Here is a 140,306-nt window from a genome sequence, read left to right on the forward strand (position 1 = left end):
GCGATTCTTTCTATTTACAGAACCATAAAAGGATTTAAAAGCTGCCATTTTTATTTTATATAGGACTGCAGTGCTCCTTTAAACAAAAATGTAACATTCATTTGGCAGGTTGGGTTAGGGTCGCTGTTTCCTTCTGGTTCCACGTTAATCTAAGTTCAGCAGCAACTGGCTACAGCATCACATTAACAAACCTGAGGGGCAACAATCATTTGATCTGACCATTGGCAAGTTAGCAAGTAGCAAGAGCACATTTCCCAAGATGTTGAACTGTGGCTTTGAAATAATAGCAGTGCCTAAGGCAGCTGTAGTGCTTGCGAAGGGATGTTTGTTTTCATTTTCATATCCCATCATTCAAAAGCCAAGCTGAGGCAGTGGTCAGGATGTGCTCCAGGACAGAGATGCGCCCAACTGGATATGGTCACGTTACAGCTGTGACTGCGAGCCAGTTCAGTAAATAGACAAAGAAATGCACACAGCTACTGGACGCAGAAGCTCCTGCAGCCCTGCTTCCTGCTCATATTTTTTGCACCATTGTGTGCACCCACTGAGCTGGAGGCAAACGGGCCAATGTAAAAATGCCTGCAGATGGGAGATGTGACATGAAGTAAGACCGGCTCTAACCGACCGTAATAGCCCTCTGACACATCTACTTACAAACATGCTCTCTTACACACAGTCATGCACACACACACATCAAATTGGAAATTAATCCTTTAGTCATGGAATAGTGGAATGACTTAAACTGAACTTGGAGATGAGGGGGATATTTCCGCGGAAGGGTGGAAATCTGGTGTCAGTGTTACAGCTGTTACGTGAGAATTTCATCATTAATCAGACCCAAATTAATGTCTGCTGAGACAAATCTGCGATACATGCTGTACGCCTGTAAAGAAAATACTTTAACGTATATAAACTGAAATGCATTTCTTTTGCATGCATTTGTGAACACACGAAGGCTAACGAGGGTTCTTGTTTTATACTCCGAGTTACTTTCTGACCACAGAAGCAAGGAACAAGGATCAGGATCTGCAAACACTGGTTTTCCCTCATTTCCTCCATTGTGATCTCAGTACATTCTCAAAGCAAATTATTTGTGTCGTGGGATTTGTTGCAAAATAACATTACTGTTTGATTTGATTTCTGTCACATGCAGTATATAGTATATATTCTATTGCAGTATATATTCTATTGGACTCAATATTGACAACTTCTACTTATCCCTTCCTTGGAAAGAGGCTATTGATTGATTGCCTTCACTTGGCAAAGAGGAGGATGGTCCTGCTGCTGTTACACACTGTATTTCCACACAGGCTCAGGGGCCTGCCAACTCTGTATCCTTCCCCAGCAATAAAAGGTCATTGGAGAGGAGATGGTGTGTCCTTTTGTGCGTCACAGTTCTGCCTGGAGAAGTGTTTTTTTTCTTCTTTTTTTTGTTTCGCCTTCTTAGACGTCTCCTCTCCTCCTCTTCTTTTCTTGAAACGTGTTTTCTTCCGCTCTTGCTCTGTGGGTACATAGAAGGCTAGTCGGTGTCTAATTAGCTTCCAAGTCAAAAACCTGTAAAGCCAATAGGCACATATGCACTGCAGAGACCGTCGCACACAAGTGAACACGCAGACATTCGCAGCTGGAGATGTGTTGCATTTTACATTTGTGTATTCTGGGCACCCGGACCAGTGCACAGTTGTTTTAATCCAACGGAGCTGGCTGCACAAGTGAGATAACGAGATGCTTACTCACACTAAGCTCCAACTCAAAAGCAGCACAATGGTATTTCAGACTGAGACAGGCACTTTGCAAACTGGTCTGTGGTATTTTTTGCACATACAACTGGCATGAAAGGGACTTTAATTTTCATTTGACTGGCTCTGTTCCTCTTATCTCTTAAATGTCTCTTTATCCCTCCCTTGCTTTATTTGTCTCTTATATATTTTGGTCATATGGCCAGAAATATCTGCACCTGCCATTTTCCCTATTGACGTACCTATTTCTAGCTTTTTGCCAATCTCCACCCTTCTCTCTTTCTCTGAACAGAATACTTTCTTGCTGTCTGATAAATACCAACAATGAGTTAAGCTTAGCTTAATACAAAAAAGCTTCATATCTAATTCATATACTGTACATTAACGGCTTCTAGCACTGACAGTCTTGCAAATTTTTTGCTTTAATACTTCAATCTTTGGAGCAAATGAAATAATGTAGTGACCTTCAGGATTGCTTGCACTGTATGTGTGTGCATTTTCACATCAAAAAACACCTCTTGGACATCTTTGCACAAGACAAGATGCTTGTGCCCTACCGGGGAAGATGGCAGTCAACTGGGCCAGTGCAGACATGCTGCAGGACCAGATGCGCTGTCTACACCGGCTCTCTCTTACCCTTACCCGCCCCTGTTGCTTGTCTTGTGTTTCTATGGTGTATTGATAGTCATGTGCTTTTTGTGCTGAGGTGTTTTTTCTGTTATCAAACTGTTCTCCCACTAGGAGCTCAGTCTGAATGTAGTTTTTTTTCTCCTCCTCTTACCTCATGTTATGTATTTTCGTTGTTTTTTTCCTATCAGCCTACCTTTCTGACATGTGTCCCCAATGTGATGTTTGTGTAAAGTTGGTCAGAAGGTTCCTTTGTAAGTGCGCATGCGCCATTAGCGTGCTGCCTGCTGTAACCCTAATTTCCTTCGGGATTAATAAAGTATTCTGATTCTGATTCTGATTCTGAAGACACTCAAGGATAGGAGTCCAGGCACATTATGAGGCTGGAGGTGAAAGCAACTGAGAGACACAGGGAAGGCGTTTCAGGGATCAAGTGAGGGTCAAGGACAAAGGTTGGCATGCCCAAAAGGTACTGTGTTCCTGTACTTTCAAAGTAAACAGTCAATAGTCTTCAAGTTGAATCAGTATTAGCTCCATAACTTTGACACCTGAATGAAGAATCTTGGGCTCGAATCTTCAGAGACACCTGGGTCAATTTTGAAACTCCAGAATTTCTGTATTCCAACACTTGACATCTAGCAAACACTATAGTCTACCATCAATAATATATCACATACACTAATTTTGCCTGACAGAATCACGCCCATTTTTAATTCAGTCAGCCCAGTGAATACAGTCATTCAATTGTGGCTTTTGACTTCTGTTAATTTCTTTTTAAAAGAAACCTCCAAATGATTTCACAAAGTCATGACTCGTGAATCAAGCACGAGCCATGAACCCCTTTCCGTCTTTACTTCTTACAAATAGTAAAGATAATCAGTCACTTTAGGAAGCTCTCTTTATACATAATCATCTTACTGACTTCTTGTTAATTAACCAAATTAGACTTTCGTTAGCCCTGTCTCAGCTTTTTTCTTCTTCTTTTTTACAAACTATTTCCATGTTTCCCCCCTTGCTTTTGTCCGTTTGATATCCTTCTGTCTGCTTCTTCCTCATGTCACTTAAATATTGATAAGTTCCTCGAGCAACAGAAAGAAACTTTAGACCTGTAACAGTGCACAGCGCTGTTGTCCTTCGGCTCGGTTCTCTCCAGTCACTTTACCTCATCACACGCCATCTTTTCCTGTGTGGAAGTGGAGTTCATACGCTATAGAGTAACAGCACAACTGTAATAAAAACCCTCGAAGGAAGTGCTGTTTTTCCACCCTTCTCATGACTTGGACTTCACACCTCTCTGGCTGTTGGCACTTAAACTTTTAATCCCACAGGGCTGCCACTGTGAGTTTAAAGTTTAGAAGGCGAGTCTGTGTTAAATGCTGCCTCCGGATCAGATCTGGTTCCTGTTTTCAAGCGTACAGAATAACTCACCACTTCCAAAGAAATGAGAAACCTGGCTGAATCACAACATTATATTATTTTTAATAAATACTTTTAAATTCCTGCTGGGATTTTTTTTAAACAGATGAATCGAAGCAAATTGACACTTAAAGTTGAGCAGCCTGGTAATAGTCAAATATTCACGTGAGCTTTTTAAATTTACTTCTCAAAAGGAATTATTAATAGAACAATTTATAATAGACACTCTCGATGCCTACAAGCAGTTCTGTCTTCCGGCTGTATTACATAAAACATAATGAATTCAGCTTCAGAGAGAGCGAGAGTGTGCGAGAGAACAGAAAAATAGAAAGAGGAGAGAAAAACAGATAAACAGCAGGTTAAGCCTGCTGGTACCTAGCCACTTATCACATGATGATGACCTGGAATCCGTACATTTAGTGCCTAAATAATTTACACAAATACATGTTAAGGGCAAAACAGTCCCAAAAATACAGTACTAAAGCACCCCCTAGTGACAGGTTTTGAAATTAAAACCTTAAGTCAATCCATTTTTAGCTGTAGTTCCTTTTATTAAGCTTCTTTGCTGTTCAGCCCATTATCAATGTAGACTAAAAACAGTGCACATGTCAAAGTAGAACATTCGCTCTGTAAACAACAACTCTGGTTTCAAAGTAAGTAAACAGTTTAAAAAATAGATAAAACAAATAACTTTTTACATCAAGCAAATACACTGTCCATATGAAATAAATATTATGCATTATGTGGTTTATTCTATTAAATATGTTTCCAGATGATTAGCATTAAGTGTCTGCACCTTGATACTGCCTCTGCTTTCTCTGCAACTATATATCTAGCATATTTCAGATATAGGTCAAAGATAGCAAATCAAGTAAAATTCTTTTTTTAACACTTCTGTCAAGAGCTTTGAGGTTCCGTCTGATTGTTGAACGCTCCCGCATGAATCTGATATTGCTCAACCATGCTCAAGATGCTGTCTGATAGTCCTTTAATGTCACTGTGTGTGCTGGGATGTGCAGCCAAAGCTTTCAGAAGTTCAGTCAGGCCTTCCTTCTCCAGCATGCTGCTGTAGTGTGAAGCTGGATGGATTGAGGAGAGGAGAAGCGATAAAAAGATGAAAGTGGGAGAGAGCTCAAGACTATTAATAAACCAAACAGCCTATAAAATATGATCATATTTTAGCATGAATAAAACAATTGTTTCAGATCAACCCATCACGCCGATAGTGTAACCGTCCTTGGATCCCTACAGCTGTGTTTGTATGTGTGTCTTACTGTTTTGAGTGCAGACCAGATGTATGGCCCAGACTGCCCACAGCTGCACGCCTGCGGGCTGACAAGTTTGAAGCAGAGGGCAAAAAGGATGGAACGACCTGAAACATGGACATCAAATAACCCAGTTTATGTTTGTCCCAGATGCAATCCAGCTGAGTATGTGAGCTATGGTGATGCAGAAATGATTCTCAATCATATTTAGGACGTTTTCTTGTGATGTCTGAGCTTTCTGTAGCAATTGTGGTAGAATTCTGGGTATAACTCAGCAGAAAAAAAAGAAACAAACAACAACAAAACCAAACTGGCAAGTGCCAGTGATACCCCTCAGGCTCCTGGCAGTCGAATCTTTAGCTGCCACAAATCTAGTGGAAAGACAAGTTTTATAACACATAATTACTAGGTCATCTTTTAAGACTTCAGCTATCAAATTGTGCCCTGGCTGGAAAATCCATACAGCTACAGCAGAAGGGTTATTATCACTAAGAAAATGTAATGAATGCCAAATGGGGAAAAGTCATTTTATCTAAAACGCTGAAACAGTGGTGTTGGTATAGCTGCACCATTGAGAAAACAATGCATAAATTATATTAAAGTTGCAAAATCCAAAAGTATCAGAGATTGTCAGTAGATGCAGCTGTGCTGTCATATGAGAAGCCTATACGATATCCTTCCTGAGTAAATATACCTATAAGCATGGTTTAAAAGATCCTACATGACCTCCTTCTCAAGCTACTATGTTCACTAAACTTGACCTCTGACCTTGAAGTCTTACCTTAATCATGAGGTCAAGGCCGCTGATATTCAAAGCTATCAGAGAACCTTTTCTCATGTTATCATCAAGTTGGTTGTCATCACTGCTGCCCACCTGGTTAACCCAGTTAATGCCCAAGAGTTTCAGGCTGAGAGGTCAAAACTGTTAAAAGGAACTGTCCATGGTGTTTAAGATCAGGCTTGTGTTCCACTGATTGAACTGGTGAAAACTGTGCAAATGCTGAGTGATCTAAAGAGAATGTAACATGTGTAACCTAATTAATGGGAAAGTGTTTAAATAAAGTGTTATTCAGCATGTAGCTCATGTCTGATGTCAATCTCAGACTAGTTTTATTCTCTCTTTACAGATTTCTGTTCTGTCTTTGCTTTTCTCTCACCTGTAAGACACCATCTCCCTCTCAAGATGGGTCCACGTCATGATGGAATCGTGCTGCCGAGACAGAAAGGCATATTCACAAAATGTGGTAGATCTTACGTGAAAAGCAGCATTCAAAACACACACCAGCTGGTTCAGTACGGTGCTGCGCAACTCATTTTCCAGGGTCCAGGCATCTGGTCTGGAAGCAAGGTGCGCCAGTATTCCCCCTGCAAAGTAGCGAACCCCCACATCCACCTGAGAGTCCTGCAGGAGACTGAGAATGTGCTCCAAAAGGTCCTCCTCCATCAGATCAGCCTGCAACTCCTCCACCTCAGCAATGTTGTTCTGCAATTCAGGGAGACCAATTATAGCAGTGACTGCAAAAACATAATATAAAAGGCAAGCATAACACAGGAACTGTTTTGTGTATGATTACGGCTGCCTACAGATGACTTCATTTAAAAGTATATACACTACCCACCAGAAGGCCAAGAACTTTCTGCTGAATAGAAGGTTCAGCGTAGTAGGACTGCAAAGCAAAAGGGAACAGCATGAGAGGAAACATACACTCTTATGTGAACGTCTCTCTTTGTGAGGGTTCATTTTTAATCCGTGTGTCTATTGTTATATTTTCTGGTCTCCTTTACCTCCAGAACCTCCTCGTACAGCTCCAAGCCCCGGCACTCAATGAAATTGCGCGCTGCTACTGGCATTTCATCCGTCAGGTTCCACAGAGCACTCAGGGCAAACTTCAGAGTGGAGTCGACAACTCCAACCATGGCTTTCTGCTGCACAATAGCCAGCAGCTGCTGTTAACAGAGACAACAAGAAGAGGAAATATGAGATCGTGGAAAAGCACAGAGGGGGAGAGAAAATGGGAGATTACTTTTTTTGTAGAATAAATAAATATATAGGAGAACTATTGTACACATAGCGGGAACATACTAATGTGTAGCTTTAGACATAGAGCAAAAGAGGATAACTAAGTGTGGAGAGCAAGATGAAGTGACTGAGAAGCAGAGAAAGAGCAAATTGAGGCGTAGGCGTGCATTAAGCGATGGAATGACAAGGGCATCGAGTAGAGACGAGTATGCATTAAGTAACTGTAAATTGACAGGTGAGAAAGACGGTGAGGGAAAGAAAAACACAGGGAGAGAATTAGAAATAAACCCGTGATAAGCCGGTACCCTGAGAGCCTTAATGTACCTTCATTATAAAGATATCCTTGCTGAATTGTGCCATCTCCTCTGTGGACAACTGCACATAAAAACAAATGGATGAGTGCTTCTTTTAAGGGTTTTTTATCCATTCTTCTAAATGTCAGTCTAAAACAAGAGGGTACTTTTATCCCACAGGAAAATTGTCCACATTTAACTGGACTAAATGAAAGCATAAAGCCGCTCGCTGAAATAAGTGTCAAAGGGTTAGCTCTCAACAGGTAGGATTAAAAGGTGCCACCACTATTTTCCAGCAGCAGACTAATGCACAGCGAGCGAGAAAAGTCTTGACCTTGGCCACCAGAATGGAGATGACAGCCACAGCCATCCTCTGCAGGGTCGGATCCTCGTGGCTGCTCAGCCAGTTAATCACCAGCATTGCCGCTAAATACCTGAAGCACGATAGCAGCGTGGATATAAGGAACACAGTATTACAAAAATACACCAGTGATGCACAGCAAAACCTTGTGAAAAGTTCACTGCTTTGGTTTAACATCTGGAAGAACTATTTCTTTTGGCAGTTACAGTTCAGAAAAAAAACACAACTCAGCTGGATTCCAATCTGATGGAAAAACACTACAGTGCCACTCTATGCGTGCACTGATTATTTTGGCTACTGCCAGACCAATGGACTCAAAGATCATATTACGACTGACGGAAAGTAAACTAACTTGTCAAAAGGAACCTCCTGGAGGATGTAGTCACTGCAGAGGGCCAGCAGACAGTTCTTTTGCACCTGGAGAGACGGTAACACTTCATGAATTGAAGTATGGGGTATTATAGAGCAACTACAACTACAGTCAGGATTAGGTCTTAATTCTGTCAGGAATTAAGTTGGATTCTGGTGAATAGCAACTCAGCTAGAACAAAACCATTGAGTGCCACCTTTTGCTGGTATACAACTACATGATATTATGATTCTAAAATCTGATGGTGGCTTTCACAAAGGATGGGGCATGCACTGAAATCCATCCATTACCTGAAATAATGGTTTTTCAGTGCATCCATTATCTTCAATAGCTTGCACCACGCAACAGCACTTTGCTGCTGCGCAAAGCAAATGCACAGCTAAGGAGCATTTGCGGGTTCAGCATCTTTCAACTTTGACCCATGCTTGCTGGGAAGCACACACTGCTAGTGGAAAGGAGGCTATGACCTGGCAGCAGGTAGGGAAGGCAAAATGAGGAAAAGTTGATATCATAAGTCTGAAATTTTGGCGTGCACACACATACACACACTCTCACCAGAAGATTAATACAAAAACCTTTTGTGGAAAACAAGTTTCTATCCCAGGAGAGACGCCAAGTTTTTAAACTCCTAAAACACCTAATATTAGTAGTGAACCCAAAGGCAAGTAGAGCACATGCCACATCCTGAGGGAAAGCCTTCGAGGCACTGAGCATACTCCTGACCTGCTGGTGGTTGGGGAAATTCTTCATGGTGTTTAACAGTTGGGTGACAGTAGAGCTGAGCAAGCTGATGGGCATGGCCTGTGCCAAGTCCTGAGTGGTCAGGTTGAACACACACGCTGTGGCGACCAGGTGGATGTGCAAGGAGGTGGGGTGCCTCTGCATACCACTCACCACCAGCTATAGGACAACAAAATATCCATTATATTAGTGGTGCCCAACATTTTTTATCTGAAATATAGTCAGAGCACTGTCACTATCTTTTATAAAAATAAATAAATAAAAAAAGGCACCAATCTATGTTCATTTGCACTTATTTTAAACTGAACAATAAACTAAATCAGCTAATTGTTTTAACCATCATCACTATAAGTTCACAATGTCAACCATTCACTACTATGAGTTCGACTCATTGTAACAACTATTCATTTCACTTGACACTTAGTGACCAATAACTTTACGTTTGTCCTTTAGCTACCAATTTCATTTATACTGATAGCTAAAAATATTACCTATTAATCCATACATTTACATTGCAATTTAAACTTTCAATTCATAATCTTAACTTACAGTTTACCTGTTACTTTTTTCAAAACTATTTATTAATTTTTATTCATAACTTTAGCTAGCTCTAAAATGATAAATAAATAGCTAATAAGACTAGCTAACACAAGTGGCTAATCGTAGCTAGCTACACACTAGCTACGAATATAACTGCTAGCCATATTTAAATACTTCATAACTTTGCATCAAGAATTTCATGTAGCTAATTTATTTTACTCAACCACGTTAGCCTATAGTTTAACTGTAACACTTCACCAAAATATTATACAGATATTACTAAAACTTTTAGCTAGCTCCTACATTTCAACTCTTTATCGCTTTGGTTTAGCAAAAAAATTAAAATAGCTTACATACAATTAGCTAATTTTTATATTAATGATATAATTTTGTACCAAATTCTTTGATTCAGTTTTTTTTTAGGTCAGTGTTAGCAGTTGTGCTAATTTTGCTATACTTAAGGATCTTGCAGAAGTACTCTCTGTGGTACTGTACCTCATTTGGGAATCATTTTGTAGATCATTATTACACAAGTATGTGTTTTTGAAAAAGTAATGAAAGCAATATCCAATCTGCATGTTCTTTTGTTCAATTCTCAGCTCTATTCAACCAATTCATCTGTACAGTTGAACTGTACTATTTAACATCAAGGCTGTAATTTAAACTGCCTCACCACCTCTTCTCTTCAATATCCACAATTCACAGGACATTAAAGCTGTAAATTAGGAAAGTGGTTTAAAACACCAAAGAACCAAAGATTTTTGAGGAAAAAAAGATTATTCATATTATTTTTTTCTTTATTTCAATAAATCATGTACTTTGAGATATGGTGTGGATGTTTGCATTGGTCTCTGCATATGCTGTTTCTCTTGGCAAGGTCTTAGTTAAAAAAAAAGGAAATGCTAGTTTCAGTGACAGTACTGTTTTTAAAAAAGAAATTAATGAACAAGGGAAAAGATCTCATACAATGGAGAACAAAGGGAGATACTACAGTAAAATCTTACTTATGGTAAGTTTTTGCTTCTCCTAAACTGAACAAAATAGCCAACTGATTTTCTGTTACCACCCAATCAAACAAATCATTCCACAGGTTAACTAAAGACATGTCGGGAAGCAATGCAGACCACAACACCTTCAGCACGTCTGGCTGTGGTTTGTCAGTGTCAGTGGTTAGACTGTAGAGATGGACAAGGGCCTCTCGTATGAAACACTCGCGGTCTCTGTACCTTCTGAGTGCCTCACACACCTGATTCTCATCGGCCTCTCCTGTTACCTGGACACACATTCAGCAGCATTACAGAGAGAGGATATGCAGTGGGAAAATTCAGAAAGAGTACAAACAGAGCCTCAAGTCAAAAATAAATGAGAAGCTTGTGCAGTAATCAGGCTTGTATTTCTACCATTGCATTCCCTGGGTAGTAAAAGATTCTTACTTTTAGGCTTTTCTGTGTAGAAAAGAAGTCACAGGAGCTAACCCCAGTGGCTAGCAGGCCCAAAAAGACCAGTCCACTTCTGGATTCCACAAAGCTTCTGATTGCAGCTTCACTGATTCTCTTCCGACCAGAGATATCTAAAGAAACTAGTGATGGGAGGACCTGGGGACTCCCCTCCAGAAGCTGCCGCACTGTCTCATCTCCATCTCTTCCATCACTGTCATCTACAGAGAAGTGGTCCTCTGAAAAGTCCAGATGCTTGAGAGCATGAAGCTGGCTAAAGACAAAGAGCAGCTGGGCAGGGGACATATCCAGGTGCTGCTGCCTGTGGGCAATAAGGGACCTCAGGGTGTTTTTGCACTCAAGAAGTGCAGTGAGCTTTGAGATAGCACTGCAAGAAATATCCAGCGTCTCCAGTTGAGGGAGATTGCAGATATCCTCAAGGGCAGCATCATTTAGGTCTGTGTTGGCAAGGTTTAGCATTCTAAGGCCCCGCAAGGAGCTGAAGCCAACATGGATCCCACCATTTGCCTCTAAAGACTCCCAGTCCATACGTAAACCGTTGAGGGACAACCTCTGCAGGCTGGATCTGCATTCTGGGTTGGAGGCCAAGCCTGAGACAATGTCAGCCCCAGTAAGACCACCAGAGACCCAGGAGGCATCTAGTTCCAGGAGCCGGTGAGGGCAAAGAGCCAGGCGGAAAGCTTCTGCAGACAGTGGACAGCTCTGAATGGAGGCTCGGCGCAGACGGAGTTCTTTGCAGTTTCGGAAAATCCCAACAGTTGTGTCATTCAGTATCTCTTATGGGAAGAAACAAACATAGGGATATTGTAGGAAAAAGAAGCATCGGTTAAGCCATATTTATGTTTGTGGAATATACCTTTCCTACTCTTGCAATATAACAAACTGAAACCCCTGTTTACTGCGAGCTAATAAATCATTTCACCTTCAATGCTTTGGAATAATTTTTCTTTCCTTCAGTTTGCCAAACAACTGCGACCACTCAGTAGCGGTAGAAAATTGATGTTTGCAGAGCTGTTTTATTTTCTGACCTACCTTTAGCTGCCATGTGATTCAGAAGCTGGTCAGCAGTCTCCTGCGGGAAGACCGGGGCCCAGATGAGGCTCATGGAGCCGTCTGCTCGCATGCTGCACAGAGAGCTCAAGCTCTGGCACACCTGAGCCAAGCAGAGGTCACAAAGCATCGGGGGGCCCTCTGCATCCTGCAACAACATCACCATGTATCACAATAATCACACACGCCACAGAAGAAGTATATGCTCATATACTCACTTCAAAGAAATCTCACTGACTCAAATTAGAGGAAAAACTTTAGATATTATTCCATGTGATCTGGCCAAAATACAACAGTGCAAGTTTTATTATATGTTATAATTCATAATTCTGTGATGTAAATGTCATATTAAGAGGTTTCAGTTTATTCTAATTTCATTTAAGCCTACATAGACCCTCCAGTTGTCTGTGTGGTCTTCCTCAGGCCTCAGCGGATCTACAGAGACACGGATCTCTAACCTTAGTCTAATTTTATCCGCCACAGATGAGTCTCCGCTCAGGAGCAAAGCCTGTTTAAATCGCCTCGACCCCACCGCTTTCTGGAGGGCAAAGTGGACAATAACAACTGTTGCTTCCACGGCTCTACACAACAGCCGAGTGCTTGTCACAGAGTCGATGTGCACGAAAATAAAACCCTGGCGACATTACATGGAAGGGAATGGGGTCAAACTCACCATGCTTGAAAGTGAGAAGTCCGCAGGAAAAATGAAAAAAGTAACAGCAACACTTCGTTCACCTGCTTTTTAAACCATGTTACTCTGGTTATTTATTCATTTCCTTCCCTTTAAACAAATGACAGCTAATCAAACGCTCCTCTGTTTAGATTAAAGTCGCTACAGTTTTTCGCCAGACGTCAAACCACAAGTGTCAACTGTCAATGTCCAGCTTGTGATTGGTCAAGCCGCATGACGTCACCGAGGGCTTGGCGCAGTGTCTGTGATTGTAGGGGATTAAACGCTGTATCAATTACAAGCTTAGAGAAGTGTCTTTGGAGGTATTGCATAGATTCTAAATAGTGAGACTTGGATGGTGACTTTAAATGTTACGATTACTGTGGACTGGGTCTTAAAAAATAATATATATATATATTTTTCCCTCTCCCTTTGATTTCATCACATATGTATTCTCCAACTTTCCACTAGACCAGTATTTCCCCCTTACCTTCTTTAGGTCTTGGGGCAACCCAAAGTGCCTCTCATTTTTCTTGCTGAATAGGAATATGAACATGTAAATAATATAAAATAGCTATCTATTACTTTTTGGACTGAATACAGCCTTCCACATTTACATAGCCACAAAGCATATGCTTACACACAAACACATAAACCAGGTACTAATTCTGATAAAAAATAAATATGGATATTTTTGTGGAGTTTGTCAGTTCTTTTACTCCGCAGACTCATTAAGAAATATATTCTTTTAGTTTATCTGGGATTTTTGTTATTGTGTTTTTGCACTTTTTTTTAAAAAAAAGAAAGTGTATCTGCTTTCATGCATCTTCATATCTTCATTCAGAATAAACTGGTACAACTATGGTATTTGCGAAGGTGAAACTGGGTGGTAGTAGAGTAGTTCGGCCACAAGGAGGGGCTCACAGAGAGGGGTGGATTTTATTTTTTACCACAGTGACAGCTTAAGTCTCGAAGTTCAAAGTGAACTTTCACAGAAATTATCCACAGATACAAAGGATGAAACTCCATTATGTGCCTCCAGAATATATACTTTACATATACTTGGTTTTCAGAAATTTGAGCAGTGAGCCACTTCAGGTGGAGCATGGAAGACCAGGTGATTTGTTTAGAGTTTAAAAGAGTTTGCAGATGTTATTATGCTTACCATGTTTTATTGTTAAAGGTTGATAATAATAATGGAATATGGGTCTTAAATTATTGATTCTGCAGGACATTTTTTCAGCTTCTGAAATGGCACGTGTTAGAAAAAGTTTGGTAACCGCTGTGGAGTCTGTAGTAAAACATCATGTTAACTCAGAGAAACGGGAAAATTATGAGGAGCATTTTGCTCAAAGAGTAATGTCTGTTTTCATAATATATTTGAATAATTATTTTTATTTTGAAAAGTAGCAAAGTCACTTTGATGTCTTCAGGCTTACTGCAAAATTATTTCAAAATAATGAACAAATTTAGAATTATTTAGTTTTATTCACTGATATGATTTTACTTGCTCAGAAATCTGGTATTACCAAGGCTAAAACAATTTATTTACAAATTAAAGATTTAAAAAAAAAAATTATTAAAAAAGCTTTTTCCTTTTCAGATTTTCAGATTTCAAAAACATTTTTAAAAATAAAGATTTTTCATTCCTGTTTGCTGTAATTTTTCAGTTTCACCCACTGCAGTGAGACTCACTATGTCGATCACGCACAAACAAACATATGCCCTCACACATGTGTGCGTCACACATGAGCACCCACACACTTCTACACAGACACATTTCTACAATATGAATCCTGTCTTGATTGCTCAGAAACAATACTGTCCTCCCACATGCTGAAGTATGCCTCCCCACACAGAGAATCCCCACGCTTCAAAGCCTGTGCTTCCTCTCCGGTCCAAAACATTTAGCTGAGGGGCGTTCTTTTTTGTTTGCAAAGCCCTGTGCATATTATCCTCATACCAAATAAGCACAGCTGCCAATAGCTCTTGGATTGCCTCTGGAGGAACACACATCCCATATAGGGAGTAAACATGAGAGAAGCACTCGCATCCAAAAAACAGACCTCGTATTATTATGCTAGAGCTACTGGATCGCCAGAATCACTCAGTCATTAGATTTGAGTTGATAGGAAACAGATTTGCGTGGAGTAAGCAGACTGTGAGAAGTAGTTAGGTGAATGAAACTGACAGATGAATATGTGAGTGAGAGGGAGAAAAGGAAAAAGTCCATCAGCTTTCAAGCCTGACTGGCATGTTGCATGTGTAGGAGACCGACTAACCCTGCAAACCAGATCTTGTTAGGATTTAAAAGATGGCAGAAAGATTGTTTTTTGCATGTGCCTTCACCAGTAACTGACTCACAGCCAAGTGCATTCATCACTTTGTGGTGAAACTTTATATTAGGAGGAGTCTTATCCCCAAACTGACATCAGAGGAGGAAGGCAGGGCCAAAGCCTCTACTCAGACTACAGGAGGAAAAAAAAAATCACACCATCAGCCCCTCTCGTTCTGTATATGGACCACCCTCCAGTGTCCTCTTCCAGTTGACAGTTTCTGCTGGTGCCATAGCATAGTGTGCAGGCCGTTAATCTCAATGAGAGCAAAGTCAGAGGGAGACTGGGAGTGAGGAGATGGGAATGGAGAACCATCAGAGGAGGCACGCGTGAGACACCGAGCTGGGTTCTACCTGCAGCTCTTGGACCACTGATTGATCTCACTGACACAGGTTAGACTTTTGCCTGTTTTAAGATCTCAGAGTGGCATGTGAAGTTTCAGAAACTGATGTGACAGTATGTGTATTTTTGAACTATATGCGCATTATTGAATCTGTAGATCTTTGATGAATGCAAAACACAGAATTAAATGCAATGTACTGAGTATAAACCTTCTTCTTCCGATGGCTTTAGAAGGATCTGTGGAAGGACTGTTAATCTCCTAAAGGAAATATGTCTAATGTGAACCATTTGGCCCCATTCACCATGTTTAATGCTCATGTTTAATGTTGTCTCTTTAGCAGACAGACTTAATCAGTGGCACCGTCTGAATAACTTGTGGTCTAATCCTGAAAGAAATCTGCTGGCTCCGAGCAAAAGCCACAACAAAGTTTGAGTGGGATAAAAAGGAGGGATATGTGATTTGCAATAATATATTCTGTATGTTGGTATAACCAGTTTGATGGGACCGTAGGGACTCATATGCTGTGTTCACAGATATATAAAAGAAAATCCTTTAATCGAGGAGCTTACCAGCACACAGTGGTGCCACTTAGAGTTAGTGGGCCATTTGGCAGAGTCCTCCTAGTTCCCTTCTCCGCTGGGGAAAACCAGCCACCGCAAAGTTTGACCCGTCTGGTTGCAAAGGACTGTATTAATATAGATGAGGTGGCTGGATCTGGTCAGGTCTGGCTCTGACCAAGGAACGTCGAGGTGAAAATACCCTTTTAATAAGTGAAAAAAAGAGGGAGAGAAAAATGAATGCTGTGGCCGAGTTGATGAAGACCAGCAGGGTGTGAACGACAGAGAGAAACCTGGTGGTAATAACTGCAGATGAGATTCACAGCTGCGGCTGCGGAGCCTCTATGTAAACACTGTCACTCCTGTCAGACCAGAGTCTGTGAGATTCATATTGTGGTGTTGGAGACATACAGATGGGCCAATTGCTGAGCCTTAGCTATTGAAGGGAGGGATGACCGGTGACTACAGAAAGACAGGAAAAATGCACTCTCTGAGTAATGATAACTGACTGCCTGTGCCAAGGTGTTATTGAAGCCCGACACATGGGCCACTTTCATTAAAGTGCCTTTTCCTTTCCCATCATATGGTTTGTGATCTATGCCAAATAAACAGAAGCTAGTTCCATATGTAAAAGCTAAAACAAGCCAAAGCTTTATTTCTATCAATGAGTCTTTGTGCTTCATGAGAACACAAAAAACTTTCCCTTGAGGCGAGCATGTTTTTTTTCCCTGCAAGGATGATAAAAGGGTACTATTCTGCTACGGGAGCATTCTGAGCTTAGGTAATGCTCTGGGATCGGTCCCGTTTACTGTGGTCAGGGCTCTTCAATGCAACTAAACATCAAGTTAAGGCCACAGAAATGATTCAATGCCCCTGCTGTCTCTGCCTCGCGATCATTAATTTCTGCCTTCGTGGGCATCTGTAAAAATCCTCAGCAGATGTGTTTCAGAGCATCAGCGTGATGCAGTTCATATCGTGCGCCTGTCAGAAGTGTCAGCTGAAGGTTCAGCTTCAACTCATCCACCAGACTGCCTTCTGGTTGGATTTGGCTTGACTGCCAAAGTCAGCCTGACACTGTTGTTGCTCCACTTCCAGAGCCAAGCCATGTTACTGAATATGAGAAGGAGGGATCTTTCACTTTGCATGCGCCCACCCCTGCTTCTTTTCGTTGCGCTGTCAAAACCAATAAGATCAAAACACCAGCTTTCTTCCCAAAAATAGACTCCGGAAAACATTACTCATAACCCAGGAATCCCCCCCCCCCCCCTTTTTTTTTTTTTTTAACTCTGCTCTTCATCAAACACGCCAATTTATTTTATTTGTCACCAAAACTCAAATGTATCTGCTTTCTAGCAGCCAGGAAGAAATGGCAGAAGTTAAAGTGAGTCAGAGAAGCCCAATGACTACCACCTGCTGCTTTCTTTGCTCATTACCAGACTAAAAATGTCTGCACCTCATGAAACGTAGACTGCCGCTGGATGCTTCCCTATTAGATAGCATATTCAGCATCCTCCATGGCCACAGTAACACAGTTTTCTCTCAAATATATTTTAATTTAATTTAATTTTTTCACTTGGAGTTAAATCTTTTGTCAGATTCTTCTGTTTTATCCACATAAACTGGTGCCGGTATGGTGAAAGACTATAGGGGAGATTTGCAGAAGGTCTGAGCCATGAGGTCTACTGAAATATTAAAAACAGATCTCAGCACTTGTTCACACCCGCCCAGACACCTGATACAAATGTGGTAAGAAAGAGAACTCACGAGGGAATGTATTTAGAATAGGAGATTTTAAATACACAGATTCCTTCTGATGAACAAACAGCTTAGTACGTGAAAACAGGTGTATCTCAATTTTCACTTTTGTAAAAACTATTTAGTTATTGGTGCTTTTTGACTAAGTTTTGCAGCCGCACTGGATTAAACAGATTCAAAGGAGAAAAGAGAGCCTCTGCAAAACTTTAGTTTTCTTGTAGTCTGCCTGTTAGAAAGATGATCAAATGGAAAGAGATGAGTGACAAAGATAAATATCTGAACCAACTCTAGTGATGTCAGTTTATTTTGATGCTACCAAAGTCCTTTTAGAAGCAGGTACCCACTGATGTCCAGATCTGTGGCAGGGAATTTGCAAGGAGCTGCAGGTCAAATATGGTGTTTTCATGGAAAACTCTAGAATAACACCAACCTAATTCCTTATGTATGCAATGCGTTTCTCTTTCCTTTTCATAGATCTGTATGTTTTTTTGATAACGCATAGAGGAAACACCATGGGACCTGGAATGTGGACCGTATTTATTCTGCTTGGTCTGTCCCTCTGGAGCAAGAGTCAAGCCTTTACCAAGAACCCCATCCTCTCCCGGATAAGAAGGGCCCCAGAGGCCAATGGAGAAAACAAAAAGTGCTCTTACACCTTCCTGGTCCCCGAGCAGAAGATCACAGGCCCCATCTGTGCCACCCGTGGTTATTCGACCGACAAGGATCGAGTGACACGCCTGGATGTGGCCTCGGTGCGCGACCTGCTGTCTAAGCAGCGTCGGGAGATGGAAACTTTGAAGCTGGTGGTGGACGTCGATGGCAACTTGGTGAATGAGATGAAGCTGTTGAGGAAAGAGAGCAGAAACATGAACTCCCGAGTGACCCAACTCTACATGCAGCTGCTTCATGAGATCATCCGGAAGAGGGACAACTCGCTGGAGCTGGCTCAGCTGGAGACACGGATCCTCAACGCCACCACCGAGTCGCTGCGCCTGGCATCCCGTTACAGGGAACTGGAGGCCAAATATGCAGCCCTGTCAGCCATAGTGAATAACCAGTCAGTGGTTATAGGAGCACTGGAAGAGCGCTGTATGCAGGTGTATAGTCGTAGGCATGAGCATCCGCCTCTTGGACCTCCACTGGTGCAGGTGGTGCCTGAGAACATTCCAGTCAATGTGCCACGTTTCACCAATGAAATCCAGAGGTTTGCACGGGAACGAGGCTCTCGTTCCGGTCCGTCACCCACAAGCGGTACCCTGGAAGCCCAGAAACCTCCACAGAGAAACTTCAGCGCAGAAGGTTAGAGAGTTACTCATCCATCCACAAATCCATTCATTTAATCCCTGCTTCAGTCCCAAATATCCAACACAGTCATGGTAAAATGTAGAGCAGCCTTCACAGGCCAACCACAACAAAATAATCATCCAAAATTTTGAACACAGCTGCAGGTGGGCCAGTGTCCCAACTTCTAAAGGTTAAAGATTTTGTAAATTCAGCTCGCACCTCAACAGAAGGAACACAAACCAGGATGGAAATAAAAATGCGCTAATGTCTGAATAGAGGCATGCAACCTAAAGTAGAACAAAGAAAGTCCTATGCAGTGAGATTTTGCTCATCAACAGATCTCCCTCAGATAGTTCAATTACCTTCACCCAAGAATAATAGAGTGTGTTGAACTTCAGTGCAGCTGTGTGCAAAAGATCCTTCATAAAACTGCAACTGCATGTGAAGTGCAGACAAAACTCAGGCTGGCATTACAGGCGCCGTCCAAACCACAAAGTAGAGGTAATTCTGTTATATAAGTGAATGGACTATACCTTTACCTTATTATCATAATGTGAGCGACTTCCTCATCCTTTCTGTAAACTCACTTCTACACCTGCTAACAATGAAAAAATTTACAATGAGAATGTTAAATTAGCTTGAGAAAGGGCAGACATTATTAAAGAAAGGTTAATAAGATATCTACTTTTTTATTACTTCAAATGAGGGAAAGTTATTTCTTATTATAGTGACTTAATAGGCCAATTTTCTTCTACTACTCTGTAGTTAACTTTGCAGACCTACAATACATGTGTTTTATATTACTCTGCGTGCTTGTGTGACTTTTTTTTCCGTGTTTACTGTTTTTTCCCGCATATTTCATTTTCTGTCAGACATTTCGTTCCTTGTAATGTAAACTCATTGTCTCAGTGCTCTAATTTAATCTGCCCTATGAAACCCAATTGCGGTCGGATGATAGGTTTGGTCAAAATTGACCTTTTGTTCTCTAGAGAAGTGTGCTTTGTGAAAATGTAACATTTGAAACCACTTACCTACAAAACAGGATAAAAAAAGAGAGGAGTAGCCTGCAATGTTACCCAGTGATTTGTGAAGTCCTTTTAAAGCCTCAAGCTGAGCATTTACACTTTGCAATCTTGTCAATATCAAACAGGGCCATACTTACAAAATGAGCATCATGTTGTATTCAGTATTCATAAACTCAACAGAACAGTTTTTACTGATAGCACGGATTAAGGGAGTGCAAGGTCCCTGTTGGCCTATACAAAAAGTAGTCCACGCTAACTACATCTTAGCTAGGTTAGGCTAACTTGAGGATAGTTTGTTAATCTAAGCTGAAGCAAATTTGATTTCTTTTGGGTTTTGTTTTTGTTTTGTTTGTTTTTTTTCTAATTTTTGTGCATTGGAAAAAAGAACTGGATGCTCTAAAGTCCAATTCAGTTTCTTATGTAGCATAAATAAGTTACTGGCTGAACCTAATAGCAAACAGTACTGGTAAAAGCTAACTAGCCTAGCATCCGTTTCCTTAACAATTCAAAAAGCCTAACAAACCTCACCTTCAGATTTTTTTTCTCAGCTCTTTGATTTTTCTAAGCATATACAAATGTGTTTTTAGTAAATCTGATGATTATTTCCTACAAAAATGTAGAATGTTTTTCCAGCTCTCTACTTTCTTGATAGAGCTAGATTTTCTAGTTCTCTCTTACTTTTATCAACTGTATCCTCTCTTATTCTCTTTTCCCTCAGGCCCATTCAGAGACTGTCTTGCAGCACAGGAGGCTGGCTACAGCACTAGTGGCATGTACCTAATCAGACCAGATGAAGCTGAGAGGCCAGTGCAGGCCTGGTGTGAACAGGACATAGACAACGGCGGCTGGACTGTCATCCAGAGCAGAAGGGATGGTTCAGTTAACTTCTTCAGGAACTGGGAAAACTACAAGGTGATGACTTTTGCACTTCCTCTGCCACATCTCTTTCCCCCTCTTTTCTTCTTTTAAAAGTGCTGTCAAATAAATACTTGGCCTATCCAGAGATAACAATGTGCTGTTATACGTTCCATCTAGAGGAACCACTGGGGTGTTTGAAACAATTCCCTGAGCCTGAATCTTCATGTATCCACTTACTGTAAGGTATAATGCCCTGTCAGCAGCACCATTTGTTGGAGATCCTTTTTTATTTTCCCATTATGAAACATTAGCTGTCCCACTAGGAAGGTATGTTCCACAGCTCAGCTGAAGCCAAATTCTTTCCAAACTGCTTCTACTACAGCACCTTCCTGGGTGGATGGTTAGTACTACACCACACTATATAGAGCCCCCTCATCAAAGCACAGTGAGACTGAGATTGAGTACATCATTGCTGGCAGCCTCTACAATCTGGAGTTCCATTCAACCAGGTCAAGGCTGGAGTCTAAATTGCAATTTCCAACATTGATTTACCTCTGTACTCTCCCACAAAGCCACCACACACATACACACACCACAGAGGAGGCCTCAAACTCAAAGCCTACATCATTCATCATTTGCTGGCTCCCCGAACTAATCCGCAATCACAAACCTCAACCTCTTTTACCACGTGAAGTGTTCTGGCGGCATGTAGCCAGACATAGATGGCTGGTGGTTTTTCAACACAAGTGGCCAGGCCAGTTTCACTATTAGCAATGATCCAAGAGATCATTGCTGTGGGGTAGGAGCAATGAAGGAGGATTTTGAAGACAGATGGCTTTTCCAGCATAAACTCTACAGCATGTCTTCCTCAGGAATTTCAAATGCAGGATGGTATCCGTATATCTCAATGTATTTATTTTTCCTTTTTAATTTTCACTTTTTTGCAGAATCATGTCATGAGAAAGACCTTTCTCATTTGTTCCCCTGACAGTCACTCATCATCGCCGACAACTCCTTTTTATTTTCCTAAATAATCCTCATGTTTCTAAACTCCACGGGTAACCGCAGAACAAACAGTGTACATTGTTTTCTGTGATCTTTGTTGTAACTTTCCTTTTAATCTTCCTTTGACTCAGAGCGGCTTTGGCAACATAGACGGAGAGTACTGGCTCGGCCTAGAAGGCATCTACGGCCTCGGAAGGCAGGGGGACTACAAGCTGCTAGTGGAGCTGGAGGACTGGATGGGCAAGAAGGTTTACGCTCAGTACAGCAGCTTCCACTTGGAGCCAGAGAGCGAAGGCTACCGCCTGAGGCTGGGCACCTACCAGGGCAATGCTGGGGATTCTCTGAGCAGCCACAACGGCAAACAGTTCACTACTCTGGATCGAGACAAAGATGCTTTCTCAGGTAAATAATACTGTGTGATTGTCACACATAGTCTTCTCTGAAGTGTTGAAATATACATTTTCTCTTTGAATAATTGAGACCATTAAATTATTGGAATCTGCAGTCTAAGTGGTCCTACTTGATTGGTCAAAACATATCAGAATCGACTAACAGATTCAAAAGGGAACACACTGTGACACGAGGCCAAGTTTGTTTATATCAGTGGTATATGTAAAAGATGGGATGGGTCTAAAAAACTGTACTTTACACTTGCATTCTTTCTAATTGGGGGCAATGCAGCTGATTACAAGTTTACAAAGTTACCTTAGTAAACATTTTCACCTAATTTAGTTTATGGTCTCAATACTTTGTTTCAAATATTGTTTATCACAGCAAGATGCTCATTTCATAAATATGGTTACAATTACTGTAAAATAGACTAGAAAGCAATGTATGATTTAAGGCATGGCTACTGTATGAGCACGTGGTGTCCTATATTTGTCGCTTTCAGAAAAGCTTTACTATCACAGTCAATTTTTCTCACTTGATAGAAAAAATAAAGACTGGGTTCCATCGCTAGAAATACTTTTTCTATCCATCATTATTGACAGACGTATAAGATAACACAATACAATACAATGTTATGTTATATGTGTATACACAACACAGAACGCTAATCTCAAGATAACAAAAGGACAAAAACAGAACAAAAAGGGAAAAAAAACTTATAATTTTTTAAAATTATAGTAATGCTTCCTTTAGGGCAGTGCCAATTACCTCACTGAGAAGAATAACAAATAAGATAACCAATTCTTCTGTTTCCCATTCGCAGGTAATTGTGCCCATTTCCATAAAGGAGGCTGGTGGTACAACGGATGTGGCCAAACCAATCTCAACGGTGTCTGGTACAACGGAGGTGTCTACCGTAGCAAATACCAAGACGGTATCTTCTGGGCCGACTATGGCGGAGGTTTCTACTCGATGAAGTCTGTCCGCATGCTGATCAGGCCCATAGATTGAGAAGAATGCATAAGCCAGGCTGGTCAAGGGGCAGCTATGTAGGCCAGGGCAAGCTTGACTCCGTCTACATTGAGCCTAGCTTGAAGATGGAGTTTACCAATCGTCAGACAGTGACCTGAACTCTCTGCTATAAAAGACACAGATTCTGCTTGTTCTCCTTTTGATATCATAGCTGACTCAAACATAGACGGATTTACAGATTTATATTCCTATATGACTGCTCATAGGAAGCCATACTGCTCCTTTAACCACCTAATGTGTATGACCGAGAAGGTGAATTAAGAGTATATGCCTACGTTTTTCACTAAAATAATGGTAGCTGTCTCTCTGATTAAGAAACCACAATGTTTTCTTATTAGTATATGACTTCATGGAGCAGAGAAGCCACATCATAAAGGAACTTCAGCGGCCGTGATTTCATTCCCACGGTTAGCATCACAGGCTCTTAATGCAGCTCGTCCTACCTCGCCAACATAAACGTCTGGAGGAAACACACGTATACGGCATTTAACTTGCTATAGTTGCTGGTAGCTGGAAAAGATATTTTGTTACTACGTTATAGATTTATCTGGGCTCTGTATTCACTTCCAGATGTGAAAGAGCAACACATTAATGAGTTGGAGTTTATACGTTTGATTACATGGAAAGAGTGGCGATTTTATTTTTAATCCCTACACTTAAAATGACCTGTATACTGCATGTTAAAGTACTTTGAGTGCAGAAGACCAGAAAGGATAATTTATGTGTATAATTAAGTTATCATTACAGTGAAAGGGGCCAGGTGTCCTGAGGGAAATAGTAAATGATCCTGAAGAAAATAGGACTAATTTCCTGCACTGTACGCGACAATCATTCTCCAAGTGTGCTTACACGTATGGAAATTTGTTTTATACGTTTTTCTCATTTGGCTGTTGATTAAACTTCAGTATGACTCTGTGATACAATCATTGTTGGGAGGGGGAATAAAAAAGATGGATTTCCGTTTTGTTTTGAGTGGTTTTCGAGCATGAAGAATATGCCAGCCGAGCGTGTTGAAAGTTATAGGCATGGGGACAGACAACGAGAAACACATTTCTGAAAGCCAGACGGAGATGGAGAGAGAAATAGAGGGAAGGAAGGGGAGGAGGAGATGAACTGGGATGGAATGGGTCCAAATTTCCAAGTTATTTTTTCCAGCCACCCAACCAGCCCCCTACCCGCACAACCTTTTTTTTTTTTAAACACAGAGAAATGTACATTCTTTCCACACAAAAGTGCTTGAACTGTATGTTTTTGTAATTTAAAAAAATCTCTTCTCAACAAAGACACCAGTCCCTGCACCCTGTAATCACTGGTATAGATGGAGAGCAGCATCCTTTTAAGGAAAACCATCCCTGAGGAGGGGGTTGCAGAGATGTAAAATGATGGGGATGCATTTGAAGAAATAGCCAGTTGTTGTATCCACAACAACACATTAAAGCCAAGCAGCCTGTAGTCTCGGATCTGAAAATAGGCTCACATGTTGTGCTCACCCACCACAATGGCCTGCACACCCATGTCTTTAAAAACTTTTATAAAGCATGAAATATGAACCGGGAACACGGGTCAAACCCAGCTGGACAGGGAAACATGTTTATGGACATGTAAAAAAAGCAGCCGCTAATAAAAAAAAATGGCATTACAATCTTAAAATTAAACAGCAATAAAAGCCAATGAGTCACGATGCTTGGCAGAACAATATTACACAACCAACAGTCACTAAATGGGAACATTTAGGGTTCACTTCAGGGGACATTCTTGTTCAAGTGGTTTCAAAAGAGCTCTTTTTATAGGCTGGTTTATCTGTTCACCAACTCAATAGGCTTACTTGACTTATTAATTATTAGTCCTGTTCTGTCTTGCTGGTTAAAAGTTGTTTTCCACGGCTAATTCAAACGAGTGCTATGACACTTAATAGAAGAAGGATATGCAAAATCCAAAAGTTCCAGGGAATTCCTGGACCAGTTTGCAACACTTTGAATTTGACACTAATAAGAGTTGTCTTAAATCTTTCTGCCCTGTCGGCTTTGTGTTGATGAGCCAGACCATCACACTCTTCAAGTGGTGTCCGTGGATGACTGGTTTCAAGCAAAGTCATCCACGCCAGGCGCACAACTTTGATCACATGGAACACATGAATCCTTTTTCTTTCTTTTTCAACCATTGTGTACTCCCTTTGACAGTCCAAAAGAGTGCCCTTTATGTCTATAAATCTGTCTCATTATAACCGTCAAAACCTCTGTTTCCTGAGAGTTTGCCTGCATGCATGTCGATGTTAGTTTAGAAGACTGAATTTAATTACATCAGAATATCTTGCAAACAGGAAAATTGAGATTAACGGTACAACTCTCATGTGTCTCTAATAAATCTGAAACTAGCCACCTGGCGTTTAGCTTACTTTGCCATAAAACTGGAAAACGCTTCCAGTCAGGATCAAGAGTTATAAAAGCAAAGCAAGTGGATCCAAAGCTTACAGATTAATGTGATATACCCCCTTTTTTTACTTCTAAAATGAGAAGTTGAGTAGTTCTGGAAACTACCCCCATAACACTGATTCCACGCAGCTGAAAAGATGAAAAAAAATTGCAAAGCTATTAAAGCTAATTTTAGTTTTATTGTTTGAGGATTCTTCTGATTTTAAGAGGATTTGTCTTCTGTATAACCGTTTCTGTGCTCAAGTAAGCTAAGAGCTAGCAAAAAAGCAAATAAACGTGAAAAATAGAGGCCAAGGGCTTTAATCTGTCACAGGTCTGAAAATATATAAATGCTTATTGAATCCTTCATTTAAACCTTTAGCTTCATTGAGATTGAGATCTATTTTTCAAGACAGACCTGTGAACAAAATAAAACACATACAAAAAGTTAGACAAACAGGTACATGTACACAATTTTTAGAAATGCACAAAAGTAGCTTCATAACATTTTGGTAGTTTGTTCCGTTTGTAGGTGGAGAAATATTTCAATCCAGTTTTTCCAATTTCAGTGTGAACAACAGGTACAGCTAATGTTTAAAATGTCCCACGGCCTGACATTGTAAGAGCTCCGTTTAAATTCAGTCAAGGAGATAAGCAGGCAATCTTTGCAGCAAAGAGCCTTGTAAATAAACATCATACAATGCTGCTGTCTTCGATTTACTGTACATTATCACATTTTGTTCTCTCATATAAGATACGATGGTGACCAAGAAAACAATCACCTGTAATGAATCGTAATTTACGGTAGTACACAGAATCAAGAGGCTTCAACTTGAATATAGAAGCAACATCACCATAATCAAGCGTAGACAGAATTGGCACATTGCACAATGATCTTACTAATCATGAATGAGAAACAAGATTTGTCTCTATGTAGAAATCCAATCTATTCCTTTAATTTTCTTAAAAGGTGCTCCGCATAAATAAAATAAAACGTGCAGAAATGTGACCTACTGACATATACAAAGCATTTTAACAAAGTATAGGCCTACTGCTTGCTAAGAAGTTCGAAAGCAGGTTTAGATGCCTTTCTAGAGCATGGTTGTTCTCTAAAACACTTTTTTGTGCTTTAATGCAAAATCTAGACATCCTGTCCATCCCTGTCCTCCACTGCTACCTCCTGAGAAGCTTCACTGGATTAATTTCAATACAAATTTTCCCAGCTTGACCAAGGAAAAGGACGCTGATTATAACGGACCACCTTCCTGTTACAAATGTGCCTCTAAACCCTCAGTGAGAACAGACCCCACAAATCAGCCAGTGTGGGTTGCTCCAAGTGTAGCCTTCCAATAACTTGTGCCGGTGACACACTGAACCCTCACAATTTTAAACAACCTCACAGGGACATGGAAATGCCTGATTAACCCACAAAAACCAAACCCCTGCACAGCCTCATGCTGGAACTGTGAAGGTGACATCCTTGGCTCTGGTGAAAGGACCACACTCAGGTCTGCACCAACTCAAAATACCTTGCCAGCAGACTGGGGATGGGCGAACGCTGCTGCGGTGTGGTCCTCTGAAAACCACTGCACGTTTCAGAGGTAAAAGCCCTCCTTGTCACTAAGTGAAGGTACACTGTCTACAGATTTCAGGCTCAGAAGATCCCTGACAGTTCGCTGCTGTTTGCTATAAAACATCTGCTGTTGGGGGAATGTCCGTGAGAGTGACTCATTAGCTCTCAGAAGCTCACTTAGTGTCAGCAGCAAATCAGCAGACAGGATGTGGAGCTGTTTTCTTTGAAAATAAGCTCCATGATGAATTTTTTTTTTTTGCTCTAACTGGGACGGTTAAACAAATCCTTAACTAAGTTTGTTGCTAAGTGCCCTTTTGATTTAGGGCTCAACAGACACTTGTTTAAAATGGATCATCGTTTGGAGAAATCTGGGAAGGCTCACTTTGCTGTGGACAGCTACAGTTTCCAGTCTGTCCTAAAATTTCCAGAAGAGTGATAGTGTGTTTAGCTTTGAAGCAAACAAGCAGAGGCTGAGATTGTGAAAATGATCTTTATCTTGCTGAGGGGTTTTTCTCCAAACTAAGCAGCACATGTGAACCATAGAACATTTGCTCCTTGAGTTTCAGCTGCTTATTAACAGACATTTAGTCTGTTAAATGCATCTAATAGCAATGAAAAATTCAGATGGTTTTCATCGTTCTTGCGTTTGGCATGGCAGGCTTGTTTATTCTGCTAAAGCCGCGAAAGCCTAAGATGATCAAATGCACATCCTCTGTAAAGACGTATGACCTCTGAACACTGCAAGTTAGTCACGTAACTGAGGACCCGCTAATAGCCTACAGTATGTCTGTATATGTTCAGTGATTGCACTCATTTTGATGAATGACATGAGTCAGCCTGGTTAAGGCTTCAGAACCTCCTGGGTATGTGGGAGCAGGGGCGAGGAGGACCATCTATTTGATGACTCAGCTGTTTTTACGCCAAAGTTAAAAGAGTGAAAAACAAAAAGGGCCTCCTGGCCTAAATCTGCTCTGGAGAAATATTATCTGTAAAGGACAACATATGGAACCACGGAAATGCTTTCTCATGAGCACTGTGGAGAATTGAGGTTTCTAACCTCAACTGGTAACTCTAAAGCTACATTTTTTTGGTGAAAGCAGAAGAAATAATCACTTCATAGAAGTGTACTGGCTGATGTTATAGCTGTTGCTTTCCAAAGTAGCTGTAGGTGTGAGTGACTTTTGAATTGAGTGGAAATTTTAGTGGTTATAATGGGAAGTGCGGGCAGGCATGCTTCATATTGGAGGGAAACTTCTGTGATCATTAGAAGTGTTTCTTCTGGTCTAAGGGGAGCTAAAAACAAAAAGTAAAAAACCCATAAAAACTCAAAACCGAGTCTGCAAAATGTTGAAAAAGCCTAGAGCATGAAAACAGGACAATGTGACCTTTCTCTAAGTTTGTCTTAAAAGGTTGCAACACTGCTTTACGTGATTTGTTTTGAAGGCTTTGATCACATTCTTCCCACTGGTCTTGCAAACTGACTCTGGAGTCATTCTTTATACACGTCAGCTCAGGCTCTAAAGTCGTGTTAGCACACAAATGCTGTGTTCTGAAAGCTGTTCACTGTTAAACACAAAGAGCTAAGATTCTGCTTGGTAAAAGACAGACAACATTTGGGGGGGCATCTTGACCTCTTTGTTATGCTTATGAGTTTACAAGATTAAAAGCACTTTTATTCAGCTCTTCTGCATCAAGTGGACACCAGTGGGAGAAGTTTGTCCTCAGGGTTAAAATACATGCTTTCATCAAAGTTAACCACGTCTTTAGAGAGCTTGTCTGGCAGAAGGCCTTGAAGGCAAACCTCACTAATCTGTGTACAAATATGAAAATGATACCACACTGCCATCTAGCGGCGCAGTCGTTTGTAACAAAACCATATAGTTTAGTTATTCGTTTTACTTACATTGTGTTTTCCGCTTCTTTTTGTTGTGTGATTGATTATGTTATTTATCTTAGCTTAGTCATTATATCTATTTAATTTAGTCATCATATTTATTTAACTTAACTTATTGATTGATTGGTTATTGACTTTTTAATAGATTTCATTTAACTAGTTAGATTCAACTAATTTCAGCCATTAAAAAATGCTAAGTGCTTTTCTGTCTTTTCGATTCATTTTGTGAAATGTATTTTCTAATATAAAGTTTATAGGTTTAGGGGGGGGAAATGTTACTGTCGCCGATTGATGACGTAATTGTAGGCGTTTATGAACGTCATGGCGGCTCATGCTAGCGAGCTTGAAATTGCAAAGAAGAATTTAACGGATGCAATTGGCGATAATGTCAAACAGTAAGTGAAGTGTTGTTTGTGTGCTTGTCTTTGTTCGTAGTCTTGCGTTTTGGTCCCATTTCTGTGCCACTGAAATGAAACGGTGACAAACGTTAATTAACTGCGCCTTGGACCAATTAGCACCTAGCTATCCTCTGCTACATTTTGCAGGATTTCCCCCGTTGTTGACATATTACTGTAGCATCTCTTTGGTATTTTTTTATGTCTGTGGTAAAGGTGATGCGTAAGAAAGGTGAGATTTACCTTGAGCTTTATTAGCTGTATGAACTTTAACGTTATGGCGGGTTTGTGTAAATCCAACTTGACAATATTTTGAAAAGTAGTGTACCCCGAGTTGGCCAGAAGTGAAACTTAACTTAAAGACGACGAGTGAAAGAAACAGGAACAGCACTGTTGAGTATTTGTGATTTAAAAAGTTAATAGCACGTGAAAAACGCGATAAAGAGATTTAATGACGTGCAGATGGTTCTTGTGTGTATGTATGCGTGTGTTTCTGTCTGTGTCCAGCATCACTTTGTATTGTAGATGCACCTGAGTTATGTGTGTGTTGGTGTTTGCTTCTTGTTTCCTCCCTGCAGTTACTGGGCAAACCTGAAGCTGTGGTTCAAACAAAAGATCAGCAAAGAAGAGTTTGACATTGAGGCGCGTAGGCTGTTGGCACAGGAGAATGGTCAGTGTCAAAGAACAGCTCTCCTCTGTGCTAATGTGTAATGTAGAAATTATAATAATACTAATAAAAAAATGGCTTATTCTGTGTTTCCTTCATCCATCCAGTCCATGTTCACAATGATTTTCTCCTGGCTATTCTTACACGGTGCCAGATCATCGTCTCCACACCAGGTGAGTTTTTTTATTAATAACTGAATGCCTCTGAAATTGTGGCCGAACCTATATTTTATAACAGCTGACATTTTATGTATGTATTAAGCCATACCTTTTTGTCAGGACTGGCTTAGGAGCTGTTGAGATTAAAGACTATTTCACCAAATAAAATGGGATCTCTGTTTGTGTCTTTCATGCACCTTGTTGTGTGTCCTTTTTGTCCTCTAGAGGGTGCAGGGTCATTGCAGTGGCAAGGTAGCTGTGCTTCAAAGCCCGGCAAACCGAAGGGGAATAAGAAATGTTCCTCTAGGCAAAAATTCGACGTAAGTCCTCCTTCATATTTTCATCTCCGCACGGGCTAGATATGTTCATGTTGGCAACAATACTGCTAAAACGGTTCCAACAAATTTATATTCTTTGACAGAGGTTGCACACACACCTTTAATGAATTGTTGAAAAATTACTTCTTATAAGGTTCTCCTCTCTAAATATTTTAGTTGCCAGGTAGTGTAACCAGTAAACGTTTATTGAGCTGCTGCTCCATTGAGTCTCTCTGTGGATGAGCTTTATCTCTGCTGTGTTGGTCTGCAACTAGTGATGATAATCCATGTTCTGCTTTGCATTCTCAAAGGGCTCAGCATAGTGCCACATGACCCATTGCTCCCGCTGAAGTTTCTGGTTCTTGGGCCATTCAGTTCACAGCAGAAAAAAAGACTGTCACCAGTCTAAGTCCGTCTGACTATTAACACAAGATCCATTTAACTCTTTACCCCTTGAAATCCTTCTAGGAGTAACCCTTAAAGCTTTTTTCTGAACTGAGTAGTTTCTCATATTTCAGGCCTGCTTATAGAACAGGTCATTCAGTAGTAGTAGACCAAGTAGACCGATGAATACTGGGGTGTCAAAATTCATAATTAAGGGTACAGTGGAGGTAGATGCCACAACAGCAACCTGACCAGTAAACCAACTGCTAGGGAAACCACACAAAAAGGGCCTGGGCTTTCAAAATAAGAGTAGGGGAATGGTCCAACTGTAAATCAGCCATGGGTGATTTCATTTTCTGTGGCATGATTTAAAAAAAAAAAACCCACCCAAAATGCCTTTTAAAAAAAGGCTGAAATGAGTCAACAGATACACTTGGGTGGCCATCCTAAGTAAAGTGTGCGGAACACTTAAAAAGTAAAATCACGACCGAGTGTTGCAGCTGCAAGGTTAGCCACCTCTAAATAACAGCTGTGTGCTTGAACAGTGGACTGACAATATCGCTCGGACGCTTGTGTGTCCTTCAGCATCGTTTCCAGCCTCAGAATCCTCTGAGCGCCGCCCAGCCATTCAGCCCGAGGGAGGGGGGAAGTGAGGAGGAAGAGCTGCGTCTCAGCGCCCACACTCTGCTGCTGCCCACACGGGGCCAACTGGAGGCTCGCATGATGGTGACCGCCTTTGAGGTGGGCTTGGATAACGTCACAGAAGATGCCATCAGCACCATGATCTATGCCGTTGAGGTATATACTAACAGTTCAACAGAAGAGTGACGGTTTGAGCCTCAGGGCACCTTCATAAAAGCTGAGAGTGTGACGCAAGTGATTCTTCTGCTTTTTAAGTCTGACATTGTTTAAACAGCCGTGCAGTGGTTTAAATGATCAGAAAGAACATGCTCTGCGTCATTTATTATGCAGCACTGACAGATTTGTTTTCTCCAGAGACTGAGCAGAGCTTAGTCACACCAAAATCTAACGAGATGTTTACCCATGTGTTGTTGCCAAAAGCAGGAGGGACATCAGTTGTACTGTCTGTCTGTGTCCTTGCCCAGCCCAGCGTCTTTTTCACTCAGCTGTTTGAATTATTTTAACGTTGAGTTATGAAACAAGTATATAGAATATATATATGTAGTAAGAGAGGTCTGTCTTGATTCCATTATCAGTGATCACTTGGATTAAACTACACTAAGCTATCAGTCAGTTTACATGCAAAAGCTAATGCGACCTGTTGCACCTAGAAATGAATGGGGGCCATTTTGAGTCTGACTGTGCACTGACTCAGTGCTCTGATTTATTTCAGCACCACTTGAAAGATGTCCTGACTGCCGTAATCATGCGGAGGAAGGCGTATCGATTACGAGACAGCCGTTTCCCGTACGCCTTTGGCAATGACGTCACGCCTCAACCCTATCTGAAAAACAGCCTTGCTGCTTACCACAGTGTTGCTGATTGGTAGGGACTGCAGCTTTTGTTAGGCTGTGAGAATTCTCAGTATAAGAAATGCATTTGATACAGAAAAATGTGTTTGCCTCTCATTACTGCAACTTCATTAAATCTTTTTAGTTTTTATGTTTGCATCAGTAGCTGCTTTCTTTTGCTGTCAGTATGGACTAATAGTGTACTTTTTTTCCTTGAAGTCCGCCACAGAGTGCTTCCCTCCCTGCAGGCCCACCGCCGCAGGTGTCACCCGATGAGGCTGAGCAGCAAGCTGTTCATTTGCTGGCTTGTTCTGCTGACAGTCTTCCTGCACCTCTCCCTCCAATCAGCATGTTTGATCTCCTCGAGGCTTTACAGGTAAGAAAATGTGCACAACTGGTCCTAGCAACATCAGCATATTTCACAGTGAGTTTGTTTGGAACAGCTCAAAGGAAAAGTTGTGATATTCCCAGGCAAGTGGTCAAATAATACAACCTTTGACCCTGTTAAATGTGATGGAGTTTTTCACCTTGAAAATTTGTGTGTGGGATTCTTAGAATGCTGTGAAGTTGTGTAATAGTCCACAAATGAGTGTAATAAGACTGATATAAACTCATCTTTCCAGCAAAAATGCCAAACTTTTCTAAGTTCTGGCTTCAAAACTGTTTGCAGTTGCTGCTGTTTTTTTGTCTTATAATTTCCGAGCTGTCAGTTGGAGATAACAAAACTCATAGCTTTTTTTTAATTTTCTAACCAACCTATAAGTTTGAGGTCTTATTGCAGAATTGTTAGGCTGTTTGCCTTGTTTACTGAATAGTTGTGTTTACACAAAAAAGTTGTTTCCCTCAGAAATGCATATGTAAGGTGTAAAGGTTTATATCTTCATGTCTCACTCTTCATGTCAGCACAGGAAATTTCCCACTCGTGGGACTAATAAAGGTATCTTATCTTATCTTTCTTTACTCTTAACGCTGGATTCTTTTTTTTCCCAAGCCTACCTTTCCATCATTTAACTATCAGAATTGAAATGGTTTTCTCATCTCTTTTATACTTGTTTAATGCAGGTTCACCACGGCGTGATGCCCTCCCACACCATGTACGCCCTCAACATGGAACGCGTCCTGTCACGGCTTTGGCACCCCAGCCATGAAGAACTAGAGCAGGACCACGTCCACCGGCAGCGCATAGCTGCTAAAGAGGGCGTGCTCGTCAGCTGAGAGCCCCCGGCCACAGGACTGTGCACAGACTATGGGGGTTATCAGGAACCAAACACAAGAACGACCCCCAGATAGATATAATTTAGGAACTCAACTCTGTGTTCGAGAACTTAAAGCTGTTTAGAACCTGGAAGAATGTGTGTTGCACAGAAAGATGGAAGACAGGTAAGATCAAAAGAAGCTGTTGGATGAGACCAGAGCAGGCAGTCGGCTCCAGTAATCAACTCCACCAGTTGCTTCTGGCAGACAACCGTCATTTTGTAACTTCTGTTCCATAGTAGAATATAGTGTTTAATTTTATGTACACTGTCTGGGGATCCAGTGCAGGATGCAGTTGTGGAGTTTGTGGATAAGATGCCTTAACAGACTAAACCCTGTCTGAGTTGCCTCGAGTTCCTCTTTGTTCACATTGTCAGATACGCATCAAAACATCCTGTAAAGATACAGAAAAGCACATATCTAATCCTCAAGTGTTGTGTAAATAACCAGTTTACAACATGACATACGGCACGTATAAAAGATTACAAGTATTTAAATGGTCATAAAAGTCCTGGACAGAATATGCAGGTGTATTTATTTAATGGCTGATTAAATCTTGTGTCAGGCTGAAGTTGAGGGAATCTATGAGGAGCTTATCTAAACCAATGTACCAAGACTCAAGTTAAACATAGAAACAGTCCTGTCATAACAGGGCCAGGGTGTATCAAGCAGTGAGTGAAAGCACCTGTGTGGGTTTACAGTCTGTGTGTAGGGTCTTTAAACTGCCAGACAGCTGCCTCCTCCAATCATTTACCAGCTGGTAAATGATTGGGCTTGAACATGTGTCCAATCATTTACCAGCTTCTGGTGTCACTGTTGGGCTAAAGAGTCTGTTTTTTGTTTTATTTTGTTTTAATTTCTTTCCAAGTAATTGAACATGTGCCCCTCTGTTCAGGTTAAATGTATAAAATGTATACATTTGTACTTTTTTTTCTACAGAAACTTATTTATATTACAGACAGTAGTTGAGAAAATAAATTTAAAAAATACGCCTCCTCCTCTTTACAAAGTATCTCTTCTCCACTCACTCCATTCAAGTGTGTAAACAGAGCTGCCTCGGCTTCATGGCGTTTCTTGTAAAAGAGTCACCAGCTGTAGTGGGAGGACGGTGACTATTACTCGCGCGCGCGCACATACACACCCCCACCCGTCCCAGCGCTCGCTCGGGACCTCTTGCCATATTTGGCTGCCTGCGGCTCACTTCCGACGCTTCGCTGTCCAATGGGCGTCCGAGTAGCTTCGGCAACCATCGGGTGCGCCTCAGCGAGCTGGTGACTCAGTCTCCCGTCCGCCCCAGTTTCTCCAACAACAAACACTCCATGTAACACACTGCAAGACTATCCGGTCACCTCCAGGCTCATTTATCGTTAATCACAAAGCCACAACACACATCCTGCTGCATGTCCAACACTTTTATTTTCTCATATTTACAGTTAAGTGCTCAAAATACTGCGTACAAATATTACTAAGTGTTAACTTGAGGTTTAACATTAGTTACAACTATATCACAAAGTTGCTTGAAGGTAAGTATTAAGAAAGTAAGGCAGTTTTGTCAGTAAACACACACCTATGAGTCTTTAGGGAAAGGTGTGAACTTTTGTTGTTGTTAGTGTTCTGTACATATAATCGTTGGTGCCTGGGATACTCAGTGCTTGACTCATGTCTATATGCATACGTTGCTACTTGACATAGTGAAAGGTTCGGTTCACATTGTGTCTATGCAATTTGAGCCCACATAAGCCCTATCTCTCCTCCAGTGAGGATGCAGGACATGTGTGGGCCACAGTCGAGTGATAAGATGTGGACACTTGCCATAGCTGGTTTGACAGATTACAGATTTCATTGTGTAGTTTAAGGTGGAAATAAATGACATAGACACAAAACAAAATGCCAAAAATATGTAACGAGCCAGATCAGAGGCGCTGGCAGAGCCAAGGTTCCATCTGAGCTGTGTGCGCCTGTGCAATAAGTTTGATGGCTTCTGCTCTGTGATAATTCACCGTTGCTGACCAATACCAAGTATTTTGTCAGTCAGCCTCCATGCGGATACAGTCTGAGCGGATATTTTGGTGAAGGAGAAAAAAAAACAATGCGCTGAGACTTCCCTGAAAGGCTGAACGGGCCACTTTAAGCTGCATTTGGTCCCCGAGCAGTGTCCCGTGGTTCTTTTTATTTTCTTCTCTTGGCAAGTCTAGTAAGCTTGGAGCTGCTGCGTCAAAATGAGCTGGCAGCCGCTGTTAACGTGGTCCATCACCTTTTGTTTGAGCAGAGCCAGCTCGTCCCGCAGGACGTTGGCAGAGGAAACCAACTCCGTGTTTTGGCTCTTTAGGTTTTTGACCCTGTCCTCCAGTCGGGCGATCCTCTCCAGCTTCCTTTTCCGGCATTTGGACGCGGCCACCCTGTTCCTCATGCGCTTTCTTTCAGCTTTGATGCGCTCTTGGGACTCCATGTCGATGGGGGAGAGCGGTGGGGTCTCGCCGGACATCTCCGGGACCGTCTGTGGCTCCTCTTTGAGCGCGTGTAGCCGTGAGTGCTGCGCAGCCACCGGCAGCTGGTGGTCCATGTGGTTGTGGGACGGCTGTGGGGCCGCCGGGTAACTTGTAGGTGGAGGTGGCTGTCTCTCGCCGGCAGGTGCGGGCGTGGAGCCTATTACAGCCCGAGTGAAGCTGCTCAAGTTGGTGTACTCCGGCGGCTCCGTGCGCACCGTGCAGCTGTAGGAAATCCCGCCGCTCTCGGGCGCAGCGGAGCCGGATGTCATGCCGTTGGCCGAGCCGGTCTGTGGATCGGGCTGGGCGGCAGGTATCTGCTGCTGGTAGTGGAGCTCAGCCAGCGCCCTCACAAACCCCTCCGCGAAGCCCTCCTGCTCGTCGGTGATGTTCTTGGGGCAGACGAACTGGGTCGGGGTGGGAGTTGTCAGCCCGTTGCAAGACTGGATGATCAGTCTCTCCAGTTCAGGTGAGGCCAGCTTCAGTAACCCGACATCAGGGGACGTCAGGATGTCCAGAGCCTTGGCGCCCAAATGAGGTTTAAAGTTCTTCGGGTCGTTCAGATTCAGGGTCATGGTCTGTTTGAGGGTTTTAGGGTTGAAGCCGTACACTGCCGCCCCGTCACGCTGAGAGTTGGAGGCTTCGTCGTAGAAGGTCGCTTCCATTTTTCTGGACATAAAGTTTCGTTCACCCTGAGGGAGATCTTTCTTTTTCTCCTTTAAAAAAAGAAACGAGAAAACAGTCCAAGGTCGACTGTTTACATAGGTCCCGTGACAGTCCGTCAACTGGATTGCGATAGAGTCCGCCTATTGTTGAAGTTCAACTCACTTGACAACTTTATGTCCTGGGAAAACTTTTCTTTTGTGCGCCCAGCGCTCATCAACAACCAAAAATTGTCCCCCCGCCGCCGGGTCTCCGTGTCCGGACACACCGAATGTCTTCCGTGACTTATCCTCGCTCCCAAAAAGTAAAAACAGTGCCCGAAAACGTCTAATACTTTCTATCACTTCCAACGTGGAGACGAACTTTATCCACCTCTAAGCTGCAGCTCGCCTGAAAATAACAATGATGTCATTTCTACAGCCAGCGATTGGCTGGAGATGACTTGGTAGGCGGGATGTGTCTAATGACATGCAGGTTGCTCTGACAACAGGCCATATCCCCGCCCACCGCGATGGCTTATGGGATTAGGTAATGCAGACAGTGGAGCAATGTACTCTGGGATTACGTAGTGTTTTTGAATATTTAGTTACCCGCTCAATTACTAGTTATCCCCCGAAGTGCGCGCTGAGGGTGCGCAGAGATGAGCGCTGATTGGAAATGAACCAGGAATCTTTAAATAAGATGTTTCGGATCAGGAACATGTGATCTAAGGCTGTAGGTTTCACAGGCTTAAATATTAAAAAATAAATCACAACAAAGAGATAATTAACCTGCTTGAAAATGCAGAAATGATGGTGATCAGTGTGTGTGGCTGTACAGGAAGAACTACACGGGACTTTTGAGGAAGTGGGCACAGGTTGGCTGGTAAAGCAGGGTTAAAGCTCCTTTGTTGCCCACAAAATATGTGGTCCTACACCTGTGCTGGTTTTAAGTTTCTTTTTGATTTCTTGCTATGTGAAGATGGCATGTGTCCTCAGCAGTGCACATATTTACTCTGAAAATGTGTACCTGTGCCATACAGTATGTGGAAACAAATAATATTCAAAAAGCTTAGAAATATAAGAATAAAAAAAATATTATATGTAAACAAATGAGTATTAATACATAAATGTACACTAGGCCGTAAGCACTAATTTATATTCTTGTACTCCATGTTTCTATACATGAAATTTATAATAGACTATAAGATTTGTGCATCTCTAACACTAACATTGTTGTATAACAAACATTTATGCAGTTATGGTCTGTTTTTCTTAGTACCAGTATCATATGATACAATAAAATCAAGTTAGCTGCTGAGCCAAAGAGCATTTTATTTAGCTGATCATTTTCAGAAAAAAAAGCTCTTCCAGGAGAAATATGTTCCACTCTTTAAGGAACATCAGCTTGTAAATTTCCACAGCAGCCTTTTAGAGTGTTTTTTCTCTTGAATGTGTTCATGCAGAGGATGTCAGTCATTCTTTTTGATGTGTGGCTTGAAAAAGAAAAACAAAGTTGCGTAATCCTGTTTGGAGTGTGCCAAACGTTTGGCATGACGTGAAAATAAACTAGCATGCAACGTTTTGTTTTGATTAAGGTGCAGTACTAGTTAAAACATTTATGGACTTTTCCACATATTTATTTTACAATGCATTATTGCACAACATGAAAAGTAGTTAAAATAAATAATCGTAAAATACAAATGGAGCTCTATTTTAGGTACGATTGTGACCAATCTGTAGATGAAGTCTGCAACAGCAAAGATGATGGCACAGGTGTAACTTCCAGGGGACATTTTTAAAACCTTATATTGAGGGGAAAGCCAGCACATTTAACAGCTATATATAATTTTTTAAATATATTGATGGGGGAGTGTTTGTTTCCTGTAGTGGCCAATCAAATTAAGTTTATTTTTAATTATGTCATGAAATAAATACCCAAATAAGTTCCTGCGATAGATGGATGCTGAGTGGTGAGACTTGCTCGAAGGACTTTGATATGACACGTGAATTCCTTAAACACTGTAATTTTTGATTAATTGTTTTGGAGCAAAATTTGTCAACGCTGATAAGGCCACACTATTAAAAACTCTAGGCAACCTTAACACTGAACTGTGCTGAGAAAAAAAAAGACCATTGATTTAATGACGTATATGAGGGGATAGCAACATACCTATGCACTGACAGGCTAACCCAACCCTAAATCTGCACAAAAAGTAAGGAAATTTGCACTTGGTCAGCTTTTTCTTTCTTGGCAATTTCTTTGTTTCTTTTGTTCCCCTAAAATAATAACACATTTGTAAGGAAAATGCATTTACAGGTTGAGCAGCAGGGTTGAGTATGTGGACTGAACCCATGAAAACCTTGTCAGATCTTTTCTTCTTATGTCAAACAGCTTGTTCTGCTATTGACTCTTGTTTTGAGCTGCTGGCACCCCAGCATGTGAGCATGGACCCTGCTAGAGCTGCTCCAAGCATGCCCCATTTGACTGATCTGGATCGGACTTGTGCCATAGTGCAACTTCAAGCTTGTGTTTTATAAGACCAAGTAGCAGCATTATTTGGAGTAAGCCCTAGAATCTATCTAATGGGGAATGTCAGAGACAGTCATTGAAGTGGGCGTCCCAAAACGACAACACCATAAGAAGACCATTTCCTCACGTTGTCAGAACCATAGGCAGTCTTCTACAGATTTGCAGTCAAGGCTTGCAGGACGACATAGCAGTGGGTAGGCAACTCCCTCACTGGAAAAACAAGGCTTGTCGTCACTGGCGGCAATCTGAATGCATATCAAGATATTAAGATGAGATTCTACAACCAGTAGCAATCCCATGTCTCCACAGTCTGGGACAGAATTCAGTCCTCTAAGACGACAATACTCACTTCCACAGAGAGGGGTTTATCAGAGACTACCTTCAGAACTTGGGAGTGGAGAAGATGGAATGGCCTGCCTGAAGTCCTGACTTCAACCCTCCTGAACACTCGTGGGCGTGCTGTTCATGACCAACACAACCATATTGGCTGACTCGCGACAAGTCGGTTGAAGAATGGGACGCCATCCCACAGCAGTGCCTGACCAAGCTGGTGACCAGCATGAAGCGGAGCATGTGTATGGTTCTTCCACATGCTACTAAGGTTCCTGTTTGTTAAATGAATAAACTGTTAAATTGTCAATATGTATTGTTTCTTCGGACGAAATCATCCAATCTAATAAACGACACCAAACAAAAGTCCACAGCAGAATAAGCTGTTTGGTACTGGCAGAGAAGCATGGGTGTAGCCCACACACTCAACTCATGAATGCATTTTCCTACAAATGTGGCACCATTTAGTGGAAAATAAACAGGCTGTCCAACAGTATAAGATTTATTGCCAAGAAACATTGTTACAACACCAAAATAACTGACCAAACACAAATTTCCTTATCATTCTGCTAAGTTTGCAGTATATCTTATCTGCAGGCGGTACATGAGACAGGTTTGTGATTACACAGACTTAGTCTATGCTTGGACAAGTCATTATATCTGTAAAAATGTGTAAAAATATTGAATGCATTCTTTGGCATTGCGGTCTTAACCACCCTGCACTGTATGTATGAATATGTGTTCATTCATTCACATAGGTAGACACAAAGCCAGCTAATGACAGCTGCTGTCCAGTCTGTCTGGTCTACTCCATTGTATTATTAAACATGTTCTCCTCAAGCCAACTATAAATAAGTTAACAGCCCAGACAGACAGGCTGGGATAACCAGGGCAGCCTGAGGTCAACACTCCCCAGATGACATGTTGTCTTCATCATAAGGCTGCGCAACACCCATTCTGAAGTATGATACTCTGAAGAATGCTTTAGAAACGCTCTTTCTTTCTATCACACAGTAACGTTCTGGGCCACTCTGTCCACATACCTGTGTCAAGACCCACCGTGCAGTGTTTCCAATCAAACTATCGCTATGGCCTGGCCATGCTTCCTGTTTCTCTGTCAGCTTTTCCTCTCTACTGGGTTGACGGGGTCGCCTTTAGATAACAGTGCTTTCCTCCTCCCTGGCTGGGCCAGCTGTTTCCACTGCATGGAGTTTTCTAATCAGGAGCTGGTCCCGCCTGTCTCCCAACAGGCCCTGCTTTTGTTGTACAGAGGTGGGACAATCCAGCTTTCACGGAAACACCCCTCCCCTCTCCTCCCCTTTATTAGGGCAAAACACACAGAGAGAGTGTATGTGCATGTGTTGATGTATCAACAGAACAAAGTTTTGATTACCTTCAGGCATGGACTTGAGGGACACACACACACACACACACTGGCCAGTGAGAGAGACAGATGAGATTTCAAACACTGTCCATGCACTGTTTGTTGGAGACCATCTGTTTCTTCCTGTCCTGCTGCTTGGTTTTTCTCTGAAGTCCATCTCTGCTGATCATTCCTTGCCCAAACATACGGGTCACATCCAGCGGCACTTCCTTTACACAGCTGCTTAGCTCCTTTAATAACACAAATAGACAAGGTAGGATTTAGAATGAAAAACTTGACTATATAAATTTCCCCACCCTTTGTCCTTCCCTCGAGCTTGAGGGTACCCTGGAGTATCTTTGCTGTGTTCCTAGAACTGCGCTCTTCTGGACAGAGATCTCAGATGTCATTCCTGGGATCTGCTTGAGCCAGTCGCCCAGTCACTGCTTTGAGCGCTCCGATTTCACCCTCCACATCTTCTCTACTCTCTCAGCCCTTGGTATTTCTCGAGTTTCTCATGTTCCTTATTCCTGATGTTCCTATTGGTTGGTATAGCTACGTCTACCACTAAGGCCTTCTCCTATCCCATTTTGACCTCGGGACTTCCAGACCATACTTCCAGAGATGTTCCTGTATACTATGTCGGCATACACTTCCACATATGCCCTGTCTAATGGCAGCTTGCACCCTGTTGTTATGCGCTGGGTTGTCTCAGGGGCATCTTTGCACAGCCTGCACGTAGGCACGTGTCTTAGCTGATGTGGTAGACCTCAGCCTCTATCAATTTTGAGCTTATAGCTTGTTCCTGTTCTGACATGATTAGTGCCCCTGTGCTGTCTTTCAATCCAGCTTTGTCAAGCCATTGGCAGGATTTCTCTATATCAGCCACTTCTTCTATTTCTTGGTGGTACATGCCGTGCAGGGGCCGGTCCTCAATGATGGTTCCTGTTCTTTCTCCTCTTCTTTCTCAGGGGTCTGCTGCCTGAGGTATCCACTAAGCACACAATCAGTTGTGGTTTATATATATCATAAAAGCAACTGAAATCACCAATGTCCTTTATTACAAATGTTGTGTAGGAATCAGTAGTTCTGATCTTTTGGTCCACCCCACCAGATTTATTATAATTTGTATTTCTAATTATTTTTTATTTTTATTTCATTTTTAATTGTAATTTTTAATTCAGTTTACTTTCAGCCCCCCCCCCCCCCGCATAGTAACCTGCACTCCACAACTGGCATTGCAGTTATTTTCTGCACACTTTGAGAAAAGTCAAAACGTTTTCAATGGTAAACTTGGACTTTTCAGATAATAAAAGATATAAATGTAAAATATAAAAATATTTAAATGTATATATAAAAATATGGCATGATGAAAAAGTGAATAAGCTGATTTCTGAAGCTAAAATGCCTGAACAACTTAGCATACGGTAAGCTTTTTGTCCGCTTTCGCATTCCGTCCGACTCTGAGGTCCAGCAGCGTTAAAGCAATGCTTTAACTCTGAAAGTACCCTGATCACAAACTTGAACGATCAACATAAATGCTCTGCGGACTAAAATAATTGTTTAATCGCTGGGTAAGTTCAGATTACGCACTCGCGTCCTATTTGTTTATTAATAAGTACTTTATAAGTACTAGTCTGTTATTATTATTGCTGAAAACTCTGTTTTACCAGCTGCTGCTGCACTTCACACATTCCTGCCCTCCAACCGTCTGCAGGAGTGTGTGAAGATGCTAAAAAGAAGACATTTTTCAAAAGCAAAATACGCAAATTGCCTTAATAATTGCGTTTTTCTTGCATTTGTATAACCTGCTCAAAGTCGACACTGGTAATGTAACCTGGTTAATAATAAACCTCCTCCCCCACTTTCAGGTCATCTCCTCATGGCAGAGATTTTTTATGTTGGAGTGGACGTGGGCACAGCCAGTGTGAGGGCTGCACTAGTGACCAGGGAGGGCCTGCTGAAGAGCACTGCACAGGAGCCCATCGGCATTTGGGAGCCGGAGTCTGACCACTATGTCCAGTCCTCCACTGAGATCTGGGAGAAATGCTGCACAGTTGTCAAGGTGGGATGATTTATGGCCTCAGTGTGTGTTATAAAAATATACATCCATCCCTCTACAGCAGCCGTCTGAGCACAGATACACCAACACAGACTCTCATGTGTTCATTTTAGCTAATTTTTAGCATGGGTGTTAATAGTATTTTAGCAGCTAAAGAAAAAAAAAAGCAGTTTCTTCATTATATATATGTTTTAATTATTTAAATATTCCTTTTAAAACGTATTATTTAATATTCCTACCGCCCTTACATTGTTCTCTGCTAATTATTCCAGCATTTTCTTCACTACATCAGCCACCGTTTGTTATTTTTTAGCTAACTCTTGGTAAGTCTTTCAGTCGTTGTGTATTGTCATATGCTAATGTTTCGCTTACTTTGCTATAATTACTTTAAGCTAGTTTCGTCTTTTTATTCAGCACCTATTTTAGGTAAAATATAAAATATATTTACTATTTTGACCATTTTGGTTACCTTTAGCTAGCTACTGTACTTGTGTTTTTTCTGCTAACCTTCTGCATCTAATTCCCTCCTAGTTCAAACTCAGCTGGTACAGTAGGTCTCTTACTACCAGTACATTTGCATAATTAATGAAACTAGCACCACTGAAGAACAATGGGCTGTGAGCTCAGTTTCTTGATCATTAATATGCCGAGTGTCATGACCATGAGGACCATTCACAAAGAATTGAGGAATGGCTTTCAGTCTTTGTGCAAAGGTACTGTTTATAAGGTTGGGAAAACCTGCAGTCAGCTGAGACTGAAAAAGTCACTGGGATGAGTGACCAAGCGTTTCTCCCACTGAAAAGGCTACATCCAGATGATTTTTGGGATTTCCTTACCTAAATGATTGCGCATGCATTGAGACATTTTACTTCAAGATATTGCACCTCCATAGCTTCCAATACACAAAACACTATAACCAGTGGTCTGGAATTAAGCTGTGTGTTGTTGTTACACTGTAAACTAGTTTGTTTGAAATACATTGCTAAAAAATGGTTGTTATGCAGGACCCAATCAATTTCCCTTTTATTTAGAACTCCCCTGTAAATACAGCATTACTGTATGTCTAAAGAATATAGGGCATATATTAGTATCAGATCATTTTTTACTCCCTAAGTTGGCCCCCAAAATCTAGTATTGGTCAGGCTCTACTCTTAATGGCAGCACACACACTTTGGCAACAGCTGCCTTAAGTTAGGGGAGGTATATACTCGGCAGCTGGCATATGTGGTGGATGACTGGTCTCTGCGACAAAATTTTTTTACATTACAGGGTTTTTCCTGGCTCCGGATGTGCCTGTGGGAGAAGCATGATTCATCCACATTAGGTTAAGGCAAAGAATATGTTTTACCTTAGTTAACAGAGGTTTATGAAATGAGAAAAATGTAATCAAATTTAACGGTACTAAAAAAAAGTTTAAAAAAATACCTGTTAAAAATGCTGGTTGAAATCATCAGTAGTAGTAATTTCCCCTCAGTGGAAGGCAAAAACCTCATGGGCAAGGAATATTCAGGAATAAACCTGTATTAGACTCACTACATGTTGTAAACGTGTTGTGCTGAAAAATCTTTTCTATGTATTGCCAATGTACACCCTAGGTTTCAATGTGCACTTGGTTGGGAATCTCAAGCACACATCCTGTGTGAACAGCTGTTTATTTATGAAAGGCAGAAATTGACATCATAAGCTGGTGTATATATTCGTGCCCTCTTACGGTTGCAGGATGAGTAAATGCACGGAGGAAATGTAATTTAAAAACAACTGCGTGTATTTGTTCCAGAAAGTTACTCACGGTGTGGAGAAGAGCCAGATTAGGGGGATTGGCTTTGATGCCACCTGCTCTCTAGTGGTTTTGGACCAAAGCTTCCAGCCTGTGCCTGTCAGTCAGGAAGGTAAGCGATTTATTTCATTGCATTTGATCTGATCTGAATGCTTGGTAAGCATTGGTTATGTAAGGCCCATTTTTGCTGAGCATTGATCCTTCAGGGGGAAAAAAATCACCCCCTCCACAGTGAGGTCCAAGGTCATAGTCGGCTGCAGAGTAGAAGCCTGGAGCTGGATTTGAATCATGTTTTTACTTATTAAGCAAGACACAAAAGCATGACCCAAATTCTTTGGTCTAAATACTGAATTTGTACTCCATCTATCCATGACAACAGTTTTATGTATCAGGTCTTAACAGATACAATATTATATACAATATTAGCCCTCTGGTGTTTGTTGCCTTGTCCCTTACTGAACTGCTTTTCCCAGGTGACCCCCAAAGGAACATAGTGATGTGGATGGACCATCGTGCTACAGAGCAGGCTGATCGTATAACAAAAAATGGCCACAGGGTCCTCAGCAGGGTAGGAGGAGTCATGTCACCAGAGATGCAACCCCCTAAGCTGCTCTGGCTTAAAGAGGTGAGAGGTGAACAAGGTCACCACTGATCTCTGCATGTTTTATTATTGCTCTTTGTACGGGCTGTTCAGCAGATACCTGGTGGGCTTTTTTTTGTTTGTTTTTATTACTGTTTTAGCCTTAGCATATTTGTCATACAGTTGTTGCTTTTATTCTCACACACTTTGCCTTTCACTCATTCAGAATCTAAAGGAGAGCTGCTGGAACAAAGCCAGTCACTTTTTTGATCTTCCAGACTTCTTGTCTTGGAAGGCATCCGGCTCTTTAACGAGGTGAGCTGTCGATGATGTTACGGAGACTTACACACTTATGTATGTCTAATAAAAAAAGGAGGTAGGTTTGAAAAGGATCACCACTAGCACGCCTAAAAACCCTTGTATTAATTCAAACATATTTGCTGGTGGGCAGCCCCATTAAAAACAATAGTCTTGTTTCTGTTCTCAGTTAAAAAGAAAAGATGCAGTTCCCTAATCCTTTGTAAAATGTGTGGACAAAGTCATTGGTTTTCACAAAATACTTGTATCTAATGTGTGCTGTTAATAAAGCATGTTTATTATCCTACAGTATTTGCAAGTGGATGCATGTTGTCCAATGTTGCACAGGTCTTTATGTACTCTGGTGTGTAAGTGGACCTACTGCCCTCCAGAAGGATGGGATGCCAGCTTCTGGACGAGCATTGGACTGGACGACCTTCTGGAAAATAACTTCTCCAAAATAGGCCAGAAAATGACATTTTATACATTCAGATAGTTTGACTGATTATTTCTTATATCTTTTACAGTTTTTGTCTCCTTTATTAAATTATAAGAATTAAAAATTATAAATAATTTTGTCATCCAGGCAGTGTGACGTGTCCTCCAGGAAGTCCACTGGGAGAGGGCCTTACACAGGAGGCAGCAGCAGATTTGGGTTTGGACCCAGGAACTGCAGTTGGGGCTTCTCTCATCGATGCTCATGCTGGAGGCTTAGGTATCAGAAGAAACAACAAACAAAAGTATTTTCTTGTCATGAATAAGCCGAGATTACTCAGTTTGCAGCCGCTTTCACACAGCCTGTGACTGTGGCTGTTCCATATGAAAGCTATAGTGAAAGCAAGGAGGGTAATCACATAGCCAAGTCATCACACACCAGAGATGCGTAGCTGTTTTTTAATGGTGTGCTGGAATGGTGCAGACATGCTGGAGGAGCAAAAATTGCTCTATGCTGTCGCGTTGTTATGCCTATTTGAAGGTACTGAAAGGAAAATGAAGGCATAAAATGTCAGTGATGCAAAGTTGATATTTTATTTGCAAAGTTGATATTTTGATATGCTACGTGGCTCTGTCAGGGTCACAATAAAAAAGAAGTTCATTCCTTAAGGAGCAAAGTTTAATATAAACGTTTACTAAATAGACTTTAACATTTCATAATTTCCACTTGTGGCTGTGGCTTTTCAGTATCCTGTGTGCAAAGTTTAAACTTTAACTCCAAAACAAAGCATGTGCTAAGTTAAATCATTTTTGTAGGTGCATGAATACACTAGGAAACCAACTTATACATCGTAGTAATATGTATATGGACAAATGTAAATGTGGGGTTGATGGTAGTGCTATATTAGATGCTAGTTTATCCATCCATTATATTTTGCTTATTCAAAGCCACGTCGCAGTAGCAGCAGGCTAAACAGGGTGCTCCGGACGGCTTTTCCAGTCCTTTCTAGGAGATCCCGGGGGATTCCCATGACGCGTCAGATATATAATCTCTCCAGGAGCTTTTGTGTCTACGCTGGATTGTCCTCCAAATTGCATATGTCAGAAAAACCTCTTAAAGGAATCTCCAAGGAGGAGGCTTCCTAACCAGATGCTTAAACCATCTAAGCTGTTTATGTTTGGCGTGGAGGAGCATTGGCTCTATTTCAAGCTCTCTCCTGATGTCTGAGCTCCTCACCCTGTCTCTAGTGCTCGCAAATAAAAGAAATCAACACAAGTTGCCCTTGTGGTGTGGCTGGGCTCAGCCTTTGAGATAGGGGAAGCATTTTTGCTCTTGTTTGTGAAATGTATGCCTATTGATCAGTGGATGACCTGCCACAAGTTAAAGCGCTAATTATCAGGATAGTGTGATCCTCACTGAAAAGTGAAAACAACCTGTTTGACCAGCCGACAACTTGTGACTGTGCTTAGTTACCAAAATAAATAAAAAATAAAATACCTTTTTTGGTTTTATGAGTTTGCTGGAAGAAGGAAGTGAGAAGGGAGATAATAGATGGATGATGTGATAATATTTCAACAACTATAGTTTACCACATGAGGATTAGGTGCCTAGCATGTGTTAGACGTTCCCATCTTTAATATTATGGGAAATAAACTGAATAACAAACCTGCCTGAGATGTTAGTGAATTTCTGACCAGTGTCAGGGCAGCAGCAGACCTTCCTCAGGATCAGAAATCCTCACCATCTGGATCTGTTCTGTGAGCTGAACTCGTCGTGAACTCTTGCCTTTGACCCTCGACCGTGGCCTCTGCCAATCACACATTGCTGCATCAGTGAGAGGTTACAGCACTCTGCACCATTAGTTTCTGTTCATGTCACAGTGATGGAGACTGGCCTCCCACCTTAAACTCAAACCAGCTTGATAAACATTATTCCAGCAGTTAGCGTCACTGCTGAATCCTATGAAGAGGTTGGAGCACGATTTCATTCATGTGGATTTACAGCTGTAGCAGCATCTTTGACACTTTGTGTTAAAAAACAACAACTTAATTATTACAATGTATCTTTTCCCCTGCATAAAACAAAGAATGTTAAATAAAGCAACATTAACCTCCTCCTTCCAGGTGTGATCGGTGCTGATGTGAAAGGTTTTCATTTGCCCTGTGAGGGTCAGCCGATCACTGCACGCATGGCGCTGATCTGTGGAACGTCAACTTGTCACATGGCGGTCAGTAGTTCACAGCTGCTGTTCACCTGATTGGTGTAAAATTACCATACTAGTCTACTACTGTACTGTTCCCCAGTGGAACTTTGTGATTGTGTGTATGTTCCTGTGAATATCTCCTGATGACTAATAAAAACGTCTTCTGATGATTAATCGTGTACTCACCACCTTCATTTCCTAGGTGCACAATCTGTCTTAAGTAGTCTGATAAGATATCTTTCTAAAAGCCACTCTATCTGTATTACTTGTTTATACTTATGTGAGCATTGTTAAAAATTGTTTATAGACATAAATTATCCTGTCTGCACAGGCCAACTGCAGTAGCTCTGAGATGAGAAGAAAATGGCATCCTGTTATTATCCTGTTAGTCCGGCGGTTTCTATTTTAATTTATAAAATATTTACCTCCAACTAAAACTAACTAAAAGATTTCCTGTGCTGTCAGATCAGTGAGCAGCCTCGGTTTGTGCCAGGAGTGTGGGGGCCCTACCTATCTGCCATGGTGCCTGGACTGTGGCTCAACGAGGGAGGGCAGAGTGTGACAGGAAGGCTGGTCAGTCTACTCATATTTTTCTTGATCTTTTTCATTCATATTTAAATTATTTTTCAGATCCTCTTCATGCTCAATACTAACAGAAAACATGGAGGCAAAACCACTTATTTTTTCCTCACCTTTCACATTTGAACTACTGGTTTGAAAAAAAGGAGCTAATGCTTTGGGATGTTTATAGATTCAGCTTTGACATTATTAGTTGAAGCCAGGTGGTCACCAGTCATTCGTGATCCTTTTCAGTTTTAATGTATTGCCTCTTTCCTCCCTCAGATTGACCACATGGTGAAAGGTCACACTGCATATACCCAGCTCCAGGAACAGGTTCAGCAGAGGTCAGCTGATGCTTTTAATACTGCAGTTCCCAACAATGCTTTTGCACATCTGTGATCTTCATCAGCTGGGCTAGAATAATGTCAAGTATGCTTTAGGGAGATTAGAAGCTCAGTAATGTTGTGCTTTCAGTGCAACTCAACTGTTCTCTGGAGGAATAGGAAGTTAAATTTTTTGATATACGGTACTTCACGTTTGCTGAAGATTGAATATAGATTCCATGCTCAACAACCACCATGGCATTAATATAGGTAATATCAGCTATCATTTTAGGCGTCCTGGCAACAGTGTTTTTAATTTTACAGGCTTCCTTTTGCTGGCGAGAATATCTACAGCTACTTGAACAACCATTTGAGTTCGATGGCCAACTCCTGCTCTGCTGTCGATCTGCTGGGGTCCAGTCTTCACGTGTGGCCGGACTTTCATGGAAACAGGTCGCCCCTGGCTGACCCAACTTTGAAGGGCATGGTAAATGCTATGACTTAAAAAGAAGGAGTGTGTGTGGAGTATGTGTGAGTATCAGATTTTAAGTTAGGGTATGCCTGCTTTGAATGTTTCTTCCTTTTTGTGCACTTGGGGTTTTCTTAATCTTTTCTTAATGTTCTCTTATGCACGTGGAAGTCTGTGTTTCAAAGATCCATGCTCTACAGCAGCGGTCCCCAACCCCCGGGCCTCGGACCGGTACCGGTCCGTGAGTCGTTTGGTACCGGGCCGCGAGAGTTGAGGCTCAGGTCTGAAACGTATGTTTTTCAGGGTTTTTATCGGTTTTCAGCGTTATTTTGTTATTGTTTTTATCGTTAACTCAGTTTTCCTGGGTCTTGTCACATGTGTTATGAATAAATCTTCTTTTTTTTGGTACAGGTACTAGTTTTATTTTGTTGTATTTATCCGCGACACCTTAAAGGCCGGTCCGTGAAAATATTGTCGGGCATTAACCGGTCCGTGGCGCAAAAAAGGTTGGAGACCGCTGCTCTACAGAATGATTATGAATGAATTCCACAATGATTCCACATATGTGTGAGGCTTTTAGAAGCAGCAACATATACGCAACTCTGACTGGCTGCTTTCCTGTTTTTGCACTTTTTTCATTTGTCACACATTTAAAAGGTTTAATCAAAACGAATACATTGTAAAATGAGGGCAAATGATTAAAGTCAGATGATACTTAAGTTACATTTTCCGATTAAGGTGAGTTATTTTTGAGCCGGTCCCTGTTATCCAACTCAAAGCTGTTGACTCATCTTTTTTTTTTTTTTTAAATCTCTTTATTTGGATTTTTTGGTACAAAAAAACAACAACAAAAAAAAATTCCAAAACAAAAAAGAAGAAGCAACACGATAAGCAGTCTGAGACATGTAAAAGGAAAACTAATACATTATGGTAAATAATTGGGTATACCACCCATTTACACATTTGTCCTGACCAGAGATGGGCAGTAACGCGTTACTTGTAACTCGTTACTGTAATCTGATTACTTTTTAAAGTAACGAGTAAAGTAAGGGATTACTATCGCAAAAATGGTAATTAGATTACCGTTACTTTCCTGTAGGAACGCTGCGTTACTAAAACCGTGATTTTTTTGCGAGAATGTCTCATGACAGTGACGTAAGCGAGTGCGACGTTTGTGACAACAGCTGTGTGCTGATCGACAATGGATATTATATTGAGTGTGGGAGAGAGTATGAGCGTGCAGCATTTAAAGCGTGGAAGTACTGACCTTAGTTTGATTCCATAAAAAGTGACAAAAACATTAGTGTCCGTTGTGCGTCGGAAGAAAGCTTCTTTTTACAGCGAAAACCCCCCCCTAAACAAGCTCCGAGTGCGCTACGACGTAATGGGAAATTCACAGAGAAACTCGCGGATTCTTCCACTGACCGCTGCGGCTCACCTGCACCAGGGCAAAACTCCGCCTACCCTACTCCTGCTTTACAGGTGAAAATAGATCAAAAGGACCGCTAGTCTTTGATTTTATTTATTTCCTGCTGTGTTCTACTTGCATCTATTTGAAAGACTGAGTGTAAACACAAAATATATATTATTTTATGTGCTGGAATGTGCAGAAATAGGTTTAAATGTTAAACTAATTTCTTCAAGTCAGAGAATGGTGCATATAATTAAATTTTTGCTTGATGCATAAAGTTAAAAGATTAAAACTGATAAAACAAGTTTAAAAAAAGAGACTTTTCCATTTGATTACATTATGTATGATGGATTATGCAGAAAAAGTAGAATTGGGCTGAAAGATCTATCGCTTTATCACCTATTCAGGTTGTAAATTGTGTTTTTAAAAAGTAACTAAGTAACTAAGTAATTAATTACTTTTGAAAATAAGTAATCAGTAAAGTAACGGGATTACTTTTTTGGGGAAGTAATCAGTAAACCAACACTGGTCCTGACAAACCCATCCGGCCATTGGAGTGGGGCTGCCCCTCCAAAAAGATATCGTCATTACTGCTTAGTTTTGCACTCAGTCTTTCCATTGGTAAGCCTCTAAAGATTTCTTTATACCACTGAGTTATTGTTGGTGGTTTTTCATTGATCCAATTGAAAAGAATACATTTTCTTGCCAAAAACAATAATTTACATATCAGTTTATATTTGTTAGCTGTTGACTCATCTTAATACAGGAAGTATTGTTAAAGAAAGCTCAGATTAAGTTATTAAGCTTTTCCTAAGAACCATCAGTAATGTTTCTAAAGAACTTTACCATTGAATAAGACCATAAAGAACAGTGAATTTATTTACATAATTTACTGTATGATTTTCCCCTGTTGGAGTAAGATGGGGCTACTCTTGACCAGACTGAGCTCAAGAAGAGTCCTTTTTCCAGAAAAACCTGAAAGTCTTTTCCCGACACAGTTCTTGGAGATCAATGTTCTGTGCTGTGAGGTTTGTAATGTCAAGGAGAAGTTTCTTAGAGCTTTTCTCCAGTTCTTTAATGTTGTATTGCTTTTCTTCTTCTTGTTTTTAGAGTTCTTTGTTTTCTTCTTCAAGTGCTTTATATTTTTCTTGCAAATCTTTGTATCTTTCTTCTTGACCTTTCTTTTCCTCGTCCATGTCGTTGTTAGTTTGTTGTAGTCTGTCATGGATGGCCAGTAACTCTTGATGTCTTTTTTCCAGTTCTTGAAGAGTAAACCCGGTCTCTTGATGTTTTTTTTTCTCTTGTTGTCGCTTCTCATCTTGCATTTCACCGTTTGTGAACGATACTTTGTAATAGAGTCCATCAGCATTAAAACTCAGCACATGGGGAAATAGTTAATTTAACTTGAACTTATTTAACTTTGCAGAACCACAGATTGTGTTTTCTAGAGTGCTGGTTTGGTACAGGGAAAGCAAATGAGATAAGATCCTAATGACTGATTTGATTTTGTAATTCACAGCAAGACAGTTCAAACCTGTGCCCTAAACTTATTTGTGGAACTCCCCACAGGACTGAATAGGTTCAAGTTGGCAGTTTTATACGATCTGTTTTAGATAATATAACAATGACCAATGAACATATCTTTTGCTCTCTACATAGACAGAAACTCACATTTAACTCATGCATTTGTGCTCAGCAGCCTTTCTATTCTCTTCCTGTCCCCTCGACTTCAAGACTGATGTGGGTCCGATGTTGGAACATGTGGGCAATCTGTCTGCATAAACTGGACAACAATTATTTGCACACCTTTTCATAATGTCTCTGAGAGTGATTGCAGCCTAAGTGTGTCTTTTTTGTTGAGCCAGTTTAATTTAGATTCACCAACTAACATTGTCTCAGGATAATGGTGCATGAGTTGAGTTATCTTGTTTCTACTGTTGCGCACAACAATATCAATATTTGTTGTGTCTATATCAATATAAATATAAAATATTACGATACTATGCTCTGTCATTCCCTCCACGCCTAGCAGCTATAGAGGCCAGTCGAACCAGCTAACTTCAAAAGTAAAACCGTTAGGTTGAGGTTAATTTCCCATTACACAATTAAATGCCATTAATTTAGTTTGTTACTCTTATTGGCTTACTTAGCTTATGGTCCCTCACTAATCATATCAAAAAGAAACTGTTTTTATTTGTGAGTTGAACTTGTTATTATATTCGGTTATCCATGTTTTGTTTTTGGTTTTTTTGGTAATTACTGGCGCCGAACCACATCTAAAATTCCAGGAAACAGAAAGCCAAGGAACGGAATATGAAAACCTCTGTTTTTAATAAATCACCAAACACTGGATGACAGCCTTGCTTTCACAAAATCTTAGACGGTGATCACACCCTTGCTGGTATTTTTGTGTCATTACTGTTTTGCAGGTAGTTGGACTCTCTTTGTCCCAGACCTTGGATGACTTGGCCCTTCTCTACCTGGCCACCATGCAAGCCCTCGCTGTGAGTCTGATGGCGTTTTGTGTTTCAAATGACTTCCTCTCTCTCAGACTGATACCCTAGCACCTTTAAGTACAAAGGAGGTTGTATTTGCTTTCTTGTAACTTTATTCCTGTTGTGTGTCCTCCTCTGGTTTCAGCTCGGTACACTTCATATTCTGGAGGCCATGAAAGAAGCAGGGCATGAAATCAGAACCCTCTTCCTGTGTGGTGGATTGAGCAAAAACAACCTGTTTGTACAGATTCATGCTAATACTACAGGTAGTAAATACCAATAACATGGTTATATGTATATTTTGAAACACAGTTGTACAGTATGTACATTTATAATTTATTGAGAGTAAGAAAGAATGTTTGTATTAGTATTTCAATAACTTAACCACAAAATAAAGATTAAGAAGAAAATCTTAATTCTGTGCAGCTTCCAGTAGCCAACTTTGAAGTTTAAAGAGTCCCCCAAAGTCTTTTTTAACAGCACAGCTCAACAAGACAGAAGAAGTTACTCCTTGGATGGACCTACATGTAACTGAAGTAAATTTAGAATACAGACAATCAACAACGAAAAATAATTAATATATAGTAGGAATATGATGCAGGAAGACATTGAAGAACATTCAGGCAGAGAGGACCTGGAGAGAGGAAAAGGTAAAATAAGTTCTGTGATAGCTTTAGCCCATTCCATGTCTTCAATCTCATTCTCAGGGTTGCCTGTAGTGTTGCCAGACCAAACTGAAGCTGTGCTAGTGGGAGCAGCAGTGCTGGGAGCATGTGCATCAAGACACTACAGCTCTATACAGGTAGAGTGAAGTTACAATACACACGAGTCAAACAACATCTGAGGGATTTGGCAGGAAATGCTTTTGAAACATAATTAAGCACTCGTTAGATATAAGGTCTGAAGAAGAGCATCTCTGAATGGGCAACATGTTAACCATTGAAGCAGATGAGCTACAGCAGCAGAAGACCACACCGGGTGCCACTCTGTCAGATAAGAGCAGGAAACTGTTCTGATGTAACATTAAAGTTCATAAAGAACATGAAAGTATAAATCCAACTGCCTTGTATCAACAGTTCGGTGTAGTGTTGATGGTGTAAAGGTGTGGGGGATATTTTTTGGCACACTTTGGGTTGCTAGTACCAAATGACCGTTCGTCAAATAAACACCTGCAAAATAACGTAACTGGAAGTTTTTTCTGATATGTCACAATACCAACACAATAACATAACAAAAGTATCCCGGTGGAAATGCGCTGAAACACTGTCGGCTGTCACAGTGGAAATTTGGATTTGCTCTTTTGCACAAGTAGAGATGGAGGTGCATAGTGTTTTACTCCAGTCTGCAATTTGACTTTAAGAGCTGGCTTCCCAAAATACATCCAGCGATTGTAGGGTAAGTTGTTCCTTTTAACAGTTTTTCTGTTTAACAGAGTTAGATAAGGATTAGAATCTGTGACTGGCTTTTTAAAATAATTTAATAACATTAAATTTTCACGGCACTGGGTCTGCTGACCCAGTGTTTGTGTTTTTGGTTTAAGCTGTACTACTCTGAATTATGGATTTCTGTTTGTATTATATTTATAGTTCCTGGTTATTCGGTTTCTGTGCCTCCTCTGTGTTCTTGGTCTAATTCTGTTCTCCGTGTGTTGTATATTTAGTCTTAGTTTTCTGTCTTTATGTCTTCCCTGTGTCCCACGTCTTGTTACTTTTGTCTCTGTGTTTCATGTTCCCGCTGTTCCAGAGTCTCTCGTGTTCCTCTGTCTCAGTATCAAGTCCACGTTTCTGTGTTATGCTTCCTGTTTACTTTTACTTTGACAGTCTGTCCTTGGTTAATGTATTCTGCTTTGCTTCCTTTGTCTCACTATGGGAGTGTCCAAATTCATGGGCTGCATCCTCCTGAGGACGCATTTGTAGGCCGATTACGTCACAGCGACGTGATGAAGGCTGTCCAAAGTCGTAGACTCCTCCGAATGCAGCCGACAAATGTGTCCTCCTTTTCTCCGAATTTGAAGGATGGCCCACCATATCCCAGAATTCATAGTGTGGCTTAGCCGCTACTAAGTTTTAAAATTACTCTTATTGATCTTTCTGGGTCACAAAATAAACTTTTAACATATTTTCAGACGAGAATGTAGCTGTGTAAACTTCAAATATCTGCTCGGTTTATCAAGATATCACGTATTTGCAAAAGTGCTCTGACGTTTTCGGAGACGTCTGTTACCCACCAGCTCGATAACAAGCCGGGAGCTCGAGGGTCACTGAAGCCGCAGAGAACAGCACAACTCCTGGCACATCATTTTCAGATCACCGCGGTCTTTCGCTACTCAGGTTAAACGTAATATATAAGTCACTTAGACAACCTAAAAATGTTATTGTTTGGCTTTTTTCAGTGTTTTATTTGTTTGTGAGTAAATCGGTTTGGCTGAGATTCAAGTAATTAGATTATATTAGATTAGATTTAAAAAAAACTTTTTTAATCCCCCGGGTGGTTTTCACACAGCTGAATAAACGTCAAACAGAAAACTGATTAAACAGAAGTGTCAGATGGTCGAGAATTTATGTCATTGTTCTGTTATATTTCAGATAGCAAGGAGCAGACAGCTGAGTTTACATCATAAATCGCACAGCATCGTAACCTCACTGTGCTGTGTTTCTCTCTTCGTGTTCCTGATGAAATTCTCGTTCTCAGTCCCTGTGTTTCTTTTCCTAGTTGGTTATTTTTATTTACTAGTTTCCAGTTTAGTTTCTATTTTATATGTTCAAAGTTTTGGTTGGGAAGTTTTTTTCTATGGAAAAGTATTCCCAGCAATAAAAGCTGCTGCTTTAAGTTTGTCCTCTGTTTGGCTCCTACATCCTGCCTGCCACAGCACACACCTTGACATAAATACATTTCAGTCAAAGAGGACACGTTTGATGAAGTGGTTGCATTTGAAGAACATAGAAGTAATCCCATGTTTCTGAAACTTGGCTTTAAAGGGATGTTAATGATAACCACTTCATTATAAATACAATATGGTTAGCATTTTTTAAAGAGACTGCCCCTGCCACTTAAATGTAAACTGCATATATCCCAGTTTATTTTGTAAAAGCCAACATCTTTTTTTTGTCAGCATCATAGAAGACTGTGTTGTGCAGCTGTTTCGAGCAGTTGAGCAGTACTTAAAAACGAAATACGTGTCTCTTTAATCTAGGTCAGCTTGGTATTTTAATGTTTAGTTTACAGTTTACAGTCTGCAGCAGTTTGCAGTCGAATCATTACATGCTGTAATGTCGTGGAAACACAGCAGAGGTCAAACATGACATAGGTTATGTCATACATAATCACTGACTCACTGCCTGCATCTGCTAGGTGGAACCAAACTACATAATAAGCAATGCACTGTGCTGGCTTTTGTTACAGACAGGTATGGATTCATCTTGTGTCAGGTCAACTCATCATCTCTTTGTGTCTCAGCACCACAACTCTGAGCAGCCTCAAAGCCAGACAGACTAAAAATACGATGCTGTTATTTGGACGAGGATGCACCTGTCAACCCATTACGAACATAGACACAGCAGGCAGTTGTGTTGTCTGAGCCTCCGAGCTGCAAACAGTCAGCTGCATGGATTTTGTAGGTTTAGACAGCAGAGGGGCCCTGCACTGCATTAATTATAAACTCCGCCACAGCAGCAGGCTGCTGCTTTTACTATAACTGGGTCATGGCTGACATGAAGCTGAATGAGTGTGCTATCATTTATTGAATTAAATTCATGTGTGTGTCTTGTGTTTCAGGAGGCCATGGAAAAAATGGCTAAAGTGGGGAAAGTCGTCCAGCCTGACAGTGAAGTCCAGAGGTGAGGAATTCTGCAACAGGAAAGGAAATGCTTGACTCTGATGCCTTCTTTGTGTTTAATAATTGATATAGTTGTGGGATATTTCAGGAATGAAATCTGAAATATACAGCAGGCATCAAATTTATCTCATGATTTTCTTTATTTCTTCCTTTTTTTACAGCTTCTATGAGAGGAAGTACAAGGTGTTCCTGCGACTGCTCGCCCACCAGAGGGAGTGCCAGGCCCTCATGAGCCAGAGATGACAGTGCTGGTGGGAGGTGTCTGAGATGAAGCTCGCTCTCTGTGGCACAACAGTGATGACAAATCAAGAACGAGACGTCTTAACCTTGCTGCTTTTTTCAGTATAAATAATGTTTTTTAATTCCATTATGGGAGTTTAACATTCTCATGTGATACTATGTCATATATGCAGGACTTATCAGATGGCATCAGATCTCCGTGTAAAACTATGTGTTTCAAATTCAGGCTGAATGGGACAAGTGGCAGTTAAAGTCAAACATCATGGAGTGTTATCTTCTAATGCATTCCTAATAAATATTTCAAATGAACACTCCTGTCTCTGTCACTCCAGCCTAATGTGTCTGGATAAACAAGCTAATGTCCTTCCAGTCAGCGATCAGTGACATTCATTCAACTGCTTGTCCTTTGTTCTCTCCTCACTTGACTTCATCCCTCCATTTCCTGTTTTTAACACCTCCCTTGTCCTTAAATTCTCCTGTCTGCTGCTCACAGAGGGGAAGCCTGTTGCCATCGTTCCCCTAGATAAAAGTTGATAAGCTCTTAGCTGATGCTGTCAACCCGGTGAGGAGGGAACACCAAATCCCACACAGCTGAGTTAACACTTCAAACAGAACTAACTTAGGATACAGAGGAGGCCAGGGACAGTGCTAGCCAAAGCTAACAAAGTCACAGAGGAGATCCTGGACATATCTATATTTATGTATATATATATATATATATATATATATGTGTGTGTGTGTGTGTATTTGGGGGCTCGTCCTTGCCATTTGCGTTTCCTTTTGTAGCGCCCAGGTGGGTGGTTTGTCTGCGTGTTGCTGGGTGGCTGTTTGGTTTGTGTTGTTAGCCACAATGGAGTTTGATTTGGATAAGTTTGCTGGGGATCCTACATTGCAGCAGTTGAATAAGTGTAAGAAGATAGATTTCATGCTTATTGCCAACCTTTTTAATGTGCAAACACCACTGGTTGTGAGGAAGGAAGAACTGCGGCGGCTTATAGCCAAGGCACTGGGTGAGAGGGGACTGTTGGCGGATGGGGCAGGCATAGCTGATGTGGAGCCACTAGCTCCTGTACCTAATCCTTCCACTAGTCCTCCTGTAACCACTTCTATAGCTCCTCCCAGTCCTGCAGTGAGGGACGTCAGCTGAGGAAGTCCAGCTGATGCTCTGCATTAAGGAAGTGGAGTTGAGAAATTGGGAGCTGGAAGTGGAAGCGATGCATCTTAGGGTGAAGGCGTTAGAGCTGGAACGCCAGCCTAGTAGCTCCGTCCACCCACCGCTCACACCGTGATGTCATTACAGATCCAACAAGATGCCGACCTCAGCCAAGGCAGCTCACTCTTTGGGCAGTATGTATGTAAGCAGTAGCATATACATACATTTGGTATATACATACATCATTCCCTATATTTTATGTTGTCAATACAAACGATGGCAAAGAAACAATGTTTTCAAAAACTTTATTATTATGGTGACCTTGAAATGAATCTATTGACCTTGAAGGAGGTTAGAGGTCATATGTAACATGATATTTTAAATCTTTATATAAGGTACTTTCTATATGTTAACAATACACACCATACTTGTAAGAATTATAGTTTCTAACCTTTTGTCATTTTTCGGCAAATAAATCATTAAATTGACCTTAAAGACCTTGGTGGATATAAGATTGTTAACATTACCGACTCTACACCACTACAAAGTTTGCATTCATTCAAATTCATTAAAAACTTTACGAGCTATGTGTTTACACACAGAATGACACGCACGGACAGAAATGCTACCAAAAACATGATGCAACATCTTTTTGCTACCAAAAACATGTTGCATGACCAAAAAAACTTGGTCGAGGTAAAAAATCCAGTGAAATCGGTTAATTTGTTCTTGCAAAAGTTTTGCATCATCACTGTCAGCAGTTTAATATTAGACCAGTATTACACACTTTAAACATTATTGCCAAATTTAATCATGTTTACTGATTTAAGCTTGTCATGCTCAGCTTGACAGCTGTAAAGAGAAGAGTGGGGAATTATATTAAATTTTGTTACAAGTTGCACCTCTTCTCAAAGTATCACCACGTCCAGCTTCAAAAACCTAAAACGTCCACAAATGTATACAGTAGATTTAAACCTGCAGGTCCTGGATTGGCCACTTGAGTCTGGTTTGGAATTGTTGTTGTTGAAAAGCCACATTTTACAGCATTAAAAGGGATGTTTACTGCCTGATATCAGTTTTAGTCTCTATGAAGAGACCTCAGATAATATGAATCACTGAACCGGCCCTTTCAGTATTTTAATTGAACTATTTGACAAATATTGTGGCCCGTTGTGTGGTACAGACCACCCAAGAAATTTGTTTTCAGTCTCCCCTCAACTCTAGATGGATGGATGAGCTCGGTGAACTGATTAAGGCTCTGAGGGAACACATGAGTGTTGACTGATGTGCTTCATGGAGCGTTGCAGTGAGATGTCGCCACACTCACATTTTCCAGACCACAGAGTGAATGTACCTGGCTTCAGAACTATTCAGCAGGCGTGGATGTTAATCTGAGCAGTAATGAGAAATCTTCTTGTATTTGTGGTGGTGTAATTCCAGACTGCAAGGAAATGTTTCTGCAGCCTGAATATTGAACTGCCAGCTGCTGGAATGCATCCATATTACTGGCCAAGGGAATTCGTCATTGCTGTTGCTATTTTGAGTGTAGTTTGAATCAGCACACTGTTTGGATTCCTCCATCATCTGAGAAAGAGGTCACACAGATAACAGTGGATGATGAATGGATCCTGACCACCCCAGCAACCCTTACTAGACATGCAGATGAATGCTTTCTCTAACATCTGCTTCAGCTTCTAATTGAACTCCCCTTTGAAACATTTTTCAAATCTTTCTATTTTTTGTGATATTGTATTCATTTATTTCATCATTTTTCATGTCTGTAACGATCATTTGTTACAGCAGTAACAGTTACTTAACACTAAGTAGAGCTATTAATGTTTGTATGTTGCACACCTAAAGTTTATATATGCAACTTTCTAACCAAGCTAAATGCTAATGCTAAACTAACGCCAAGCTGAAAAATGAGGACAACAGATGCCAGATGCTACGTCCATCTTTTATGTGCAGGGTTGTGGAGACCTTCTAAGGAGTCAGCTGTGCATTTTCTCTTATTAATATCACAGCTGATTATAGATGGACCTTGCTAACCAAACTAGCTAGCTCTTGATTTAGTTCAAAACTCCTCAGATGGTATGACAATATCAAGGCATCAATACGGGAGTAGCTTATGGGTATGGATAATAATAAACCTATTTGTGAGGTCATATTCCTATATGTATTTATGATATACAGCGTATGGCTTAAATAGCATCATAAACATCTTACTTTTGAACCTGTAAACAACATGCCAACAGTATTTCTGCTAAAAAAAAAAAAAAGAGACTTATTCTGCCACACTGTAGATTAAAAAAAATCTTTTATTCAAATCGTAATCTATTTCCCCATGACAGCTCCTTTCCATCTGTCTTCTTAGAAAAGTAGGCAGCTTGAGGAGAGGAAGTTGTACTAAATGTCCCAGTTAGAACAATCCTATATCATAAGACACTGGTATTCATTCCATCCATGCTGACTGGGACTTATTCACAGCTGGGATGTCTATCAACCAGGTGAGAGCGCTGTCCATGCAATGGACAATGCAGTCCACATAACAGATGCAAGCGTTGAATATCAGCATCCTTTCTGCCTGTGCTTATGGCTGGGGTGTGTAGCGCAGGTACTTCTTGCCAGAGGGGAGGTCTTTGGTGTAGACGCCAGCTGGGAACAAAGAGGCGGCCTCTTCTTCAGACATACTCGGGGGAACCATCACGCAGTTTCCAGGCTGGAGGAAGAGACACATTGCAAAAAAGTCTGCTGGTCAACACAGCAGCTGCTTAGGTCCTATAGCTATTATCTGTGCCTTCAGCTGCTGTAATAACTGGCAGCAACTGAGGTCACTTTCAAATGCATGGCATACCTTCCAGTCGGCAGGTGTGGCTACTCGCTTCCCTGCTGTGAGCTGGAGTGAGTCCACCACCCTCAAGATCTCATCAAAATTGCGTCCTGTGGTGGCTGGGTAAAGCAGGGACAGCTTTAACTTTTTGTCAGGACCAATAATAAACACCTAGATGGGGGGAAAGAAAGGTGAGAGAGTTTCCCAGTGAGAGGGATAAAAACCTTAACGATGGATGTGAAAAAAATGTGTGAAACAAATGTGTGTTTATGTTTCTCACACAGCGGGCAGTAAGGGGCATGCCATCTTTGTCCCTCTCATCTGGGTCCAGCATGCCCAGGGCGACTGCCAGCTCCCGTTTGCTGTCCGCTATGATGGGAAAGGGCAGTGAGCAGCAGGCAGACTCCTCACAGTTGTAGGCCACGATGTCCTAGTCACACACAAGAAGAGACGCAAGCCCTCCATTAGATATTCAAAGCAAGTGTGAGTGGTGCAACATTGATTGAGCTCTGTCGTATATACACTGTTACTCAGATGTCAATGTAGATTTCTGGGATGTGAGTAAATAATCCCCCACATTATTTAGAACGCAATCATATAGACTGTGGAGTCTGTGGCCTGACGAGTTAGCTTTTCTGTGTTGTGCCATCCGACTTCGCCAGAAGTTGTTTGGTTTCCCAGATGGATAACTGGAACTGATCACAGCCACAAAACAGCAATTCAAAACAACAATATTGCAGACGTGGAAGCAGAGCAACTACGGACGAAAGTTTTGGCCGGTCTCAGCAATGCAAAGCCCCCACCATGCAACATCAGCATGGAGGAGAGGAAGGCACTCACATCACTTAGTAATGACAACAACATTATTATCCTTCCGGCAGACAAGGGTAGGTGCACAGTTTTGCTAAACCAGAAAGCCCATCATGAGTAAATTTTATCACTGCTCAGTGACAAAAATACTTATAAAGCAAGACCCAGAAAGTGGTTACAGGAAGAGGGTGATAGATTGTCTTGTTCAAACTGCTTCAGACAATGCTATTGACTGGACCTCATACCACAGGCTATACCCAGGGGAATCTACACCAAGTCTGTATGGTTTACCTTAGATACATAAACAGGGTGCACCTTTAAGACCGACTGTCTGTATGATCAACTCGATCACCTATAACATCTCAGAGTTTCTGGCTTCGATCGTCAACCAGAGGCAGCTCTGAACACCACATCCAGAACACCTTGGATTTGAATTGGGAGTTGGAGCAAATTAAGTATGTTGGAGTAAATATCACTAAAGATCTCTCTAAAATATATCATGTAAATTGTAAACCTTTGTGTTATAAAATAAATGAGGATATTAAAAGATGGAACTTAATACCAATTTTAAATTTTGAGTCACTTACTGATACAGTCAAAATGAATATTTTGCCTGGGATGCTTCCTAACACTCCCAGTTGAAATAACTGATAAACAATTTCAGGAGTGGGATAAAATAATCTCTGTGGCAGGGGAAAAGACCACGGATTAAGTACCAAACTATCCAGTTGGCTAAAGATAAAGGGTGGTTGGGGTTCCCATGTTTGAAAGATTACTATATTTCAGCTAAACTGAGGATCCTAGCGTGTTGGTGCAATGTAGACTACCAAGCAAGATGGAAAGAAATAGAAACAGTTGTTTCAAGAGATTTTCAGATTCAGGCAAGTTTAGGGGACGTGACACTTATTAAAAAACAAATTAATCAAGGAAACCAATGGATTAACTTGCCTTTAAAACTCTGGTTACAGTTTCTTAATAAGAATGACTGGAATGAAGAGGCCAGGATCTTAAGATGGTGCGCTTATGATCTTGATTTTTTACCCAATGAGTTAGACGCAAGATATAAAAAATGGGCAGGGCAAGGCTTAATGGCATATTGTATGTTTTATGATAAGGGAACTCTTAGGGACTTCCAATCAGTAAAAGATCAATACCAGTTAAGCAATCTGATTTTTTCAGGTTTCTTCAAATCAGGCATCATCTACATAACTTTATACCTAAGAGAACAGAGCTTTTCTCTCTTCCCGGTTTGAATATATTTGTCAAGGCTTACCATGCAGATCCTGGCCTCAAGGTGATTTCTAGATTGTACAAGGGTTTACAAGAGGTTAAGAAGTTGGACACTATCTACATTAAACAAAAATGGGAAAGGGAAACAGATATAGCAATTTCAAATGATATCTGGTATCAGCAGTGTGCCTTTCAGTGGAAAATTTCTAGTTCTAATATATGGAGATGTTTTGGTTGGAAGAGTCTCTGTAGGTTTTTTTTTATTACACCTGCACAAAGTAAACACTATTCTAATCACTCTAGCTGTTGGAGAAACTGTGGGGCCCAAGGAATAAAACACTTCCACTTGTTTTGGTCTTGCCCATTGATCAACACTTTTTGGGTATCGATTCACTCTGAGTTACAGACCATTTTTAGTATGCAACTCCCCTTTAATTGGGATGAACTTTTGTCTGGATATTTATATTCAGTGAATGTAGATAAAATGTCTAAGCTGTTATATGGTATTCTGAGTCTGGCTGCCCGAAAGACTATTACTAAGAAATGGCTAAGTGTGAAAATTCCATCACTAAATGACTGGCATGAGACTGTTTATGGGTTGTTTAAAATGGAAAGAATTACCTTCTTTAACAGATTTCAATATGACCTATTCATTGAGATTTGGGATAAATGGAAATATTATATTTCGTCAAGGAGACCCAATTTTGTTTGAATCTCTAATTCTGTATGCCATATTTTTGAACTGCTATGTGTATATTAGGGGTGCAACGATACTCGTATCGATATCGAACCGTTCGATACAGTGCTTTCGGTTCGTACACATATGTATCGAACAATACAACATTTTTAATTTATTTTATCAACTTTCCTTCTGACGATGCTGTCTGTGTTGAGCGCTCAGTGGATCTGCGCTCGACAGTGCAGCCTAGGCGGAGTAGTCGAACACAGATTCACTGAGCGCAGGGCAAGCTAGCTAGACAGAAGTTGAGCTCGTTGCAACATGGCAAATTGAACCTCCCCCACCCTCATTCAGATCTGGCGTTTGGAACTATTTTGGTTTTCATGTGACATATGACCCTAAAGGTAAGCGTGTCATGGACAAAAGTAAAACAGTATGTTGGATGTGCCAGCAATGCTCAATTGGTGGGAACTAGTGTGTTAGCGCAGTTAGCTCGTTAATGTGTTGACGTCTTCCAGCCCCACTCATGAGGCGATCCGCGGTAGCTCGTTAACGGAGATTTGCCGTGTTGTGACCTTAACGTCATTTCAGATTAACGCTGACAGCACTAGTGGGAACACAACCAATATGACTGCACATTTACGTCGACATCATCCTAGTGCAAAGACAAGTGGAAGCAGACAAAAACAAGCACGCATGCTACAAACCTTACCCGAGTCATTTAGACAGCCGTTAGCACATGATTCTCCTTATGGGGACCTGATATGTTTAATATGCTGCTGAGAATATAGCCCAGAAGAAGCGTATAGTATAGCTTTTATTTTGGAAAGAGACATTTCTCCATAATAAACTCTCTTTTCCAAAGATGAGTGATTCCTCAATCAGATACAGGGCTCGCAAAATCGCTAGCCCGACGTCCTGGGGCTTTTTTCCAGTCGGGCTACCAAAATCTATCTCTGCCCTGCCCGTCGGCCTATCGTAGGAAGGAAAAATATATGTCAATGCTTTTGCATTCTTTCGGAAATGTAGCTGGGTAATTATGTCATTGGCATCGGCCACTGTCAATATGTGACATACTGAAATCGCGTTTGAATTTGCGCTTGTTTTTTGCTTTCACTTTGCAATCGCGTGAACTGTGTATAGAAAGCGACAGTACTGATTGGTGAGTGATGATAATTTGCGCACCAATTCCTCTGACATCGTCTTATCAATCGTTAGCTTACTATGCAAACATGACAAGTGAAATCTCCTGCAGCTTAAACATGTGAGAGGTTGATCGCGCAGAGAATCGCTGAGCGTTATGTTAGTGCGTGTGTAAAAGCAGCAGGATATATATTTTAGTTCTGCTGAGCCAAATAAGACAGGTCAGGGTGAAGAAGTGACAAAACGGAAAGGTTATGACAAATCAGACTATAAGGCAAAAAGAAAGTGCAGCTTTATGGTTTCATGGACAAAAGAATTTCTGTGGCTGCAATATGACGAGCTAAATAACCAGGGCTGCACATAAGTGGTCCGCAGGTGCGCATTCGCTGTCAAAATAAAAACCGCACAAGATAAGAAGTTGCAACGCGTGTTTGCGTACATAAGATTTTCAGGAGGAGGACAGACATTTGTTTAGAACTCTTAAAGATGTCGAAGAAGCTCCTTTAAGCAATTACTGTGATGTTCCTCCACCTCCAAAGAAATGTCAGAAGGAGTCCGAACCACAAAAGAAGCGCGTATTCTCGGAAAAGTGGTTGCAGGAGGTGAGCTGGCTTCAAACAAATGATAAACGCACAGAAATGTGGTGCAGAATGTGCCGTGAAAATTTAATAAATGACAAATTAATAAAAAGGCATGAACATTTTTTTTGTATCGAAAAAATATCGAACCGTGACACCAAAGTATCGAACCGAACCGTGAATTTTGTTGTATCGTTGCACCCCTAGTGTATATATGTGTATGGCTGTATGTATGTAAGTATGTATAGGCGTATATGTATGCATGTAGGTATCTATATGTGTGTATATATGTATGTATGTATATGTATATGCATGTATATATGTGTGTGTATATATGTATATATGATTAGATGGTACACCCGTTTGTTTATTTTCGATTACTTGTTTATTTCGGTTTATTTGTGTTCTCATACGTTCCTTATTAAAAAGAAAAAAAAAGAAAAAAAAAAGAGAGGGTGAGAGATGTTACATCTCTCTTCACTTGTATTCCAGTCACTGAAGCAGTGGAGGTAGTTTGTAAGTGATTATAGGATGACCCCAACCTCAGCAACAGGACCACTCTCAGCACCCACCACGTGTGTTTGCTTTTGGAACTGTGTTTTAATTCCACCTACTTCACATATAAGAGTCAGTACTACAGGTAGAAACATGGGTGTGCCATAGGTTGCCCAGTTTCACCCATTGTGGCCAATTTTTACATGGAAGAAGTGGAAAAGAGGGCTTTGTTATCCTACCCTGGAACACCACCAAGTCATTGGTTCGGGTATGTTGATGACACCTTAAGATGTGCCACAATTCACTGATCACCTTAACTCAGTGGACCAACATATCAAATTTACCAGGGAGGATAAAAAATATTAATACATTTTATTTAAGAAAGCACCTTTCAAAACACTCAAGGACACTGTTCACAAACAATAACAACAAACAAAAAATTACAAAAATATAAGGATAAAACATAGAGCAAATAAATAAAATAAATTAAAGTAGCAGGATGGAAAAGCTTATGTGGAATAGGCTATTGTGAACAGGTGAGTTTTGAGTCTGGACTTAAAAAAAAGGGAGGGAAGTGATGTTTCTTATCTCAGGAGGAAGGGAGCAGAGGGGGCAGAGCCCCATGGTGGCTAGCCAAGGGGAAGGGACGGAAAGAGAAAGAGAGGAGGAGGATCTGAGACACCGAGAAGGAATGGTGAAAAGGATATGAAGGATATGAAAAGTGGCAGGTTAGCCTTCTTAGACTGTGAGATTTCCATTAGTAATCGGGGACATTTAAAAGTTGATGTAAACCTACACATATGGATCAGTATTTAAGGTTTGACTCTCATCATCCACAGGAGCATAAACTGGGTGTCATCAGGACGCTACAGCACGGAGCTAACACCATCCCCACAGACACAGCAGCCAGGGAAGCAGAAGAACATCACATCAAGAAGGCCCTGAGTAAATGTGCGCAGTGGCCTTTGAACAGTGGTTGTTCACATAATAATCCTATTTTGCCACGGCCACAGGAATGATGGTTGCTGATTATGTGCCTTGATGTTCTATTGTAGATATTCCACAGACATTATTAATGATTATTATTTCTATTAATCATTGTGATTGACAACTTTGGAGGCAGTATACAGTACTTAACCTTATACTTGGGAAGAGAAGTGATGCTCATTTCACAGCTGGTGCAAAGGCAACATGGTAGACTTTGAAGTGCAATATATATTTTTAAAAAGCACCAAATATTTGAAGCAGGAAGACAATTTCACACACGGGGTTTCCAGGCTTTCTCAAAGATATATAGATTGATACTATATTGATCCCACAAGGGAAATGTAGTAGTTGTGACTGATGTAATCAAATTGAGTGCTAGCAGTAAAGAAAAGTTGCCACGGCTGAGATAGTCTCACTTTTAGCCTCTCTAAGCACACAGCATTCATACACATCCCATAATCACAAGCCTCGTCCTTCTATAGATCCTCAATATGGTTCATACACCTTTCATCACAGTTTTAAATTCACAGCTTGTGGTCGAAGCTTTATTTGTGTTGCAATTTTTTTTCGCACACTATATATAGGAGTCAGGCCTGCACAGGCTCAATGTTCATTGTTCATTTGAGAAACCTGAGATTCTAATAAGAGTGAGGTTTTGAGTGAACCCAGAAGGATTCATTTACTTCAGCATGTTGTTGGAAAATCCTAAATACCCACATAGATTTAGCCCAGCATTAGTCCAGATATCTCGATGTCATTTGGCTTGCAAATCTCTTGTGGCTTGTTTAAAGAACTATGCTCAGCTGGGAAGCTTAGAGCACAGTTCACCAGCCAGCACCGACTTACTGCTTTCTTTATGTGTTTTTCCAATACTTCTAAATACTTAAAGTTGTGCAGCAAATAAATAAATAAAATGTAGTTACAACACCTTGGCCCAGCCGTGGTGATCCTCCAGGAAGTCCACTGATAGGGCGATCAATTTAACGTTGCGTTTACTGAAGTCACTGCTGAGTCTGGCAGCTCGGCCCAGCTCTGTGGTGCACACAGGAGTGTAGTCCCTGGGGTGGGAGAACAGGATTCCCCATCTGAAATGAGTCAGATTTACCATCATGCTCAGTTCGATCTCAGAAAAAAAGAGGCCTCATCCTGACCTAGTTTCCTCTCCGCAGTCTGCATTTCTTGATATTGTGTGTGTTACTGCTTGTTTCTGGGTTTCACAAAAGGACAACAGGATGTAAAACGAGTTTAGCAAAGTTGTCAAAAGTGATGGCAAAGTTGTTTTTCTCCACCTTGAGGTCAGCGGTCTGCACATAATCACTCAAAGGAGTGTTTTTTTTCCTCAGGTTTGACCTCAATTTCATTCGTTCTGCTTACTGATGCTCTCAGTATCAGAAGACATTCACTGTCTCACAAAGAGATGATTACTGATAGATGCACTAAGTGGTAAAGTGTTATTTTAGACACACTTAGATCGCACTTAGACCACAATACCGTCATTACAGGTACAGTATGCAGATTTTAAAAATGCCACATGCAGTATTTCAAAGCAGAAGTGAAAAACCATGACAGGAACTACATCCCGCCCTCTCTCCCCGCTCTTAAGCGAATTCTCAATAAGTCTGTAAACTTGCAGCGTAAAAAAATTAAAAGTCACAAAGTCTACTCACGAATCACCAAGAAATTCGTGGAGTTTAATTGTGCCGGTGGTGGTCTCTGCCTCGAAATCAGGAAACACGTCTCCGAGCAGCAGCCCCGGCATGCTGTGGCCGTGGAAGTGTTTAGTCCGGTGTGCAGTAGCTCTGGTGACAGCAGGTAGAGCAAAATAAAGAAGAGGCGGAAACCACGCACGCACTGCCACAACACCCAATTTAGGTTCATAAAAAGTGCTGCGCTCTAAGCCTTTGGCGTAGTTGTGACACATTTTGCGCTCAGACCGGTGTCGTGAAGAGAATATAGACATTTATTATTATTATGAAATGTTTATTATGACACAACTAACAAAATAGTCAAACTTTACAGTCAAGGCGGGCTATCTGGTTCACAAGTGATAACGTGTTCGCTGGGTTTCCAAGTTTAAAGAAAAAGCCTAAAGCTCAACACCGGACCCGTTTAACGAGCACGGTTTGTGGATTCATCCTTGTCACGTGACAAGAGCGGTCCCGTTCTAAACTGGTACCATTTATCCCCTGTAAACCGGGCAGGATGTTACGAGCTCATCAGGGGCCATAAAGGAGAGCGGATACACGACCTACGGCACTGTCCAACCAAAATGTCCTCACCAGGGTCCAGGCGGAATAGTTGCCGTGGAGCTGCGTGTGGAAGCCGGGCAACTCTTGAATACCAAGTCCGTCGCCGGAGCTCCACCTGTTCTTACTTTGCCTCTGGAGCGCAAACGGGAGACTTTTCAGTCAGTCTGAGTCAGCCGATATTTACTGTAACGCTCCGGTTTTTGCTGGCGATAGATCTATGGCTGTCCAAACGGCTCGGAGTGTGCGCCTGTGAGGGGTCTGCATGGGGCAGCATACGGCCCTTGGTCCGGCTGGTCGAGTTCTCCGGTCATGTCATCCCGTGGCTCATCGGCACCGTGTACACTCTTCTCCGTGGACGAAGTGTGGAGGAGCAAGAGATCATGCTGAATTTGGCATTGGGTAAGTATCATTACACCATAGTTAATGTTAGGATTTCTGTCTTTAATGAAACAAAAATGTGTTCTGATTTAATAAATAACACATCTCTAAGTCCACAGCCATCAACAGGCTCGATATTTACAGATTTGCAATAAATTTACAATATATTTATGTATTAATATGTGTGGGTAAAGGATTTAATCTAGGATTTTAATTTATACTAATTGATTCTGGGCATTTAGCGTTAACCTGGTGAGCATAGAGGCCTTATGTGGAAGTAAGAAGTGCTCCAAAGTCAAACTGACTTTATTTAGCTGTCCGACGCTCTCGCAGCTTCATATTTATCACCACATTGCCGATAAGCCGGTGCGTTATTATGCACGTTTGTGCCATGGCCACAGTGGAACCCGTGGTATTCATAAGTGGCTCTTATGTTTGGTCAAAGCTAGATAACGTTAATAGCTCTTAATGTCCAGAGACCAAAATGTGTCCAACTAGTGCCAATTAGTGCATTAGCAGGAGTAAATGGTGTCTGAGCGAGAAACAACTGCACGACAGCGATGGAAAGTTTTTTGTGGGAGCTGTCTGAGATGTGATCCACCGGTCATGGCTGATGATGTCTTTGCACGTGTAGATTATATTTGTGAACTTGCAGCCTTGAGTTCAAGCTCTGTGCTGCTATACTGTATTGTGTTGTGGTGAAATGCCAGAGCTATTCCTGGCCTGTAAAAGCCCAGGATGCCATGGAGATTTGGAGATAGTATATAATGTTAGACCAATCAGGTATTGACTGGGTCAAAGACCTTTAGATTTTTTTTCTAGGTCAATAAATTGAGCTGGTTATATGCTTTTACTTCAGCCTTGCTGAGTTCCCCAAGGTGTTACATTAAGAGTTCAACATGTTTAAAATCTGAACTATTGGTTAATTCAACTGAAATAAAATTCCACTTTACTTCAAAATGTTTAGCAGAGTGCTAACTAAAGCTGCTAACCATGGTTCACTGCAAAATTTGACCTTTACTATAATGATGTAGCCTACTGAAAACATCTGAAGATGTTTGAAATACCAAGATCTCAGTTCTTTAAATATCTGAAAGCCCTCATGGACTATCAAAGATGTTCAAATGTAATTTATTAGCTCCTAAAGCTGCTGAGCTCTTTGATAATGTACTTTTGAACTTTGGGCGAGGCCATCAAGTATTTGTAGAGTATTCGCTGCTGATTCAGAACCTGTGTTAGGAAGCTTTTTCAAGGGAAACGTGGGAAAGTTTGAAATTTGATAAATGGGATGATGTGATAGGATATTTAGAGACACCAAAGCAATTGCAAGGGATGTAAAAGTATTACTTAGCCAATTTAATATCATTAGTCATTTTTGTTGGACACAGTGCCGATCATGTAGATTTAGCTCACAAATCTAAATAATCTGCCAGGAATATTAATGAGAGTAGGGTCATTTACTCCAATTATGATCATGTAATAAATTCCAGGAATATTTTTTCAGGATTATGATAAGCATTAAGAAACAAGAATACAAACTGTGATCACAGCAGCAGACCGATTCTTTTTAGAGGATGTTAGGCTGAAGAGGTATCCTTGGTGTGAGAATAGACTGAAAAAAGATCAATAGCTGCAGCATTTGGGAAAAAAAAATGTCTTGAAATTATTTGAAAACTGGACAATTATTCAAGAAAGCAGAGAAAATTTTTTACTTTTCCTCAGAGGACTCTTGACTTTAGGCCGCGAGGTGTGGAGCGATGTCAGTCGGCTGTTTCTCAGTATAAAAAATATATAAAACCGTATATAGGTTTTATATAAAACCTTAGTCTAGTATTTTTTTAATTAAAGAAGAAATTCAAACAAAGTCACCATGATTAAATATTAGATATAAGTTCAATACAACTTTTCCACAGTATTTACATACTTCATGGTTACGGTAACACTGGTACTAGTAATCAAACCCTGAAAAGGCAGTCTCAGTTACCGGGGCAAGCTAACATAGGAAACCATTATGAATTCACAAGCTAGTCGAAACACAGCCTAACTATAATAATGATCACAGCACCGATAAAGCTTATGAAGCTAAACATTATCTTTACCACAAGCTTTTCTTTTGCAGAAATGCCCCATATTTGGCAACATCAAGTGCTCAATTAAGCAACTGCGTGCAACTCAGAATGGGGACAGAAAGTACAGCTAACTTAAGCGAGAAAACAAGTGTTTCAAAGCTGGTACAAATTAAGTTCAACACACTAAAGTAAAACCTTTGTTTGTCTTTACAGTGTAAATCTATAATTAACTGAAGCTTTAAATAAATGTATAAACAACTGAACAACTTCAGCTGCATTTTTTACTCATCTTTTCAGCTATTTATTTCTTTTTCTGATATATTTTAAGGAAAATGTAATACTAATACTAATATTTAATAATAATTATTATTATTATTATAAACTAATATATATCTAATGCAATCTTGTTGTTATTTTCATCCTAAACTTTAAAAACTACTCCTTCCTCCCCACAGCTCTGATTTTGGATTTGCTGCTTGTCAGACTTGTGAAGACTCTGGTCAGACGTCGCATGCCCGCCCAGAACCGTTCGGAGATCCTCTCCACCTTCTTCGTGGAGCGCTATTCCTTTCCCTCCGGTCACGCTTCACGGGCGGCCATGTGCGCCCGGTTCTTCCTCGCCCAGCTGGTGGACACAGACTCCATGCGGCTCCTGGTGGTGGGGTGGGCTGCTTTGTTGAGCCTGTCCCGACTGCTGCTTGCAAGACACTATGTGACAGATGTGGGCTTTGGCTTGGCCATGGGCTACTGCCAGTACAGTTTGGTGGAAAGACTGTGGGTGACTTGGGACTGGTTGCAGGACGCGCTGCTCATTGGCCTGGGAGAGAGGCTGAACAGGGCTTATGATGGACTCTGGATGATAGATGGGAAACATTAGGTTTAGGTGTGTGTGCATGTAGGAAAATGTTGAACATGAGTGGGTAATTCTGAAATTCCTGATTATTGATGTTATTTTAGGATTCTTATATGTTTTTAAAAAATCTGTATCAGCGTTATGTGTTTGTCTTTGTGTTTACTTTTATTTTGAAGTAGAAGTATTAAATGTTTTACTTCCATTAAGCTGCTTGGTTGCACATCACTATTGCTAATGCATGGACTTAATACCACAAGCCTGAAACCAATGTTGAATTTATTTAATTACATTTTTTATCTTAAAAAATTACATTTTTTTTGAGTGTGTGTGAAAGTTTAAACTGTGGTATAAAAAAGAGACTTCCCCCTTGACACACTTCATGATGTGAGACTTTTTTCTGTGTTTTTTTTCATGTGGTTTAGCAATGACCTGTCACAATCCACAGTGTGTTTGTGTGAACATTGTTGTGGGGAAAGTCAACTCACACTCAACAAAGTTTCCATCAGCTGCTGCTGCTGTGTCTCCTGACTGTCATTGCACGGTAGCACATTCCATCTCATCTTACAGTGTTGATAAACTGCTGCCACCGCCTCCTTTTTAACATACCGAATACCACTTCCAAATCAAGCAGTTGTTACAAAAATCATAACACTCGATACATGTGGGTTTGGAGTTAACATGTTGAACAGGTTAAGACAGCAGATGTGTGTGTAGCCTACATAAACAGCTGGAAAGTGTGACAAGTTGGGCTCAGGTTGTAAGTGGGAACGTGGGATATTTTCAAGCAAAGCTGCTCATTTTTATTGACTTTCAAATAATGCAGGTGAGCTGACGTGTGGGCGTGTGTCTGTTAGCGGTTTTATTACTCCAAGAAATGTGACAGAAGTAACCTCATCTCTTTCAGTTTCATCGTGTGAATACATATACTCCATATTATCTAAACTTTTATTATCTAAATTTAAAGAACACAGTTGTGTTTAAATTGGAACAATTTTCTAAAGGCTTTCTGTAATTATAAAATGAGAAGTACATTTATTGAATGTACTGTGTATCTTAGAACCTCAATTCCTAAATAAGGTTGATATCCTGTAAATGTAAAATGTAACTAAAGCCAAAATGCAAGGAAAGTATATTTTAATCACAATACAGCATGAAAAACATATCAAAGGTTTACAAAGAGAAAACATATAATTACAAGAAGAATATTAGCTCATTTTGAATTTGATGGCTGCAACAAGCCTCAAAAAAGTTTTGCTAGAGCCATGTTTAGAGCTGTAAGACCAATCCCGTCTTCTTTTAAAAGCAGTACGTTTTTCTCTCGGAAAGTGAGGGGCCTGCCAAAGATGCCTCCTGGGTGAGGTGTTGGGGGTGTGTCCCACTGTGAGGAGGCCCTGGGGCAGACCCAGGACACGCTGGACAGATTATATCTCTTGGCTGGCCTGGGAACACCTGGGTGTTCCCCCAGATAAGTTGGAGGAGGAGGCTGGGGAAAGGGAGTTCTGGGCTTCTATGCTTAGGCTGCTGACCCCGCAACCCGGCCCCCGGATAAGTGGAAGAAGATGGACAGATATTTTCTGATGATGCTTGAAATGTTTTCAGTTGGTGAAAGATCTGAAGTGCAGGTGAGTTCTGCACCCAGACTCTCCAACTATAAAGCCGTGCTATTGTAATAGCTGCAGTATGTGCATCAAGATTGTCTTGCTGAAATATGCAGGGCAATCTTGAAAATAAATTGGACTGGATGGAAGCATGTGTTGCTCTAAAACCTGCACTCAGTAATCATGCTGATGGGGCCTTTCTTGATGCAAAAGCTGCTAATTCCACAGGGCTAATGCAACCCTTTTGAACTGAGCACTGATAATATGGTCCCCCTCGTCTTTAGTTGGGAGGATATGGCGTATGTTTTTCAAAAAGAATGTAAATTTTGGATTTGCCTAACCAGAGAACAGTTTTCTCTTTGCCTCAATCCATTTCTGGATTCAGAAATGTTTCTTTGCACGACAGCTTTAACCTATGTTTGTGGAGGGCACTGTGAATACGTTCACAGACAGTGAATGAGCTCATGCAATGGTTTCCATGACAGAATCATACTTTTTTAAATTCAGTGCAGACATTCAGAAATTCAGCAATGATATTCAGGCTTGTCCTTTGCACACAGTGCTTCCCAGAAACCTTTGATGACATGAACTCTGAATGATTTCTTTGCAACTTTACGCGTGAACATTCATCTAAAATTGTTCTACAATTTCTAGATACAGTTTTTTGGTGATTGTCAACCTCTGCTCATATTTTCATCTAAGACGTTCTGCCTCTCTAAGATGCTATTTCCATGCCCAGTCATGTTGCTCACTTGTTGCCAATTAACCCAATTAACTGCAAAATGTTTCTCCAGCTGTTTCTTTTTAGTACCACGTTCTTTTCCATCCTTTTGTTGCCCAGTCCCAACTTTTTTGATGTTCAAATTGAAAATAGGCAATATTTCTATTTAATGAAAAATTTTATTTTTCAGGAAGTAGCATAACAACGAGGAAGGATCACTGAACCCACAGTCCAGCCCATCTAACAGTAGTATTAAGTATTAGAATGGACTAAGGTTGTCCTTATTTTATGACATAAGTTAACTTGGCTAATGCTGCCTGTAGATAAGCCTGTGGTTGAGGTTGTAGGTAGTGATGTGTGATACCACTGATTTCCTTTCCGATCCAATACCAAGTAATATTCAGGGTGGTATCGACGATACTGATCCGATACCGATACTTTGTACAAAAACTTATTTTATTTATTGTATCTCAAATTATAGCATCATAATGATTACAGGACATCAGAGTACTTGTTTCCAACAATGACGGCAGCTGCTTAGTTTTAATATTACTCTTATTTCTCTTTCTGGGTCGTAAAAAAACTTTTAACATATTTTCAGGTGAGAATGTAGCTGTGTAAACGTCAAATATCTGAGCCGACCGACACATCGTCTTCAAATCCCCGCTGTCTTTCGCTACTCGGGTTAAACATGATATATAAGTCACTTAGATAACTTAAAAATGTTATTGTTTGGCTTTTTCAGTGTTTTATTTGTTCGTGAGTAAATCAGTTCGGCTGAGATTAAAGTTATTAGATTAGATTAAATTAAATGTAACTTTATTAATCCCTCGGGAGGGTTCCTCCGGGGTTTTCACACAGCTGAATAAACGAAGTGTGAGACGGTCGAGAGTTTACGCCAGCGCCCGGTTATATTTTAGATAGCAAGGAGCAGACGGCAGAGTTTCACTCAACCGAGGGAGCTCGTGACGTATACCCGGCTTTCTCGACCAGGAAGGCCGGGTCCTCAGGTGGAAGCAGCCTCTGAATTTGGACACCCCCGCTGTTTCCGGACATTTAAAGTATTTCATCCGATAAATAAACACTATAAAATGTATTTATCCCCCCCAACCCCACCCAACAGCCTTTTTGAATGTCTCCCTAGTGTGGCCACAACACCTCACGTTTTTGCCACATGTATCGCAAACCACGTCTCAGTTTTTGTGGAGGTAAAATACGTCCACACATGACTCCAATTACGCTCAGCCATTGTGAGTGCGCACGCGGCGCCAAGGGGCTGCGAGACAGCCTATTTCGCAAATGACTATGAAAGGCGGAAGAGGAACTAGTTCCTTTGAATGTAGACAATCCGAATGTTATAGTTTCTTTCCACTGTGTTCCTGTTAATGATAAACTACAAATTTACCCTAATTTACTAAAATATCGATATTTTAATGTGAGAATCGATTCTAGAACATAAATGATTGGTATCAGAGGAATCGATATTTCAGGATCGATCCGCACATCACTAGTTGTAGGTAATAAACAGCACATTAGCTTCCAATGCTAAGCTCCTTTGCTGGTGCTGATTCTACGTGGCATGGTTTGTTTTTGTTTAATGAAGACGTAACCATATTTTAATGAACGTGGGCGATGCCAGCTAATGCTATTTCTAGCTAGCTTGTTGTTTATTTCATTAGGATGCTAACTTTGGCTAGCAAAAAGGAGCTTAAAATAAAAGGTCTGTGCTTTCTACTCCTTATATTTTCAAAACAGCTTGTTACATTAGGTTTAACGCATTTGAGGTAAGTTTTTATTTTGTGGTACTGTGCACCTTAAAACAGATTTGTGCCTAAATGAAGGGAACAATGAGACATAAAAGACAATCCTATTGGTTTAGCCATCACCAACGCTTACAGCATACAACGAAATGAAAGATGCACAAAGATAATTTATGCATAATCTATAGCACTAAACTGTTCCTATATGGAATTGGTCTTGGTATTTCAGCATCAAGTTAAGATAAGATAAGATAAGATAAGATGACCTTTATTAGTCCCACAGGTGGGAAATTTGTTTTGTTACAGCATAAGTGCAAAGTTATGTAGCAGAAATTAGAAAACACTGGAATGCAATAAAATACAATAGAATAAAATAAAATACTATATACAATAGAATAAAATAGAATAGAATAATATATACAATAGAATAAAATATAAATACAAATACTATATACAACTGAGTAGGAAAATACAAAAATACAAGAATTGCACACATCTTATTGCACATGTGTGGGTTTGTGTGTTTGATCATCTGCAAAAGTCTTTATTGTGGAGTCTGACAGCAGTGGGGAGGAAAGACCTGCGAAATCTCTCCGTCCCACATCGTGGGTGCCGCAGTCTTCCACTGAAGGAGCTGCTCAGTGCTGTCAGAATCTCATGCATGGGGTGGGAGATGTTGTCCATTAGGGATGACAGCTTAGCCATCTTTCTCCTGTCACTCACCACCTCCACTGGGTCCAGAGGAGATCCTAGAACAGAGCTGGCCCTTCGGATCAGCCTGTTCAGTCTCTTCCTGTCCCCAGCAGAGATGCTGCCGCCCTAGCAGACCACACCGTAAAAGATGGCTGAGGCCACCACAGAGTCATAGAAGGTCTTCAGGAGTGGGCCCTCCACTCCAAACGACCTGAGTTAGCAATAAAGAAGAGGAGCAAGTACAAAGGGAGTAACATTTTATTAAAGTGTCAGGTAATTTGAAATGTAACATTTTTATCAGGTCAAGTTTGTGGACTGTTGGTCACAGTGTGTTGCTAACTAAACATCCTGCTGCTGTATTTTATGGGGTAGTGAAAAGAATAACAGCTGACTGCACTCAGAGATGAAGAAATACAAGATAGATAGGAGAGGAAGAGCAGTTATATTTAATGGTGAGAACTGCTCAGGGGCATTTAATGAACAGGAAATGTGCTTGTTGTTTTTTTTTAAATTAGGTACTGGATCTGTATGGTGTGAAGTTTTTGTTTTTGTTTTTTTTATTTTATGAAACATCCTGTATCCTGTAACCTGTATCGGACTGTTGCACAGGGGGTGTGGTGCTCATGCTCTGTATTAGGTTACATAAAGTGTAGCAGAGAATAATTTGGATTTGAGCTGATAATACTTAGGTTCATTCTTTGAATTCCACCTTTATAGTAACCAGGTCTAATTTAAAGTTATTCTGAAGAGTATGCTGTCATTGTAGAGGATGCAAATCAACCGAGATGGCTTGTGAAATGTTGGATTACGTCCTGCTCAATTCAGTTGTGTACATCTACAAAAAGCAGTAAATCTGAGAACCACAGCACAGTCAGCTCTAAATTTAGGTATTGTAACCACTATAGTCTACTAACTTGCTCTTTGAGGCAGCTATAGTCAGCAGTTGGAACGCTGCAGTTTGTGGCTTCGGCAGCTGAGGACATGCATGCTTGGTTGTGACTACATTTTCAAAATGCAATCCAGAAAACAAAAACTTTATTTCATAAATTTATATGTTAAATAAAAAATAACATTTGCAGATTACAATTCTGTTTCATGAGCCATCAGTAACAATATCACATAACCACACTGAACAGCTTTACTGTATGAATAGTTCTTTGTTTTTATGCCACTCCTTATTTATGATACTAATGCCACAGAAATACTGTAAAATTCAAAACACATTGATAGCAAAGCCTTGACAGAGCACCTGAAATGATTATTTATTTCATCTCTATCACTTGTTGTTGCATCAGTCCTGCCAACAGCAGTCCTCCTCTGTGTCCTCTCTAGCTCCTGCCATGGCTGGCCCTGCCCAGTCTGATGTCATAGGTGACCATGTGGAAGTTGTCCCAGGCATACAGCTTCCTCTGAGCGTGGTTGTAGTCCACCATGCTGTTGTAGCTGTACTTGTTTTTGAAGGGCACGGAGACAGCTTGTACCACACCAGTGGCTGTATCAAACACAAAGTTGATGGTGGTGTTGGGAACAGTGTAGCTAGCCACTGTGTACAAACGTCCACACACCATGAAAGCGTTGGCCACTGTGTTCTTCTTAATATTAGTCTCCCAGGTCTTTTTCACCTCCAAGCTCTCGGGGTTCAGCTGCGAAATTACAATTGCACCCCTTGCTTTACTTGTACTGTAGATGGCCCACAGACCCTGTTCATCCACTGCTAGGTCAATGTCAGTGTAGCCCCCCCAGGAATAAGGGTGCTGGCCATGGAAGCCGGCATGAGGCAGGTCCATGCGGGATGCCAGATATTCAGAAGCCAGGTCATAGCGAATCAGTGTCCGACTGTGTCTTCGTTGATAGTAAAGGGAGCCTCGGTACACAGTTGCCCCTGTGCTCTCCACAGGCTCTGGCAAAACCAGCACCTTCATTGGGAAACCTCGGGTGAACTGATCCATGTCTTCATATGCAAAGAGGTGACGCACATCTCTTCTCACTGCATCAATACGCCACACAGTGTTGTTGGTGTACTGAGGGCCTTGAGGCTCTGGATCCTGCATCCACGCACCATACTTCCCTGTGATACTGTCAGCTTTCCTGTGTGACACAGGATCTCCCACTGACACTAACTCTCCACAACCTGAGGGAAAAAAGCAAGTTACTTTAATTTAGACTCTATATTGCTTAAAAGCTATAATGCTCGATTCCAACAACTCCAGTAAAACGCTACCTGTGAAGTTGTGACTTCTTTCATGGAAGAGGTGGGATGCAGAGATCTCTGTCACTTCAGCTTTCATCTCCTGATATCCACTATTCCCAAAGTCATATGTGGGATCTGGGAGAGAAATACAAATTCTGAGCAAAACTCAAAAGTAACACTTTAACCTCAAAGTTGTAAGGTCCCTGTTGTTTCCTCAGAGTGCTTGATGCTCTAACCCTGAAAATAATCACACTTGTGTAAACATCAACATGAGTGACGAAGCCATAAAAAAAGACTGTGGTAAAAATTCCTATCCCCTTACTTAACTGGGGACAGTTAACTGCAGGCAAACCTGTCTCTGCCTCTTTAGACTTTTCAAAGCACGAGTCTACCACAGAAACATTTATTCTGAAAAAACCAACAAACATTCGAGCTGGCAAAAATTGCATAAAATATGTTTCTTCACAGATTAAAAAAAGCATTTTTTAAAAAAAATTTGTATGATTTTGTGGTAAAAAAAAAATGTGTTCTTTTGTGATTGCCAATCTTTTAACTAAGATAATTTTTTATTTGTGTGGTTTCCCGTTACCCCCTGACTGGTACATACCATTGGCTGGTCTGTTTTCATGCTGAGTGCCCACTGAGGTGAGCGTGTGCTGGCAGGGTTTCTGCCTGAGGCTTTCTGCCTCCTGGCTCAGCTCAGCCAACCTCCTCTGCAGCTCCTGGATCTGCCTGTTTAGACGCTCCTTATCCTGCTGCAGCTGGTTTCTTTCCCCAGTAACCTGGGAATAAGCTTCCTGGAGACCTTCTTCTCTATTAGCTCCAACCCCAGTCATGGTGCCTTTGTCTACTCCTGCTAGGAGACGGCTGACCAAAGCTTCGAGCAGGGTGAGCCTGGACAAGACTCCATCCATCTCGCGGTTGCTTCCAGGGCAGCTGGACTCTTGTGGACTGGCCACAGTAAAGGTGTAATGACAACGTCCAGAGGGTTCATTGGAGCGATGGAGGGAGGCTCGATCTTGAGCCTGGGTTTGGATTGACAGAAGTAAGCAGGACAAACTGAAGAGGGACACTTGGAGCCACATTTCAGAGGGACTAACTGAATCTTGTGGTATGTGGAAGTTTGTAGATGCAGTTGTCTAACCTCTAGACTATTTTTTTAGACTCTCTTTTGTTTTCTTAAGCTAGTCTCTTTTCGCCTGAGTGTCTCTGGTCAGTGCAGGTCAATGTCTGAATCCCGATAATGCTCTGAGCGTGGGTATTTATACAGTTAACTCAGAGAATGGGAGGGGACGAGGAGTGTGTCGGGAATTAAATAACCGGGGGTTGTGCAGTGCTTGTGTAAAAGGCCACGTGTTTCTTCTTTTTGCTCGTGGTGGTGGAGATGTGTGCAGAGACAGCAAAAACGATGTGAAAATTCGTGGAAAAGTAAACAATTTAATGTTTGTTTACTCCTGTGAAGAATTCTTTTAGTGTGTCTCAGCAGTCGGTATGTCTCTGCAGGTTGTTTTGACTGGACAGCATCTCTTTATGTGTCTAGTGCGTGTCAGCTGCTGTGCTGTTTACTTCCTTTGAAACTGATAGTCTTTCTATTAAATCACTGTGTGATTAACCACAAATTCAGTTTATGGGCTCGGTGTGTGCGTACATTTGTGCTGAGAGGAAGTGTTTAGGATGCCAACATTCAGCAGCCAGGCTCGAAAGCAAGGCAAGCTGGTCCTTGAGAAGACCTCAGGGCAGACTGGAACTTATCTGTCCCATCTACAGCTGAGCAGGATGTCTGGCACAGGCGACAGTCTGGAATGGAAACTAATCCAAACCCCATATTTTCTGCAAACTGCCACAAATTACAGATATATTATCAAGACAAAAGGAAGTAATCATTCACTGTTCAGGCTGGAAAAACACAACTTGCAGTAAGCAGTCTGGAGAGATGACGCTAAAAGTGCTGGTTGCAGAGGCCAACCTTCTGATATATACATACAGAATTATGACACAATGTTCAAGAAGCATTACTCAACTTTCACATAACCTTAGAAGAAGAAGCATTGCAGAGATGCATGAACTTTTCAAAAGACCAGGGGGCCCAACAGTCTGAATAAGACAAAGTGTCTAAAAATGGAAGACATTTAAGACAATTGTTACTCTTACTCTTATACCAAAAACCCAACATGCAGTTCTAAAAAGGAAAAGGGAAAAAAGCAGTGACAAACGTGATAAAGTCTTTCCCAATATAAAAAAAAACACTGATTAAAAGAAAAATATGAAAATATGTTTCTCATGACCAGAGATGGGCAGTAACGCGTTACTGTAATCCGATTACTTTTTTCAAGTAACAAGTAAAGTAAGGGATTACTATTGCAAAAACGGTAATTAGATTACCGTTACTTTCCCGTAGGAACGCTGCGTTACTGCGTTACTAAAACCGTGATTTTTTGCGAGAATGTCTCATGACAGTGACGTAAGCAAGTGCGCCGTTCGTGGCAACATCTGTGTGCAGATCAACAATGGATAATATATCGAGCGCAGGAGAGAATGTGAGCGTGCAGCGTTTAAAGCGTGGAAGTACTGACCTTACTTTGAGTTTGATTCCATAAAAAGTGACAAAAACATTAGCGTCCGTTCTGCGTGGGAAGAAAACTTCTTTTTACAGCGAAAAAAACCCTAAACAAGCTCCGAGTGCGCAACGACGTAATGGGAAATTCACAGAGAAACTCGCGGATTCTTCAACTGACCGCTGCGGCACACCTGCACCAGGGCAAACCTCCGCCTACCCCACTTCTGCTTTACAGGTGAAAATAGAGCAACAGGACCGCTAGTCTTTGACTTTATTGCTGTGTTTTACTTGCATCTATTTGAAAAAGTGAGTGTAAACACACAAAAAAATTATTTTATGTGCTGGAATGTGCAGAAAATATATTAAACAAATTTCTTCCAGTCAGAGAATGTTGCATATAATTAAATTTTTGCTTGATGCATAAAGTTAAAAGATTAAAACTAATAAAACAAGTTTTAAAAAGAGACTTTTCCATTTGATTACATTTTGTATGATGGATTATGTAGAAAAGTAGAATTGGGCTGACAGATCTATCGCTTTATCACCTATTCAGGTTGTAAATCGTGTTTTTAAAAAGTAACTGAGTAACTAAGTAATTAATTACTTTTGAAAATAAGTAATCGGTAAAGTAACGGGATTACTTTTTGGGGGAAGTAATCAGTAATTAGTTACTGATTACTTTTTTCAAGTAACTTGACCAACACTGCTCATGACACCTGAAGACAGTGAAATCATACCTTGAGCCCTGAGTGCCTCGCAATCAACAAATGAATTAAAATTGTTCATTCTGGAAAGGATTGTTTATACTCAGTTGATGGACTATTTGAATGACTCTCAATTGTCTGAAATCTTTCAGTCCGGCTTTAAGCCATTTCACAGTACGGAGACAGCCCTCGTAAAAATTATGAATGACATCCTGATAGCGACAGACTGTGGTAAATATGCAGTGCTGGTCTTGTTGGACATGACCGCTGCATTTGACACAGTGGATCATGATTTGCTGATCTCCCGCTTACAGCACTGTGTGGGAACTTTTGTGGTTATCTCTCAAATAGGACCTTTTGTGTTAAGTTGGGGTCGGCTTCATCCTCTGTGGACCCTCTGCTTTGGGGTGTGCCTCAGGGATCTATTCTTGGGCCATTATTGTTTTCACTGTACCTTTTGCCTCTTGGCGCGATTTTCCGAAAACATAAAGTGTCATTCCATCTATATGCAGATGACTGCCAGCTTTATTTACCTTTTAGTCATTTTGATCGTCTCCCAAGTCGACCTCTGCTTGACTGCCTTAGCGATGTTAAAGCATGGATGGCAAAAAATGTTTTAAATTTTAATGATCGGAAGACAGAAGCGATCTTATTTGGCCCAAATCGTTTTTCTCACGCTCCAGATGTTGATCTTGCAGCTTTGACTTCTCAACGAAAGAGTTTGATCACAAATCTCGGAGTAAAAATTGATTCTGCACTTACCTTTGATGACCACGTAAACGGGGTGGTAAAATCAGCATCCTATCACCTCAGACGTTTAACGAAGGTTAAGCCCTTTCTTTCCAAATTCAAATTCAAATTCAAATTCAAATTTTTATTTGTCACATACACAGTCATACACAGTACGATATGCAGTGAAATGCTTGGACAACTGCTCGTGACCTAAAGAAAAAAAGAGAAGGCTATGAATAAGATAGGAAATAAATATGAAAATAAAAAAGGGTAAATTTAACCAGGAAGGAATAAAATAAAATAAAATATAAAAATTAAGTTAAGAATGAGATAACTGTACAACACAAATTAGAATGAAGGGTAAATTTAACTGGGAAAGAATAAGATAAAATATATAAATTAAAGTTGAAAATAAAATAACTGTACAACAAAATACACAGTATAGACATATATAAGAATGTATGAAGAAATATAAATATAAATATATATATACACACAATAACAGCAGCTGTACAAATATTAACTGGAAATGAGGAATATAATGTCCAGTGTTGTGCAATCCACATTATATAGTGTCTTGTGCAGTGCAAATATGCTTAAAGTGGTTTAAGTGATGAAGTGAAAACAATGTCCAGAATGTCCAGTGTGTGTGTAAGAACTATATGTGTGGGTCAGTACTGTGTGGTGGTGTGATTGAGAGACCGTATCGCCTGCGGGAAGAAGCTCCTCCTCAGTCTCTCTGTGTTGGTCTTCAGGGAGCGGAATCGCTTTCCTGACCTCAACAGAGAGAACAGTCCGTTGTTGGGATGTCTGAGGTCCTTCACGATCTTCCTGGCCTTGGTCCAGCACCGCCTGCTGTAGATTGAGTGCAGGTCAGGGAGCTCTGAGCGGATGGTGCGCTCAGCTGAACGCACAACCCTCTGTAGAGCTCGTCTGTCCTGCATGGTGCTGTTCCCGAACCAGGTTAAGATGTTTCCCGTCAGGATGCTCTCTATGGTGCAGGAGTAAAAGTTCCTGAGCACCTTGGAGGGCAGTCGGAAGTCTCTCAAGCATCTGAGGTGGTAGAGACGCTGACAGGCCTTTTTCACCACGGTGTTGATGTGACAGGACCATGACAGGTCCTGCGTGATGTGAACTCCGAGGTATTTGAAGCGTGACTTGGAAAGTGTTATTCATGCCTTTATTACTTCATGTTTAGATTATTGCAATTCTCTTTTAATAGGGGTTGGGCAGGGCACTTTGTCACGCTTCCAACTGGTGCAAAATGCTGCGGCACGATTTTTAACTGGCAGAAGGAAATTTGACCACATCACTCCGATTTTGGCCTCTCTACACTGGCTTCCAATTGAATTTAGGATCCGTTTTAAAGTCCTTTTATTGTTTTTTAAATCTCTAAATGGTCTGGCACCTGTTTATTTGTCTGACTTGCTGAAGCCCCACGTCCCCATTTGTTCCCTTCGGTCAGCTGAGCAGTTGTTGCTTTCGGTCCCAAAGTCACGGCTGAAACTTAGAGGAGACCGAGCGTTCGCTGTTGTAGCGCCGATGCTTTGGAATAACCTTCCTCTCCATATTAGACAGGCTACATCAGTGCCAGTTTTTAAGTCCTTATTAAAAACCTATTTTTATTCCCTGGCTTTTAACTCTGTGGGTAACTGACATTTTTATGAATTTTATTGCTATGTCTGGTTTCTGCTATCTATTATTATATTTATATTTGTATTGTACAGCACTTTGGTCTACCAGGTGTGTTTTTAAAGTGCTATATAAATAAATGATGATGATGATGATGACCTGAAGCTTAGCAGAAGTTTGATGATGCAAAAAGAAATAACACAATGCCCAAAAGTAAGTCAACTACAGAATGGTTAAAAAACCCCAAAAGGGACCTCCCACCACATCTACAAGATGCTGAATTCAGATATGGTGGTTTCTGAAGCGTGCACTCAAATGATTACTCGTTGTGTTCACTAGTACAAGTACGGCTGTCTGTGTATTTTTAGTTTACTCAGATTGTGTTTGTCTAAAAATGTGACTTATATAAAACTCAGAATACGTTTTAAAATATATCAGAGCAGAAATCCTGATATATCCAGCATGTTCACAAGCTGTTGTAACACAGTGCTGCCATGCAAGTTGCTCTTTGATGGTTTATATGGCAAAACTGTGTTGACTGTGTTTGCTTTCTAGTTTGAAGCCTCATTGGTGCACCTACAGCATGTTCCAACTGTCTTCATGTGAGCACAGTGTACTTACTGTAAATGTGCAGAAGTCATTTTCTGGTTTCTGAAGGATGTGGGCACAGTGCTAAGTGCGTCAAGGGTCAGTGACCTGTTAGGAATGTTTTTTCCAAGAATGTGGCCTGTCAGTGGTTAGCTGCAGTGTATGAGGTGCCGTAAGGGACATTATTACTGAAACGCTCTCACACACACTACTGAAACGCTCTCACACACACTACTGAAACACTCTCACACACACTACTGAAATTTTAGCTCTCACACACACTACTGAAACGCTCTCACACACACTACTGAAATTTTAGCTCTCACACACACTACTGAAACGCTCTCACACACACTACTGAAACGCTCTCACACACACTACTGAAATACTCTCACACACACTACTGAAATTTTAGCTCTCACACACACTACTGAAACGCTCTCACACACACTACTGAAACGCTCTCACACACACTACTGAAATACTCTCACACACACTACTGAAATTTTAGCTCTCACACACACTACTGAAATACTCTCACACACACTACTGAAACGCTCTCACACACACTACTGAAACGCTCTCACACACACTACTGAAATACTCTCACACACACTACTGAAATTTTAGCTCTCACACACACTACTGAAACGCTCTCACACACACTACTGAAACGCTCTCACACACACTACTGAAATACTCTCACACACACTACTGAAATTTTAGCTCTCACACACACTACTGAAATTTTAGCTCTCACACACACAACTGAAACGCTCTCACACACACTACTGAAACGCTCTCACACATACTACTGAAACGCTCTCACACACACAACTGAAATTTTAGCTCTCACACACACAACTGAAACGCTCTCACACATACTACTGAAACGCTCTCACACACACAACTGAAATTTTAGCTCTCACACACACAACTGAAACGCTCTCACACATACTACTGAAACGCTCTCACACACACAACTGAAATTTTAGCTCTCACACACACTACTGAAACGCTCTCACACACACTACTGAAATTTTAGCTCTCACACACACTACTGAAACGCTCTCACACACACTACTGAAACGCTCTCACACACACTACTGAAATTTTAGCTCTCACACACACTACTGAAACGCTCTCACACACACTACTGAAACGCTCTCACACACACTACTGAAATTTTAGCTCTCACACACACTACTGAAACGCTCTCACACACACTACTGAAACGCTCTCACACACACTACTGAAACGCTCTCACACACACTACTGAAATTTTAGCTCTCACACACACTACTGAAACGCTCTCACACACACTACTGAAACGCTCTCACACACACTACTGAAATTTTAGCTCTCACACACACTACTGAAACGCTCTCACACACACTACTGAAACGCTCTCACACACACAACTGAAATGCTCTCACACACACTACTGAAACACTCTCACACACACAACTGAAATTTTAGCTCTCACACACACTACTGAAACACTCTCACACACACTACTGAAACGCTCTCACACACACAACTGAAACGCTCTCACACACACTACTGAAACACTCTCACACACACTACTGAAATTTTAGCTCTCACACACACTACTGAAATTTTAGCTCTCACACACACTACTGAAATGCTCTCACACACACTACTGAAACGCTCTCACACACACCACTGAAACGCTCTCACACACACTACTGAAATGCACTCACGCACTCCACTGAAACCAGAGGCATTTCCGCTGAACAGGAAGTTGTTTCCTGACAAGGAAACTGATGGAAAAAGTGGTATATTTCAAAACACTACAAGGATGTCTACTCAGCAACCTGCTAGTACAGCAGTTCACAACCTTTTTTGTGCCACGTAAACAATATAAAAAAAAAAAAAAAAAGATAAATACCATGAAAACCATGAATTTCCAACTCAAGCCTCAACTCTTGCGACCCGGTACCAAACGACTCACAGACCGGTACTGGTCCAGGACCTGGGGGTTGGGGACGGCTGTGCTTGTAGCCTAAGTGAAGCAGCCGCATTACTTAACAATATTTTAGCTTCCTTGAATCAAGGAATGGATTCAAGGTGCAACAGGGAATTTGGCAATTATGTCCTGTTTCCCGTAAGCTTTTTATATTGGCAACTCAGTTGTTAACACTATTAATCAAAAATTCTAACGACATACAAGGAATATCAATTTTTAATAAAGACTTCAAAATAAGTCAATTCACAGATGATACATCTATGTTTTTGAAAGATAAATACATGGTAGAGAAAACTAAAGCTTCTCGTTTATCTCTCAGTATCAAAAAATGTGAACTTCTCCCGATTCATACAAGCTCTGACTCCTCAATAGCTTTGGTTAGAGTTGAATCTAAAGTTAAATATATAGGGCTGATAATATCTAAAAAACCCAATTAGCAGAAAAGACACCAATATTTCTAACTGTATCATCGAGATGAAGAAATCACTTAGCCACTGGTTAAGCAGAGACCTCGCTTTTTTTGGCAGAAACATCCTATCTAAAGCTGAAGGCATCTCCAAATTGATTTATCCTTGTCACTCTCTATATATCTCCTCTAAAAGCATTAATAAGGCTAACACAGTTATTTTCGAATTTTTGTGGAGGAATAAAACCCATTACATATAAAGATATCAGCTTGTGAAGGAATACAATAAAGGTGGTATCAAAACTCCAGAATTAGAATTTATGGATGGCACCCTTAGAATTAAATGGTTAAAATCTTGTCTGTCACAGCCAGACTCTACTTAGCTCCACATCCTATGATCCTTGTTTAATAAAATAGTATAATAAAAAACACAGAAAAACAGGTGATTTTTCCTGGCCTGGGATTTTATAAAAAATATTCTGCAGTACATCAAAAACGAAAGAAAACCATTAATCAACATATGAACGTTACCTCTCACGTTCCAGCGGTTTTATTAGAGACACGGCTAAGCGTTTTGCATTTTGCATAATTTTTAAATGTTTAAATTTGTTCAGTATTGAACGGCAGAAATAAGATTTTCTTTTCGGAAGTATGTAAAACGAAAAAAAAACAGCGGCCGACAGCGCTGTAAACAACAGTAGACTTGTGCGTAACAAGCAAGCGAAGCAAAACAGTAAACGTCAGAGGGAATTCATGACGATGTTTATGTGAAGCGCAGTTTGGATCTTCTTTTGCTGCTGGTTCAGTCAATATTGTTTGGAGAGAGATCAAACTAACAGCTTTAGAATCAGCGCAAAAACGGCGTGAAAACAAAGCGCGGACCGCCGACAGATCAGAATCAGCCAGCTGTTGGCTTTCAGCCCCGACCGTGTCCTTGCCATCGGGTGAGAAAGGCGACATCCCATTGATTCTGATCCGCGGGTCCGCGCTGTGTGTTTACGTCTTTGTGCAGAATCCTTGTTCCTGCTCTCATTTACTGTTTTAGCTGTTTGGTGGTTGTTGAAATTTTGTGAGGTTTCACCTGAGATTCTGGCATTTCGGGCAAAATTAATTTATATTAAAAAATCGATTCAGGATTTTAATGAATCGATTTCACGTTATCCAAGCCAGAATCGATTTTAATTGATAAATCGATTATAAAAACCCACCCCTAACTAGCAGGTTGCTGAGTAAACATCTGTGTAGTGGTTTGTTTGAAATCTACCACTTTTTCCTTCAGTTTCTTTGTCAAGAATTAACTTCCTGTTCAACTGAAATGCCTTCCTGTTCAACTGAAACGCCTTCCTGTTTAACTGAAACGCCTTCCTGTTTAACTGAAATGCCTTCCTGTTTAACTGAAATGCCTTCCTGTTCAACTGAAACGCCTTCCTGTTCAACTGAAATGCCTTCCTGTTCAACTGAAACGCCTTCCTGTTCAACTGAAACGCCTTCCTGTTCAACTGAAATGCCTTCCTGTTCAACTGAAATGCCTTGGTTTTTCAGTAGTGTGTGTGAGAGCGTTTCAGTAGTATGTGTGAGAGCGTTTCAGTTGTGTGTGTGAGAGCGTTTCAGTTGTGTGTGTGAGAGCGTTTCAGTAGTGTGTGTGAGAGCTAAAATTTCAGTAGTGTGTGTGAGAGCGTTTCAGTAGTGTGTGTGAGAGCTAAAATTTCAGTTGTGTGTGTGAGAGCTAAAATTTCAGTAGTGTGTGTGAGAGCGTTTCAGTTGTGTGTGTGAGAGCGTTTCAGTAGTGTGTGTGAGAGCGTTTCAGTAGTGTGTGTGAGAGCGTTTCAGTAGTGTGTGTGAGAGCGTTTCAGTAGTGTGTGTGAGAGCTAAAATTTCAGTAGTGTGTGTGAGAGCGTTTCAGTAGTGTGTGTGAGAGCGTTTCAGTTGTGTGTGTGAGAGCTAAAATTTCAGTAGTGTGTGTGAGAGCGTTTCAGTAGTGTGTGTGAGAGCGTTTCAGTAATAATGTCCCTTACGGCACCTCATAGCAGTGCCTGCTGTTCTATCAGATCATTTATTTGTTGGTAGATAATGTACGTCTAATGCTAAACACTGGACCTTGTAGTTATGGTTATGTCGTTGCATGCGAACACTTTAGCTAGCCACTGGCTGTTACAAAAACAACTTGATGATTGAAATCATGAAAAGATGACCTAGATAGTATTAACAGGCAATGCAAGATCATCAGATTACAGACTAACAGTTAACTATAGACTAATGTGCATTTGTAGCATGCCTATTGTACGGTAGCAGAGCTTGAAAAATGATCTTAAGCTTGGGATTCACACTGATTAAATTGGATGTCCTGGTTTTGAAAGTTCTGTCCTGAGGTGAAATTTTGGCTCATATACCTGGGAGAAACTGTGTCAGCTTTACAGTATTTTTGATACCATCAAGGAAACCCTTGCTGCCAAGGCCATAAAAATTCAGAAGCAAAAAAGAAATACTGGGTAAAGTAGTGTAAACTTCAAAGTAATACCAGTGTGACAGCTTTAAATTGCTAAAATCAACGGTCACATCTTTAGTGTTTCTTAGCTAAAGCTTCCTTCAGCTGAGTTTCCTTAGACTTTGGAGGAATGAGTTAAAAAAAAGTTGAAGTAACAGTTCACAGGTTTCTTGTAACAATGCTGAAACTGAAACATTTGCAATATTAAGTTGCGTTTCCATCTTACTGTGACACCCACGTGAAGCTGCTGATGAGCAGTAAAGCATGCTGGTCTGGTGAAAGTTGGAATCGTTGTACATCGTTCATGTAACATAAACTGGAAATACATACATCAGAATAATGTAGAGTTTATTTTTTGTTCGTGACACAATCATGATCAAGTGATCAGGCCTGTGGTACAAAAAGTCTGTTTTCCTGTTTTTATTTTTTACTTTTATTTGTTGTTAATACCAAATATTGAGGCACCAACAAATGCTGTGGCCCCAGCGTCAATGTATTAACCAAACTATGATTTTGGAGAACTGTTACACCCCTAATATCCATTGTCTGAAATATAAAAGAAGTATATTTTAAGTGATCGAGTGATACTTCATTGTGGATATTATGTGCATACAGGGCGTGCATACTGAAAGTTAAAGTCTATATATATATATATATATGTATATATGCATACATTTCAATTTCATCTTCAGCAGTTAAATGTTTTACACTCAAGTTTTACAAACAGTTAATTAGGCTTTTCTTGCTCATACAAGTCCAAAGCACATTGATATACACTCACAAGGAGCCACGCTGGTGTGGTGCTGTTAATTACAAGGTTTCCACAAGAGAAAATTCGCCTTCTGTGGTCTCCATCTATAGTAGTCTTGTGTTCAACTTAGAAATCCCTGTTATAACTGCAAATTTTTACTTTCAGTCAGATAAATTCAAAAACTTTGCTGAGATCAACAATAGCTAGTTGTCATTAATCGTCTCAGAACTCAGAAATCCTTGCTATAATGCTTTGAAAACAGCTGCTGTATGCATGTTTAGCCAGAAAGGACCAGAAAGACAGCATGCATAACCAAAGTGCATATTACAGTTTATGTTATTCATGCATCGCTTTCTTCAGATTGCTATAACCCAGCTCACAGATGTTATGTCATCTCCACAACACTCCCCTTTGAAATATATCCCCACAGTTACGACTATAGGTCATAAGTTTGCATTATGAATTGGTAGCATTTCATTTCTCCTCTATTTTGCTAATTGTTTCCACAATTGTTGCAAAATATTGTTTATGATTAATAAATAAAGAACCTGTTTTTTTCAGCAATAGAGACTTGAAATGCACATCTGTATTTAGTTCCACAAGATCAATTTGCTGTTACTCTTTTTTTACTGTGGAAAGTCACCATTCCACAGTGTTTTTACTACTGAGGTGTGTTTTTCTTATGTAACATAATGACTCAAGCGTCCTGTACAAAGCGAGCGCCAGCTCCTTGGTTGTCCTCAAAGAGAAGAGAGGATCACATGGAATACGTAACTTTTTCCACAGGAGAGGCCATGCAGGCTTTTTAAAGGTTTGTAAGTTAGTAAAGTCTGTGAAGCTGCATTTATACATGAGTTGTTTATTAATGTGTTTCCCCTAGACATAATATTCTCAATTATTTCCCCCTTATTCCGCACTGCTTGTTATTATTACTGTGAATATTTCATCTTGTTCCAGCTGGTTTACTTGTCTTTGAAGCAATTTGATTTTTACATTGAGGAAAACAAAAATCCAAGATTTCAGGCATATTTTATGGGCCCATATTTCTGCCAAATGGTTATTTGGCCTGGTTTTACATAAATCTTAATTCTGCATCCTTTGCTGCATAAATCTAAGTAGCAAATGATGCATCTGTGTCATTACTTATTTAACAAACGCTAAACCAAAATGCAGAAGAAGTTGTGCAAACTAAGTACACACCACGATCAGTGGGCTGTAATAACATGTTTATCAGCAATATCTTGCAGTAATCATTGTCTGTATGATTTTTTAAATCTCTCACACTGTTGTGAATTAATTTTGTCCCACTATACTTTACAACATTGCTTCTATTCATTTAGGATTGTGGACAACCTCTTAAGGCCTTTCCACAGCATTTCAATCAGGTTGAAGGTCTGAACTTTGTCTGGATCACTGCAGTCACCTGATACTTTTTTGGGTCATTCTGTTGTAGATTTGCTTCTGTGTTTGTGATTATTGACCTGCTGCATGACCTAATTTGGGCCAAAGTTTAGCTGTCAGGCTTCAGGTTTGACTTTAAAATATTTTGGTATACAGACAAGTCCATGTTCAACTTACTGACTGCAAGATGCCCAGGTCCTGTGCCTGCAAAGCAAGTCCAAATCATCACCCCTCCCTCTTTTTGGAGGGGTTGTTTGTGCTGATTTGCTAAATTTGTTTTTTGCTAAATGCAGCGATGGACGTTACGGCAGAACATCTCCACTTTGGTCTTGACTGTCTAGTTTCAGAAGTCTTGTGGTTTATTCAAGTGCAGCTTTGTAGCCATGCTGTGATGTTCTCTTTACAGGAGAGGACAGGATTTCTTCCAGGAACCCTGTCAAACAAGTCAAACTTAGCCAGTGTTTATTTAATTGTACTGTCATGAATATTTAACATGCTTTTTATTCAGTTTCTGACCATAGGATGAATTTCCTGTGATCTATCTCACTGTAGAATGATGCACTTTCTGGCAATCGAGTGCTCCAGACCAGCAAACTGCCAAAACTGCTTTTATTGAGGTGCTCACACTCCCTGATGATCAGTTCATAAAGTGCATTTAAGTAGCAGCACTTGGCTGATACTTACTTACCTTCTTAAATAGTAAGGCGGGACTTTTTGACACACTGCATGTCGACTTAGTTTTTGTTAAATAAATGACAACACAGTACAATATGCCATGCGTTGTTATTTATCTGAGGGTGTATTTACCAAATTTTAGGAGCTGATATAAGAAGATATAATTATAATGTGTTTAGCTTCACTTAGGAAACAGCTAGTTTAATTCTGTCCATAAACAACAACATAAAAACGCCCCCTTCAGCTCCACCAACACTGACTGAAGTGCACATCCTGTTTTTAATCTGCATAACCAAAGCGAGAATGACAGTTTGCCCTTTTACAGCTGATATGTGCAGGACTGTGTTCCTCTCAGATGTGCAGACTGTTCTTACAAAAATGTTATCAGCTTTTCCATTGAATAAGAATCGAAAATGTAGAGGAATTAAAAAAAAGAGCAATAAAAATAAGATGGAAAAGTTAGTAGCTGAGGCCCATTGAAAATGCAATCCCAGAATCCTTTGGCATTCAGCACGATTTCCATTATTCAACTTTGAGGGGACGGTTTAAGGGCTGTATTTGTTTGAATATGAATTATATAATATTATGCAACAGGGGGAAAAAGGGGGAGTAATGATGGGGCTGATGACATTGGCATGACACAAGAAGAAAGAGAGAAAAAAAAGAAGAGAAACGTGCAACAGCTGAATGTCAAAAGGCAGGGAAAATAAAATACACTCCACCAGACTCTAATGTGCAGTTTGAATATCGAGTTCTGCGAGCGGGAAAGCTTGAAAACAAATTACGTGCCTGCTTTTCTCGCACGGCACCAAAACACAGACGCATCACTTTTCCAGCGGTCGCTGAAAAGCAAATCGAGAAACACCCACACAGAGCTTTCATTGGCTCTGCATAGTTGCACTCACAGGTGTGAAGTGTTGCACAACGTGCGTTTACATGGGAAGCTGTCTTCGTTTGGCTCGCTGACTTGCAGTGTAAAGCAGACATAAAGCAAGCAGTCGCCTGAGGGCTGGCGAGTGCTCCGTGGTTTAACACCTGCAACCTCCCCCCTCATTGTGTCGGGGACATTTGAACAAAGTGCCTCAGTGCTCTGACTGCAACTGTTGACTGGAAACGCGAGCTTCGGAGAGGAAAGTGAGAAAGTCTGGACACTTCACACGTGGTGCGATCCAAGCTCAAATGACTCAAGCATATTTGATTTGTTGCAAGCATTGCTGTGGTATGATTAAAAACTGCAGTTCTGTACTTTAGGGTTCAGACTCAAGGGGGAAGTCACTGTGAGGTGTTTTTAAGAAAAGCATTACAAATGTCTCGCTGTCTGCTATGAATGTGAGGATATAATCACAGTGGACCGCGTGCCTGCACACCTGAAATCTAACAGCAGAGCAGTAGGTGTTGTTTAGCGTCACAGGTGTTACACCAGACATTCTTATTACCCAGAGAGGCAGACTGGCATGGCGCCAGCGTCTCCTTTGTGAAAACACAGTTGCAAACGCAAGGATTTAAAATTCAAATGGCATAACACAGTAGTGATGCAACTTAGTTAACTCTAAAAGAGCCCTCTGCATCATGGGTAGTGATGCATTTCTGCACGCCATGACAAGGCAGGAGACAGGGAGCGATGAGTCTGTCTGGAGCATTAATTGCTGGGTAGATGATAGATCACTCACATCTCATAGAGAGTCCTCCCTATCGGTTATTTTGTTAGTGAGCTCTTTAACTCTCTAAAGTTTTTTTAAACCCTCATAACTTATTATGTACAAGAGGTTGCTGCGTGAAAATTTCAAGGGTTAGAAATATATTTTGGGTCTGACAGGAACTGCTGCCAAAACACCCACATAGTGTGTCACAGCCTTAAACCGAAATCTTTTTTTAGTTTAATTTTTCCTCTTTTCATTTTAATTGTTGGTTGAAATCAGACTTTATAGAAAATAATTTTTACACAGAAGAAGTCAGCTAGAACACGGGTGTCGAACTCCAGGCCTCAAGGGCCAGTGTCCTGCAGGTTTTAGATGTGTCCTTGATCCAACACAGCTGATTAAAATGGCTAAATGACCTCCCCAACATGTCTGGAAGTTTTCCAGTTGCCTGGTAATGAACTAATTATTTTATTCAGGTGTGTTGACCCAGGGTAATATCTAAAACCTGCAGGACACCGGCCCTTGAGGCCTGGAGTTCGACACCCCTGAGCTAGAAGATGAGGCTAGCCTCAAAATTGCCATGATTTTTAAGCAGTCACGTGATCCATGTAGAGATGTGGGATTTGAAAGTTTTCAGTTTAAAGTTTTATCCAGTGAATTATCGGGAAATATGTAAAACACAGTCCAAAAACAAATTCCCCCAAATACTGACTTTAAGTAGTTTAATTCCATGTAAATTCCCTATGTAATTTTGTTGCATAAGTACAATGTAAAACATTAAATTTAATGCAGTCTGTTCAAATGAAATGTACTTGATTGGTATAGATTCAGTTTATAACAAAGATTTTCCATATTGATTAATTATTTGAATAAATAAACCTGTTTTTTTTTTTTTTTTAAATATCTCTGATGCACTTTACTCAGAATTATTGCTTCATGTTTATGAGATCAAAGAACAAACTGTTTCTCTTTTTCTATGTCACAGACATTAGCTTGTTGCTTATATATATGTTATATCTCATGATACTGATGCTCAAAGTTGGTTACAGAAAATAAAGGATAAAAGTGAGATTTCTGAGGGCCTGTAACTGTGAACACTGTCAAATTATGAAGAAAAAAAGATAGAAGATATGAAACTGCTCATGTGAAAAAAAAGCTGGAAAAAAATCTGCACTGTTACAAATCATAACCTTACCTAAACTTTTGTTCTGTTTATTGGTGCTTCTAAGTTGCCCGTGGGTGTGATTATGGATGTGAATGGCTGTCTGTCTCTGTGTTGAAGACTTGTGACCTGACCAGGGTGCACTCCAGCTGGGACAGGCTCCAGCATCCTACAGTCTTATATTGAATAAGTGGTTAAGAAAACAGATAGATGGCTGGAATAACAAGCCATGCTACTTGGTCTGTAGGTAGATTGTACTTTGATCTCAAAGTTAAAATCACCCAATAATCCTAATTAGGAAGAGTTTGGAATTTTGACCACTTTACATTTAATCTCAAAGCGATGTGAATCTCCAGAATATACCCAAGACCTCTGGAGATATTTCAGTCTGGAGTTGCAATGACAATGTTTTAAGAAAGATCCCATTAAAATTGAAGAAGTGTCTGATTGCAGTGTCTGATTGCAGTGCCTGCACCAATTACGGCACAGTTCAGTGTTTTAAGGTTTCAAATTTGTAACCTGCCCACAGCTAATATCAGTGTCTTTTGTGGCATTGCCTCACATACTGTAAATACACAGCATGAAAATTATGGAATTTCTGTTTCTGCAATTCTAATAGTAGCTCCTGATGCAGTGTCACCCTACAGATGTGTTGTTTTTAAAGTATTTGTTTACAGGACTTCAGTTCCTCTAACGTGTACATTCAACACTTTCAGTAAATTCTTCTTTTCCTCACTACAAAACCAGCCCTCATTCCATCTGTGGTCTGGAAAGTATGTGGCTGTTTAAAGATGTGTTATGTAAGAGGGCCACTATTTCCCCTGAAATAATGACATTTTAACAACAGCCTCCTTCCCCTTTGGAACATAATTCAAACTGCCTCGAATGAGGAAAATTAAGAAAATCTCTGAAAGATTTTCCCTGATTTAGTTGAATAGTTTGCAACTTTCCCAAGTACAGACCCTGATTTAGTTTTATCTTGAATAACAGAATATCTTTGGCTCATCTCACTGGGCCGTGCAGTCTCGTGCTAGAGAGAATGAAAGGACAAGGAATTCCTTAGAAACACATTTAATGCGGCATCAGACTGAACATGTGCGCTGCTGTCTTTGGCTTCTTCTTGGACTTTGCTGAACAGCACTTTGCGTTCTGGCACGTCTTAAACCGGATACAGTAGGGCCCAGATTTATGAGCTTAGATATGGTAAGCAGATGCCACCGTCTTGTCCAAACGCTGTTTGCAGTCAAGCATGGGTAATCGATGATTCAAGGCCATGATGGAGTGGCTCATGGAGACCGGCATGCTGATAACTCCTTTCCCCGGCCTCTCTTTGACCTGAAGCCAATAATATGTTCTCCACCAGCTCTTGACCATCTGCCTCTCATTCAAGGTGCGCATATAATTACAAGCAAATACACACGTCCACACAGACACACTGTGGAGGACTGAAAGTGCCATAACAAAAATTTAAAAATGGATCCAATTTAGTCAAATAAACAATCAGTAAATAAATAAACATCTCATCAAATGTGCCAAACATGTTAGAAATTAATTTCTGAATTAATGTATTTATAAGCTGGGCAATTAATTCATTCTGCCTTGCCTAGATAACTAAGGATAAGTACCTAAGTTATCGTGGGTTGACAGGACACAGCCGTTTGATGTCTGATTTATACTTCTGCACTAATCAGTGTAGAAAGAGGCTGAAGCTCAATATTGGGGTATGAAGAGCAGCTTTATTGCTTGACCAACATGTTTCAACCTGTGGCCTTCATCAGAGTCATCCTGATCCTGACCTGATGATTAAATAACACCTGAAGGCAGATGTGTTCAGACTGATTATGTAATTATTATCTATAGTATGAACACAGTTAAATATTTTGGATACATTTCCAAAAAAAATATTTAAAAGTCCATACTGCTCTCCACAAACTTTAATATATATTCATTTTTATCTATTTCAAATACTCTGCGGCATCCCTGATGTTGATGTTACCAGGAAGTGGTGCCATTTTTTCCTATTAACACAAACATTTAGAAGGTTGTGTTCTTTTAGAGTGTTGTAGCTATTTTATAATCAGTAAATATCAACCTGGTGGCCCAGAGCCACAATAACTAATCTCCAATAAATCATCCAGCACCTCATTTTTAAGGTGCCCCTGCTGACCAGCAAGTACTGAAGCAAGTATTAATGTAGCTGCCAGGTCTTGATCTAAAAACAGACCCACCTGCATTATTGAGGCTTACATACTGACCTGGAGACCAGCTCTGGCCTTGCCCCAGATTTCTCGGGACACACGAGCTTTGGCAGGGGATGAAAGCAATGGCGAGAGAGAAGTGTTGGACTGATGTTGTTACTGGACAGCCCTTCTCATGGGTAAGCTCACACTGTTCTACTTACATAGTGTTTGTCAGCATCCCTCTTAAATACAACTCCTTTAATGCAGATTTCTAGAAAAATAAAAAGGAACTTTAGGCACTTACAGAGATCTTTTTTTTAATTCCATGACAGTGACTTGATAGTACTTCCTCCACTTTCTGTAATTGTCCCGATATTTTTTCTTTTTCAATCAAGTAGCCCGTTTTAATTTTCTCAACGATAAGGCCAGTAATCATTGGTCGTTACTGCCCTCTAGTGCTCACTACAGCGTGACGTTACGAGTGAACCCGACTTGAAAGGCTTGGCCATAATGAAAAGGGGAAATGCCGACTAACCCCTGAGCTTTTACTAGAATTTAAATAAACGGAAGGCTCCACTGTGGCCTCCATTTATGAGCCAGCACTTTACTCTTTAACCTCTCGGCTCAGGGCTCTTATAAGCAAACCAGTTTTCTCTTTAAAGACTATTTCTGATGACAGCAGATGTCACCCGCCGCTACCAGGCACAGATGCCGTCCTGCTTGAGGTTAAGGCAGGATGGCACCGTCCTTTCCGCATGACCGCTTCCACCAGTCAGGAGGCCAGGCCTTACACTTCTGTGCCTGCTCAAGAGCAAACCCCTTACGCTCTTTACATCACCGAGCGTGGTTTGAGTGCCATACGGGATCATATTCTATCGCGCACAAAAGCAAGGTGTCATAAAACGACCGTGCCACGTCTGAAAGCGGTAGAAATTTACGACAGCTGCTTTCGGCTGCTACTGCGGGGATCTGCAGGAGCGCATTCACCTCTTCTGTTGCAGCGATGCGCAGCCGTGCCGCATGAGTCACAGCGGCAGAAACGGCACGGATGTAAACAGGGGGCGGGCTCAGGTAGGCCTAACCTGTACTCGCCTAGCCAATAGGGAGCTGCGTATCGCTGCCTCGGCTGCAATCTCGAGGTTTCTATTGGTCATCCGAAGCGTCGATAGCCTCTGACAGCTTCGCAATTACACCGCGGAAAAAAAAGAGGAGCGAGAGAGAGAGCGCGAGGGGAAAATGATTAATCTGTCAAAGGCAAATTTGGGATCGGGATGAGAGCTCTGACATCCAGCCGAGCGTAACGCCAGCCCCCGCAGGCGAGCACCATTAATGCACAGGAGTTTCACGCTAAGCCGATGCACCGCCATAGCAGGTGGTGCTCGTGTAATCGTCCGAGGGTCTTGTGTCACTCGTCTCTGCTGCCTGATCTGCGCCTCGTTTCAGCACTGGACAGCGACCGGGCACTGAAAACACCGAGGGAATCCTGAGGCGGGGTAAATGTCACAGCCGCACAATAGCTTACCACAATCTTGGCATCAATCCCGTGCTGCATATTTTTTTTTTCTACTGGTGTTTTCTATTGCGATATCACCGTATGTGTGTGTGTCCTCTCGCCGCGAAGGATGCTTTGTTGTGCCGTTTGTTAAAGCGTGATTCGTGTTTGATTTGTCAAGCCTCCCGGAGCACGGGACTGCGCACGGTGGCGATATGGAGCTCACCGAATGCCCTTGAAAGTGTAGCCTTCATGTGTATGTGTGTGTGTGTCGCTGTGATTGTGTGTTTTTGTGTCAAAGGGAAATAGAAATAGAGAGAAATAGTGGGGGGAAGAGAAAAGGAGAGAGGGGAGGGTGGCTGTGGTGGTTGGAAGCAACTGCGCAATTGTCTCAATTGTCTGTCCCTATCTGTTCACATCTCCTCTCTGCGCCTCTCTCTCTCTCCCTCTCTCTCTTTTTCCCGCTGTATGTTTCCTTCTTGGCCTCTCTCTTGTCCGCTCTCTCTCTCTCTGTCTCTCCGCTGCTTCCACAGTCGGTCCGACCCTCGCTTGGCTCGGGGCAATGCGCGCCTAGATGACTTCACTACATCAACAAGCACCGCGGTAGTCCTGGACTAATATAGCAGAGCCACATCTTTCCCCCCTCATCTCTCCTCCTCCTCCTGCTCTCTCTCTCTCAATTCCTTCCGTCTAAAGGCACCATGGGAAACCGTGGCATGGAGGAGCTGATCCCGCTGGTCAACAAGCTGCAGGATGCCTTCAGCTCCATCGGCCAGGCCTGCAACCTGGACCTGCCGCAGATCGCAGTGGTCGGAGGCCAGAGTGCAGGAAAGAGCTCTGTGCTGGAGAACTTTGTAGGCAGGTAAAATTGACAAACAGAAATAGGATAATCCCCTCTCACTATAACCTTGAGGATGACATAAGAGGCCTATGGGGCCAATCTGACTGTGCGGAGAGTTCAGACCATCTTTCCCCTGCTTTAAGTCACAGTTGAAGCACCTTAAGGCGAGCAGATTCAGCCACTTTCTGTGCTGCTGTTTTCTTTTCTCTTTTTTTTTGGTACCACATATCCATATCTTGTGACCGCCAACAGGGGATGGAGGCTTTATTTGGGTTACAGCAGCACCTTTGGGGATTTTGGCCCAATCAGCACCAGCTGCAGGAGGCCACCTCACAACCCTAAAAATAATAACCGCTGCTTTTCCGTGAACCATGTACTGATGGCGTTATGTTCGGATGTTGTGTAAAATACAGATTGCTGCATGTAACCTTTATAAAAGCACCATCCTACTGTTCATGCAGAGGTGTCAGCTCCCACTTCTCCAAACACATGAATATTCATAATTTCTTCGCCCTTGATTTATATATCTGGGTTGTTGTTGTTTTTTTCCAACTCCATAAGCAGCAAGCAGTGAATCTGAAAATGAGAAATACATCCAGGCTCCACAATGACATTTTTCCCTGCTGTCCAGTAGCTACTAGTGTGTTATCTGCTACAAGAATCTCACTATTCTCAGACAATCATGTGTTGCCATGGTTTCTTTATAACCATGCATTTTAAAGAGATTGGGGATCTTTTAATTGACAGCTAATTATAGCGTCCCTCAGTTGTCTATTAATAGAGAGACGTACTAATCGTATATTCTCTAAATTTGATGAGAACTTTGCTTTTTAAATCGATTAGGGATCCCTTCATGTGTCCGTTTTAAGGGGAGAAGTCCACTCACTGCTCTGTCTGCAAAACAAGCTGTTGGCCGTGATGATTTCTGTGTCTCTGGAAAGAATACCAGCGGGGTTGTTGGAGCTAGGCTCAGATTCCAGACACTCGAAAGCATAAATTAGAGCATATAGTGTCGACATTTACTTTTAGATGAGAATATTTTACATGTAGGGAGCGTCTATTAAAAGATGCCATTTCATTACTACTGTTTTTGAAGCTTGACCCACACTACATACTTGAAAGTCAGTCGTTATCTGCCGCACCGATTCTGGCCACTCTTTTAAAGCGTGCCTGTCAGTGTTTATGGAGGTGCACAACTAAAATGCCATTAGCTTGAATGTCTTTGTAACCACATATTGCATGTCCTTACAAGCACGCAGTTCCAGATGGATGCATTGATTTAGTTCTGTTTCAGCCCTCATTTAGAGTCGTGATGCTGAGTAATGGTCCATCTGTCCAGCACTGGCTCTGCACAGCGCTGAATGGACAAGTAGTGGGCTTTTTAAAAAAAAGGAAAAACAACTCACCCACTTTAGGGACTTCTGAGGGCCAATATGTGTTAATAAGGTTCTTGAAACAGACCTTAAAGCATAAGAGGCAGGCTGATAGGTGCGTGGCATGCCTGCATGTGCAAGTCACTATTTTCAAATGGGAGAGCTCGCCGTCAGCGATGCAGCTCTCTATTCTGACCTGTTGTTTATCGGGTCAGGTTGTTCTTTACTGTTAGAGTTATTGGGTTGCAGTAGCAGCAGCTGAAAGCCACAGGACATGTTTTAAAATGGGCCCTTTTCCTCCACTTGTTTTGAAATGGCCTACAGCAGACTACACGAATGACACTGAAAGCTTTATGCTAGCTGTCATGCCATCGTAACTGGTGTAATTATAAGAAATTTGCCTTCCAAGGCTTCAAAGGTAGAAGCTGTAAATAACATTATCATTATGCTATCTACAGCCACTCTTGGAAAGAGGTTTACATTTGCTGCGGTTTGATGTAATGAGTTTTGATTGGCTGTCTGTCCTCAGGGACTTTCTGCCCCGTGGATCTGGCATTGTCACCCGCAGGCCCCTGGTTCTGCAGCTTATCAACTCTTCTGCAGGTGGGTGCACACAGCCACACACCCACACTTGCTAGCATGCAAACACACATGTTCTTACACACAAACACACACACACATACAAAACACACAAATGCAGCCTCCTCCTCTCTCCTTTTAAAATGGTACTGCTTTTTTTTCCCTCTCTCTCTGGCTTTTATTCCCTCCCGCTCTGGCATTATTTTCCACTCAGTCACATGCAGCACAGCCATTACTAATCTCTGTTATATGCTCTCCATTTTCATCCTCTCAGAATGGGCTGAATTCCTCCACTGCAAAGGGAAAAAGTTCACAGACTTCGACGAGGTTCGCCAGGAGATCGAGGGAGAGACGGACCGTGTCACGGGGGCCAACAAAGGCATATCTCCCGTCCCCATCAACCTGCGGGTTTACTCCCCTAATGGTGCGAAAGGAATAACTCACCTTTTTCCTCTTTTTACTGCCGAGTGCCAGTATGCAGTAACACTTTTGAATCAAACTAGAACGTGACAAGCTATGAGTCATCATACTCTCGCTCCTCGTTTGAACAGTTGGCAGATAGACTCTTAAAAAACTGGGTCATTAGAAACAAAGAAGATAGTTTTGCTTGTGAAGTTATTGTGCTGGACATGAATGAGTTTTGATGATGTGAAAGGCAGGCAGGCAACCAGATCATTTAAAGGCTCTGTGTTGATATAATTGCATAGCATATTCCGTTGTGCTGCCCTCAGATTGTTTGTGCTACTAAGAAGAGGCATTTTTTATAGCCATATAAGTTTTAGAATTAAAGGGATATGAAATAATAGACTAGCTAATTCAGCTTCCCACCTTCCGTGACCTTCTGTCAAACTGATAATGTGGATTGTCTTTCATTTTAAAAGCTAATAGCATCATCTACCTGCCATAAAATGCTGAGAGATGGCTGGCTTACTGACTAAGACTTTTATTTCATAGCACTTTATTTACCTGATTTAGTCGTCAATGGAAGTTGTTCTCCCACTGTATCTGCTTCACAGAACTTTATTGCTGCAAAAATGACTACTCGTGTTATTATAAAGCTTTAACCACAGATGATACACTTTAAAAGGTCTTTGGTTCATGCCAGCACTGGCTAATTTTAAGCTGGAAATGTGAAACTGGTCATAACTTATGAGGTAAAACTAGCTTGCAGTTAGTAAAAGCGTGCATAGCAGTGTATTTACTCATTTACCCTTTAGCTGTTTGCTCTAATTTGCTGATTTAAATTATGGTATCTCAGAGCCGCCTACATATTTAGTCACTGTTGAACAGACTGAGAAATCTAGCCAAATGCTCTAGTTATCAACCACCATAGTTAAATGAATGTTGGACTAGCTGCACATCACAGAAATGTCAAACCAGTATGGCCAGTTCTTACATTGCATTCCTCTGATTGTGCAGTATTGAACCTGACTCTCATCGACCTTCCGGGGATCACTAAGGTGCCAGTCGGAGACCAGCCCGCGGACATCGAGCAACAGATCAGGGATATGATCATGCAGTTCATCACCAGAGAGAGCTGCTTGATCCTGGCCGTCACTCCGGCCAACACTGACCTGGCCAACTCTGATGCCCTGAAACTGGCGAAGGATGTGGACCCCCAGGGTAAGGCAAGGATGCTGGGGTAAGCACCAGATATTGGGAATAAAAGAGGCTGTAGCAAGGATGTAGAATGAGAAACTGAAGGAAATGAAGTCAGTACACAGTGGCTTTGTGGTTACTGGGCCAGCCTCAGTAAGACTTTCAATCTTTGTCAGCTGCAGGGTGGGTGCTCAGTGTCTGACCTTGTGCTTTGACTGCTCTGAATGTGGAAGCAGAATTTCCCTGTAGGGAATGATCAAGTGTCACATTTTTATTAGAAACGAGGGTCTGAGAAAAGAGGAGAATGGAGATGAGGAATGCACAAATCAAATGATAAACAAGGAAAGGGAAAGAAAAGGAATGTCTTAACTTGTGTGGAAATAAAGATAGGCAGATAAGTTGGGGGTAAGAAAAAGCTGCATGAGATGAATAGAAATGATAAGAAAAGAGAAAAGAATCCACCTCATTGAAGAGTTTGACCTTCAGACAGGAGATGAAAATACACAAGTGGACAAGAGGGTGAAATAGCTAAAAAGAGGACTTGAACAGAATAACCTTGTGTGAAAGACGAATTATATCAGACAAGAAAAGTGAGGTGAAGGAATACAGGAGGTAAGCAGAAACAGAGAAAGGATGCTTTAGAGTAGAGAAAAGAAGAAGAACAAAGCGTGGAAAAAGGGAAGCACTATAGCGAGAGCTGGATGCAAAGCTGGATTAAGGCCCAGACCTTCATGAGCCCCAAATGGGAACATTTAGTATAATGGACAACAAACAATAAATGTGTAGTTAATTATAAAAGGAAGCAGATGTGTAATATAAGCTTTTTTGCTCAGTGTGAGGATTGTATAATTTTACACTGTAATAAATACAAAAAAACAAAATACTCACCAGAGTGGATTTTAAATCAAACAATCTGTGTGTAATTGAAGTGCAAGCTGTGAGCATTAATCTGGTGAGTTTGAAAAAAACAAATTCCATTCACTGTTTAGTAATTACAACCATTTTTATACAAAGTTTCCCATTTTCAGAGGTTCAAAGGTTTCTTGGTTGACCGACAGCAGTTTCATGGCCATATGAAGTCTGTTCTGTTGTTGTTAGGTAACATTTTTTGTATTTTATAGCTTTTCTCTGACATTTTAAATATGGGGCCCAAAGAAATGTGAGTGCAAGTGAGGAAGGCCATCATTTTGCCTGAAAAACCTGAGAGATATCATAAACCGTTAGTCGTAATATTATCAAGGTTTACAATCTAGAAACACCTTAATTAATGGAAAAACATGGTGCAAACCACAAGTTACACTCAAGAAGGCCAGATTAGACAGAAAACAGATCTGGAAAAAAGTTCTTTGGGCAGATGAGAGCAAGATTGCCTTGCACCAGAAAGATGAGAGGAGACGAACAGGAGAAGGAGAGCTCATGATCTGAAGGATACCACGTTATCTGTCAGACACGGTGATGGTAGCATTATGACATGGACATGTATGGCTGTGGAACTGGGTCACTAGTGTTTATCGATCATGTGACAGCTGATAGAAGCAGCAGCGTGTGAGGAGTGCTGTCGCTGCAAAACTGATCAGACAGCGGTTCACAGTGCAAATGGATAACGAGCCAAGCATACTCCAAAAGTAATTCAAAGACTTCTCAAGGAAAAGGAATATTCTTCAATGGCAAAATCGGATCCCATCCCAATAGAGCATGCGTTTCCGCTACTGAAGACAAAACTGAAGGCAGAGAGACCCACAAAAAAAAGCCTAGATGGGCATCTTAAGGGGGTAAACATAGCATATGTTGACGTTTATGGGTTCTAGACTTCAGGCAGTCACTAAATGCGAAGGAGTTTCTTTCAAGTATAGAAAACAGTTCTTATATTTAAAATAATACAAGTATTTTATCAGAAATGGCTGGAATTCCTAAACGGTTAAAGCAAAATTTTTTGTTAAACCCCTCGAATTAAAGTTGAAAGTCTGCACTTCAGTCGCATCCATACTGTTTGATTTAAAAGCAGGCAAAGCTGCAAAAAAATTGAAATCTAATCTAATTCTGTGCTTAGAAAGAGTAACCCAAAATCTTTAAAAGAAACTAGTGTTTCCTAATGACTATCACTTCCTTTCCCATTGTATGTCTTTTCGATGCCCTTTCCAGGTCTGAGGACTATTGGAGTGATCACCAAATTGGATTTGATGGATGAGGGCACAGATGCCCGTGATGTCCTGGAGAACAAATTGCTTCCACTTCGAAGAGGTGTGTGTTTGTTTTATTGCGATCTAGCCAGCTTCTATTCGGCTCTTGCCATTTCTCTTCTCCTACAGTTCCTCCGCTCTGAAAACTTCAATCTGTGTTCTTGTTCTCAGAATCAAATGTCTGTCCAGGTTTTACCTGCTTTCACATCCATTCTCTCGTTATTTTACTCGTGTAGTTGCTACTAAGGTTCTCATTTTTTTTTATATTCGTCTTTGTTCGCTCCCAGGGTACATCGGAGTGGTGAATCGCAGTCAGAAGGATATTGATGGAAGGAAGGACATTAAGGCAGCTTTAGAAGCCGAGAGGAAGTTTTTTTTGTCCCACCCAGCATACAGGCACATGGCTGAGAAAATGGGCACTCCACGCCTGCAGAAAATGCTCAACCAGGTGATCACAGGTTCTCCACCAATGCTTCTCCACCATACACTTTACATAATTAATAAGAGGGCGGCCTACTTTTTTTTTATTGTTGGCTTCCATTATACAGCACATCAGTGTGGGTGATATAAGACTGTAAGTAGATGGAAAACACACTCACGCTTTCTAGCTCAGCTCCTAATAATTTATCATTTACTGGAGGAGGCATTTCACATTTTCATTCTGCAGTGTAACTGGATGAGTGTTTGGTTAAATCCTCCTTGATTACAGTAAAATAAACAGTCCTGACTGTAATTATTCTGTATTGCAAAAAATGGCAAATATGTAACAATTATCAATGAAACCATGATTTTAATGCGTTTCATATGGTGGCTTTGTTTCTAAAGCAACTTACCAACCACATCCGGGACACCCTGCCAGCTTTCCGCAGCAAGCTGCAGTCCCAGCTGTTGGCTCTGGATAAGGAGGCAGAGGAATACCGGGGATACCGACCCGATGACCCGTCTCGCAAAACCAAGCAGCTGCTGCAGTCAGTACCCCATTTTTCCCACGGCCAAAGCATTCAGATTCGATTTTGCTGGCAGAAAATGTGTTTGCTGCAGAAATCCTACCATATATTGAATACGATGAATCATTGTCGATTTATTTTGAAGTTTTCCATTTTTCATGTTACAGGATGGTGCAGCAGTTCTCCGTGGACTTTGAGAAGAGAATTGAGGGTTCAGGGGACCAGGTGGACACAGTGGAGTTGTCTGGCGGAGCAAAAATCAACCGCATCTTTCATGAGCGTTTCCCCTTTGAGTTGGTCAAGGTGATATACTGAAGTTAAAATGAAATGCAATCACTGGGGTCACATTTAACACAGTCTTACGTCTCACAGCCAGGATTTTAAAATGACACACATACTTAGATGAAAGCTTTAAAACAACATTATATGGCAGTTGTTTGATTAAATAGGATGGTGTATCTTTTTTTTAGCCCCAATCCTCCCTGTGCATTTTCAGATGAGGGCATGTCATAAGTTGTAGCTTTGGCCTATTTGTACATATTAGTACCTAATGACATAAAACTCCACCTTCTGTTGTTTCGTGAACAGCAGAAACAGTGACACCCCTCGTTTTTTTTTCTTTCTCATTTTAACCAAATGTAAGTTTTGAAGGATGAATATGACTAAAGTACATAATTTCTTCCTTTGTTTTCCTCCTCTGCTTCCTCCCTATTCTTCATGCACACTGTAATTCCGTACTTTATTCTCTATTGTGATTTTCTTTTGAATGATCCTCAAATAGCCTCACCATTAGCGATGTTTCTTCACACTCCGAGTGCAGAATGTTCTCTCTCTTTAATCTTTCAGCATGAAGAGCTCTTGCAGTCTTCCCGCTGTCCCATCCATTACATTTGTTCAGTTCTTTCATTTCTTCCTCTCTGTTCTCCGCAGATGGAGTGTGATGAGAAGGAGATGCGTCGCGAGATCAGTTATGCCATCAAGAACATCCACGGTATCAGGTAGGGTTTTGTCTACCAGGCGAGAATATGATACTGCCTAAACTAGTCTTTGTTCCAACAATCCCTTGTACAGGCCCACATCAACTTGCCAAAAGTAGTTCATGCCAGTTTTTCAAGCTCAAGCATCCAGTTCCTCAAAGATTTTGAGCCTGTGCTCTGCTACTGCTCACAGCTTTCTGGCTGTGGCCACAGATATTCATTCTGGTATGGTGAGAAATTACCAGCATTGAACTTGGTTTTTAAAAGGCCTGAAAGTATAAAGTTCGTATGAGTATTTATGAACTGGGGTGGAGCAGGCCTTTTCTTTTATTATGTTCAGTTCTGACTATGTGTGTTTCTATATTGATTCAGCGGTGGTTAGCCACTGGAACCAAAAAAAATGCCACCCAAGCAAGAGAAAATCTGACATTTAAGACACCACCACATTTTGAGCCTGAATTCCTTCCAAAAACAAAAACAGGTCTGCAGTGACTCACGTCAGTAGAAGATGGTGATCTATTTATTTTCAGAACCACATGTGAAGGCTGTGGTTACATCTAGCTGAATCAAAACACAAATCAAAAGCAGGAATATATGTGGAACCAAAACATGTGTTACTAATGTACATCATCTCTTTTCTTGTACTCTTCGTGGGATTCAGGACTGGACTTTTCACCCCAGACATGGCATTTGAAGCCATCGTGAAGAAGCAGATCATAAAGCTGAAGGGGCCTTGTGTCAAGTGTGTGGACATGGTCATCCAGGAGCTGATTAACACCGTACGCCAGTGTTCTAACAAGGTAGCGCTTCTGCTCATTGGCTTTGTTGTACTGGAACAATATTACCAGACTGATGTTTCGGGTTTTTCTAAAGTTTTTCATTATTTACGATATTATTTCACATTCATTATGTAGAAGGAGTCATAAGCTGTTTACTATGTTTTCAGCTGGAATGCTTCCCCATGCTGCGGGAGGAAACTGAGAGAATTGTCACGTCTCATATCCGAGACAGAGAGAGTCGGGCCAAGGATCAGGTTTGTTTTGTTACTGTTTAGTAACAACTCAAAGGCAACAATACCACATAAACAAAACAAATATAAAAAAATAGCAAAGATTATCTCACAATTTTTCCAAAACTTGTCACTTGTGTACAAATGGCACATTTTGGCTTTATGTTCTGGATAGCGCCAAGCTAGCTGTTTCCCTGTTTATATTCTTCATGCTAACATAGGCTAACCCGGCTACTGCTCAAGCTAGCGAGCATCAACGAGTCTTTTGAAGCACTTTAGTGCAAATATTTGACAATGATATGACAGATTATTAAGTGTTGCATCACATGCTCTGGTTTTTAGTGAGTAAAATTTTAGCTGTCACTATGTTAGTACACTATAATACTATGAGATTACTTAGCACTAATTAGCAAGTAGCTGTGTCTCTGTTGTGTCAATACAACCTACACCTTAGCACTCCATGTCCCCCCGAACATGGTCTTTTCCTGAGAAGAAAGAAACCAACATGGACAAATATTAAAATTTGACACTGCTAAACAAACGGAATAAAAGATGGGTGTAAGCTACCATTATCTCACTGCTTCTTTCTGATGTTTTTGAGAGCTTCTACTGTCAACATCTTTAAAATAATTTAATGTAATATACAAAATAGATAAATAAAATAAATCAAATCTTTGCAAAATAATAGATATGACAATTTGACCTGTGAAACTGCATGTTCATAGGCTAATAACATGTGATTGACACATTGTTAAGTCAATGACAGTGCAGTTTCATACAGATAATCTAATACTTTGAAACACAATGATAAAGATTCAATTTTGTTTTATTCAACATGAACCAAAATTAGTGACTGAGACCACAAACTGAACAGGTCAGTGTTTACATCAGAAAGCTGTTTCCCTATAGATTTCTATAGGATTGGAAGTTACTTGCAACCAATGCAGGTTTAAGGCACTTCAGCATTGACTTCATTTTTCCAACCCAGAAGCCACATTTGTGTGTCATACTGTCTATGATTCATAACAGGGTTTCACAAACCAGTTTGTGACACACTGGATATATGTCCATTTTTTTCAAGTACAGAAAAAACTGTGGTCTTAATGCTGCTTGTCCAACTAAAGAAAGTCAATGCGGATATTTTTCCCAAATTCACACATTGATTTTCATTTCCAGGTTCTGCTGTTGATTGACATCCAGCTCTCTTACATCAACACTAACCACGAAGACTTCATTGGATTTGCTAAGTAAAGAGTCAATCCCCCAACTTAGCTCTACTATGATGCATTCTTTAATACTGCTCATGTCAGGCTAGTAAAAACAAATGCTTAGAAACTCCTCTTTTACCCCATCATGTTTGTCACCTTCTCTTTTCTCTGTGTTTGCCTCTCATCTCTGCATCGCCCTTCCATCTCTGTTTTGTTGCTTCTGGGCGGCAGCGCGCAGCAGAGGAGCAGTCAGACTAATAAGAGCCAGAGTTCAGCAGGCAATCAGGTGAGCATTTGTCACGTCTCGTGTGTCAAACAGTGGAGGTCGAGGGAGTACTGCACACCCACACAGCGGCAAGATGGCTACTGCAAAGAAAATACAAAGAGCTGAAATGAAAGAGATCTTGTGCAAAGCACTCTCTTTCATTTGAGTAAATCTTATGCATTGCACAAACATTATGTTATATGCATTTTACCTTTGCATTGTTTTCTTAGATTATGTTATTACTTATTTCTCCCTTTCGTCATGCATGTTGTATTATGTTTTAATTGGGCACCAACTTTGAACAGTGTGTTTTATTTTGATCTCTATATTTCTTTATTTTTATTTGCTTCCAGTAGCCTTAGTGAAAGAATCTCTTGGGTTCTGTTACTTTTTGCCACCATCATCACTGGTGTTGTTGTTGTTGAGACATTTCCCTTTGTTTGAACCCCTCCTGTGTCATCAAGGTGCCACTTTGCATTTCATCCCCATCCCTTAGTGAGAATCTCAGCTGCCCTCTTAGCTGGGTGTCTGTTGGTGAGTATCGCTCATTGTGGGTTATGGTTTGCAATGTAATTTGTGCCTGCAGTAACAACTCAGCCCATTGTGTGGTGCTCTCCAGCACTGCTACATAAAAGAAAACATTTCCCCTCATTTTCCACTCTGACAGGTAAAGAATGCTAATTGGCTGTGTACACTTCTGTTGGCCAGAGGCTCAACAGAGGCTCAACTTTAAAACAAGTTGCATTAGAAAATTTGCCTTTTTCTTAAGTGCCACATGGTGTCTAAAACCCCCACATCCCTTCCTGTTGTAGGCCTCCTCTCCTCCTGCATCAGGCCTGATCGTAAGAGTTTTCTTTAATAAATGTGTGCTTTCTAACACCGCCTACACCCACCAAGGCCCACAGACTACAGGGGGTTACCAGCTAAACATGTAATAGTGAAAATGTGCTTTTGGCATGGCTGTTAAAGTAAATCTCTAAGATAAGATAAGAAAAAAAGATTTCTTTTTGGTGTCCTGTGATGCTTTCAGCTACAAAGCAGCTCTCTCATTTGGGCCTAAGACACAAAGGCTTTGTAATGATTCGGGTAACCTCCTTTGTGAGTCTTAGGCGGTGTAAGACTGACAGTAATCTAACCTAATAATCACTTGGCACTGTGCCCTCTGGCCTGTTTATGTAGGGCTTGTAGGGTTAATACACCACAGGAGACACACACACACACTCTGTGTGCTTGAAACACTAAACACGGCGGTCACTTAACCAGCTAACACGGGCCTCTGCTTGTGGCATTGCGAGCACAGTGAATGAGATCGCACTGACACATAGTCACACGCTCGGCTCTGCCGTGAGTCACAAAGACACACCTAACCTGACCTTCACACGCATTTCATCGCAAGTCATGCTTTGGGTGATTTGCACTAATTTGCGGTGTCCGTCTTGAAAGGCGGAGGAGTCGTTGATCATTAGGACCGTGTTGTTCTCTTTCTTTTACGTGTAGTTTATGTTTTTATTTACTTTTTTGGGGGGAGGGTTTGTCCGTAGATGTCTTCCTGACTTTCTGACCTCACCTCCTTCCACCTCACAGGTCATCCGCAAAGGCTGGCTGACTATTAACAATATCAGCATCATGAAGGGAGGAGCCAAGGAGTATTGGTTTGTCCTGACAGCTGAGAGTCTCTCCTGGTTCAAGGATGACGAGGTAGGTTTAAAGCGGCTACGATCAGTATTTTTTATACAATGTTATTTCTGTGGCTCAAATGTGCTGTGTGAGGCGTTGGCTGTTGTGATGAAACCAGATAGGAGGGGCCAGGATTTAAGTGTTTGGATTCAGTATCCACGCTTGTCTCCTTATAGTTAATTAGACTTTTTGACTTTGAATTTTTTGTTTCTTCCTGAAAATACTGATATGATGTCACACGTTTACTATACTGGGATAAAAATAACTAAAACTTAAAGACGCTATGCTGAAAGGAAGCAGCATTCAGCTTTCTACATGGATACATGACTCAAATCACTGGTCAGAAAGAATTTTATTTATTTATTTATTTCAGTTATCCTTGAAAATATCAAGTACAGACCAACCAGCAGCAGCATACTGGTCTTGTAGCTGAGCACACCATCTGCACCACAAGCCTGCATGAACAGGATGAAGCATTCGGTCCATCCTCCTGGCTTAATCTTGGTGGGCTGATGTCTATCTGCCTGTCTGTGCCTGCTGTACAGGTTGGAGGATATTCTGCACAGCAAGTGTAGATAGGCAGACACACTGCAACTCCCTCAGCCAGTCGGTGTGGTCTCTGCTTGTTTATTGGGCCTCGTTTAGTCTCTTGCTGTGGTACGGCTCCAAAAAGGGGAATGCACAGAGACAATAGCCTTCTCTGCAGCCTTCATTACAACATATGTGCTTCCAATTGGGCGTTCTTTTCGACTGCTTTTTGTGCATTTTTCAGGCATTGCTGAGCGGCAGATCATCACAGTGATGGAGCAGTTTACTGTATGAGTCACCATTGCGAGGAGTTTTGGCCACATTTCTGTCATTCACTCAGTCTTTCCGTTCATCTTGTGTTTTGCCTCGAATCCCCCCCTCAACCCCCCTCATATCTCTCTTTCTTCTCTCCCCACCTCTTTCCTTTGGGAGTTTAGGCATTTGCTTCTTCTTCTTCTTTTGCAAATTTGGAACAGGACCAAATCCCAACCAAATGTTCAATCGCAGACACCCAAAATATATGAAAGCACACTCAGCACTGAGACCAGCACATGGGGCCACGCAGCGCCGAGTCCAAAGATTGTCATTTGAGACGTCGGTGTGGTGGTGCAGGAAATTATAGACTCCGCTGGCTTCGCCTTGTATATTTCTGTTTTACACTCTGTGAACTTTCTATAGTCCCAATGCACGTGCACGTGCACGTGCACATGCGTGGATGCACATAGACACATCTGCGCACTCACCCACTCTCTCCCTCTCTCTCTCCCTCTTAATGTGGCTGCCAGTTACTTTGGAACTGCCTGCATTCTTGGCAGGAAAATTATAAGTTTGTAATCCAAACATGAGCCTCCAGTGTTTGCGGTGAAGAGAAACCCCTCGACTCAATATCAGTGCCCTGCTCAACACCCCCCCTCCTCCTTCCCGCAATTCGACCGACCTTCAACATCCTTACCAATCACTTCATGACAGTCATTTCCTTTAATCCTTCATATGTGTAATGCTTAAATGTGTCACAGTGTGCAAAAGAGCTCCAGCACAAGATCTCAACTTAATAGACGGAATAATCGCTCTTAGCTGACGCCATATTTATGAGTATAGCTCTCTTTTGTTTTATTTGCGTTATCGCACTTTTCCTATCAGCCTTTAGCATTTAGCGTTCGACACCTTAGAAGTCTACTATAGCTCCTTTGTCCTGTGCCTCACAGTTTTCCAGTCCCATTCTGACCACCCACTGAAATAACTTCCCTGGAGGTGTCTGACTGTATTTTCAAACTCCACTTGATTGATTGGCCCTTCGTTCCTTTGGCTTGTGTTTGATGCTTTGCAGCCACATTCGCTCCTCCTCCTCGTCCTCCTCCTCCCCAATCCCCCCACCCCCACTTCCACAGGACCACATCTTCATCAGAGGCACCAGGCTAGCAGCCCGCACATTTACTCATTCATGCCATAAATTATGCGAGCTTGTGGGTTAAAGCTTCTGATCGGACTAGGGAATATAGATTCTTTTTTTTTCTTCTTCTTCTTTTTACACCCCGGTTTTTCAAAGCTGCACTTAGTGTTGGTGATGTTTGGTGATATATGTTTATTCCCCAAAAGAACCGAAAGAAAAGTGGTGAGCGTTAGAGGGCGCTTTGGACAAAATACAGATGATACGGAACAAATACAGACTGCAAAAAGATTCAAAATAGTGAAGAGTGAGGAAGAAGCAAAAGATGCAATAAAAACAAACCCACCCCACACACACACACATGTCGAAGACCTGAAATAGAAACAGAGAGAGAGAAAGGGACACAGAAAGACAGACTGACAGAAGAGGGTCCATGCCCAGTCTAACCAATGTGCAGACTACTGTACACCAGTATGACAATGAACAGGTAGTCTGAACACTGGGTGGACGGAGCCGGAATTAGAGCCAGGCCTTGTGCGCTGGTTTTCCTGCTTCCCCAGATGCTTGCGGCTCCGTCGTCCGAGCCCTCCCTTCGCCTCCTCTCCATTTTGGCAGCAAAGGATCCAGCGTGTCGAAAACTTTTCAAAAAAGCGAGATTCTGTCTCATCCGCATTCGTCTCTTTCCCCCCTTTTGGTTTTTGGGTCGCATCTCTCGTTTATTTGTTTTGGTGGGCGTTTAAGCTCGGGGTCCCCTCGCGGTCCGTTTTGGTCACGCCGGCCATGAGGAGTATCCAGCCTTGACGTGGCATATTCGCTCAGACGACCGGGACAGACTGGCTACACGTTCAGGGAGGGGATATTACAAAAAAGAGGGAAAGAGAGAGACGGAGGGTGGGGGGGGGGGAGGCAGAGGGGGGGAGTGAGTGAGTGAGTGAGAAAGGGAGAGGAAGAGGGAGGGGACCTGTGTGACCATATATGGGTTGTAGTGACCCCTTGGGGAATAGAACACAGAAGCGTCTGCAGAGTTTTCCTGCGTCTTCTTCTCCCGTCCTTATCTCCTTCAATTCTTACCTGCAAGCATCTAGCACCACGTTCCAGACCATCGCTCCAGATGTGGACTTTCTTCTGCAAATCTTTCGTAAATCCACTTCAGCACTTCTTCTTCTCGGTCTTTCCTCCTCCCTCCTTCAGCCGCCATCTCTTTAACTTCTCCCTCCTTCCCTGCTTCCCTGTGTGCTGCTAAGCACTACCAGATGTTGAGTTTTAACGCCAGGCTGTCATTTAATCTCTCTTGCTCCCTCTCTCTCTCTCTTTCTCCCTCATTCAAAAAAAAAAAAAGAAGAAGAAGAAAAATCAGGCAGGAAGTGGGCCCCTCTGGAATGGGAAGGAAAAATATTGAAAAAATATTGAGGGGGAGGGATAAAAGAAAAAAAAAAAAGACAGTTAAGAAAGATGAAGGCTGGGATGAAAAAAATAAAAGATCTGTCACAGCTCCTGCCAGAACCTGTGTGTCATCCACATCCACACCACTGCTTGAGCGGTGTGTTATCTGGACCTCCTGTGCGATTATATCAGCGTTTTCTCCTTCTTAACCACGACCAGAGTTTCCCCGCCCGTCAGCTACCAGCTCTCCACCAGCAAAACGCACCGTGAAGAACGACTGTTTCTTGACCCACACTGTAATGACTTCCACATGTGCTCTCCTTCTCCCTTTTTCTTTCTCTGTTTCTCCCTTCCCACCTACTCACCCCACTGCCCCCCCACCCTCTTACCTCCCACTCTCATTTCTCCCCCATTCCTTCTCCCTCCTGTCCGTCCTCTTACTCTTTCAGCTCTTTTTCCTCTTTTACAAAAAAAAAAAATGGATGTCACCTTTTCTCTTACCTGTGTCACATAATGCTGTTCTTTGCATGAGAGATGAAAATGTTTCGGTTAAAAAAAGTGATTGCGCTACGTACCTTCTGCTTTCCTGGTCCGCAGGAGAAAGAGAAGAAGTACATGCTGCCCCTGGACAACCTGAAGGTGCGCGACGTGGAGAAGAGTTTTATGTCCAGCAAGCACATATTCTGCATCTTTAACACGGAGTCAAGGTCAGCTGAGAGACCTTCAAATATCTGCTTTTTTATTAACCTTTGTAATAGTCGGATTTATAGATGCCTAGAGGAACCAAGACTTATTAGAGCACACGCATGGAGAAGACGGAGGCCTGTGTGTTGAAGCAGAGGCTGAAATGTTTGGGATTATGTTTCTTATAGTGGAGTGTGAATACAGGTTAAGACAAGCTACAAAGATTTAGGTTCGATCCTTCTCAGTTTTTGAAGTTTGACAGTTACATTTGATGTACATTTTTTTAGACAGCGCATGTTATAAAAAATTGCTGCAACAAACTGAGGTCCTTGAAGGTCTTGATGTTGCAGTAGTGAGCAGATGTACGTGCAGAGTGCCAAAACACCATCTAGCAAATAAGCATATACATATGTTGATTTGTTCATATTTAAAAAGAGGCTTGGATGTGTCATTTGATTCTGTTCATCAACTGAGCACCACTAACTCTAATCAGAGGCATTCTCAGAGGAATAGATATGAAGAATGTAAAAAATAAAGAAACTGCAACACTGGCAGGCCTAATGCTGCAGAAAGAATTGTTACTTTGATTGTCACAAGCATGGAGAATAAAATAAATAGGTAAAATAAAGAGATTAACATATTTAAGTTACTGCTCAGTGTGTGCTCTCTGCCGCTGTTTATTTTTAACATGATAGCCTCACATTAGAGGTTTGAAACTTTAAACTGCACATTCTTAAATATTAAATGTCACTCTGTGAGTTCGACTCAGACTCTTTCATAGCCTAAAAGAAGAAATGGAAATTACTTTAGTTTGTGGCCAGTTAAAGGTGAAGGGAAATTACTTTTATTGATCGAATAATCTTGGCGAGAGATCGCCTTCACATGTACCTGATCAGTTTTCTAAGTTTTGTTCCTATTAACTTAAAAAATTTGACATTTGACATTGTCATCTGAATTTGATTATGTGCAAATACAGTGACAATGCATTACAGTAGGGGTGTCAAACAGAAGGTATGAGGGCCAGAATCGGTCCGCCAAATATTCTCATCTGGCCCATTGGGCTGCTTTGGCAGATGGGAAGAAGGCATGAATTTTAGACTTTTAACTATAATTTTTATTGGTTTTACAGCTTTTCCAACTGATAAAGACGTCATTCATGACCATTCATATTGCATCAAAGTAAATAAGTAATAGACAAAGCATTAAATGCATTAAATTAAAGTTCCTCTCCCTTTTACTGTCTGCTATAGAAATGTATGATTTTTACAGTGGGTTCAACTTGGCCTTCTGTTTGATACTGTATCAGAAGCCAATTTCAAATTGAGAAATCCAGATTATTTGCTTAATTAAATACACTCTTCTACTTTTTTACATGGGATAATACAGATTATGAGCTTTGTTCTCGCTTTGTCTCACACATGCTCTCCTGTCCTCAGGAATGTGTATAAGGACAATCGCACCCTGGAGTTGGCCTGCGACTCTCAGGATGATGTGGACAGCTGGAAATCGTCTCTCCTGCGTGCTGGGGTCTATCCTGAGAAGACAATTACGGTTGGAAAGAATTCCATTAATTTAGCTCCTTTCATTTCGTTTTTATGTAGAGCCAGTTGCTGAGAGCATGAGGCTTAAGGCAGGTCAGTTTTAAGGTTAGAGTTAATAAAAACATATTTAAAGAAAACTTGAAGTGAACAAAAAGTGATGCAGTTGCAGCAATGAAAAAAATTCAATAAACCAAATGAGGCAAATACAGAAAGCCAGCAGGAAAAGACACAGGACAGGGAGACAAGACTATGATCAAATATCACATGGATTATTTGCACAGACAAGGCACAGGTGAACTAAATCAAAAAAATAAAGAGGGCAGGGTGAAGAACAAAGATGTGAAAGGTCACAGAAATCCACATAAGCAACTAACCTTTACAATAAAATGGGAAGGTTACAACTACATACAGGGCAACATGGGAAAAGGAAAACACTCGTGTACACATAACATACGGTGACTTTTGATCCCACATGCTATGCTTTAAAGTAAAAAACAAATCCAATATAAAATATACAGAACAAAGCAAACTTATAGAAAATCTGAAGTTACCATGCAAATGTACACTTGCCAGCATGGATCTAAATGTTGCCTTTCTACATCTGCAGGTTGAGAGTGAGACCACCACCAGCACAGACAACTTCTCCATGGACCCTCAGCTTGAGCGTAAAGTGGAAACCATCCGTAACCTGGTGGACTCTTATATGGCTATAGTCAACAAGTGCATCAGGGACCTCATGCCCAAGACCATCATGCATCTCATGATCAACAATGTAAAAATAAATACTTAAATGTCTTCATTAAATAGGAAACAAAGACAATTTTTCTTTGGTTGTTACTGTATTAAAACAGCAGAAGGACTGTGCTTTTTCTTCATTTTCACAATCATGATTTTCCATCTTCCACTACCTCTTTCTGCCACTAGGTGAAAGACTTCATCAACGCAGAGCTGTTGGCCCAGCTGTACTCTGCCGGTGACCAGAATGCCCTAATGGATGAGTCCCAGGAGCAGGCCCAGAGGAGAGACGAGGTACTGAGAACCCACCAGGCCTTGAAGGAGGCGCTGGCTATCATTGGTGATATCTCCACTTCTACCATTACTGTCCCACTGCCTCCACCTGTTGACACCTCCTGGGTGGGAGGATCTACTGGTGGTCGCAGGTAAAGTAAAATTACAGTACACATGGAGACTGTGACCATTTAAAATAAAGGCATTTGGTGGTATGACGATTTTCTGTTACCGCATATCTTGCCTTGTCCAGGTCTCCTCCTCCCAGCCCCACTGCTCCAAGGAGGATGTCTTCAGGCCAACGTCCAGCTCCCAGAGGGGCCCCGCCACCACCAAACCGCCCAGGACCCCTGGGGCCCTTCAATAACAGTGCTGATAGCCCTCAGGCTCCCAGCCGCCCAAACCGGGCCCCTCCTAGCATCCCAAGGTGAGTACAGTCCTCGCTTCCAGTTCTCTTTTCTTTGTATTAATTAAGTACTCTATTCATTTACTGACTGAATAAAATATGGAATCACCTAGAAATGATCAAGTTTGAGAAAAGTAAATCCAGAAACAGCTCTTTATGTGCTCTTTATGAGTTTTATATTTTTCAGCAGCAATCTGCTCTCCCGGGGCTTCTGTAGTAGTCAACTAACAATAGTTGAGCAGTGAGCTGAAGTAGATGCCGTTTAATATTAATACAGATTCTTCTGTAAGTCACATGGTATACCTAAAAGTAAAAAATACACAGATTTTGAAATAAAATGGAACATGAAACTAATTCTCAGGAGAAGGAGGTTTGAGCAAATGTGCATTAGCTTTCTGGCAAAGACCATGTGGAACATCCCTCACACTGATCTCACTGGCATTTCTGTATTTTACTGTAAATATGTTAAATGCACTGGTTTCATATCTACTTGTGCGCTCAAAGCAGTTTATACAATATGGCTCATTCATTCATTGACACCCACTCCAACAAGCCCTTTTTCAATGCTAAAGGGCTTTCTAGCTAACATTCACACACTTAACACAAAGCTACCACCATCGCCGTTTACACTAGCTCAGCACAAGGCAGGAAACAGCTAGTACTTAAAGGTTACACAGTTAGCCAGTATAATGTAACACATTATATCTGCTCATATGTGTACAAAAACAAACTTAAAGAATTTGGAATTTGATGCCAGACATTCTGACTGAGCCAACCAGGCTAGCTTACGCTAGGCTAAGCTAACTTACTGCTAGTAGTAGCTTAATATTTAGCTTACAGAAATGAGCACAGTATAATACAGACTTGTATTTCCCAAAATGACAAACTGCTTCAATAAAAAATCTCTACATTCCTCAGATTTTATATTTATTTGGCTTTAGTGTGGAAGACAAAGTTTTTACTTTTTCTTGTTAATTTCCTCTTTACATATCTTATTCACAATATAAAGAAATATCTTTTAAATTTGTGTGAACACTAAAGGTTACTCTCTTATCTCGTCTTCCCTTCTCTTCTTTTTTCTTCTCATCTTTTCTAAAATCACCTTATATTCCTGCTCCACGGCACCTCACACCACATAATTACCTATACTTTTCCTAAGTCGGCGGCCCCCTCCATCTCCTACAAGACAAGTCCCTCCATAATCATATAAAGGGATTCCCCATATCCTTATCTCCTTCCCTTATCCATTTCATCCCCCCACTCTTAGCCATGGCTCTGCTGTCCTGGTCTCTTCTTAGTGCTGACACTGAAGTCTTTGACCCCCTTTGACCCTCGATTTCCTGCCAGGTGACGATGTCCATATATTTATGTACAATATGGTACTTGTCTTGTGGTGTATGTGTACGTGTGCTTGTTGCTCGCCTGTGGTCCAGGTTTGCTTAGCAGGTCCACTACCCAGTATCGGTCCCTGGAACCTCTCCCCCGTCCACAAACCCTTTGCCAAGTCAACCACCGCCCCCACTTTGCTGCTTCTACATGAAAATACGCTCAGCAGTCGTACTGCCCTACTCATTCCAAAATGCAGCATGGCACATAAGCTGCTTTTATTGCATGGGAGTGTATGTGTATAGAGTGCGTGCGTGTATGCGTGTTTTGTGCGTATGTATATGGGGGAGGGACTAATTTGCCTATATGTAGGCTGAGTTTGATTTAGTATTGTATTAATTTATTGTATAATGCCCCCTCCCCTCCTAAGTGTTAAATATCAGCTTGATGTTCTCTTAGGAACAGAAGTTGTAACTTAGTATATGTGTGAATATGCATTTTCGTGTGCGGATAACTCTGTGTATGTGCGTGCGTATGGGCGTGCGGGAACACGTGAGCATGTGCTGTCTGTCTGCACGTTTGTTGGCGTTTCAGTTTCTATTTGTTTTCATGGTCAAAGCTGTTAATGATGAATCAAAAAACCCTCCGGGGTCAATTTTAATGTTGGACTTTTTGTGAGTTGTTCCTGTGTTGTAGTAGCAGCCATACACACATAGCAAGGCTGAGGAGCACCTTCAGTATTCTCTCTATATAGAAAACAGCCTCAATACTGCATTTAACCTCGTCATAGGTGTCCACCTGTGCTGTAACAATGGTCAAATTGTGACCCTTGCAGCCTTAAGCTTCGATGCAGACGCTGACAGTAAGATGAAAAGAGAAAGAATACCTATTTTAACGTGGCAGAACACACGTTCATCCATTAACAAAGAAAGGACATGTTCTTACATGTTTCCATTTAGCCTTTTTCTCAGGTTCGAAACATGCGACTCCATGCATATCATGACTAGCATTCCTATTTTCAAACTCTTCTAGTCTCTTCCGTTTTACTCGCAATCACTTAAGCTGGCTGGTCAGCGTTTGTATCAGCGCTCAAGGTTGTATTGTCAACGTATAAGTGCTTCTCTGTCAGTTTGTTATTGTGTATGTGGGCCTAAACTGTGTTCTAATGTATATAAAGTAGGTAATGATAAGGAGATACTGTACCTGTGGACTATAAAGACCTCATCAAGGATCCTAGCGCTTTAATCGTTCTCTCTCGTGTCTCTACTCACTAAATGCTCTCTTCTCTCTAATTTAGACTGCCTTACCGGCATGAACTACAATTCTGTATTGCCAAAGCTAAATGTAGAAGGGGATAGGTAAAGGTAATTTAAAAAAAGATAAATCTGCTGATGACCAACAGCAAAACGGTTCCATTTGTAGTGAAACTGCATTGTTTAGCAGAGGGCGTACTGTTAAATTGGGGAAATGCATCAGTTGTTATTTTCTGTGTCTCTGTATCTCTCCTCAATAAACTTCTCCCTCATAATGTCACACTTTGCCAGACTCTTTATTGTTTCATTCACAGGATTTTAGACTTGTATTTCTATGCAGGTTTAAAAATTAAATGTGATTATTGGTACATTTAGTATCTTATTATTACTTTAACTTCAAAAATATTTGATTCAAACTTTTTGGTTAGAAGATGGCACTTTTAGTGAAAAGGAGGACTTAACAGAAGAGGTTCACCTGAAGAAACAGGATGAGCACACAACTGTAAAATGAACAGAAATGATACTAAAGCTTTGTAAAATGTAAATAAAAACACAAATTAATCACTTTCCAAAAGAGGAAAGGGACAAAAAAAACTGAAAAAGTTGTATAATGCTAATAAACACATGGTGGAACATCTCACAAGTAATAAAGTCAATTACCAAATAATCTAGTAAATTCACCATCTATGGTACATAATATCATTAAATGATTCAGAAAAATGAATCTTTGTATGTGAAGAACAAGGATAAAACTTGTACTGAATGGCCACAAACTGTCCTGTTTGTTGACCAATAACTATTTATACATTTTGAAAATCTGATCTCAAGATACACTTATTTACTTCCAAAGCTAGCATCCATATTTCCATGGGATGGTGCACATGTGAACAATGTCGTGAACAATATGTGCATTTTTTGGAGCAACATGTAATCTCGACAAGCTATTTGGCACAGAAGGCCTTGCTTACATAAGCAAAGCAATGCCAAACCAAGTTCTGCAAGTATTAAAACTGCATGGTGTAGTGATTTGGCACTACATAAATAAAATTGAATAAAAAAAATGCTTTCAAAACTGCAGCCATTTCTCTCCTCAAAGGTTTTAAAGTCTTATTTATGTGCTATCTTGGAGCCCAGAGATGCTAGATTTAGCTAAATGGTTATTGTTCTTTATGTAAAAAGTGTTTAAAAATGTTAAAAAAGTAGTCTTAGCATTAATTGCATTTATGCATTTAGAAGTTTCAGTTTGTGAGCATTACAAACTGAAACAGTACAAAAAGGTCAGTCCGTGGCAATTTCCTCTGTTCATCCAGCCCAAACATCAATGTGTGGACAGAGGACTGCACATCTCAGATTAACAACAATGATCTTGTCGTGTTTGCTGGATCAGAGTGTTTTACACTGGCTATTTGTTTTCCTCAACTAAAACAAAGGTTTGTTACAGTTTCTATGCTTTTTTTGTGCAGACATTAAGCCTTCCATAATGTAGAAAATGTACTACTTCTGCATAGAGATGGTGATGTGTGTAAGATATATATAATGAACGTTATTAACAGAAATTAATAGAACAGACATATGTAAACTATACCATCTGTCACATTTTGTGGCACTAACACAGTATTTAGTATGCGGTTTGCATGTCCACTGCACAAGAAAAACCTCTTGATGTTAAAGTAATGTGATTTACTTGTAGCCACTTGGTGGCAGCAGAAGTCTAGGTTGGTCTGGTAGTAAAAGTTTATTTCATCTAGGAACAAAACAAAAAACTGTTCAGTACATTAATTTCCAAAATGTAGCGATGTTACATGATTTCTGATTTTCATGCATTGGTAAGAAATTAACCGCCAAACTCTACATTATGACCACACAATTTGAAATTGAGTGCAAAAGCACATTGAGTGCTCATTTAGTGTAGAAAAGCACTTTAAAAGAACCTGTCCATTTACCATTTACCAAAAGACCCAGAAAAAAGTGTTTCTTTTAGCACATTTCGTTCGTTAGTTATGAATGTAGTCCTGTAAAAAAACATTTCTTAAAGCCAAGGACTCATTTTTGACTAAGTCCAAATGTGCACTCAGTCATCCCCAAATCAGGATGTGGTATCTTTGTCCTCTCAAAGTCCAAGTGTGCTTTGTATTATGACTGGCCACATGCCCTGTAGTCACACTAAGCTAAAGTGCTGCTCAAGTGAGCTTGGAGCTCTATTCATGGAAGAGATGAATATTTTCATTTAGCACTTTAGGCACATGATGGCTCTTGGGCTCATCACCCCGTGATTTGCTTATACCAAGGTGAGTTTCAAATGATCTCCTTAACGCCTATAGTTGTTTTACAATTTGAAAACCCCGCAGGGTTGAGCAGAGGGCTCCCCCTAGTGGGTTTAATATAAAACAGCATTCACTGCTGTTTGCTGCAGTGCACGAGATCTAATTGCAAAGTGAACCTCACAGCCAAAAATAACACAGGACTCTTCGCATTCCTGATAATTGCGCTGACCTGTTGAGATACAGGCTGATACTTTTTTTAAAACTGGTGCAAGAAACGCACCGATTTGCAATATTTGAGGTCAAGTTACACGTGATTGCACCAAAAAAACAAACAAAAAAAACAAAACAACATATACTATCTTTAGCACGCATGTAAGTTTCACGGTGTGGAATTTGGGGTTTATTATAAAGTTATTTAATGGGGTATACAGCGAGAGTTTAAGCTTACATGTTTTACGGAGCTTGTGTGAATTTCCATTAGCTGTCCACACCCCGCATGATCGTAACACTATAACACTGCGGGGGTGTTTTGATTATCGCAAATGATAAGGCTTGAAAGGCAAAATCCCTCTCCCTTGACAAATTTAAAATACTTCACTTCAAGGAGCTCAATACAATCGGGCGACCGGGCGCTACAAAACGAGCGCTCCCAACATACGCTCAGTTTGAACTGCGCCATGGCGTCGCTGCGTTTTCATTGGACAGTTTCGCGGTGACCCGGTAGCAAGTTATGTGTGTATGTGTGTGGGTTACAGCAGTTAGCATCACACTTCACTAGTGAAAGTGCCAACGTCAGCTTTGTTAACAGGAAACAGCGGATCGGTTTATGTTATACACCGCTGTGAAAGACAGCGTAGCAAAAGGATACAACGTTTCTGTGGGCGCGGAGAGGATGTCTGTCCCGGCAGGAGAGGGATGAAGATGACACCACTGTTGTGGCGACTTGTGTCAGTGTGGCTAGCTGTTGTCTATTGGTGAGTTAGTTTAATTAGTCCCATTTGAAAACAGTACTGTTGTTTCGCTGAAAAACACAAAATATTCAAACTGCCAAACAGCCCGAGTAAAGATTACCCCAAGGTTAACCTTTACATCGCTTTGTCTGGCTAGCTTGGGTAAACATTGTGGTGTGATGTGGCACCTGGCTGACTTCTGACTTGTTCGCAGACGAGTTAGCTTGAGTAGCTGACTACTAACCAGCTAACTTTAAAGCGGGCTTGGGAAGCGTTAGCTTTAAACGACCTCGCGAAGTTGTTCACGTCATGAAAATGTTACGGTCTGGAAGCCAGAATATGATTTGAATGTTACCGGCCGCTTTAAGTTTGGCACCTGTGCGAAGTCTGTCTGAGCTCTAGCTTAACTGTTACCTTTCTAGAAGACACTGACCAAGACAGCCTGGTTTACATACACACACGCTAATCTGCTCCGTGTACATCAGTGACAACCCATGCCGTGACGGATCAGACGTTACACAGGTTTGGTTCAGGATTATGGGCCTTGCACGTCAGTCATGTCTGTCCTGTGGAAGCCTGAGTTTGCTGGGACTCTGTAAATCTGACACAAAACATTGAGGCCAACATAGAGACAGGGATTAGGATGAATTTATGTTCTAGTCTTGATTTAATAGGATGGCAACCATCAAACAAACTGCCTGCTGTGCTTCAGACAGAAGGGGAGGGAGGGACATGATGTAATATTTTATTAGGCTCTATAGTGGTGATGTTGGCACGGCCTACTTTCAACAGCATCAGTTTAGCTCTCATTTTAGACAGAAGCTTTAAGTGATGCTGCTTTTGCCTTTTAATGTTTATCAGCTTTGTACCCCATGAAAAAGCCGTGGAATTTAATGAAGTTGTTGATGTCAGTAGAGTATCACAGCAGGACGAGTACAAAACTCCTTTTACCGTGTTAGAGAAACACTGATGTCATGGTATGATGTTTAACATGAGACCCATACATCTGATACACCATGATTCAGTAGCTTTTTCTCCATATTTACATTTAGGGAGTGTAGCCGGCTGGTCGCAGCAGGTGGCTGCTCCTCCCTGAGCCTGGTTCTGCCAGAGGTTTCTTCCTGTTAAAAGGGAGTTTTTCTTATCCGCTGTCTGCAAGTGGTTGCACATAGGGGATCGTCTGATTGTTGGGGGCTTCTCTCTATTATTGAAGGTCTTTACTCTAAGTATAAAGCACCTTTAGGTCACCGCTTTTGTGATTTGGTGCTATATAAATAAAACTGTATTTAACTAACTTTAATTACCGTATATTTAAAAAACTGATTCAGCATTTGTTTAAAAAAAAAAAGTGCGTGATTTAATTTTTCTACCACTAATTTTTTTTTTTCATTGAAGTAATAAACCACCATACAGGTGAAATCATACTATGTGTCATTTCTTCTTATCAGAGTCACATATCAGACATGTTTCCCAAGGACAGTCCGACAAGAGTGAGCACACATACATGATCTTTGCACTTGTGGTAGACGTGTTTAGTCTGTTTCATCTGCTGCAGCGGTCAACACTTCACTCCCACATATTAAGGCTGCTCTTTAAAAGTCTTTTCTTCATGGTGTTGCATTGGCACTACTATCACTTAAAAACGTAATCCTGTGTTTTGCAAATCCTGCATTTATACGACCCATTTCATTTCTCAAAGATAATAATGACATACAGTATACTGTGTAATACAAACGTTTAATGCATTTGCGGTGAGACTGAGCACATCTTAGCTTTTTGAATGTGATGGTGAGTGTTTTAACCCTTTGTAATTGGGTAATGAATTATTTAGCTGGCTGTGGCTCAGCACCACTGTTGCTCCTTTGGCATCACACTGTGGTAGATGACTTTCAATTAGAAAACAAATGCTCTGTTGTTCATGGGTGTTTTTGACCAGTCGCGCCTCACGTCAGATCAACACAAAAGCGATGCCAGCCAGGCAGCCGGCCAAGTAAAGTACCTGAGCTGGAATCCAGAATAAAATCCATGTCATGACCTGGGTTGTTGCCAAGTGACTGTTAGAGCGTAGCCTTTGAGGACACCAGTTTGACATTTTCGCAGCTATTTTAAGGCTTGTTACTGCTGTTTATTGTTGTTTTTCTGCCAGGGGGGCAGTCACTGTGACCCAGACCTTTTTCTTTTTGGGATTGTGTCACCCAACAGACTTGTAGGGTTCAAAATAAAGGCATATTTTAATATATAAGCGTATCTAAAATTCCAGCAACTCGAGACAAATGATTTTTGAACTGCAGAGACGTGAGTACCCTAATTGATTCTTGCAGACTTCCACAGTACTCTTGCCAGTTTCATCTGTTTCGAATGACATTTTAGACGAAGGAAATTGCAAGCTCTTCAGGCTTTTTATAGCTTTCACCTGCTTTGTGGGCATCAGTGAGCGTCATCTGTGTTAGCTGCATGGAGGCCAGCTTTGGAAATGTCATCAGCTACTTGCATTTGGCCTTTTACAAGCCCTTATTAGTTAATTACATAAGGTTTTGACTCCTCTTCACTTATCAAGTGAAGAGGAGTCAAAACATTTGCAAATGCCACAATTAGGTTTTGTTCCAGTTTTTTAAGTTGATGAAACAAAAATGTACATAAACATTTAAAGACACTTTTTTGTTTTTTGTTTTTTTTTTAAATTTGGTTGTTATTCAGAAATATGCACAGTCATCTGAAGTAATCATCATTCCTCAAATACTTTCATCCTTCATCCCACAATTAAAACAATATTAAGATATGAATAACACATGAAAAGCAGGTCTCACAGACAGGTTGAGTAATGTGCAGTGTGCTTGAGGTGTGTCTTTTGGCTCTGAAAACATTCCCTGGCTCTGCATGCAGATAAGATAAACTGATTCCTTGGGGTACGGCCACGTGAACGCTCGGTGCGTCACACTGTGACGCTGGGCTGCAGGTTTCTCCGTTCATGACTCACTGGCCTGAAATAAAAGTGTTGTTTTGTTCGCTTGTTGCAACAGTTTTAAAAGTTCCTCACATCCTCAGAATCCGAGCTCTTTGTTTTCCACAAAATGAAGTGACCCTGCTTTTCAAAAGCGACTCGGTGGTATTGTGGCACTGACCGTCTTTCACTCTGTCCCTTCGCTACCACAGTTGCTATGTTGGTTGCGCAGAGCTGCAAGGAGAGGCTCAGAGCCCCGTGTCCCCAAAGGAGGTCAGCTCGGAAGAAGAGCCTCAGGAACACTTCCATCATCACGAGGTAGCGTTGTGCAATACTGTACCAGAACTTACCTCATGGCTCAGAGCTTATACAGGTCGATGTGATGAATAGCTTTTATGACCAGACACTTCACTCTGCACTCCTTTGTTTGTTTAACAGCTCTGGAAACGCCTTGCTGTGCTAGATTTGTAGCAGATTAACAACAACATTATCTGAATATTTGGACTGAGCAAAGTTTTTTAGCAGCTCACTCAAATTTGAGGGTGTAATAATATCAGAGAAATGTTATTGTGTCGTGATCAGGTCGAGGAAAGCTTGGTCGTACCTGCCCCACCTTTACCTGAAAATGAGCCACCAACAGAAGACGATCGTGTCAAAGAGGAGCAGATGCCCCAAGAAGTGGGCCAAAAAGAATATGATATGGTATAGTATGACTGCAGCTTTCATTTATATTTAATATTGCAATCACTGTCTGCTATTATACTTGCATGCTGCATGTGAGAATGTCAAAAACATGTTTTAGCTAAGACTTCAAAAGGGTTTTACATCTTCTTTCCATCAGCATAAAACTTTCACTGCAAGAGGAGCAATCAAGGTCACGAACGTTCAGGGATATTCAGAGTTTTAAGTGTTTCATTGATCAGTCCAGCTCTGGTAAATGGGCCGAACAATACCATTGCACTCAACAGCGCAAATATCTCTTGTCTTTATCCATCAGGCCTTTGAAGCAGACGAGTCTGCTGCTGAGGTAGAGCTGGAGGCAGACAAAGGAATATCACAACCTGAGCACAGCTCTGAAAGTCAGCATATAGAAATCTCTGTCACTCAAGATCAGGAGCATGCCTCCCCGCCGCCTTCCCCCGACTCTGTCGCTGCATTTTCTGCCGAAACTAAAGACAGCCCCAGCAAAGTTAATCTTCAAGACAGCATCCCCAAGGGGCAAGTTACTGTTGTCAGATCTCACTGCTGATGTTTGTTTCATTTAATGCTCCTGCTAAAATGTTTTTTTTTTTTCCCTTTAATTTCAGAGTCCCGGGCGATGCCTTAGATGTAGCTGCTTCTGAGGTCAATGATTCTGACCTGCCTCCTGCTGAATGTGAAGAAGAGAACAATCCATATGACAGTGACAGGTAGGTACAGCTAACATTTCACCCTTTGAAAGATTTTAAAAACCTCTGGATGTAGTTAAATAAATAAATTCATTCTCGACTCTCTTTAAACGATGGGAACGATGCATTTTTCGTTACTACAGCAGCCCTCCAGTTGTTCTGGAGAACACTTCCAATGTTCACACCGCAGGTACTAAAGTCCACACTGATGTTCCTCTGAGTTCTCCTGCTGGTCACGGTACGCAGCACCCGGAATCCAACGTCTCGCACACACTCAAGGAGGCGGTAAGGAGCGTGGATTCAGTGTGAACTATTTTTCCTTTCACGCCGGAGGAGCTGTCCCAGCTCTCATTTTCTCATTATCTGTGACAGGACTTGAGCTCCCCTGGTACCACAGACACAGATTCAAGCGTGAGCACCAAAGACCCCGAGGACATCCCCACTTTTGATGAGTGGAAACGCAAGATGATGGAGGTGGAGAAAGAAAAAAGTACGATCTGAATATGAGTTTTGAAATTGCAACCATTTCTGTACTAGAATAAACTGCAAAAGTGTGAAAATGTATATCTCTATATATCTCCCCCATTTTTTCTCACCATAGCTCAGTCTACTCACACCTCCAACAACGTGGGTTCTCATATAGTGAAGAAGGTCCAAAAGAACTTTAATAACTACGCCTCAGTGGAGTGTGGGGCCAAGATACTTGGCGCTAACCCAGAGGCTAAGGTATAAAATGATGCTTATGTTTTCCATTCACCATGAAATCATAAAATCTGCCTCTCCTGCTGGATGTTGACACAGTGACAAATTCAACTCATACTTCTTTGTTAATTTGTTCAATGCAGAGCACTTCAGCCATATTGAAGGAGAATATGGATTTATACATGCTAAACCCCTGCAGTAATAAAATCTGGTATGTTGCATCCCTTTCCTTCTATCCACAAATGAGTCAATTCTCTTTTTCTCTCCTCTTAAACCCAAATTTCTATTTTTTCCCACCCTCTCTCTGATGCTCAGGTTCATTATTGAGCTCTGTGAGCCCATCCAGGTGAAGCAGTTGGACATCGCCAACTTTGAACTCTTCTCGTCTACACCTAAAGACTTTCTTGTGTCCATTAGTGATAGGTATGCCCAGTGGCTATGCTGTCGGATCTGTCATGTCATCTTTTTAATATCTTCTAAAAGAAGATCACATTTTCACTTATTTACATTTTCATTTGTCGTCTTCTTTGTTTCTTGCTGTAATTTCCAGCGACACCAAGCTGCAGCTTCAGTCATCGACTGATCTGACTGTGCTGTATGAATCTACTTTTGCAGGTACCCAACAAATAAATGGCTAAAGCTGGGAACCTTTCACGCCCGGGATGAACGTACAGTTCAGAGTTTCCCACTGGATGAGCATCTTTATGCAAAATATGTGAAGGTGAGCACTATATTCTTTTTTAGTTTTGTTGTTTGTTTGAATTATTTTGCTATATCTCCCTTATTCTCTGCTGAATGTGTGCAACAAATTGCCGTAATCTTTCAGTGTAATTACATTACGAACTGAATATGTCGAGGTGAACTGCTTATTCAGTTGTTTCGATCTGCAGCTGACTATTACCCGACTGTACTGTAGGATAGGGATGCACCGATACCACTTTTTTGGAAACGAGTACCAGTACTTGCATTTCAGTACTCGCCGATACCGAGTACTTAATAAAAACATGATTTAAATTTGCAGGTAACAGCTTTAGTCCTATAATTTAACAAAAAACAAACAAACAAGGGACTAGTTTGGAATTAAGAACATTCATTTAAAATGAAAAGTATGTTGTATGCAACATATTACAGAATAAATAATTATAAAAAAACAAAATTTAATTATAAATTTGTTCGTCTGTTTCTCTGTTTAGAAGTCTCACAAGCACAGTCACAGCTGGGATGACATCAGAGGCTAGTGCGTCGGCGCCTGTGATTAACCCCTTACATGCCGCTCAAACATAGACAGGTCTCAGACCGTGGTATCGGTCCTCGGTATCGGGGGACTTTTAACGAGTACGAGTACTGTAGAAAATGTGGTATCGGGGCCGATACCCGATACCGGTATCGGTATCGGTGCATCCCTACTGTAGGAGTGTTTTTTTTCTTTGTCCCTGGTGTTGCTGATATTTCTCTTTTTATTCTTGGTAGATTTGTCAGCTTCGTGTCTTAAATGCATGTAACGTGGCTTTGCCATTTTGAAAAGTGTTAGAGATGCTGTTGCCATTTGCCTGAGTGACTCAGGTGAAGCCAGCATACTCTCTCTAGTCTCGTTTTTAATGCATGCTGACATCTCTTTTAATATTTCTCTTTTTCCCTTTTCTCTTGCTTCAGATGTTCACCAAGTACATAAAGGTTAGCTTGTCCTTGTAGTGCTCTGTCGTTGGGTGAACTGAACAGTAAACGTGGAGGGGAGTGTGTTTTGTGTCTAACTGCTGTGATCAGAATGAAACAGAATCACATCTAACTTGCTGTGCTGCCTGCAAACCATTGTCACGTCCAGTCTCTGCTTTTTCAAAGTGTTTGTTTCAGACATGTGAACATTTGGTAATCCTCGGAATAATACCCATTATTATGTTTCTCAAATTTCTCTGATTTCCTGGTTACACAGTCTGTCAACCCATCATTTTTTTTCATTACACTGATTGACTTTATAACAAAATCAATGCTTTGCTGTTAATTAATACCTCTGCTGATGATTTTATAAATCAGCAACACAAGATATGAAATAATCTGAATGAGTTTTGCATTTTTTACATTTTTTTTGTTGTAGGTAGAGCTGGTCTCTCACTTTGGCTCTGAACATTTCTGCCCACTTAGTCTTATAAGGTACGTGATAGTGCTCCTAACGTACAGCATGCAGTGTGAAGCATTCTCAGCTTTTACTTTTCAAATCTATTTAAATAAGTCACAATCGGTATATTGCACAAGAAGCAAGAAACCATAACACAGTATGAGCTAAGATAGCGTCTGATTTTTGGTACTACATCAAGGTTTTGGTTAGAAAAAGTGGAACTAACCTGTTGGCAGTTGTTTCCTGCTTCTGCAGAGTTTAAAGATGCATTTAAATCACAGTTTCAGAAACTGCCGACTAATAGTTTTTGAGGAAGTGAAAACTATTTGGTGACTTGGAGCAAACAAGAATTGGTTGTACAAGTTTGAATATATAAGTGTGCATACAGGTTCAAATATGTACACATCCCCCCATTAGTCTTTGTTAAATGTTTGTTATCAAGTTGCACCTCGACTAGATGATTTTGGTATTCATCACTACTTTTCTTGGTAGAGTTCATTTAAAATAGTTGGTTTCCTGACATGGACCTGGCTTTGAAACATAGTCCACATATTTTCTACAAGATTGGGGCTTAATGTTTATGCATTTATCCAGTCCTAGACCAGGTTTGATGTGTGTTTGAGATTATTTTTTCAGTTGTGTCCAAGTTGTAACTGTTTAGCTGTTGATTTGAAGTGAAGCTGAAGAATTTGGAATTAGTCTCCCTCCTTCATTATTTTGTTAACTATGAGCAGTGAGGTTTCCTGGGTTGTTTCTGAACATTTTCCTCTTATTTGAGTGTGACAGTTTGAAACTTCTGACCACAACTGTAAATTACTTTCAGTGTGACTGTGGTTATAGATTTGGATCCTTATTTTTATGACAGGGTGTTTGGTACAAGCATGGTGGAAGAATATGAGGAGATAGTTGATCCCTCAGAAAGGCCAGATGATCAGGACGACGACTTGGGTAAGTACAGAGGATGTTGTAGCTAAAATTACTGTAAACTGCTGTTAAAAGAAAAAATAGACTTGTTAAACTTGGTGTAAGTGCAGCTGTCAGTACAGTTTGAGAATAATAAATTAGTATTGAAATCATCCCTTTTGAATTTTTTTAAAGTTTAGCTTATTTTTACACAAAACAAATGTCATAGTAGTTTGCTTTACATTTATACTGGTTGGTGATTTTAATTTCTTACATATATATGAAAGCGTTTAATAACACTCCCTACAGATTATCCCTCTGGATCGGCACCTGGTGAGGCGAAATTATCCAAGAATCTAATTGGATCAGCAAAAGGCAAGTCTGATGTTAAACTCCTACAGCATGAAGATGAGTACATTTGTTGTCAAGCTCAGATTGTGTTTGTGTGAACTTGTGACTGATGTTATCATTTGCTCTTCAGATGCTATTTTAAACATGGTAAACAATATTGCTGTCAACGTTCTCGGAGGAGGCACAGAGATGAATGGTACGGACAACACGCCATATATGCATATAACACTCGACTGTTTTCTTATTTTACCTTGTCTAGAGTAAACATAATAAAAGCTATCCAAATTTCCCAAAAAGTTAGGGTCCGGTGTAAATGTAAAATTAAAACAATCTGTGGGTTTAAGTTGAAACTCTACCGTGCAAATATAAAAAAAGATACTAAGCCTTTGGAAATTTGTAAGTCATTTAACCTGCAATCCAACCTGATTCCTCGATGTTAGGGGATGTGTTAGTGTACACGACATGAGGAGAGGCCTTGATTAACTCAACCAGACAAAACCAAACCAGTTAAAATCTCATATTAATCAACAAGGAAAATAATATTTGGATTCTAAAACTACAAAAACACAGCGGTAAACACAGCTTGACTACAATGTGTTACTGATAGAAAATAAAAAGTACATTCATCAACTGTAATACAAATATATAACATTCAAGAGACAGATATTTGAATTTCAGCATTTTATGCTGCACGTTGTTCTAGTTTTATATAAATACAGCTTTTAAATCATTTGTTTTTAATTTCTGTTTCACACACTTTTCTGACACTTTTTTTTTTGTAAAGTTATTTGTCTTTTCAGTCTTATACAACGTTCAGGATTGACAAGCTTATTTTTTTAGGTTTTTTTTCTTTAATCAAAAATGTTGAAGTTGACTAAACTGTACTTTTGAAACATTTGTTGTTGATTTAAATTTTTCTGATATTTTTTTTTTTTTTTTTTTTCTTCAGGCAGCCTTTCGTCCCAAGAAGTGAACATAACTGAGCCATCGCAGCCGCTTGAATCCACCACTGAAACTACTATTACTACTACTTCAGTGTGAGTACCTGTCAGATGTGCCACAGATTTAGTTTTTTACTCCCACTGATTACCTGTGTTATCTATAGTGTTTTTCATTTTTTAATAGTTAGTAGATTTTGCACGTCCCTCTGAGCCTCTTCACACAAATGCAATAGTGCTCGCTATGACCTATGGTGTGATTTTCGATGTGTAAAAGTGAGAGATGGTTTTAAACTGACCACAGGCAAACTTTCAACAAATGCTGGTATTGTTTTCAGAGGTGGAAAAAAAGCATTTTAGAAATTTCAGCAAACCAAATTGTATTTTTATTATCAGAATTGAAAAGTGATGGATAATGCCACAGGTCATGGAGCACTGCTGTGTTTCACTAAAATAAATAATGGATAAGCTGCGGTTTTAATTTCTGTACGTATGTAGATCAGCAGTCCCCAATCCCCGGGCCTCGGACTGGTACCGGTCCGTGAGTCGTTTGATATCGGGCCGCGAGAGTTGAGGTTCAGGTGTGAAATGTATGGTTTTCAGAGTTTTTATCGGTTTTCAGCGTTATTTTGTTATCGTTTTTATCGTTAACTTGGTTTTCCTGGGTCTTTTCACGTGTGTTATGAATAAATCTTCTTTTTTTCGGTACCGGTACTAGTTTTATTTTGTTGTATTTATCCACGACACCTTAAAGGCCGGTCTGTGAAAATATTGTCGGGCATAAACCGGTCCGTGGCGCAAAAAAGGTTGGGGACCGCTGATGTAGACGACACTGGTTAAGACTATAAGTCTTTTACAGTTTTTGCACTTCTCTGCATTTAATATTTACGACATTGTCCTCGTTTCTCCAGTCCGGACTCTGAAGACGTGCAGATTTCACAAGACACTGATATCCCTGAAACTGTGGAAAACTCTGCCCTAGAGACGTCAACCACATCTGATGGTGTCAAACAAGAGCTCCCACCCATGGAGGAAAAAATAGTTCTTCCTTTAGACAAGGATGAGGAAGAACCTATCAGCTCTACAATCATCCTTCTGGACAAGGAGGATGACTTGGAAGAAGAGAAAAAGGATCATCATGAGAGACAACAGGACAGCTTAAAGTACTGCCCTCCAGTTCCTTCACTTTCTTCTCCATGCTCCTGTGCAGCTTCTCTTCTGGAGTATTTCCAGCAGCAGTGTTCTGCCTCACTATCCAAACACAGGGAATGCCAAACAGCGGAAAGACGGCAAATAATTCCTTCTACCCAAACACCATCTTGGCACCCACCTACGCACTCATCTGCCCATCCTGAACCTCAGCAGCACCCGAGTGAGCTGCATCAGCTCCAAGACAAAGAACAAGCTTCTGAGCAGGAGCCAGAGAATGAAGCTGTAGAATCGGAGGTATCACAGCCTCCTGGGAACATAGAGGAATCTACATCTGGATCGCCTCTGCTGGAGCCCAGTCAAACCATGAAGCTCCCCAAACCCAGCGATGCTGATTCATCTGCAGCCAAACCTACTCATATTGTGGAAACGCCACAGCTGTCCACCTTGGAACCGGCAAAGGAGCCATTGCCAGAGAACAGCCAGGATGTGCTGGAGGAAGAACAGCACATCGAGCCTTCGGCTTCTCTCAGTAGCTCTGTCCCTGTAAAGCCAAGCACCAGTGCCACAGCAGACGACATATCGGTGACACCCCCAGAGGAGAAGCTGGAGATTGATGTCACTCAAGTAGAAACAAATGTCCTCATTCAAACCCAAGACAAAACAGATCAATCTCCAGTCCCTGCACCCACAGGCTCCCCTCATTTAGAGCAGCAGCCTGACTCAGCTGTTGTACCCGAAAGCAGCACTGCTTCTTCTGAAGTATCCCCCCCTGCTCCAGAACCTGCTGCAGAACCTGAGCCTTCTGGCGGTCACGCAGCCATCGCAGATGCTAAAATGGAGGATTTTGCAGACGAAATCTCAGCATCTTCAAGTGACAACGGTCAGCTGCCTCGCCCATCCTCCCCAACTCCTTCTTCACCCACCTCCCTCTCGGACATCTATGCAGAGCCCCCTAATGGCACAGAGCAGAACGGGAACCCGGTGCACAGCTCGAGCCAGAAAGAGTCGGTCTTCATGAGACTCAACAACCGCATTAAAGCCCTGGAGATGAACATGTCACTGAGCGGACGCTACCTGGAGCAGCTTAGTCAGAGGTGAGGATGGTGGAAGGACATGAGGAGTGAGGAAAACAAAAATACAAAGGTTGTTTTTGTTAAGCTGAGGTTACAGTGATCCTTTTTTTAAATATATATATATATTTTTTTTAATTTTTAATTTTTTAAGGTATCGAAAGCAGATGGAAGAGATGCAAAAGGCTTTCAACAAAACCATCATTAAACTGCAGAACACTTCCAGAATTGCAGAGGAGCAGGTAAACAATAACACACAGTTTTCATGCAGAGTAAAAGCTCTTTGTCTGACTTTGAGTCTGACTTTGATGATCTGTTCGTTTTGACTGTAGAACAGCCACATGATGTAGCAGCTGCCTCCAAGGGTCGGATGTGTTTTTCCTCAAAGCTCTTTGGGATCCAAATTGCGCTAATCAATATTTTCTATTAGCGATGGCTCAAACACCTACCCTTAACCGGCTTTGCAATTCTTCGCAACTCAACGTGGAATTGAACTCATTGTTTTGTTTTTATGGTCCATTAACGCACCGTTTACTCTAAGTTAGAACGAGGGCGAATAGACCTATTGGAGAGTTGTCAGGTGGGCAGGAGCACAACTGCACATGAATGCTAATGTTACTCCATATTTTTGTGGTGCAGTCAGTAAAATAGTCACAATGTTTCAGTTTCATGTAGCTCATTGTGTTAGCTCATGACCACACCATAATGTCAAGTTAGTCCCATTTTGCACTTTTGTTTCAAGTGTTGCAATGAAAAGTCAACAACACAAAATTGTGTTTGGAAGAGAAATTTCAAAGGGAAATGCCTCTGTGTTTGTTTGCAAGTGAACAGAGCAAGCACTTATTATACCCCCAAATACTTACTCATCATACCTTTGTATATCATTTCAGTGACGTGAACCTGTGCGGTTGGTTGCTAATGTGTTGCCTTTTTACGCCTATAGGACCAACGTCAGACTGAATCCATCCAGTTTCTGCAGGGTCAACTGGAGAATGTGACTCAGCTGGTTCTCAACTTGTCTGTCAGAGTCAGCCAACTGCAGAATGAGGTGTGTGCGACACTCCGGGCACAAAGCTGTCATCTGCAGTCCTTTTTTTCCTGCCTTTTCCCAAATGGAGTAAATTGAGTCTTCTCACTCAGTCATTAGGGTGCGCTGGTGCTCTTGCACATTAGGTGCTTTTGCATGAGGAGAAGCTGCTAATATTTAACCAACTTTATAAAAAACCCTCACAGTGTATTTATATTACTATTTGTCAGAGTACTTTCTGTCCTCATCATCAACATATCACGTTACTTAAAATCAGTTTCCTGCGTTCCAGGTATCAGACAGGCAGAATTACCTGCTGCTGTCTCTCTTCTTGTGTCTGTCTCTCGGACTTCTACTGTGTGCCAACCACTGTCGCCTCTCCACTGTACCTCCAACCACAGAACCAGAGCCACCCTCGCCTAAGAGCTACACCTACTGCTGTCCTGAAAGGTACAAACACAACTTCTGCCACCTGAAGCCATAAGTAGAAAGAGAGCACTTCAAATGTGCTCTTAGGAGTTAGGAGTTGTGAGGAGAGGTTGCAGTGCAATGAGTGATTTTTACTCATTAGGACAATTTGAGTTGTTCATCAAGATATCTTGATAAAGGTGGTGTGTGCTGTCTTTTCCACTAACCATTAATACACTGAATGTTATCCTTAGCAGACAGTTCTCCTGCTGTGATGAACTGGGTTTGAAGAGGAGTGCGTCCTATCCACTCATAAACTCTGACTCATTCCAGTTAGCCACCACTGAAGGTAAAGTTGCACCACATAACATAGAAAGTTTTAAGAATCTGCTTTTTATTTTGCTAAAAATTGCTAATCAGTTTGTAGAAATTAACCTTTTTTTCTGTAACAGGCCCAGAATGCATGCATGCAGAGGGAACAGAGAGTCTTTATCCAGCAAACAGAAAGGTGTGTAATGCTTTTAGTAGCGTGGTTTGTGGGGATGGGGGCTTGGTCAGTATATCAAGATGTGTAAAATGGCCTGTATTTATATAGCGCCTTACTAGTCCCTAAGGACCCCAAAGCGCTTTACATATCCAGTCATCCACACATTCACACACTCCTGATGGCAGCTACATTGTAGCCACAGCCACCCTGGGGTGCACTGACAGAGACGAGGCTGCCGGACACTGGCGCCAATGGGCCCTCTGACCACCACCAGTAGGCAACGGGTGAAGTGTCTTGCCCAAGGACACAACGGCCGAGACTGTCCAAGCCAGGGCTTGAACTGGCAACCTTCCGATTACAAGGCGAACTCCCAACTCTTGAGCCACGATCGCCCTGAACAAAAAGTTTGATTCGTGTTGAGTTTCCAAACTGTCAAAAAAAGAACTTGCAAGGAGATACAATATTAAGTATTGCGCAGCATGGAAAACCCCACTAGTGGGGAGTTTTTACTGAGTTCAGTAAGCTGTGAACCATTATAAATTTGCAACTAGTAAACTGAACGTTGGGGTTTAGCACAATGCACTGGTGTTGTATTGTCACTTGTATTGTCTGAAGCCACAAGGGAAGTCCAACCCACAGTCACAGTGTAATATCAGGAAGGTATTAACCCTTTTACCAGGGTATCGTGATTAAAATGCATCTCATGTTTCTGCCTTGTCCGATTCTTTTCTTATACAGAGGAGACGCCGTAAGATGAAACCCCTTGAAAAGGTGGAGACTCTGAAACCCTCCTTACAGTCTTCTCCTGAGCTGACCAATGGAGTATGCAACGGAGCGCCTGTCACCACAAACCCCATCCCCCTTACCAAAAATTTACTTCACCCTACCTTTAGAGACTCACCGTCAGAGGGGAGCTCGGAGGGATCTT

At 41.1% G+C, this 140,306-nt stretch overlaps 10 protein-coding genes across 16 annotated transcripts in view; 6 read left to right on the plus strand and 4 right to left on the minus strand.

Moving 5' to 3' along the window:
- Positions 1–3,885: 3,885 nt before the first annotated feature.
- Positions 3,886–15,825, minus strand: LOC102793245 (protein zyg-11 homolog). The gene is made up of 14 exons (XM_087831625.1): positions 15,798–15,825; positions 11,862–12,027; positions 10,806–11,605; positions 10,505–10,645; positions 8,815–8,991; positions 8,074–8,138; positions 7,695–7,794; positions 7,392–7,442; positions 6,833–6,994; positions 6,667–6,714; positions 6,330–6,530; positions 6,205–6,257; positions 5,057–5,154; positions 3,886–4,861 (listed from the first exon to the last, which is right to left on the minus strand). Exons 2-14 carry the CDS (start codon positions 12,007–12,009, stop codon positions 4,680–4,682), a joined length of 2,226 nt encoding a protein of 741 aa, XP_087687751.1. The 5' UTR covers positions 12,010–12,027; positions 15,798–15,825; the 3' UTR covers positions 3,886–4,679.
- Positions 15,057–24,117, plus strand: LOC102792943 (angiopoietin-related protein 1-like). The gene is made up of 5 exons (XM_006786920.3): positions 15,057–15,277; positions 18,015–18,839; positions 20,568–20,761; positions 21,844–22,114; positions 22,926–24,117. The coding sequence occupies exons 2-5, from the start codon at positions 18,053–18,055 to the stop codon at positions 23,111–23,113; spliced, it is 1,440 nt and encodes a 479-aa protein (XP_006786983.2). The 5' UTR covers positions 15,057–15,277; positions 18,015–18,052; the 3' UTR covers positions 23,114–24,117.
- Positions 24,118–29,323: 5,206 nt separating this feature from the next.
- Positions 29,324–34,650, plus strand: tada1 (transcriptional adaptor 1). Its single transcript, XM_006786922.2, has 8 exons — positions 29,324–29,407; positions 29,986–30,077; positions 30,182–30,247; positions 30,458–30,552; positions 31,519–31,731; positions 32,288–32,439; positions 32,625–32,781; positions 33,468–34,650. Exons 1-8 carry the CDS (start codon positions 29,325–29,327, stop codon positions 33,618–33,620), a joined length of 1,011 nt encoding a protein of 336 aa, XP_006786985.1. The 5' UTR covers position 29,324; the 3' UTR covers positions 33,621–34,650.
- A 406-nt stretch (positions 34,651–35,056) lies between these two features.
- LOC102793829 (transcription factor Jun-like) lies at positions 35,057–37,230 on the minus strand. The gene has a single exon (XM_006786923.2). It carries the CDS (start codon positions 36,820–36,822, stop codon positions 35,851–35,853), a length of 972 nt encoding a protein of 323 aa, XP_006786986.2. The 5' UTR covers positions 36,823–37,230; the 3' UTR covers positions 35,057–35,850.
- A 5,242-nt stretch (positions 37,231–42,472) lies between these two features.
- Positions 42,473–58,030, plus strand: fggy (FGGY carbohydrate kinase domain containing). The gene is made up of 16 exons (XM_087831245.1): positions 42,473–42,586; positions 42,884–43,077; positions 44,852–44,963; positions 45,325–45,476; positions 45,658–45,746; positions 46,077–46,192; positions 46,315–46,443; positions 48,288–48,391; positions 48,833–48,940; positions 49,211–49,272; positions 49,576–49,738; positions 53,561–53,635; positions 53,772–53,892; positions 54,334–54,428; positions 57,401–57,462; positions 57,623–58,030. The coding sequence occupies exons 2-16, from the start codon at positions 42,895–42,897 to the stop codon at positions 57,702–57,704; spliced, it is 1,653 nt and encodes a 550-aa protein (XP_087687371.1). The 5' UTR covers positions 42,473–42,586; positions 42,884–42,894; the 3' UTR covers positions 57,705–58,030.
- A 3,158-nt stretch (positions 58,031–61,188) lies between these two features.
- On the minus strand, positions 61,189–69,920 carry LOC102791309 (peroxiredoxin-6-like). Of its 2 annotated transcripts, XM_087831560.1 has the most exons (6): positions 69,886–69,920; positions 69,274–69,405; positions 68,535–68,691; positions 61,965–62,114; positions 61,709–61,855; positions 61,189–61,573 (listed from the first exon to the last, which is right to left on the minus strand). In XM_087831560.1, the coding sequence occupies exons 2-6, from the start codon at positions 69,363–69,365 to the stop codon at positions 61,445–61,447; spliced, it is 675 nt and encodes a 224-aa protein (XP_087687686.1). In that variant the 5' UTR covers positions 69,366–69,405; positions 69,886–69,920; the 3' UTR covers positions 61,189–61,444. The 2 variants fall into 2 exon arrangements, with proteins under 2 accessions (XP_087687686.1, XP_087687685.1); XM_087831559.1 differs by lacking the exon at positions 69,886–69,920 and having other exon boundaries at positions 69,274–69,444.
- On the plus strand, positions 69,807–73,295 carry LOC102794113 (polyisoprenoid diphosphate/phosphate phosphohydrolase PLPP6-like). Its single transcript, XM_006786924.3, has 2 exons — positions 69,807–70,254; positions 72,758–73,295. The coding sequence occupies exons 1-2, from the start codon at positions 69,876–69,878 to the stop codon at positions 73,177–73,179; spliced, it is 801 nt and encodes a 266-aa protein (XP_006786987.1). The 5' UTR covers positions 69,807–69,875; the 3' UTR covers positions 73,180–73,295.
- A 5,650-nt stretch (positions 73,296–78,945) lies between these two features.
- On the minus strand, positions 78,946–81,324 carry LOC102794409 (myocilin-like). Its single transcript, XM_006786925.3, has 3 exons — positions 80,726–81,324; positions 80,149–80,253; positions 78,946–80,058 (listed from the first exon to the last, which is right to left on the minus strand). The coding sequence occupies exons 1-3, from the start codon at positions 81,201–81,203 to the stop codon at positions 79,256–79,258; spliced, it is 1,386 nt and encodes a 461-aa protein (XP_006786988.2). The 5' UTR covers positions 81,204–81,324; the 3' UTR covers positions 78,946–79,255.
- Positions 81,325–100,175: 18,851 nt separating this feature from the next.
- dnm3b (dynamin 3b) lies at positions 100,176–122,964 on the plus strand. 3 transcript variants are annotated; one of them, XM_087832542.1, is made up of 22 exons: positions 100,176–100,514; positions 101,047–101,375; positions 103,257–103,330; positions 103,581–103,730; positions 104,726–104,929; positions 107,048–107,146; positions 107,373–107,533; positions 107,911–108,053; positions 108,200–108,335; positions 108,963–109,030; positions 109,671–109,809; positions 109,956–110,042; positions 111,195–111,265; positions 111,458–111,512; positions 112,304–112,333; positions 113,076–113,189; positions 117,064–117,173; positions 118,587–118,701; positions 119,299–119,463; positions 119,616–119,851; positions 119,953–120,126; positions 121,265–122,964. In XM_087832542.1, the coding sequence occupies exons 2-22, from the start codon at positions 101,215–101,217 to the stop codon at positions 121,305–121,307; spliced, it is 2,535 nt and encodes an 844-aa protein (XP_087688668.1). In that variant the 5' UTR covers positions 100,176–100,514; positions 101,047–101,214; the 3' UTR covers positions 121,308–122,964. The 3 variants fall into 3 exon arrangements, with proteins under 3 accessions (XP_087688668.1, XP_087688666.1, XP_087688667.1); XM_087832540.1 differs by lacking the exon at positions 112,304–112,333; XM_087832541.1 differs by lacking the exon at positions 112,304–112,333 and having other exon boundaries at positions 121,292–122,964.
- A 1,898-nt stretch (positions 122,965–124,862) lies between these two features.
- LOC102799575 (SUN domain-containing ossification factor) overlaps positions 124,863–140,306 on the plus strand; it is a 16,153-nt gene continuing 709 nt past the window's right edge. The window contains exons 1-24 of one of the 4 annotated variants that reach the window (XM_087831740.1): positions 124,863–124,972; positions 129,052–129,157; positions 129,422–129,541; positions 129,837–130,057; positions 130,147–130,248; positions 130,371–130,512; positions 130,600–130,717; positions 130,829–130,953; positions 131,073–131,140; positions 131,245–131,352; positions 131,545–131,650; positions 132,583–132,603; positions 133,022–133,077; positions 133,908–133,990; positions 134,255–134,320; positions 134,427–134,492; positions 135,246–135,333; positions 136,146–137,480; positions 137,611–137,698; positions 138,400–138,504; positions 138,776–138,933; positions 139,146–139,240; positions 139,344–139,399; positions 140,117–140,306. The exon at positions 140,117–140,306 is cut by the window's right edge and continues 708 nt beyond it. In XM_087831740.1, the coding sequence (XP_087687866.1) occupies positions 129,506–129,541; positions 129,837–130,057; positions 130,147–130,248; positions 130,371–130,512; positions 130,600–130,717; positions 130,829–130,953; positions 131,073–131,140; positions 131,245–131,352; positions 131,545–131,650; positions 132,583–132,603; positions 133,022–133,077; positions 133,908–133,990; positions 134,255–134,320; positions 134,427–134,492; positions 135,246–135,333; positions 136,146–137,480; positions 137,611–137,698; positions 138,400–138,504; positions 138,776–138,933; positions 139,146–139,240; positions 139,344–139,399; positions 140,117–140,306 (3,433 nt within the window). In that variant the 5' untranslated portion in view covers positions 124,863–124,972; positions 129,052–129,157; positions 129,422–129,505. Of the gene's footprint in view, positions 124,973–125,663; positions 125,923–129,051; positions 129,158–129,421; positions 129,542–129,836; positions 130,058–130,146; positions 130,249–130,370; positions 130,513–130,599; positions 130,718–130,828; positions 130,954–131,072; positions 131,141–131,244; positions 131,353–131,544; positions 131,651–132,582; positions 132,604–133,021; positions 133,078–133,907; positions 133,991–134,254; positions 134,321–134,426; positions 134,493–135,245; positions 135,334–136,145; positions 137,481–137,610; positions 137,699–138,399; positions 138,505–138,775; positions 138,934–139,145; positions 139,241–139,343; positions 139,400–140,116 lie in introns of those variants that run through there. The other 3 variants (XM_087831737.1, XM_087831738.1, XM_087831739.1) reach the window with 3 other exon arrangements.

This window comes from Neolamprologus brichardi, chromosome 18 (assembly GCF_056152115.1).
Source record: "Neolamprologus brichardi isolate AB-2024 chromosome 18, ASM5615211v1, whole genome shotgun sequence".
NCBI lineage: Eukaryota > Metazoa > Chordata > Actinopteri > Cichliformes > Cichlidae > Neolamprologus > Neolamprologus brichardi.

What these genes read in the sequence shown, in the direction of transcription:
- dnm3b (XM_087832542.1), top strand. Translation starts at nt 101,215, where the DNA reads ATGGGAAACCGTGGCATGGAGGAGCTGATCCCGCTGGTCAACAAGCTG. An exon ending in ATCTTTAACACGGAGTCAAG is followed by an intron (nt 117,174 to 118,586) that starts GTCAGCTGAGAG and finishes TCCTGTCCTCAG; the next exon opens with GAATGTGTATAAGGACAATC. An exon ending in GGATCTACTGGTGGTCGCAG is followed by an intron (nt 119,852 to 119,952) that starts GTAAAGTAAAAT and finishes TGCCTTGTCCAG; the next exon opens with GTCTCCTCCTCCCAGCCCCA.
- LOC102794113 (XM_006786924.3), top strand. Translation starts at nt 69,876, where the DNA reads ATGTCCTCACCAGGGTCCAGGCGGAATAGTTGCCGTGGAGCTGCGTGT. An exon ending in CATGCTGAATTTGGCATTGG is followed by an intron (nt 70,255 to 72,757) that starts GTAAGTATCATT and finishes TCCTCCCCACAG; the next exon opens with CTCTGATTTTGGATTTGCTG.
- LOC102793245 (XM_087831625.1), bottom strand. Translation starts at nt 12,009, where the DNA reads ATGCTTTGTGACCTCTGCTTGGCTCAGGTGTGCCAGAGCTTGAGCTCT. An exon ending in AGGGAGATGGTGTCTTACAG is followed by an intron (nt 5,155 to 6,204) that starts GTGAGAGAAAAG and finishes TCCATGTTTCAG; the next exon opens with GTCGTTCCATCCTTTTTGCC. An exon ending in TCTGGTCTGCACTCAAAACA is followed by an intron (nt 4,862 to 5,056) that starts GTAAGACACACA and finishes CAATCCATCCAG; the next exon opens with CTTCACACTACAGCAGCATG.
- LOC102793829 (XM_006786923.2), bottom strand. Translation starts at nt 36,822, where the DNA reads ATGTCCAGAAAAATGGAAGCGACCTTCTACGACGAAGCCTCCAACTCT.
- LOC102791309 (XM_087831560.1), bottom strand. Translation starts at nt 69,365, where the DNA reads ATGCCGGGGCTGCTGCTCGGAGACGTGTTTCCTGATTTCGAGGCAGAG. An exon ending in ATCACCACGGCTGGGCCAAG is followed by an intron (nt 62,115 to 68,534) that starts GTGTTGTAACTA and finishes GTGTGTGACTAG; the next exon opens with GACATCGTGGCCTACAACTG. An exon ending in TGCCCCTTACTGCCCGCTGT is followed by an intron (nt 61,856 to 61,964) that starts GTGAGAAACATA and finishes CCCCCCATCTAG; the next exon opens with GTGTTTATTATTGGTCCTGA.
- LOC102794409 (XM_006786925.3), bottom strand. Translation starts at nt 81,203, where the DNA reads ATGTGGCTCCAAGTGTCCCTCTTCAGTTTGTCCTGCTTACTTCTGTCA. An exon ending in TGAAAACAGACCAGCCAATG is followed by an intron (nt 80,254 to 80,725) that starts GTATGTACCAGT and finishes TTTCTCTCCCAG; the next exon opens with ATCCCACATATGACTTTGGG. An exon ending in AAGAAGTCACAACTTCACAG is followed by an intron (nt 80,059 to 80,148) that starts GTAGCGTTTTAC and finishes TTTTTCCCTCAG; the next exon opens with GTTGTGGAGAGTTAGTGTCA.
- tada1 (XM_006786922.2), top strand. Translation starts at nt 29,325, where the DNA reads ATGAACGTCATGGCGGCTCATGCTAGCGAGCTTGAAATTGCAAAGAAG. An exon ending in TACCACAGTGTTGCTGATTG is followed by an intron (nt 32,440 to 32,624) that starts GTAGGGACTGCA and finishes TTTTCCTTGAAG; the next exon opens with TCCGCCACAGAGTGCTTCCC. An exon ending in ATCTCCTCGAGGCTTTACAG is followed by an intron (nt 32,782 to 33,467) that starts GTAAGAAAATGT and finishes TGTTTAATGCAG; the next exon opens with GTTCACCACGGCGTGATGCC.
- LOC102792943 (XM_006786920.3), top strand. Translation starts at nt 18,053, where the DNA reads ATGGGACCTGGAATGTGGACCGTATTTATTCTGCTTGGTCTGTCCCTC. An exon ending in GAGAAACTTCAGCGCAGAAG is followed by an intron (nt 18,840 to 20,567) that starts GTTAGAGAGTTA and finishes CTTTTCCCTCAG; the next exon opens with GCCCATTCAGAGACTGTCTT. An exon ending in GGAACTGGGAAAACTACAAG is followed by an intron (nt 20,762 to 21,843) that starts GTGATGACTTTT and finishes CCTTTGACTCAG; the next exon opens with AGCGGCTTTGGCAACATAGA.
- fggy (XM_087831245.1), top strand. Translation starts at nt 42,895, where the DNA reads ATGGCAGAGATTTTTTATGTTGGAGTGGACGTGGGCACAGCCAGTGTG. An exon ending in CAGGAACAGGTTCAGCAGAG is followed by an intron (nt 49,273 to 49,575) that starts GTCAGCTGATGC and finishes TTAATTTTACAG; the next exon opens with GCTTCCTTTTGCTGGCGAGA. An exon ending in CCACCATGCAAGCCCTCGCT is followed by an intron (nt 53,636 to 53,771) that starts GTGAGTCTGATG and finishes CTCTGGTTTCAG; the next exon opens with CTCGGTACACTTCATATTCT.